The following is a 144,179-nucleotide window of genomic DNA, read 5'->3' as shown; positions in this document are numbered from 1 at the left end:
TCACTCCCCCAGTTAATTATCTGTCTGCTGATTCATGCCTGTGGTTCCTGTGGGCACGCCTACTGCCGCTCCTGCCAACAAGGGCAGAGGGATTGCTGGGCTGGGAGCGCACGATAAGCCGAGACCCCAAGTGGTGTGGGGAGCTGCGGAGGAAGAGTTCCCACTCGGAAGTTCTGGGGTTCCCTCCCAGTTCCCTCTCCTCACACTGACCTCCTGTGTCCCCAAGAGAGCTCTGCCACGCCTCTCCTTTGCTCTTACATCACACATTTGAGGGGAGTAAAAGAGAATGCTGCCCTCCTCGTAGCTCCTTTCAGAAGAGGGGGGGAAAGGGCAGACACTTCACAGAGGTCCCCTGAGTTTACAGCACCCTCAGATCCAAGGTCCAAATGGTGCAGAGACTGTAAAGCCCAAAGAACTTAAGGTGCTTTAATACCCTCCAGGGCTGCAGGTGTAGCTCAGTGGTAGAGTGCACGTTTAGCACGGACAAGGCCTAGGTTCAATCCCCAGCAACACACACCCCAAATACCTCCAGATCTAGAATGTCTGAGAGACACTTCAAGAGTAGAGCACTTCAGGATATTTTATGAATGCATGCATTTATTTAGTTAGTGAGTTATTTTGGTACTGGGGATTGAACCCAGGGCCATTCTACCTCCGAGCTACACCGACACCTATTTATTTATTTATTTATTTATTTATTTATTTATTTATCAGCACTGGGGATGGAACCCAAGGGCATTCTACCTCCAAGCTACACTCCCAGCCCTTTTTTTTTTTTTTTTTTTGGTGGTGGTACTGGGGTTCCTGGAAACCCTTCTGCCTCTGGACTACACTCCCAGACCTACTTTTTTTTTTTTTCATTGGGAAACAGGGTCTCCTAAGCTACCGAGGCGCCCAGCCCAGCCCTATTTTTTATTCTTAATTTTTTTTTTCTTTTTGGTGGTACTGGGGTTTCTGGAAGCCCTTCTATCTCCGGGCTACACTCCCAGACCTATTTTATACTTTTTATTTGGAAACAGGGTCTCTTAAGCCAGCGCGGCTGACTTCGAACCTGCACAATCCTCCTGTCTCTGCCTCCCAAGCACGGTGATTACAAGCATGCGCCACCACGCCCAGCTATTCTTAATTTTGAAACAAGGTCTCACTAAGTTGTGGAGAGCCTCACTAAGTAGCTGAGGCTGGCTGAGAACCTGCAATCCTCCTGTCTCAGCCTCCCAAGTACTGGGATTACAAGGGCATGCCAACATTCCCAGCTGCAAATATTTAACTATTAGCTTTCTTGAAGTGAGGTATATCGCATCTAGATGCCTTTTCAAGCATGTCCTAGATGTTTCTTCTGCTGCTGTATGCCAAGCCCTGGGCAGAGAGTGTTGAACAAAACAGACATGTCCCTCCCCTTGGGGACACTGAAGTCTGGCAGATGCCCTTTACCTTCTTCTTTTCCCAGAGACAAGACTTGAGGGTTTCTCCTGGTTCATTAAAATGTATGAGCCTCTCTCCTCCTGGTCTCATCTGTGGATTCTCGCTGGACCAGAGGGACTGAGATATGCCAAGCTTCTAAAGAGGAACAGGTTGAAATAAGAGGGGCCCCTCTCGAGTCGGTGTAAGAAAAGGTGCCGGAAGCCTGGATTGCACGCAGGTGAGGCAGGAACCGCTCTGGCCTCCAATACAGGGTAGACAGCATGGACAGAAGAATAAGGACAATCGTGGACCTGTTTCTTGAATACTCCAGGCCCCGAGGATTTCTGGAGAGTTTCCAGGGTACAAACTCCAGGGAAAAAATAAGCAGCTCAGCCCAGAACTAGTCAGGTTAGAATAAAGTCCTAAATATGGGGAAGCCACAAAACACAAATCTCCTAGGTGGAGCTAAAAAAGATCCTCTTTGAAGATAAAAATCTGAAACTCTATGGTATCCTCAGACAACCTCGCTTTGCCCCATAGCAGCATCCCCTGCTCTGGGATGGCCTCTCTGTCCCCCTCCACCCCCATCCAGTTCTTCCTGTGTCCTTTCACACTATGTCCCAACACAATCATCCCCCCTCTGCTGCACCAGGGATGTAATGATTTCTACAACTCTGCCATCAACACAGGAGGGGGGGGAATATGTAAATATAACAGAAACTGCTTTACAGGGGGTTATGGAGGAAGGCTGCGTTGCGCCCCTGCTCTTAAACACGTCTCTTCCTTTTTCTCAGAGGGAGTCTGGGGCTAGCTCAGCAAGGCACATCACCACTCCTGGAACCTCCCCAGGCCTAGTGAATCTATGAACAGATCTCCCAAAAGCTTTTTTTTCTTTTGGAGGGGGGTTGGGTAGTGAGTTGAATGAACTCTGGGGCATTCTGCCTCCAAGATATGCCCCCAGCCTTTTTTTTTTTTTTAACTGGGTCTCATTTAGTTGTTAAGGGACCAGCAATCCTCCTGTCTCAGACTCCTAAGTACTGGGATTACAGGTGTGTGCCACCGCACCTGGCTCCTCAGTGTGTGTGTGTGTGTGTGTGTGTGTGTGTGTGTGTGTGTTGCTAGGGATTAAATTCATGGGCATACCATATCCAAGCTACACTCCCAGCCCTTTTCATTTTTTTTTTTTTTTTTTTACTTTGCAACAGGGTCTTGCTAACTTGCCAAGGCTGGCTTGGAACCTGCGGTCTTCCTATCTCAGCCTCCCGAGTACCGGGATTAGAGGTGCGCGCCACCATGTCCAGCTTCTAGAGGATTTTTAGTGCAGACTTAGGTGTGTTGGAATAGTGGGATCTTATATGATTCATAACAATTATGGGAAGCAGATCAACATGAGTTATTCTGAGATGCGGGAAAGGGAGAGAGAAACACCAAAATATCATTACACTCTTCTTCTTCACTAATATTGAGTCAAGCACCACACTGGACACTATCTTATATTTCCTCATTACTTTCTTCTAAAACTGTAAGAAAACAGCATTACACTCAGAAGTAATTGATAGCTGTGAATATAAAAAAAATTCAATGAAATCACAATTTTGTATGTGTGTGTGGTACTGGGGATGAAACTCAGAGGCCTTTTACCTCCAGGCTAGAACCCTCTAGACCTATTTTGTTTTTTAGGAAACAGGGTCTCACTAAATTGCTGAAGCTGCCCTCGAACCTCCAATTCTCCTGTCTCAGCTTCCCAAATACTGAGATTATAAGCATGAGTCACCACTCCCAGCTTGCAAAATGTTTTAAATGTATTACATATCTCAAAATAACTAAGAGAGGAGCCGGGCGTGGTGGCGCACGCTTGTAATCCCAGCATTCGGGAGGCTGAGACAGGAAGATCACAGTTCGCGGACAGCCTCAGCTACTTAGTGAGGCCCTCTGCAACTCAGTGAGATCCGGTTTCAAAATAAAGAATAAAAAATAGGGCAGGGGGTGTAGCTCGGAGGTAGAATGGCCCTGGGTTCCATGCCCAGACCCACAAAATAAATAAATAAATAAATAAATAAATAAATAAATAAATAGGTCTGGGGGTGGAGCACGGAGGTAGAATGTCCCTGGGTTCCATCCCAGTACCGCCAAAAAAAAAAAAAGAAAAAGAAAAAAGAAAAAAGAAATAACTAAGAGTTGGGAGGTTCCCAACACAAAGAAATTCTAATTACCGCGTTATGATCACTACATGTTATATACATGTATGAATTATCAAACTGTAGATAATACATGCATACAATGTTATATGTCAGCTTGAAAATCTAGAAGTAATAAGTTTAGAAATGCTTTTCAGTTCATGAAAGCAGGCACATGTGTAGGTGACATGACGGGGCCTCTGGGTTTCTCCACCCTCCACCCCCTCCCCACCCCTGCCATGTACAGAGGAAGGCTCTAACATCTCCAGGGCAGAATGCTGGAGATTACCATCTCTACGCAGTGAGGTAAGGACTGTTCACTACATAAGGCTAGAGACATCAGGTGACCTATTTACGCCTCTAGCAAATGGAAACTTCAGCGGGAACAACTTAGATCCCCCCCTTACAACTCCTCCCATTCCGTATCAATGCAGGTCTGCATCTACACAGAAGTGTTTTGAAGGCAATACTCAAAGTATTTTTAATAATTTATCTTTTCTTTTTGTTGCACTGGAGATAGAACCCAGGAACCCTCTACCTCTAGGCTACACCCTCAGACCTATTTTATTTGCAAACAGGGTCTTGCTAAGTTGCCGAAAGCCTCACTAGTTTGCTGAGGCTGGTTTTGAACTTGTGATCCTCCTGCCTCTGCCTCCCAAGTACTGGGACTACAAGCATGTGCCGCCAATCTTTGAAATGGACTTAGTAGCTTATTGTAATCTCGGTACTTGGGAGGGCTGAGAGAGAAGGATTGCAGATTCGGCCAGTCTCAGCAAATTAGTGAGGCTCTCAGCAACCCCGTGAGACCTTGTTTCCAAATAAGAAATAAAATCGAGCTGGGGGTGTAGCAGGGAGGTGGAATGCCTCTGGGTTCAATCCTCAGTACACACACAAAAAAGGACTTAATAAATCTTACCTACCCCCCCCCCCAAAAAAAAAACCCTCTGGGTCTAATTTGCTGGGTCTAATTTGTTACTACTGCTGCGCCTTCTCTGCGGTAGAGGCGGCGCCGGAGGACCAGGAGTCCGAGTTCCCCAGCCCACAGCCAGGTCGCCGCGGGCTCCCAGCCCCGAGGCCGCCACAGGAGAAACAAAGCCGGGGCCCCCGAGCGACTCCCCGACGAGATCTGGACCAGAACGAGGCGCTGCTGCCATCTGGGGACCGTGGACGGGGTGGAGCCCTCTCCCCGCTCCAAAGCGCCCCCAAATTAAAACAACTTGGGGAAGATCGCGGCGCGCGGAGAGGAAGCAAGCCCGCGAGCCGGCACCCGCGCCTCCATCCCGCCTCCATCCCGCGGCCGCGGCGCATCCCTGGGCCCCGCCCGACCCCGCCCGACCCCCGCCCCACTCACCGCCGGCGCCCACGCCCGCCAGCGCCGCCAGCGCCAGCAGCGCCCGCAGCGGCCGCGCCCGAGCCCCGCGCTGCGCCCGCATCGCCCGCGCCCGCCGCCGCTCTGCCCGCAGCCCCAGGGCAGGACGCGGGGGGCGGGCCGGGGGCGGGCCGACGCGCCTCCTCCCGGCCCTTCCCCGGCCCCCGCGCCCCGCCAGGGCGGTGGGAAGCCGCGGCGCCTCCCCCGGCCTCCGCCCGCCGGGCCGCGCCCAGGCGCCCCGGGGGCGGGGGCGCACGCCGGGGTCGGGGTCGGGGTCCCCCTCCCAGTGTCCCCTCCTCGGGACAGTCGCGAGGCTCCTTTGGGTTCCTGGGGCACTCTCCTGCGGTTCCTGCAGTTTCATTTATTCGCGCTTTTTCATTCATTCGGTGGACAACCATCTGGTGAACGCCTCTCTCTCTGCACCTGTCTGTCCGGTCTTTGATTATTCGCTCATTTCTCCCTGGGTTTGTTTGGTTTTGTGGTAGGCTATGAGCCTCTTGAGGACAAGACGTCTCAAGTGTGCATGCGCAGGATGGGCCCAGGAATGGTCTCCCTCTCCAAATGTTTTCTTGCACAGAGAAGGTGTTTGACACACATCTTAGGCACAGTCGACATACGGTTTCCAAACACCAGTTTACAGGCCTTGGAACTTAGAGACCTCTGCCCTCTCCATCCCCGGTGCCAGTTCTTCCTCTGGGTTCTTGGATCCTCCCCCAACTAAAAGCCTGAAGCTCAAGAGGGGCAAAGGCTAGGGCTGGGAGCAGGAGGCCACCAGAATAGTGTTGTGCAGCCTGCTGGAAGAGGTAGCTCTGCTGCTCTCCAAATCAGGGGATCAGTAACATACTGTGTCCAGAGCTGTTTAGCAGACACCTGCTCTGAGCAAGAAAGTATATTTTATGCATTTATTGGTGCCTTATAGTCTCCCATCATAATGTAAATCATGTTGACAGTGACATACATGCATGTGGTACTTGGTACACAGTACCCCTCATTCCCCTCCCCCCCAATACCAAGTACTCAGATCGACTATGTATAGTCAGTCACACGTATACACATAGTCAATGGTAGTATTTCTGCAAGAAAGTATTTGGAGAGAAAGACCCTTCCTGGGCGCATCCCTGCTTATACAAACTTGAGATGTCTTGTCTTCAAAGGGTTGTAAGTATACCAGAAGGGCTAAATGTCTGTAGCTCCTGAGCTTCACTGTGACCTGACAGCTGGTCCTGACTCACCCCCACTCTTAGCCCCCCAAAATACTTGTCACTCCCAAATGCCCCATGCCTTTCTGTCTGGCTAATCTTCCTTTTTCCACTTGGAAAATTCCACTTTCAGAACATTTCAGATGTCATCTCTTCCGTGCAGTCCTGTCCGATGTCCCCGGCCTCACGCCCCAGCCTCTGAGAGGTGAGTACTTCCTCCTCAGCCCTCTCTCTCAAAGCTAGGAAACACCTCAGTAGTGGCACACACCTGCAGAGGAGACACTAGCAACGTACACGGTGGCAGAGGAAGAGCGGCCTAGAAAGGGCGGCTGGACTCTGGCCTGCGCTTTGAGACACCAGCTCCCTCCATCCTCCCTGACTGACTGCAGAGGTCCTCCAGGACAAACGCCATTTCAGCGATTTTGTCACTGTCCTGGAGTAGCCAGCAACTTAATTGCTTAAGCCCGGAGTGGTGGCGTACACTTGTAATCCCAGTGCTTGAGAGGAGACTCAGCTACTTAGTGAGGCCCTCTGTAACTTAGTGAGACCTTGTTTCAAAATAAAGAATAAAATAGGGCCGGGATATAACTTGGAGGTAGAATGTTTTGCTTTGGTGCTGGGGGTTGAGCCCAGGGGCATTCTACCTTCAGGCTGCACCCCCAGCCCTGTTTTGCTTTTTTATTTTGAAACAGGCTCTCAGTAAATTGCTGAGGCTGGCTGCAAACCTGCAATCTTCCTGTCTCAGCCTCCCAAGTACTGGGATTATAACCATCCACCAGCACACCTGGCTAATTGGTTCTTAAATAAAGTAAATAAAGATACTCTTAAATTTCTCCACATATTTACCATTTCTGCTAGTCTTCCACCCTCTAGTTGTGAGTTTCTATCTAGAATCATTTCCCTTCAGCCTGCAGAACTTAAATGATCAAATCTTGAAATGAAGCTCTCCTCAAAACAAATACATTCAACTTTCATTTGTTTCATCCTCATTTTAATATTTCTTAGAAATAGATTTCTAGATTGTCAGACTTTTTTTTTCTTTCAGTACTTTAAATATGTCACCCCATTGTTGGCAGGCCTCCATTGTCTCTGATGAGAATAGTCCACCAATATTTATATTCTTCTTTCTTGTCTTCTCCCTCTAGATTTTTAAAAACATTTTATTTTGCCAGGCGTGGTGGCGCACGCTTATAATCCCTGTGCTTGGGAGGCTGAGACAGGAGGATCACGCAGTTCAAAGCCAGCCTCTGCTGGCTTAAGAGACCCTGTTTCCAAATAAAATATAAAATAGGTCTGGGAGTGTAGCCTGGAGGTAGAAGGCCCCTGGGTTCCATCCCCAGTACCACACAAAAAAAAAAAAAAACCATTTTATTTTGAAATCATTTGCACCTATAGAAAATTTTCAAAATACTAACATTCCCTCATATTCTTCATCTTGCTTCCCCTAATGCTCACATCTTATACTACCATATCATAAATACCAAAAATGGGAAAATAACATTGTTTAGATACTATAAACTAACCCAGTTATGAAATCTGACTTTTGCGGGTTTTCCACTAGTGCTCCTTTTCTGGTCCAGAATTCAATTCACAATCCCATATTGTATTTAGTCAGTGTGCTTCCTTTGTCTCTGTCCATCTGTGACGTTATCACGGTCTTTCTTTCCTTCTTTTTATCTTTCACACAATCCTGCATTAGAAAAACAACAGGATAGGCGTGGTGGCGCACACTTGTAATCCCAGCATTTGGGAAACTGAGACAGGAGGATCACAGTTCATTGACAGCCTCAGCTACTTAGTGAGGCCCTTTGCAACTCAGTGAGACTCTTTCAAAACAAAGAATAAAAACTAGGTCTGGGGGTGTAGCTTGGAGGTAGAATGCCCCTGGGTACCATCCCCAGTATTGCAAAAAAAAAAAAAAGAAAGAAAGAGAAAAGAAAAAGAAAGAAAGAGAGATAAACAGGATAATTCCCAATGGGTAAAATGCTGTGAGAAGCTGAGCCCACTGAAGACTGAACAAAGATCCAGAGCCCAGGAAGGGGCTCCATGGCCAGCCCACTCCTCCAAGAGCCACTTCCTCACCCCAGCCCTCTGACCAATAAAGAAGCTTCTGCCACAGACCTGTGAATAAGGGTGTGCATGTGCTCAGGAGTCAGGGCCCCTCTGCAGGACGCTGATTGGGAGAGCAGCCTTGTCCCAGTGTCGGGTCCCACACAGCATGAGCCCGGGAGCTCCACGAAGGCTAAGGAGGTGCAGCCATTTGAGATCGGGGTGAGCGCTTGCGAGGAGAGATGAAAACACCTGCAAACAAGAGCCCCAAGTGGGACAGTCCTAGCACACAGAGCTAGGGGCAGGCCAGCGCTGGGTGACCAGGAAGGTGGAGAAGGCTGAAGACTATCAGTCTGTCTTTCTCTTTCATCACCTGACACTTTTGAAAACCCAAAGCCATGGTTTTGTACTATATCCCTCAGTCTGGGTTTGTCTGGTATTTTCTCAAGATTATATTGAGGCATTTTGGGCAAAAATAACACAAAAATGGTGCTGTGTCTTCTCGGTGCAGGGGTATGGCTCACAGGTTAAAAAAAAAAAAAAAAAAAAAAACAAAAAAAAAAAAAAAAAAAACCTGGGTTCAACCCCCAGTACCACACATACAAAAAAAATTAAATTAAAAATAAACATTTTAGCCTTCATCTTAGGGTATCATTTTTGTCATCTTTGTTGTTGTTCTTGCTGGTGATGCTTTTTATGGGGGGGTGTTGTAATTCAAATTTCCATTTTAAAATTTAAAAGAAAATTTTTAAATTTAAAAGAATAATAATGCATAGGAAATATAGGGATCCCAAATCTATTTATTTCCTCAAATATCATTTCAAGTTAATAGTATAGATGGGCATGGTGGCACATGCCTGTAATCCCAGTACTTGGGGCTGTGACAGGAAGATCATGGGTTTACGGCCACCCTCAGCATCCTTACGAAGACCTCTACAACTTAGTGAGACCCTGTTTGAAAATAAAAAGTAAACCAGTCATTGGTGGCTCATGCTTGTAATCCCAATCACACTTGGGAGGTTGAGACAAGAGGATCTTAAGTTTAAAGCCAGCCTCTGCAACTTAGGGAGGCTCTCAGCAATCCAGTGAGACCCTATTCCAAATAAGAAATAAAATCGGGCTGGGGGTGTAGCTTGGAGGTATAAATGCCTCTGGGTTCACTCCCTAGTACCTAAATAAATAAATAAATAGTAAAATAGGGCTAGAGGTATAGGTCAGGGGTAGAATGCCCCTGGGTTTAATCTCCAGTACCACAAAAAAAAAATAGTAATTTTTAAATATACCTTATTTTTTATTATTTTATTTTATTTTATTTTTGGTGGTACTGGAGTTCCTGGAAGCCCTTCTACCTCCAGGCTACACTCCCAGACCTATTTTTATACTTTTTTTAAATTTGGAGACAGGGTCTCCTGTTTCCTGTGCGATCCTCCTGTCTCTGCCTCCCAAGCGCGGGGATTACAAGCGTGCACCACCACGCCCGGCCTAATCTACCTTATTTTTTAGAAGTTTTATATTCACAGCAAAATTGAATGGAAAATACAAAGAATTGCCTTGCACCTCCTCCCCTCACACATGGAAAGCCTTCCCCATTTTTAACACCCCCCCCACCAGAGTGGTGTAATAAACCTACATCAACTCATCGTTGTCACCCAAAGTCCACAGTCTGTAAGAGGATCCACTCTTGGTGTCCACACTGTGGGTTTGGACAGATTTGTCCCAGCGTGTATCTACACTATCGCATCATACAGAGTAGTTTCGTGCCCTGCACCTCCTCTGTGTTTGCCATGCTTCGCCCTCCCTCCTTCCAGCCTTTGGAAACCACTGATCTTTGTACTGTCTCCATACTATTTCCTTTTCCAGATTGTCATACAGTTGGGCTCATACAGTATCTAGCCTTTTTACGCTGGTTTCTTTCATTTGGTAACACGCGCTTAAGGTTCCTCGGTGCCTTTTTGTGGCTTGAAAGCTCATTTCTTTTTGGTATTGATTAATATCCTATCACCTAGATGTAACACATTTTAGCCATTAACATACTGTTTCTGAGTGCTGGTGATCATGGTTAAAACTACTTGAGCTGGGCATGGTGGTACACACTTGTAATTCCAGCATTTGGGAGGCTGAGACGGGAGGATCACAGTTTGTGGACAGCCTCAGCTACTTAGTGAGGCCCTTTGCAACTCAGTGAGACTCTGTTTCAAAATAAAGAATCAAAAAATAGGGCTAGGGGTATAGCTCAGAGATAGAATGCCCCTGGGTTCCATCCCCAGTACCGAAAAAAAAAAAAAAAATCTGTGTCCAGGTGTTCATGTGGATATCAGCATCCTGGACTCTGCCTGTAATAATCAGAGCATAGTGGTATCTCGCTGTTTTATCTCATTCCCATGGTAGCTTATGATGTGGAGCATCTTTCCATATACCCAGGTGCCACCTGCATCTCTCCAGGGTGTGTGTTTTTACTATAGAACATGGTCTTACTCCAAAGGTATAGATTTTCTTGAAAATCATCTAAGTATTTAGTTGCTCAGTGAAATCCCTTTGCTCTAGCCAGGCTGTAACCCCAAGATCTCCGAGCCACATGCAACCTCTGGAGATCCTCCTGTCTCAGCCTCCCAAATGCTGGGATTACAAATAAGCGCCACCACGCCGGGCAGCTCTTTAATTTTTTAACAAGTTCTATTCCAACAAAGATGTTGGGAAACCTGAGTGCCCATTTTGTGATCTAAACAAACACCACGCTTCCCAGCAGACAGAGCCATAGAGGGGCATCCCATACTCGATGGGGGCAATCTCCACCACGACCCACTTAAAAGGCAAAAGCTACATTACAGCCGGGCATGGTGGCGCACGCTTATAATCCCAGCATTCGGGAGGCTGAGACGGGAGGATGGTGGTTCGCGGACAGCCTCAGCTACTTAGTGAGGCCCTTTGCAACTTAGTGAGACCCTGTCTCAAAACTAAGGAATAAAAAATAGGGCAGGGGGTGTAGCTCGGAGGTCAGATGCCCCTGGGTTCCATCCCCAAACCTGCAAAAAAAAAAAAAAAAAAAAAAAAAAAAAAAAAGCTTCATTACATGGTCCCATACTCAACCTTAGCCAGACAGACACCAAAAAGCATGCTCTCCCTATTAATAATCTACCCTTTGGGCAGCCCCTACTCATCCTTCAAGGTCATGCTTAATCCTCCTCTGTACAGAGTCAGAAGGTCTGGATTTAGGTCCTTGTCCTACATTGTACTCGTTAGTTGACCTTGAAAAAAAATCTCCAAATCCTCTCTACACAGATTTCCCCTATGCGTATAAATAAATAAATAAATACTAGTAATAATACCTGTTTCCTGCCCTTTTCCCCATCCTCAATCTCATGCTACCCCCTCCCATCACACATGGCTGTTAGATTCCAGACACCGTGGCTAGAAAAGTCCTTTGGAACGAAGCACTTCGAGAAACACATCCTCTGTATTGTTATTATTTCGGAGTGATTGTGTGTCTCTCTATGGAAACCCATTCCTCTAGTTAAAGAGACCAAGTGTGGTGAGCAGATTGGCTCAGAATCTTCTACACTTTGGCAGAAGTTCTTCTTCTGTCCATTGAGAAGAGATGACCCAGCTGTTCCTTTGGCTTGCAGGAGAATGGGCTTTTCAGAGTCCGCTCTGACTAAAAACGGCATAGCTTAGAATTTCTGCGTTCTTAGAAAGTACCCTTAGATTTTACCCAGCAGGGTAGGAGGGATGAGCTCAGGCGTGGCCCTCAGCATGCATTCACAAGCGTGTGTTGGGCACACATGTGCCAGGTGCTTCCTGGGATACCAAGGATACAGCGTTAAAGAACAGGCGCTGAGCCATGTGTGGTGGCACGTGCCTGTGATCCCAGTACTTGGAGGCTGAAACAGGAGGATCAGTGTTCCAGACGGCAACTTAGTGAAACCTTCAGAAGTAGCCGGGAGTGGTGGCGCATGCTTGTAATCCCAGTACTTGGGAGGCTGAGACAGGAGGAAGGCGCGGGTTTGAAGTCAGCCTCAGCTACTCAGTGAGGCTCTCTGCAACTTAGTGAGACCCTGTTTCCAGATAAAGAATAAAAAATAGGGCTGGGGGTATAGCTCAGAGGTAGAATGCCCCTGGGTTCCACCCCCAGACCTTCAAAGAAAATAAAAAGAGAGACAGGCTAGGGGAAGATGGTCAGAGTTAGCAGCTGAGCTCCACTGTTGGCCAGCTGAGCAACCTCGGCCATTTGCCAGCTCAGCAACTTTGGCAACGTACTTACCTGGCCTAAGCCTCTATTTTCTTATCTGTAAAATAGAGCTTAAATTTAAAAAATGCATGCAATTCACTCAGCACAACAACTGGCACATAGTACATATTTATTTATTTATTTATTTATTTATTTATTTATTTATTTATTTATTTATTTCACGGCACTGGGGATGGAACCCCGGGGCATTCTACCTCCGAGCTACACCCCCAGCCCTATTTTTTTATTCTTTATTTTGAAACAGGGTCTCACCGAGTTGCAAAGGGCCTCACTAAGCAGTGGCTGAGGCTGTCTTTGATCCGCAATCCTCCTGTCTCAACCTCCCAAATGCTGGGATTACAAGTGTGCGCCACCACGCCCAGCTCCATGGTACACATTTAATAAATATGGCTGTTAAAGGCTTGGTACTCAGGGTGGCACAGTTCGAAGATGGTGTGGACTTTCAAGAGGTAGGGTCCGGTGGAGGTCCTTGGGTCACTGGGGCATGAAGCATTTCAGGTGGGACCCCTTGCTAGTCCTGAGACTCCACTGGTAGTTCTCCCTGACAGGGTTGTAATGAAAGAGCCAGTCTGGCCGCACCCAGCTCTCTGCTTCCAGCCAGGGATGTGCAGCCTCACTCCATTGCTGTCCACCACTCACCATGAGTCCTCACCAGAACTGAGCAGTGCAGGGGCCCTGCCTTTAACTTTCACAGCTGTGAGCTACACAAACCTTTTCTCTTCATAAAGTTAGCTGCCTTGGGTATTTCCTTATAGTGATGAAATGCTGACTAATACAGTGCTAGGGCTGGGCACGGTGACACACGCTTGTAATCCCAGTACTTGGGAGGCTGAGACAGGAGGATTGCATTCCCGCAGACAGCCTCAGCTACTTAGTGAGGCCCTCTGCAACTTAGTGAGACCTTGTTTTAAAATAAAAAAATAGCCGGGCGTGGTGGCGCACGCTTGTAATCCCCGCACTTGGGAGGCGGAGACAGGAGGATCGCGCAGGTTCGAAGCCAGCCGCGCGCGCTGGCTTAGGAGACCCTGTTTCCAAAAATGAAAATGTAAAAATAGGTCTGGGAGTGTAGCCCGGAGGTAGAAGGGCTTCCAGGAACCCCAGTACCACCAAAAAAAAATAATAATAATAATAAATAAAATAAAATAAAATAAAATAAATAAGGCTGAGGGTATAACACAGATAGAATGCCCCTGGGTTTTATTCCAAGTACCACAAAAAAAAAAAAAAAGAAAGTGCTGGGTTCTCAGTCCTGGGTTCTCAGTCCATCCAGCCCCAAATCCTTTCTGCGAGTCAGAACACCAATTACTTCATTGTTGCTGCCTATCACTAGGTCTCTACCCTCCTCAGCCAGTGTTGGCTGCAAGGAGGCAGGAGGAGTTATAGGCTATGGCAGTATCCCTGCCGGCCACACTGGCCATCCTCTGACAGCTCCTGCCTCTATACCGAACTGTGGGTGGCTCTTCCTCAGGCTTAAGTACCGTTGCTGGGACACCTAAGTCCCAGCTTGCTTCAAGCTCAAAAAAGAATTCTGCCCAGGGACAAAATTTCTTTCCAAAGTCCCCAGATGAGTTTCAGGGGATTTGTGAACCCTCTACCCCCAATAAGCTAACATTTGTGTGATGTAAATTTTTCTTTCTTTTTCTTTTTTTTTTTTTTTTTTTTTTTTGCGGTACTGGGGATGGAACCCAGGGGCATTCTACCTCCAAGCTATACCTCTAGCCCTATTTTTTATTCTTTATTTTGAAACAGGGTCTCACTGAGTTGCAAAGGGCCTCACTAGGTAGCTGAGGCTGTCCACAACTCGCCATCCTTCTGTCTCAGCCTCCCAAAAGCTGGGATTACAAGGGTGTGCCCCCACACCTGGCTTTAATGTAAATTTTTCTATGTAAATATCCCTTGGTTTTCACTAGCTCCTCAAATAGGTCTGTGAACATAGGGATTAAGAACAACTGCAGAGGAATCTTAGAGTTTGGAAGCCTATGAAGCTGGAAGGCCTTCATCCAGGCCACTAAGGACTCTGGGAGACCCTCGTCACAGCAGCTTCCACAGTGTCCACTGAGTGCTGCTGCTGCCCCACCTGCTCTGCAGAAGCAGGACCTAGTCAGTGGGTCCCCCGATCCCTCAACACTTCTGCTCAGTCAAGAGTTATCTCCAGGACTGGGGGTCTAGCTTGGTGCTACAGCACTTAGCTACCATGTGCAAGGACCAGGGTTTGATCCCTGGCACCAGAAAAAATAAAAATAAACAGACTTGTCTCCCTTGGTGGCGCCCAGGCCTGGCCTCCTCTTCCCTCCCCCACTTCTCCTCCCTGTGATGAAACCAGAGCTTCTCCTACGGGCAGGAGCTAGAGCTAGAGAACACGTACCATGGCCCACCCTCTATGCCATTCTGATCAGCTCCCTTATTCCTCATAATAATTCATTTTACAGAGGTGGAAATTGAGGTGTGCAGGGATGAAGGGAGAGTTATTGGAATTGTTATTCTATTAGCTGCCATTTATTTTGCAGTTATTCGATACAAAATACTACACTATGCAGTGTGTGTGTGTGTGTGTGTGTGTGTGTGTGTGTGTGTATAATTGGCGATTGAACCCAGGGGCATTCTATCTTCAAGATACACCCCGAGCCCTATTGTGTGTGTGTATGTGTGTGTGTGTGTGTGTGTGTGTGTGTGTGTGTGTGTGTGTGATACTGGAGATTGAACCCAGGGGCCTTCTACCTCTGAGCTATACCCTAAGCCCTATTTTCTTTTTGTTTGTTTGTTTGTTTGTTTTTGGTTTTAGGTCTGAGGATGGAACCCAGCAGCATTTGACATCTGAGCTATACCCCCAGCCCTATTTATATTCTTTATTTTGAAACAGGGTCTCACTGAGTTGCAAAGGGCCCCACTAAGTAATTAAGGCTGTTTGTGAACCATGATCCTCCTGTCTTCAGCCTCCCAACTGCTGCCTAAGCCCTGTTTTTTAAAACAGGCCTCACAGGCTGGGCGTGGTAGCGCACACTTGTAATTCCCACGCTTGGGAGACAGAGACAGGAGGATCGCGCAGGTTCAAAGCCAGCCGCACACGCTGGCTTAGGAGACCCTGTTTCCAAATAAAAATGTAAAAATAGGTCTGGGAGTGTAGCCCGGAGGTAGAAGGGCTTCCAGGAATCCCAGTACCACCAAAAAATTAAAATAAAACAGGTCTCACTAAGTTTCAGAGGGCCTCACTAAGAAGCTGAGGCTGCCTGTGAACCTGCAATCCTCCTGTCTCAGTCTCCCAAGTACTGGAATTACAGGCATATGCCACCACACCCAGATCCCTTATTTTATTTTATTTTATTTTGAAACTAGGTTGATGAGTATTACTAGTTGCTGAACCTCAAACCTGCAATCCTCCTGTCTTGCCTCCCAAGTACTGAGAGTACAGGTGTGTACCATTGCACCCAGGTCATACTACATATTTTTTTAGCCAACAAAAAATAGACCTAGGAGTCCAGGTTTTGCAAGTGAAAAAGCCAAAGCTCAGAGAGACAAGGTAGTTAGCTCGAGGCCACCCAGGTAGTTAAAGGCAAAGATGGGACCCAAAGAGTAGGTCTGTCTGATTCAAACGCTGACCCTACAACCCACTTACTGCAAGTGTGGGTGTAGGTACCAGATACCCCCAAATGTTTCAAGTCAGCATTGCTGAGTAATGGAGAAGTAGTCCTATTTGGGAGAAAACATTCTAGAATTTCCTATTTTCTGAAATAAGATTGGGAAGTCCATAAAACAGGTATTTCAAGCATCCCTGCAGCCCAAGCCAAGTTCAGGAATTCTGTGCCCTCCCCAGCTCAAGAAAGCCCCCAAGGGCTGGGTCCTTCTACCTTCCCTCTCCCAGGGCTGCTCTATTTCCAGGTCCTGACCACTTCCTGTCTTGGCTATTACAAGGAGTTACCAGCCATGCCTGGCTGAATCCCGATACAGCACCGGAAAAAAACTGGGCATTAGACCAAGGTCTGGGCTCCACAGATGGCCCTAGGGATTCAGCTTTTCCCCACAACGATGACAAAGAGTGGCATGACCATGCACTGGGGTGCAATCAGCAGCATGCCTCACTTCCCCGTGGCCCTGGCATGGGAGGCAAGGGGAGGCTGTCCCTCCTTCTCTCCCAGCAGGACCTGGGGCAGAGAGCACCCTGCTCCTGGGGCCTCTTCCCTCCTGAGCTCCCTTCCCCTCCCCAGGGGCTCCCACTCCTGTGACAGCCCAGAACTGTGTTCCCCGACCCTGGGCAGTTAGTCACTCAGTCTCCTCACCATAGGGATCCCAGAGCCTCACATCTGTCCCCTGTATGGTCAGAGGAGTCAGTGAAGCCTTTAAACTGGAACCACCCAAGCTCAGGGATACTGTTTTCTAAATTTATTTATTTATTTATTTATTTATTTATTTATTTATTTATTATTTGTGGTACTGAGGATGGAACCCAGGGGCATTCTACCTCTGACTTACACCCCCCAGCCCTATACTTTTTAGTCTTTATTTTGAAACAGGGTCACACTGAGTTGCAAAGAGCCTCACTATAGATAGCTGAGGCTGTCCTCGAACCTCGATCTTCCTGTCTCAGCCTCCCAAATGCTGACTACAAGTGTGCGCCACCACACCCGGCTTCTTTTCTAGATCTTTCATTTGCCCGGGTCATAAAAGAAACTTGTATTTCTTACTGTCTCCGAATTCTTTTTTTTTTTTTGTACTGGGAATTCTACCCAGGGTCATTCTGCCTCCTAGCTACACCCCAGTCCTATTTTATTTTTATTTTGAAACAAGGTCTCCCTAGGTTGATGAGCCTCACTACTTGCTGAGGCTGTCCTTGAACTTTCAATCCTCCTGTCTCAGCCTCCCAAGTACTGAGATTACAGGCACATGCCACCATACCCAGTTCTAACTGGAGCCCAAAACAGCATTCCTCATTTCTTCCTACCTTCCTTCTCTCTCTCTCTCTCTCTCTCTCTCTCTCTCTCTCTCTCTCTCTCTCTCAAAGGCAGGCAGGCAGGCAGACCCTGACTGGGGATCGAATCCAGAAGCATTCTACCTCTGTGCTATATCCCCAGCCCTATTTTATTGTTTATTTTGAGGCAGAGACTCACTGTGATCCTCCTGTCTCAACCTCCCAAATATGCGCCACGCCGCCTGGCTCTCATTTCCTTTAAGGTTTATCTTCAGACTCCTACTCCCTGGAAGTGTCTGACTCACCTCTCGTTTCAGCACTTCCTCACTCTCACCCATTTTACTTACATGCTAGTTGGGATTTTTCCCACACACAGGCTGGTTTTTACCATGGGACCTGGAGCTTTGGTCTCTACTTCCTTGTGCACTTCTAGTACCTGGAGTTTTGGTGGCCAGAATGTAGCAACTAGAGACTGCCTGGCTCTCCTTCACCATCAGCCATGTTTGTCACCTTCTCACTTTTTCATACTTCTGGACTGCACCCACTTCCTTCCCCCAGCCCTTTTTTATTTTTTGTTTTGAAATAGGGTCTCACTAAGTTGCAGAGGACCTCACTAAGCCAGCTGAGGCTGGCTGCAAACCTGCAATCCTCCTATCTCAACCTCTCAAGTACTGGAATTACAGGTGCACACTACTGTACCTGGCGTAATAGATGTTTTGGGGGGTATGACCATGAATTTGTGAGATGGGGTTCATTTTCTTTTGACAATGGATGCCATTCTAGACAAAGTCACCCTGGTAGGAGAGGATATATGTGAGTCCTGATCGTCAAGGACAGAAACTGGGCATGGTGGTGTGTGTCTGTAATCCCAGTACCTAGGAGGCTAAGACAGGAGGCTCACAGGTTCAAGGACAGCCTCAGTAATGTATCAAGACTCTCTGCAACCTAGTGAGATCCTGGTTCCAAACAAAAAAGGGGTTTGGGGTGTAACTCGGACGCAGAATGACCCTGGGTTTAATCCCCAGTACCACAAGAAGGAAGAGGAGAAGGTGGGGAAGAGGAGGGTAAAAGCCATTGGAACTTCCCAATGGGGAAGACCGAGAAATGTGGTGGTTGAGACTGTCCCTGCGCTCCAGCTGAGAGCTGGGTGCCCACATAGGTCCAGCAAGGTCTACAGCAAGATTCAGAGGAGCTTGGTGGGAATGCTCATGGCACTGAAAACAGACCCAGGAGAGGTGGAATATTAAGTGGAAGGGTGTCCCCTAGGAACAGCACAGAGATGGAACTAAAGGGCGTCCTGGGAAAGAGTGATTAGCTATCTTCCAGTTCATGGCTGCCTGGGAGGAAGCCTGGCCTGGCCAGTTGCAATGTCAAAACATTCAGGGAAAAGATAAACAGAATCCCACAAAGGCTCTGAACAGCAGTTCTTAACCTTTTTTGGATTGCTGACCCTTTGGAAAATATAACAAGTACAAACCCTCTTCTTAGAAGAACATAAATATGCCTACGAGGGTCTTCTATGGTTAAGAACCTCTGTTCCTCTAACAAAAGGAATGAATGGCACTCTAAATAAAATCCCTTTTTTGTGGTACTGGGGAAGGAACCCAGAGGCATTTTACTTTTGAGCTACATCCCCAGCCCTATTTTATTTTAAGTTTGAAAGAGTCCTGCCAGGTTGGTGAAGTCTCATTACTTGCTGAGGTTGTCCTCAAACCAGCGATCCGCCTGTCTCAGCCTCCCAAGGACTGGGATGAGGAGCGCGTGCCACCACGCCCAGCTAAATGAATTCTTCACAGTGTGAAAACAATTAATAAGGAAATGGGTGAGGAAGGAGGTCCAAAGAGGCTGGTGTTGCTGAGAAAAGAAAGTGCTGTGAGGTTCTTTCATATAATGTATGGAGGAGGGAAAACTGAGTGCTACTGATCTGATAGACATAAAATTATAGCCAAAAGCCAGGCATGGTGGTGAGGGCTTGTAAAGCTGGTGCTTGGGAAGATAAGACAGGAGGGTGGCAGGTTTGAAGCCAGCCTCAGAAACTTAGTGGCACCTTATTTCCAAATAAAAATAAAATAGGTCTGGGGGTATAGTCTGGAGTTAGAAGACTCCTGGGTTTCATCCCCAGTACCAAAATTTTTAAAAGTTGTAGCAAGGAGTTATATAAACAAGGCCAAGAAGGCCTAAGTTGGAAAAAAAGGTAAAGAGGTTTTGTTATTGTTTTGTTTTTTATTGTTTGTTGTTGCTTTGTGTGATTGGTAATAGGGATTGAACCCAGAGGGCATCCTTTCTACCTCTGAGCTACATCCCAAGCCCCTTTTATTCTTTATTTTGAAATAGGGGTTCTCTAGGGTGCTGAAGGGCCTCACTAAGTTGCTGTGGCTGGCCTCAAACCTCTGATGGTCCTGTTTTAGCCTCCCAAGTACTGGGGTTACAGGCATGTGCCACCACGCCTGGCTGGTAAAGAAGTTTTAAATGTTCAAACCAACAGAAATGTGATTTTACTTAAGTTCAGCGGCAAAACAGGAAAGGCACCGTCCTTCGCGCCTGGCAGCGCGACATTAGCAGGACTCCCCAAACCCCCAAACTCCTTCCAGCCTTAGCTTCAGCTTTTCTATCGAGGCAATAAGTGTTCAGTCTAAAGTGTGAAGACATACTCAGAGGTGAGCGAGACCCAAGACAGCAAGTTCAAGAGCCACTGGCCACAGTAAATAGACGGGAGAGTCTTGGCTGAGGACAAGCACCCGCCGGAACATGCCGGGCTGAGGGGAGGGAAGGCCACCTGCGAAGGCAGGGCCTGGCTTTGCCCTTCACCGGGGCGCCTTGGGAGACACAGAATGGCAGATGGGAACCGCAGGGACGTTGAGCCCTCCTGGGGAAAAGTATAATATTCCTCAGAGCTTTTCTCAGATAAAACAGTCTACCATTGGAAGGAGTGAGTCCCATGTCGGGCAGGTATTCAAGAGAACGATGGCTTCATCAGGCACTTACGGAAGGGTTTGAACTAGAGGGCTCTTCCATCCCAGAAAGCCTAGGATTCTGCAGCCCGGAAGGATGAGGGGAGAGAAGGCCGAGAGTTTCCAGGGGGTCCTCGGAGCTTGAGCCTTCTTGTCCCTCCCTCTGAACCCGTGCACAGGGCTGCTCCTGCGACTGCTCCTTCCCCTCCTCCCTCTGCCTTTCTCCCCTCTCCTAGCCTTTTGTCCCATTCTCCAGGACCTTTCCTTTTTTTTTTTTTTTTTTTTCCATTACGGGGGATGGAAAAAATAAAAAGCCTAGGGGCATTTTACCTCCAAGATATACCCCTAGACCTATTTTTTTTTTTTTTTTTTTTCGGTACCAGGAATGGAACCTAAGGGTATTGTACCTCCGAGCTACACTCCCAGCCCTTTTTTTTTTTTTCTTTTTTTTGGTTGTTCTGGGGTTCCTGGAAACCCTTCTACCTCCGGGCTACACTCCCAGACCTATTTTTTATTATACTTTTTTTTTTTTTTTTTTGAAACAGGGTCTCTTCAGCCAGCGCAACTGGTTTCAAACCTACACAATCCTCCTGTCTCCACCTCCCAAGCGCGGGGATTACAAGCATGTACCACCACCCCCAGCTTTTATTCTTTATTTTGAAACAGTCTCACTGAGTTGCAAAGGGCCTCACTAAGTAGCTGAGGCTGTTTGGGAACCGTGATCCTCCTGTCTCAGCCTCCCAAATGCTGAGATTACAAGCATGTGCCACCACATCCGGCTTCCTCACTCTTTTTTTGTGTGTGTGTGTACTGGGGGTGGAACCCAGAGGCTTTCTACTTCCGGGCTATACTCCCAGACCTTTTTTATTTTTTGGAAACGGGGTCTCACTAAGTTGCTGAGAGCCTCACTAAGTAGCTGAGGCTGGCTTCGAATCTGCGTGATCCTCCTGTCTCAGTCTCCCAAGTGCTGGGATTACAAGCATGCCACCACACCCAGCTTCCTCACTCTTATCTTATTATTTCTTTTTATTCAAATCCTAAAAGGTCAGGGAGTGTGGTTATAGTTGGCAAAGAGGACCTTGCACCTCCAGCCTAGAATCCTTCCCCCTGGGTCCTTGTCTAAGGCTGGTTATGGTAGTGCACACTTTTTTTTTTTGGTGGTACTGGGGTTCCTGGAAGCCCTTCTACCTCCGGGCTACACTCCCAGACCTATTTTTACATATTTATTTGGAAACAGGGTCTCCTAAGCCAGCGTGTGCAGCTGGCTTCGAACCTGCGCGATCCTCCTGTCTCCGCCTCCCAAGCACGGGGATTACAAGCGTGCGCCACCACGCCCAGCGATAGTGCACACTTCTAACCCCAGTACTTGGGATGCTGAGACAGGAAGATAGTAGGTTCGATGACAGCCTCAGCAAATAGTGAGACTCTCATCAACCTAGCAAGACCCTGTTTCAAAAAATAAAAATGAGCTGGCCGTGTTATCACACGCTTGTAATCCCAGCACTTGGGAGTCTGAGACAGGAGGATTGCACAGGTTCGAAGCCAGCCTCAGCTACTTAGTGAGGCTTTCAGCAACTTAGTGAGACCCTGTTTCCAAAAAATGGAAAATAGATCTGGGAGTATAGCCCGAAAGTAAAAAGCTTCTGGGTTCTATCCCCAGCACCACAAAAAATAAATAAATAAATAAATAAATAAAAATGAAAATGAAACAGGGCTGGGGGTGTAGTTCAGAGAGATAATGCCCCTGGTTTCAATCCCCAGTACCACAAAATTAACTAATTAATTAAATAAATTCCATCCAAGGCTGGGCGTGGTGGCGCATGCCTGCTATCCCAGTACTTGGGATGCTGAAACAGGAGGATCAAAGGTTTGCGGCCAGACTCAGCAATGCAAGCCCCTCCACAACTCAGTGAGCCTCTGTTTCAAAATAAAAAATAAGCTGGGCGTGGTGGTGCACACTTGTAATCCTAGTGCTCGGGAGGCTGAGACAGAAGGATCACAGGTTCAAAGCCAGCCTTAGTAGCTTAGTGAGGCTCTCAGCCTCACTAAGTGAGACCCTGTTTCTAAACAAAATATAAAATAGGTACAGCCTGGAGGTAGAATGCCCCTGGGTTCCATCTCTAGTACCACAAAAAAATAATAAATAAGTAAATAAATAAATAGTAAAATAAAATAGGGCTGGGGATATACCTCAGAGGTAGAATACCCAGCATTCAATCCCCAGTGCCACAATAAATTAGTAACTCCTTGTTCTGGTTCCGCCCCTCATCCTTGGTCCTTAGACATATTCGTTTTTATCTTTTACAGAGTTTAGCTTTCCACATGTCCACATTTTTCCGAGGGAGAGGTCACGGGTGACTTTGTTTTCTACCTTACAGAAAGGTTACTTGGTGATTACTGACTCGATATGTGCACTTGGTCATCATTTTGAATGACTGCCTCCTACCGCATAAAGTTCTAAACACACTTGCACAATAAGGGTAAAAATAAAAGAAATGGATCAAAGCTGAATATAGCAAGAGGGAGTGAATGAGTTCTAGTGATCGGTGTCAGAGCTGGAAGGGACGCTAGAGGTGATCTAAGCAGAGCCCTCCCTTTGCAGCCTATGGCGCTAAGGCCAAGCAGGGACAGAACCAACCAGGCCAGCTGCTAGGAATCAGTTCACAACAGCGGCCTCTCTGTAACCCTCATTGCAAAACCTCCATCGGGGTTCTGAAACACACTAATTGCTGAAAATTTTTGAAAATAAACAAAAACCTCATTTGGCCCGAAGAGATAGAGATGAACTAAGTGACTTCTGAAGTTTCCTTCCAGCCCAGGCAGAGAACCAGTTTTCCTCTAATTCTCAGGACTCTGGGCTAGCACACGCCTGGACGCCCTGTTCCAAGTACGCTGTTGCGGTTCTGCCATCTAGTGTCAGAAGGTGAGTATTGCATCTCCACCTACAGCTTACCTTGAATGACCTCTAGTAAATATTGACCTCTTTTTATACAATGCCCAACTTAGGATGGTACTGTGCTAAACACTGCCCTGGGGTGACTGCATGGTGCTACAAGTCTGCGAGGTCCCCTCTAGCTCTGTCATCTTCAGTTCTAATCTGGTGACTGTGTTAAGGAGAATACATTGTGGCCATAACTACTTAAGGCTGAGATCTCTATTGCAGGGAAGTGTTTACTCACAGTGGTAGGGAAATCTACAGGGAAGGGTCTGAATCTTCCTTATCTCAGGTGTGTGCCACCACACCCATATTGTTTTAAAATTCTTAAATGGGGACAATAACTCCTCCTAGGCTGCTAGCAAAGAATGGTGTGTGACATGCTCAGCACAGTGATGAGTACATAGTAGGTGTGCAGTGAGTTGATAATGCTCTTTCTTATCTCTCTGAAATTTGCCTGACCTACTTCTAGGAACTGCCTCGCCCATTTTTTCTCCAGGGCAGGAAGGAGGAAAAGGAGCGGGCAGGCGAGGTTGGCAGGGGCCTTCTCTGGAGCTCATCTCTCTGCTGCGTGGGCTCACTCCCTCTGACAGTGGAGCAACGTAGGGAGGTCTCAGAACCCTAATGAGAACCTGTTCCCAAATAAAGAAATAAAATTGGGCTGGGGACATGGCTTCAAGGCAGAACGCCTGCCTCTCTATTCAATCCCCAGTAGCCCCCCCCCCATAAAAGAAGAAACAGCAAGAAGCCTTTGAGGAGCCCCTGGCTGGCTCCTGGTGTGCCTTTCCTGCTGGCCGCCCAAGGGCAAGATGGGGTAGAGAGTGAGCCTTCGGGGGAGGGGAAACTCCTGGCTGAAAACTGCAGACCCTCACAGAGGTCCTGCTCCCGTGTCTGACGCCCTAGTCCTCAGTCCATGGGCTTTTGTCCTGTCTCCCAGTTCCCAGATCTGATTCATTTCTCCAAGTACACATGAGAGACCTTAGGTGACATTACACAGAGAGATGTCAACTCAATTAGCTAATTAGTTAAACACACACACACACACACACACACACACACACACACACACACAACAGACTGGTTAAAATTAGGGAAGTGGGCCCAGCCTTGGCAGGGCTGTTTATTTACAGGAGGGCTGTAGAGGTTGCTGGGCTGGGACTCCTGTAAGTGGAGGACTCCATCTGGGTCGGCGTGGGCCTCTTGCTAACTCACCCTGGGACAGCTAAGGCCACGGGACAGCACCTGAAAGAAACTGCTAAATGGAAAAAGTGCGTCACCCCCCCCCCATACCCCAGCCCCAGTCACAGCCCCTGCCAGCATCCCGATGGCACCCACCCAGGGGCAGGGGAGGAAGCGGGGCACAGGCCGAGGGCCAGGGACTCTCTTCCACTTAGCATGGGGCTTTCTATTCTCAAGAGCCTGCACAGGGGGCTGAGGAGCTGGGGAGGAGGACACTGCACACTCTGGCCCCACTAGGTTTCCTCTCAAGGGGCCGGCTTGGTGCAGAAGACCTGTAGGTCACGGGGTATTGACCCTAAGCCCCTTCAGGGACCAAGAGGGACCAGGAGGAAGTGCTGCACTCACCTTGGAAGATCTCTTCACCCAGACATGATATGCTTAACAAAGGCTAGGAATGAAAGAGAAAAATCACAAAGCCAATCACTAAGTCAAACATGAGAAGGGGGAGGGGGAGGGGAGGGTGGGAATTGGATAGGAGCTAATTGGGTGATGTGCGCATATATGCTCTACCATCTTGTACTCCATTAAGATGTATGGCTACAATGCACCAAAAAAAAAAAAAAAAAAAAAAAAACAGCCGGTGTGGTGGTGCACACTTGTAATCCCAGTACTTGGGAGGCTGAGACAGGAGGATCATGGTTTGTGGCCAGCCTCAGCTACTTTGTGAGGCCCTTTGTAACTCAGTGAGATCCTGTTTCAAAATAAATAAAAAATAGGGCTGGGGGTGTAGTTCAGAGGTAGAATGCCCCTGGGCTCCATCCCCAGTACCGAAAAAAATAAAATAAAATAAATTTTAGAAAAGAAACAGAAAATCAGCCATCGGACTCAGCCCCCTTCCTATCTTTTTGTTTGAGGGGAGGGTGGGTGCTCTGGGCTACATTCCCAGCCTTATTCTATTTTGAAACAGGGTCTCACTAAGTTGTGAATGGCCTCACTAAATTGCTGAGGCTGACCTTTTTTTGTTTGTTCATACTTGATTTTTTTAAAGTTTTATTTATATGTGAAACATATTAAATATGGTATACATTTAGACTGTGTTTGGTGCCCTCCCCTCCCCCCCCGTTCCCCTTCCCCCACCCAACAATGAGTGTCCAGGCTAACCATGCTCTATTCATACTTTTACACATATTCCGATGCAGCTCCTCCATTAATCAACCTCAGCCTTCTTCCTCTCCTATCCTTCCATTCTAGTTTTGCTGAGGTTTCCCCTCCATTATCTGGAGTCTTTCTGGTATTCCCAATGCTCCCTAGTTTGGGCATATTAGAGAAAACATATGTCCCTTCTCTTTCTGTGCTTGGCTGATCTCGCTTAACATAATAATGTTCTCCAGATCTTTCCATCTGCTTGTGAATGGCATGATTTTGTTCTTCTTTATAGCTGAATAGAATTCCATTGTGTGTATTTCCCATAATTTTGCAATCCATTCATCTGTTGATGGAAACCTAGATTGGTTCCATATTTTGGTTATTGTGAATTGTGCTGCTATGAACATAGGTATGCATATGTTACTGTAGTTCTCTGATTTCAACCCCTTTGGAAAGATACCCAGGAATGGTAGAGCTGGATCATATGGTGGATCCATTCCATTTTGTTTTTGTTTTTGTTTTTGGTGGTACTGGGGTTCCTGGAAGCCCTTCTACCTCCGGGCTACACTCCCAGACCTATTTTTTTTTTTTTGAAACAGGGTCTCTTAAGCCAGCGCGGCTGGCTTCGAACCTGCGCGATCCTCCTGTCTACGCCTCCCAAGCGCGGGGATTACAAGAGTGCACCACCACGCCTGGCCATCCATTCCGTTTTCTAAGGAATCTCCACACTGATCTCCATAGAGGCTGAACTAGTTTGCATTCCCACCAACAGTGTAAAAGAGTTCCTCTTTCCCCACATCCTCGCCAGCATTTGTTGTTATTTGATTTCTTTATGCTTGTCACTCTCACTGGGGTTAGATGGAATCTCATTGTAGTTTTGATTTGCATCTCCCTGATGGCTAATGATGTTGAACATCTTTTCATGTATCTATTGGCCATTTGTATCTCTTCTTTTGTGAAGTGTCTATTCAGTTCAGTTGCCCATTTCTTTTTTTCTTTTCTTTTTTTTTTTTTTTTTTTTTTTTTGGTGGTACTTGGGTTCCTAGAAACCCTTCTACTTCCAGGCTATACACTCCCAGACCTATTTTATATTTTTATTTGGAAACAGGGTCTCTTAAGCCACAAAGGCTGGCTTCGAACCTGCCCTATCCTCCTGTCTCCGCCTCCCAAGCGCGGGGATTACAAGCCTGTGCCACCACACCCGGCTCAGTTGCCCATTTCTTGATTGGGTTATTTATTTTGCTAGCGTAGAGTCTTTTGAACTCTTTGTATATTCTGGATATTAGCCCTCTCAGAGTGGTGGCTGATAAAGATCGTCTCCCATTCTGTAGGCTTACTCTTTAGGTTCTTGTTGGTTTCCTTTGATGAGAAGAAACTTTTTAGGTTGATGTAATCCCACTTGTTAATTCTTGCTTTAATTTTCTGCACTTTGGAGGGATTGTTGAGAAAGTTACTGCCTGTGCTGAGGCTGAGCTTGAACCTATGATCTTCCTGTCTCAGCCCTCCTGGGAGATAGAAGCTTATGCTACCATGCCCAGCTGCTTTTTTTTTTTTTTTTTTTTTTTGGTGCTGGGGATTGAATCCAGGAACCCAGGGCACTCTACCTCCAAGGTATACCTCCAGCCCTTTTCATTTTTATTTTGGAATAGGGTCTGGTTAAGTTACTGAGGGTCTCCCAAAACTGTTGAGGCTGACCTTTAACACATAATTTTCCTGTCTCAGCCTCCCAAGTACTGGGATTACAGGTGTGCGCCACCAAGTCTGACTTTCAGCTCTTTATTTCTCTCTACACCTCTTAAACTGTTCTTCCTGTCCCTACACATCAAACCGTCCCTACTATTTCTCCAGACTTTATATATATTTTTTTTCCCAAAAACCAGGGGCAATTCCCATCCCAGCCCTAGTTTTGTTTTTTATTTTGAAATGGTCTCACTAAGTTGCAGAGGATCTCACTAAGTAGCTGAGGCTGTCCTGGAAGCTGCAATTCTCCTGTATCAGCCTCCCAAGTATTGGGATTATAGGTGTGTGCCACCCACCCCACCCCACCCCCAGCTTCCAGAATGTAATTCTTTCTCTTATTTGAGGGCCGGTGGGCCAGAGGTAGAGGAGAAATGGTACCTAAATTCTGCTCCAAGTCCTCTCTCTGCTGATACTCAACTTAGATGAAATGATCTATGTTATGTCAATAAATCCCACAACCTGGAGAGGGGTGTCTGAACACACGCGGGCATGCACCCCGTTGCTCAGAGGAGAGATCAGAGGCTCCGAGACAATAAGCAACCTGATCAAGGTCACACAGCTAGCATAATGACGGAACTGTCCCCAAAATCCATGCTCCTTCCCTTACACGAAGACATTCTCTCCCAGGATAGGGAAGAGGCCAGCTCCAAAGCCCTCTAGTGCACACACGCCCCCAGCCCGGAGCCCCCGGCCCAGCCACGCCAGGCGCTGCTCTGTGCCCTAGGAAGCCAAGCGTCAGGGATACCTTCGTAGTTGATGCAGCCATTGGCATCCTCCTGCCCCGAGAGCAGCTGCTCCACTTCGGCCTCGGTCATCTTCTCTCCTACATGGGGGTTGGGAGTTGTGGGCTCCTAATTATCAACGGTGAAGAAGGAGCAGGCAAAACCCAAGGGTCCCGGGAAGGCTGAAAAATCCGAGATCCTGGATCAAGGAGTGGGCTCCTGCCACGCCTCCCTCAAGGCTTTGGAGGGCGGAGCCAAAGGTCGTGTGGCCCCGCCCACTCCCTGCAGCCTCTAACCCCACTCCCTGCAACCTCCAGGGTGTTAACCAGGACAGAAGCCCAGGTGCCCCTCTCCAGCCTCAGGGGCAAACCCAGCTGCAGCTGCGGACGCTGCTCCTGCAGAGCCCAGGGAGAGAGATCAGCCCTGGTCAGGATGTGCCCCGCGGGACGCAGGGGTTCCTGGAATGTAAACCCCCCAACGTAAGCCACCTGGACAGCGCCCAGCCCTCCCACGTGGGGGCCTGCCCAGCCGGCATACCCAGGGTGGCGAGGACGTGCCGGAGCTCGGCGCCCATGACCGTGCCGTTGCTCTCCTTGTCGAAGACGCGCAGCCCCTCCACGAAGTCCTCGTAGGTGCCCTGCTCCTTGTTGCGGGAGATGTGCTGCAGGATGGGCAGGAAGGTCTCGAAGTCCAGCATCTTGGAGCTCATCTCTTCCGCCGGCCATGGGAGGGCAGAGGAGGCAGGGTGAGCAGCCGCTGGGGGGCAGAGGGACCCGGCCCTGGCAGCTCCCAGGGCCTGGACGGCAGCTGCCTCTGAGGGGCACCCAGTCGGTGCCCCTGGAGGGCAGAGAGCTGCCCCTGGAGCAAGGCAGGAGACTTGGGGCTCAGAGTCTCTTCCCAGAGAGAGGAGGAGAGCAGAGGGGCGGGAGGAGGCTGCCCCTGTGCGCAGCTGGGCAGTAGGGCTGGGGGCAGCACAAACGGGCCACAGGCTCGGCTTCCCGTTCAGTGTGGACCTTTAAGGTGATGGATGCAGGGTCACAGAGGTAAATCGATACAGTTGAAAAAGATTAGTGTTTGCATAACTCTGCATCTGGATTCCACTGCTAAACCACAGTGGCTGGAGTGCCCAGAATAGATTATTTTTGTAGACATGGTAGTGCTTTAAAAGCTTTAATTTAGCAGGTATGGTGGCCCACGATTGTAACCTCAGTACTAGAAGGCTGAGACAGGACCGCAGCCTCAGCAACTTGTGAGGCCCTTCACAATTTAGTGAGACCCTGTTTCAAAATAAAGAATAAAACAGGGCTGGGGAAGGTAGCTCAGAGGTAAAATGCGCTCGCACGCGCGTGTGTGTGTATGTGTGTGTGTGTGTGTGTGTATGACTGAACTAGAGATTGAACCCGAGGGTGTTCTAGCTCTGAGCTACATCACCAGCCCTATTTTACTGTATTTTATTTATTTATCCCACCTCTAAGCTACACGCCCAGCCCTATTTGTGTGTGTGTGTGTGTGTGTGTGTGTGTGTGTGTGGTCCTGGGGGTGGAACCCAGAGGCTTTTCGACCTCCAGGCTATACTCCCAGACCTATTTTCTATTTTATTCAAAAACAGGGTCTTACTAAGTTGCTGAGAGCCTCACTAAGTAGCTGAGGCTGGCTTCAAACCTGCGCGATCCTCCTGTCTCAGCCTCCCAAGTGCTGGGGTTACAAAGTGTGCTACCACGCCCTACTTAATTTTTATTTTGAAACAGGGTCTCACTAAGTTGCAAAAGGGCTCATTAAAATTGCTGAGGCTGGCAGCAAACCTGGGATCCTTCTATCTCAGCCTCCCAAGTCCTGGAATTAAAGGTATGCACCACCACACCTAGCTGAAGTAAGCCATTTTTAAATACCAAAAATTTTGGTATTTTTTATATATATAACTACCCCCTCCTGGGGAAGTGACCCAGGTGGTCCTTTGGCCTCTACGTCCTGATGGCAGGGGTCCAGCCCTCTGGCCCCTTCCTGATCACTTGGCCCCCACCACTCGCATCTTCAGGTAGAGGAGAAAGTGGAGGCCAGTATGAGGCCCAGGCAGCCTCTCGAGACGGCTCACCCTTGCTGGACTCCTGCCCAGGTCTGTCCCCTACCACTTCCACCACCGCCAGGGCCTACACCCCTGAGGACAAGGCTGAGCACATGACAGCTGACCTTCACGAATATGTCACACCCCCTAATCACTCTCAAAATGCCTGCTCACCAAAAGCCACCAAGTTTGGGTACAAAGAGACTTAATTCGTGAGCTAATCTTGAATCTGCTTTAATTTACATTAAGCAAACAACTATCCAACTTCAATGCTCTAACCACCATTAGAAACACAGTATTTGTAACAGCTCACAGTGGTCACGGGAGCTGAGATGGACACCTCTGCTGAGAGCTACTGCATTGGGGAGGCTGGAGAATTCTCACCCAGGCTTCCTACCCAGGGCATGTCCCTGGCGCCTTGAGGGAGCTCAGGTGAGACACTGAAACAACAGCCGATCTCTCCTGCCCCCAAAGAGCTCCCAGCCTCATTAGAGAAACAAGAACAAGCACCAGCTTCATTCTTCAAGGGTCATCTAAGGACCAAAGCTTCTAGATAAATTCTCCCAGGGAGTGGTGGTGCCACACACCTGTAATCCTAGTACTTGGGAAGCTGAGACAGGAGGATCACAGGTTCGAGGCCAACCTCAGCTACTTAGTGAAGCCCTCCGCAATTTAGCGAGACCCTGTGTCAAAATAAAAATAGAAGCCGGGAATGGTAGCACACACCTGTAATCCCAGTTCTTGGAAGGCTGAGACAGGAGGATTACAGGTTTGAAGCCAGCCTCAGCAACTTAGCAAGGTTCCCAGCAACCAAGCAAGACCTTGTTTCCAAATAAGAAATAAAATTGGGCCAGTGGTATAGCTTGGAGGTAGAATGCTTCTGGGTTCAATCCCCAGTGTCAAAAAATAAAAAATAAAAACAGAAAGGGCTGGCGGGTGTGGTGGCGCACGCTTGTAATCCCCACGCTTGGGAGGCGGAGACAGGAGGATCACGCAGGTTCGAAGCCAGCCTCAGCTGGTTTAAGAGACCCTGACTCCAAATAAAATATAAAATAGGTCTAGGAGTGTAGCCCAGAGATAGAGGGCCCTGGGTTCCATCCCCAGTACCACAAAAAAAAAAAAAAAAAAAAAAATAGGGCTGTGAGTGAGCCAGGCATGGTGATACATGCTTATAATCCCAGTACTTGGGAGGCTGAGATAGGAGGATCAGGTTCAAGGTCAGCCTCAGCAATTTAGCAAGGCCCTGTTTCAAAATAAAAATAGAAGCCGGGTGTGGTGCTTGTAATCCCAGTATTCGGGAGGCTGAGACCTGAGGATCACGGTTTCTGGACAACCTCAACTACTTAATGAGGCCCTCTGCAACTTAGTGAGACCCTGTTTCAAAATAAAGAATAAAAAATAGGGCAGGGGGTGTAGCTTGAAGGTCAAATGCCCCTGGGTTCCATCCTCAGACCTGCCACACACACAAAAAAAAAAATCCCCAGAAACAAAGATAAAATAAAAATAAATTCTCAAAAGCTAGTGATGGCGCACACATCTAATCACAGTACTCAGGAAGCTGAAACAGGAGGATCACAGGTTCAAGGCCAGCCTCAGCAATTTAGTGAGGCCCTCCCTCCATAACTTAGACCCTGTTTCAAAATAAAAAATAAAAAGGACTCCCCATGCTTGGGAGGCTGAGACAGGAGGATCACACGGGTTCGAAGCCAGCCTCAGCTACTTAGTAAGGCTTTCAGCAACTTAGCGAGGTTTCCAAATAAAATATAAAAAAGGTGTGGGAGTATAGCCCGGAGAAAGCCTCTGGGTTCCACCCCTAGTACCACCAAAAAAAAAAAAAAAAAAAAATTAAAAAAATAAAAAGGACTGAAGGTGTAGCTCAGAAGTAGATCCAAAAGTAGGGTACCATCCAAAATTTAAATAAATAAAAATAAATGCTCGCAATGGGACTATGGGAACCTGGGTAGGGAAGGCTGGCACTGAAGGGCTCAAGTGGAGGAGAGAGAGCAAGGCTGACGGGAGACATCCATGGGAGACATGGAGCCCAGGGGTTGGCAGGCAGACGCGGGGAGAGGGCCGGAGCTGCGCTCACCTTCAGGCTTGGGCTTGCCCAGGACTCGCAGCACCTCGGCGTTGGTAGGGTTCTGACCCAAGGCCCGCAGCACATCCCCGCACTGCCCGTAAGTGATCTTCATCTCTCCACTCGGGGTCCGGTCAAACAGCGAAAAGGCCTCTTTGAACTCTGCAGAGAGAAGAGCCAGCTACAGGCCCCTGGCCCCCAAGAGAAGACAGGGGCTTGGGGCTGAACAGCAGGTCAGTGTGGTTGTTAAATATGTCTCTGTTAGCTGGACGTGGTGCCACACGCTTGTAATCCCAGTACTCGGAAGCTGAGACAGGAAGATCACAGGTTTGCAGCCAGCCTCATCTACTTAGTGAGGCCCTCCACAACTTAGACCCTGTTTCAAAATAAAGAATAAAAATTTGGGCTTGGGGGTGTAGCTCAGAGGTAGAATGCCCCTGATTTCAATCGCCAGCCACACACACACACAATGTCTCTGTTTCCCTAGGATGCTATCCTCTTCTTGGAACCCACCCCATCTTCTGACAGCTTAAGAGGCAGCCTGGTGCCTCCACCCCGGTCCAGCACTGGACCTGGCTGTCCACAGGATCGGAACGCCTCTTGCCACCATCCCTGCTGCAGGCTCCTCTTTCCCTGGTATAGATGAGACTCCCAACTGTGGAAAACTGTAGAGAAATGAAAAGATCCCAGGAGTGAGGGCTCCTGGGTCTGTTCCTTAAGCAAGCCGGGGAGTGATGGCTCCCCCCACCACCCTCCCGCTCCTGTGAGTGCCAGAGGAGGCAGCAGGACCCACAGGCCTGTGGCACAGTGATATGGCCTGTTCGAGAGTCAAACTATTATCAGTATTTTCTGTTCCAGGCTGAAAGAGGGCTCCAGTCCAGGCAAGGTGACATTGTGGCTTGTGGCAGTCAGACAACTCCAGCTCTGCCATTGGCCCACATGTGGCCTTGGGCTAATTACCACCCTCTGTGGAATCTTGATTTCTCTCTCTCTCTTTTTTTTTTTTTTTTTTGGTATAGGGTGGAACCCAGGGGCATTCTAACTCTGAGTTACACCCCCTGCCCTCTTTTTTATTCTTTATTTTGTAATGGTCTCACTAAGTTGCAGAGGGCCTCACTAAGTAACTGAGGCTGGCCTTGAACCGAAATCCTCGGCCTCCTGAATGCTGGGATTACAAGCATGTACCACCGCGCCCGCCCGGCCTATTCTTTATTTTGAAACAGGATCTCACTGAGTTGCAAAGCGCCTCACTAAGTAGCTGACGCTGGCCTTGAACCGAAATCCTCCTGTCTCAGCCTCCCGAATGCTGGGATTACAAACACGCGCCACCACACTCAGCTGAGTCTTGATTTCTTAGTGCTAAGTGGAATACAGTGTCCACCTAAGCAGGTTGCTGGCAGGATGGCATGCTTGGTGTCTGGAAAGTGGTGGGATAATGGTGGTTATTATGTTGCCTAGGTCTGGAGCCAGATCCATGTTATACAGACTGAACTCCTTGAAAATAGCAGGGCAGGTGTCCAAGCGGTAAGGCCAAATTAATCATTCCTGGGCCCTCTTTAAGGAGCCTTCTTTCTTCATTAATTTGGATTCAACCAATTTATTAGTGGAGAAAATTCGGACTGGGGGTGGCTGAAGTTACCTTATGCTATCCACAAAGAAATGGTTTACTAAGCAGATTAACAGATTAATAAACCAAAGAAGAATGTTTGAACTGCTTGGGAGGAAAGCTGTTCTTAATCTTCTCTAAGTACTTGAGAAATGCTAATTTCTTTAGAGACTGTACATGGATTATTTATAAAATATCCCATATATCAAAGCAGATTCCCCTGGACCTTTATTTACTACTCTTTACTAGGCTTTAGTAGGAATTGAAAAGATATAAATATCTTTCACATTAGTCAATAATTAAATTCAAATTCCATCGCTTGCCGGGCATGGTGGCGCACGCTTGTAATCCCCGCACTTGGGAGGCAGAGACAGGAGGATCGCGCAGGTTCGAAGCCAGCCGCACGCGCTGGCTTAGGAGACCCTGTTTCCAAATAAAAATGTAAAAATAGGTCTGGGAGTGTAGCCCGGAGGTAGAAGGGCTTCCAGGAACCCCAGTACCACCAAAAAAAAAAAAAAAAAAAAAACAAATTCCATCGCTTGCTTATTAACTATATGACCTTGGGAAACATTTAGCCTCTGTAAATAAAGGGTACCCAGCTTATAGAGTCCTTAAATTATACTCATACTAGTACTATAATATATGCAAATACAATAATGTATATACAACTTTTAACATAATGTCTGTAATTAACCAAGAAAAAGAAAAAAATCTTTCACTAGGAATAGTTGTAGAAGTATTGGCAGTTGACCAAAGCCCAAATTGGAAAAAGATGTTGACTTTGCTGATGATTACTGACTGCAGCTATTTGATATGTGGCAATAATTCAAGCCAGGTGTGATGTGCATGGTTGTAACCTCACATTTGTAATACTTAGGAAGCTGAGACAGGAGGATTACAGAATCACAGCCAGCTTCAGCAACCTGGCAAGACCTTCTGCAACAGTTGAGACCCTTTTTCAAAATAAAGAATAAAAAACAGGGCTGGGAACTGGGTGTGGTGGTGCACACTTATAATCCCAGTACTTGGGAGGATAAGACAGGAGATCATAGGTTCATAGCCAGCCTCACTTAGTCCCTCCACAACTTAGTGACACCCTGTTTCAAAATAAAGAATAAAGCCGGGCGTGATGGCACATCTTGTAATCCCAGCATTTGAGAGACTGAGACCGGAGGGTCACGGTTCACGGACAGCCTCAACTACTTAGTGAGGCCCTCTACAACTCAGTGAGACCCGGTTTCAAAATAAAGAATAAAAAGCCAGGCATGGTGGCGCATGCTTGTAATCTCCGCGCTTGGGAGGCAGAGACAGGAGGATCGCGCAGGTTCGAAGCCAGCTGCGCGTGCTGGTTTAGGAGACCCTGTTTCCAAATAAAAATGTAAAAATGGGTCTAGGAGTGTAGCCCAGAGGTAGAAGGGCTTCCAGGAACCCAGTACCACACACACACACACACACACACACACACACACACACACACACACAAATAAATAAAATAAAGAATAAAAAAATAGGGCTGGGGTATAGCTCAGAGGTAGAATGCCCCTGGGCTCCACCCTCAGACCCGCAAAAAAAATAAAAAAAAGAATAAAAGATAGTGCTAGGAGTGTAGTTTGTAGGTAGAATGTACCCTGGGTTCAATCCCCAGTACTGCAAAAATAAAAAATAAAAGTAAAATAAAATAGTCCTGTGGGTGTAGCTCAGAAGTAGAATGTCCCTGGGTTCAATACCTAGTAACACACACACCCCAAAAAAATTCAGAACCGTTGACCTGTAAAATGAACAAGGAATAACATTAGCATAATAGTTTATATTAATCAATATTTTGCAGCAAGTCTCTGAGATTATTTTACCCTCTAAATGTCCATAAATAAGGATATTGAGGAGCCAGGTGTGGTGGCACACACTTGTAATCCCAGCATTTGGGAGGCTGAGACAGGAGGATAACGGTTTGAGGACAGCCTCAGCTATTTAGTGAGGCCCTTTGCAACTCAGTGAGACCCTGTTTCAAAATAAAGAATAAAAAATAGGACTGGGGGTATAGCTTGGGGTAGATTGCCTCTGGGTTCCATCCCCCATACCACAAAAAAGAAAGAAAAAATCCAAATATAGTATTAAATAACATATGATGTATTATTATTTTGTGTGTGTGTGTATGGTACTAGGGGTAAAACCCAGGGGCCTTTCTACCTCCAGGCTATACTCCCAAACCTGTGTGTGTGTGTGTGTGTGTGTGTGTGTGTGTGTGTGTGTGTGTGGTACTAGGGATGGAACTCAGGGGCATTCTACCTCCGAGCTACACCCCCAGCCCTATTTTTTATTCTTTATTTTGAAACAGGGTCTCACTGAGTTGCTGAGGCTGTGAACCACAATCCTCCTGTCTCAGCCTCCAGAATGCTGGGATTACAAGCATGCACCACCATGCCCAGCTCCAGACCTATTTTTATATTTTGTTTGGAATCAGGGTCTCACTAAGTTGCTGAGAGCCTCACTAAGTAGCTGAGGCTGGCTTCGAACATGTGTGATCGTCCTGTCTCAGCCTCCCAAGCGCTGAGATTACAAGCATGTACCACCACCTTGCCCGGTACATATATGATGTATTATTAAATCCAAATGTATATAGTCAATAAAAGGTACAAGATGAGCCAGGTGTGGCAACACATGCTTGTAATCCCAATACTTGGGAGGCTGAGACAGGAGGATCAAAGGTTCAAAGCTAGCTTCAAGAACTTGGTGAGGCTCTCAGCAACCTAGTGAAACCCTATTTCCAAATAAAATATAAAATAGGTCTGGGAGTATAGCCCGGAGGTAGAAGGGTTTCCAGGAACCCCGGTACCACCAAAAAAAAAAAAAAAAAAAAAAAAAGGTACAAAATGGTGTGTATCACATGTACATGGCTTAACTTGTATAAATTTTATATATACATATATAGGTATATATCTTTATGTTTTTCTCAAAGAACACATAAGAACCTTTTTTTTTTTTTCAGTACTGGGGATTGAATCCAGGGGCATTCTATCTCTGCACTACACCCCCAGCCCTATTTTTTACTCTTTAATTTCAAATACGGTCTCACTAAATTGCAGAGGGACTCACTACGTATCTGGGGCTGGCCACGAACCTGTCTGTGATCCTCCTGTCTCAGCCTCCCAAATGCTGGGATTACAAGCATGCACCACAACACCTGGCTTGAAGCTGCATTTTATCACACTATATATATAACTAAAAAAGGTATATAACTAAAAATCTATACAACTAAAAAAATGTAATGTGTCTCCGTCAAAGATGGAGAAGAGTGGTTGACAAACATCACAGGTGGACCAGGTCACCGTAGTCACCAGCGACCATCCTACCATTGGTGGGTCACCATCTCCGCAGAAGTCACGTTGGGAAGAGGGAAAGCTGGTCCTCGATTCAGTCCCAGTGATGTGAACAGAATTGAGGACTTCCAGATAGCCTGGATAGATCCGGGGGGTGAAGAAAAGAAGACACTAACATTTGTTGACCACTTCTTATGTTCCAAGCAGTCTGGAAGGGTAGCTTAGAACACAGGTCTGGAATCGGAGTGCCTGAGGCTGAATCCTGAGCTCCCAATGACTGCCACGTGGCCCTGGACCAGCCACCCAACCTTTGGAGCTTCAACTTATTTACCTGTAAAATGGAGTGTTCACAGCTACTGCCTGGTAGGGTTGCTAGAGTTAAATGAGTTCAGAAGAAAATGTACTTAGAAACCTGGTGTGGTGGTGCACACTTGTAATCCCAGTACTTGGGAGGCTGAGACAGGAAGATCAAAGGTTCTCTGCCAACCTCAGGTACTTAGTGAGGCCCTCTGCAACTTAGTGAGGCCCTGTTTCAAAATAAAGAATGAAATAATAGGGCTGGGGGTGTAACTCTAAGGTAGAATGCCCTGGGTTCAAACCCTAGTACCAAATATATATATACTCAGAAGCTAGGCTTGATGGTGCACACCTGTGATCCCAGGACATGGAGGCTGAGACAGGAGGATCACAGTTTTGAGGACAGCCTCAGCTACTTAGTGAGATCCTGTTTCAAAACAAAATAGGGCTGAGAGTATAGTTTGAAAGTAGAATGCCCCTGGGTTCAATCCCTACTACCACACACACAAAAAAAAAGGCTTAAGGAGGTGCCTGGTACTAGGTGCTCACTGAATTGTGCTGTGTGGGGAGCCATTAAGGCTTTCCCCTAGGTTAATGTTTCTGACTCAGCTGACTGTCCTTTGCCCAGAGTCAACAAGGTTTGGGGTTATGGAAAGTTCAAAAAGGTCTGAGATAGGTCTGAGATCAGGTGGTGATGGCACGAGGGCATTGATCTGCCTGTAGTGTGTGTGCTTTGGATTTGGTCTTTATTGTATTCCGGTGGTGATGGCACAAGAATGTTGATTGACCTGTAGCTGTGTATAAATACCTCTGGAAAAACAAACCCAGCGTCGGCGCAATAAAGACGAGATTGACCCAGAGGTAGGCGTCAGCCAGGAGCGTCGGCGCAATAGGGAATACTGACCCAGGAACAGAGGTCAGCCAGTAGAGATAGTGGGCTGGCGGTCCCCCCACGTTAGAATTAAAAATTCTTCATCCTCATGCCTCTCTTCAGAACCCGCACTTTTGCCGGCTGCTCCGGCATTGCTGGAATGATAACTATTACTGTTACCGAGTGAACAACTCTTCTCCTTCCTCCTCTTCCTCCTCCCCCTCCTCCCCCAGGAAAGTGCAACAGAGCCAGGAAGGTGGGTCGTGGGTACTCACCTTCGATCTGGTCTGCACTGAACTCGATCTGTGGGGAGAGAAACAGAGCGGTGAGGGCGGGGCCTACCCAGCCTTCCTAGGGGAGTCTGGTCACCTCCTGCAGGCACTGCTGAGAAGGGGGAGACCACGGGCGGCGTGTAGAGCACCACCCCTGATCAACAGCCCACAGATGACAGGCTATAAAATAATGCAGCCTCCACAGCTCTCTCAGTACCCAGAGAGAAAGAGCAATCATCTAGATCACTCTAGATTGACAGTGACTCTCCCCCGAGATTCCTTTGCCAAAGGTAAATTCCTGCTGGAGGTGGTGGCACAGGCCTGTCATCCCAGCACTTGGGAGGCTGAGACAGGAGGAGCCCAGGTTGGAGGCCAGCCTCAGCAATTAGCAAGGCCCTCAGCAACATAGCAAGAGTGCTGGGTGTGTCGATCAGAGATAGAATGCCCCTAGGTTCAGTACCCACTACCTAAATAAAAGGTAAATTCCTCGTCTAGCCAGCCATAAAGTGCCCTCACTGTTACCCCTTCAGTCTCTCCCCAGTCCACCATCTGCTGAGGAGCAACACTCCTTCCCCCTTGGGTGCCCACCTCTCCCCACCCTCAGAACGACTCCTTCTCTACCTGATACTACCAGTCACCTCCTTCCATGAAACCTTCCCGCCCATCTTCCCACCAACTCCTTTAGCACATGCCCCTCTCAGACACTCAGAGCAGCGAAGGTGACTTGCGTAGCCCCTGACACTTGCAGATATTCTCTAGGCATGCCTTTTATTTGGACTCTGTCTCTTTGAAGCCAGGGTTCCTGTATGGCACAGATTTTTGTCGTTGTTTACTGAAATACTTTGGCACATAGTAGGCATGCATATGCCTACTGTGGTAGCTCTGAGGTAGAGTTCCCTTGAATTTCACTCCCAGTATCAAAGAAAAAAAGTTTAAGCCAGGCATGGTGTGCACGCTTGTAATCCCAGCATTCGGGAGGCTGAAACAGGAGGATCATGGTTGGCTGATATCTTCAGCTTCTTAGTGAGACCTTCTGCAATTCATTGAGACCCTGTTTCAAAATAAAGAGTAAAAAATAGGGCTGGAGGTGTAGCTCAGAGGTATAATGCCCTTGGGTTCCATCCCCAGTACCACAATTAAAAAAAAAAAGTTTAATGAACAAATTAATTGTGGGCTTTCTCCTGTATCATCCTTAAAGAAAAGGGAAGCAGTAAGCACCTTGTCCCTAAAATGCCACTTTCAGTTCACAAAGACCTAGCCAAGCCCAAGGAGCTACAAGAGACAGCCCAGAACCAGAATGCGTAGATAAGTATTATCTAGAAAGGCGCTGCTTCTCCAGCGTGCTGAGAACTGGATGGAGTTAGTGTTGTCTGCAGAAAGTGGATTTCTTCCGGCATACCAGGACTGCCACTCCTTAGGGTGGTGGTCATTCAGGAGAAAAAGCAAAATAGGTAACTTAGGCTGTCTCTGCTTCTCTAGCCTAAGATATCCAGCCACAGTGAAACTGAAGTGGAGCTGAGGACCCCGGGGATAGGACGCGCGTCACTCGGCCAGCTGGCCACCCAGCACACCGCAGAGGAGGCGCTGCTGGTGCCGCCCAGCGAGGGACAGCACTGGATCTGTTCAGCCTGCGGCCCCTGGGCCTTTCTCCCAGACATTTCTCAATAAGGCCTTATGCCTCAGGGGCTGCTGACTCTGGATATTCTGTTTTATCTCCAGTGCCTTAGGCATAACTGTGCTGTGGACTTGACACACCCATAATGCATAATCAATACTGAGTACAAAAGAAGGAATGGGAGGCTCTGAAAATGAGTAGCAATGACCAAACAGGAGACATCATTTGTGTGCGTGTGCGTGTGTTACTGGGAATGGCACCCAACCAATGGCCTTCTGCCTCTGGGCTACAATATTTTATTTTATTTTATTTTATTTTATTTTATTTTATTTTATGGTACTCAGGGGCATTCTACCTCCAAGCTACACCCCCAGCCCTGTATTTTTTTTTTTTTTTTTTTTTGGTGGTACTGGGGTTCCTGGAAGCCCTTCTACCTCCGGGCTACACTCCCAGACCTCTTTTTACATTTTATATTTGGAAACAGGGTCTCCTAAGCCAGCGCGCACGGCTGGCTTCGAACCTGTGCAATCCTCCTGTCTCTGCCTCCCAAGCGCGGGGATTACAAGTGTGCGCCACCACGCCCGGCCTTTATTTTTTTATTTAAAATACAGTCTAGCTGGGCATGGTGGCGCACGCTTGTAATCCCAGCATTCGGGAGGCTGAGACCTGAGGATTGCGGTTCGCGGACAGCCTCAGCTACTACTTCGTGAGGCCCTCTGCAACTTAGTGAGACCCTGTTTCAAAATAAAGAATAAAAAATAGGGCAGGGGATGTAGCTCAGAGGTCAAATGCCCCTGGGTTCCATCCCCAGACCTGCAAAAGTAAATAAATAAATAAATAAATAAATAAATAAATAAATAAAACAAGGTCTTTCTAGACTCACTACTTGCTGAGGCTGTCTTCAAACCTGAGATCTTCCTCTCAGCCTCCCAAGTACTGGGATTACAGGCCTGTGTCACCATAACTGAGCTTATTTTATTTTTTATTTGGAGGGTCTTACTAAATTGCTATGAGCCTTACTAAGTTGCTGAGACTGGTTTCAAATCTGCAACCTCCTGTCTCAGCTTCCCATGTACTGGGATTGAGATTACAGGCATGTACCACCATGCCTGGCTCGGAAGCAACATTTTTATCAGAATTTTTTTTGAACTAGTAATTGAACACAGAAGCATTCTACCTCTGAGCTATACCCCAGACCTATTTTATTTTTTATTTTATTTATTTATTTATTTATTTTTGTATGTGTGGTACTGGGGGTTGAACCCAGGGGCATTCTACCCCTGAGTTATACCTCTAGTCCTATTTTTTTCTTTTTCTTTTGTGGAATGTGGAACCAGGGCTTTTCTACCTCCAGGCTATACTCCCGGACCTATTTTATACTTTATTTGGAAAGAGGGTCTCAGTAAGTTGCTGAGAGCCTCACTAAGTAGCTGAGGCTGACTTCAAACCTGTGGGATCCTCCTGACTCAGCCTCCCAAGCACTGGGATTACAAGCCTGCGTGCGTGACCACGCCCCACGCCCGGCTCTTTATTCTTTATTTTGAAATAGTGTCTCACTAAGTTGTGGAGGGCCTCACTAAGTAACTGAAACTGGCCACAAATCTGTGATCCTAGTACTTGGATTACAGGTGTGCACCACCATGCCCGGCTTTGTTTTATTTTATTTATATATTTGTTTATTGTACTGTGGATTAAACCCAGGTCATTCTACCTGCGAGTTACACCCCCATCCCTATTTTATTCTTACTTTGAAACAGGGTCTCACTAGGCAGTTCTCAAACCTGCAATCCTCAGCCTCCCAAGTTCTGGGATTACAGGTGAGCATCATCGATGTCCAGCTTTTATCAGAATCTTGTCTGTCATGTTGTGGTCCTCCCCCGGCCCCACCCCGCCCTGGAGCCCCTTGTCAAGTGCGAGCATTCCCAGTCCCTGTGCTGCCTGTGCTGTGCCCACCCTTCTCCTCAATTCCCAGAGCTGACTTCCATAAGGGTCCCTGGAGGTGGCTGTCCTGAGCTCCAGGAGGGGTGGGGAGGGGGCCGCACAAGGTCAGGGAGGAAACCATCTATGCCCAAATATGGATTTTGCCAAATGTGGGTTTGAGGCCAGTGGTGAAGAAGTTAAATGGAGTAGAGGATGCTCTGCATTAACTCTGAGAAAAGGGTGTGATTTGCTGATCCCCAGATGCCAGGCAGCAGGCTTGATGCTTTCTCAGAACAAATCAGAAGCCAGGGCAAGAAGGGCTCTCATGGGGCAGAGGGCCAGCTTCTCCTGCCGGGGCCCAGCCCATAGACAGAGCACATGATGCACAAAGCCTTCAGGCACTTTCAAGGGCTCACACTAGCCTCAGTTTCCCCAGAAGGAGCCATAACCAAGCCCGGGGAGTGGGGCACCTGCCTCCATCTCTTGGTCAAGCTGGTTCTGCCTAGCTCCTGCCTCTTGCCTCTTGTGGGATTACTGTGGCTCAACCCAAGGTCCTTGGCATGGTGGTAATGTCAGGTATCCCTGCTGTGGGTGCTGGAAATCCTGAGAAGGCAGGAGGGCCACGTGAGCAGAGCCCTGAGTCTAGATTCCCTGCCTGTTTGTCACAAAACCTGGTCCTGTGCTTTTGATTTTTGGTGAACCCAGGGGCACTCTACCTCCAAGCTCCACCCACCCCCTCGGCATTATTTGGACCAGGTTCTCACTAAGTGGCAGAGGGTCTCACTAAGGTGCTGAGACTGGCCTGCAACCTGCCATTCTCCCGTCTCAGCTTTCCAAGTACTGGGATTGATTACAAGTGTGTACCACCAGGCCCAGCCTTGTGCTATTATTTTGACCTGATTCTTCATCACCCTCAGGCCTGCCCCAAGGCTGAGATCCCCAGGGGCCTTCCACTCCCAGCCTGTTATTAATAGTACTTCATTCCAGAAGCCACCCGACCTCTCCCATTCTGGTGCCAAGGCTTAAAACCTCTCCTCTCTGGAGGCTTCGAACCCCTCCCCTTTTGGCCCACCCCCTCCCCGGTCATTCTTTCAGCAGCTGGGCTGGATAGCTGGGAGTCCAAGCATGACTGAGTCAGCCAGAAGAAGCCAGGGAACTCCAGGGAGAGGAGCGATCCAGGAAGAACGGGGCTGGGCAGGGAGGGAACCGAGCTGGGGAGGCAGAGGGAAGTGGCCTGGCTCCTCTGGGCTCAGGGAGGGCCCCAGCTGGGTTGGGCCAGGTCTGCTGCAAACTGCAGACAGTAGTCCAGGATGAGGCCACAAACAAAGGGCCCATCTGGGTAAAAAAGAAAAGAGGAACCTAGGCGTGTGTGTGTGTGTGTGTGTGTGTGTGTGTGTGTGTGTGTGTGTGTTTTACCCCGGGGGCATTCTACCTCTGAGCTTCATCTCCAACCCATTTTTTTGGGGGGGGAAGCAGTACTGGGGATTGAACCCTGGAGTGTTCTACCTCTGAGCTCTTCCCTTCAGCCCTATTTTTTGTTCTTTACTTTGAATCAGAAGCTCACTAAGTTTCAGAGGGCCTCACAGAGTTGCTGAGGCTGGTCTCGAACCTGCAATCCTGCTGCCTCAGCCTCCCAAGTACTGGAATTACAAGGGTGCACCACCATGCCCGGCTCCTATTTTGGTTTTTATCTGGGGTTTCAGTAAGTTGCTGGGGGCCTCGCTAAATTGCTGAGGCTGGCCGTGATCCTCCCTTCTCAGCCTCCCAAGTACTGGATCACAGGCGCGCACCACCTGGCTCCCAGGCTCCCCTTACCTCATCTACTGCCCCCTCCACACCCCATCTACAGTGTTTGTGAAGAAGGTCTTTCCCAGGCCCCCACACAGACATCATCCTCCCCAGCTGCTTAGCTCTCCTGGCAACTCTCTCTGTGTGTCTGTTCTCCATAAAGGTATCATACCAGGTAGGAAAAGATCAGGCTGTGGTGGCCCTCAAAGCCCCTTAAAAAACATCACGCAGTGGTTGGCTGTACCTCCCACCATTCCTGACTCTGCTGGGCAAATGCGAGACGCCAGGCAAGGCTTCCTCGGATGCGGCAGCATCCTGCTCTTAAGGGGGGAGGCCTAGGACCCAAAAGCCCTCATCAGCCCCATCCAGTGCTGCTCTGCTGGCCCTGGAGGCTGTGGTCCGGGGCACGGACCCCACAGTCCTCACCCTGACCTGGCCTCTGTGAAGTAGCTCTGTACCTCCAGGGCAAATAGGATCCCGGTTGTCACCCCACCCTCCTGCCAGCTCAGCTGCACTCACCTTCACACTCTTGGGGTCAAAGGCAGGTTCTTTGGGGGCCTCAGGAGCTGCGGCCGGCGCCGGGGCAGGGGCTGCGGCGGGCTTGGCCGCCTCCTTCTTGGGCTCGGGCTTTTTGGGAGGCATGTTGTCCTGTTGGGATCTTCCGTGGATGCGTGGATGCGGGACCTGAGGAGGAAGCGAAGGATGCGGCTCCTGAGAGAGAAGGCAGGAGACTGGGCTGCCTCCCTCCATTTTTATCCTGGGCAGAAGCCCCCACAGAGGGGGTGGGTGACAGCAAGAGCAACTGTGCTGACTATAAAAGGAAGAGACGGCAGCAGGGTACAGCTGACAACTGTGTATTGTCACTAGGTCTGGGGCCAGCGGCCCCCTCCCCCGACACACACCTCACTCCTCAGGGCCACCATCTCTGGGCCAGGCTGACCCCTTCCTGCCTATCGGTGGACACTCAGAGGGGCCAGGGAACAGACCCCCTTCAACATGCCAGAGGCGCCAGAGAGATGAGCTGACCCCAGCAGCTGATAACCCTCACACAAAGCCCAGGGCACAGGCGGCTTTTTTTAGCCCCTCCTGAGCAGAGGCAGACAACTTTATATTCCTTTTAAGCCAAGATTTTTTAAGCTGAGAGCCCGCTGGGCCCTGTGCTCAGCAACCGCGGGTCCTGCCAACCTCACTGTCCTAAGCCCTCCCCCTCTGCAGGATGCAGTCCTCCACTCTCCAGAGCAGTCGTCCCAGGCACACCCCAAGCCCCAGGTCCCCCAGGACCTGCCCTCCCTCTCCCGCCTCCCTTCACCACCCACAGTCATTCATTCAACAAGTACTGACTGCTGTGTCCAGGGGACATAGGTAAGAAGCAGAGGAACAGTAGAAAGTCAGGAGTGGAAGGCCAGAAAACTTGGGATTAAGGTTTTTTGTTTTTGTTTTTGTTTTTATTTTGTTTGTTTGGTGCTGGGGAGTGAACCCCGAGGCATTCTATCTCTGAGCTACTACCCTGGCCCCATTTTATTTTTTTATTTTGAAACAGGGTCTCACTAAGTTGTGGTAGGCCTCGCTAAGTGGCTGAGGCTGGCTGTGAACCTGTCATCCTCCTGTCTCAGCCTCCCAAGTACTAAGATTATAGGTGTGCACTACCATGTCCAATTGGGATTTAATTTTTACTCTACCTCTAACTCATTCTGTACCCTCTGGACAGTGTACGATGTGTGCCCACACACAGGTACGCGTTCATGCAGTATTTACTGTGTGTCAAGCACTGTTAAGCACCATTCCTGTAAATTCTCATTAAAACTTCATAATCCTATAAGGTAGATACTATTCCCATTTTAGACATGTGGAGATGGAGTCTAAAAATGGTTGAAAAACTTGGCCAAGGTCATTCAGCTATGAGCTAGGATTAGAACCCAGGTAGGTGTGTACTTTAATCATTTATATTATCTTTCCATTTACGTGGGAGAAAGGTGTACATGTTTGTGTATTCATCAGAAAGGTCAGGAAGGTTCAGCTGTTAACAGGAGACACGCCCTGGGAACTTAGGGGATGAGGGCAGAAGCGTGACAGCAATTTGTAGATTTTTGCTTTTTCGCTTCCTATATTAATGGAAAATTTTGGTAAACACAAAAAATTTTTTACTGCCAGGTGTGGTAACACACGCTTGTAATCCCACTACTTGGGAGGCAGAAAGAAACAGGAGGATGACAGGTTTGCAGCCAGCCTCGGCTACTTAGTGAGGTCCTCCGCAAGACCCTGTTTCAAAATGAAGAATAAAAAATCAGGCTGTAGGTGTAGCTTGGAGGTAGAATGCCCCTGAGTTCCATCCCCAGTACTGGAAAAAAAATCTTATAAGTAAATATGTACTGTTTTTGCTTTTAAAAATGTTCAAAATAGCCAGGCATGGTGGTGCACACTTGTAATCCCAGCATTCAGGAAGCTGAAACAGGAGGATCGTGGTTTTTGGCCAGCCTCAGCTACTTAGGCCCTTTGCAACTCAATGAGACCTTCTTTCAAAATAAAGAATTTAAAAAAAAAAAATAGGGCTGGAGTGTAGCTTGAAGGTAGAATGGCCCTGGGTTCCATCCCTAGTACTTCAGGGGGGGAAAAAATGTTCAAAATAAAATATTCAGCTGCTCTGTAGAATTCTGAGGAAAAAGAGGAACAAACCTGAGATAGGCAGTTAAGTCGCTCCGCCTTTCCAGGCCCGGTTTCCTGGCCTGTGAGCAAAATCAGTGACTGCAGAACACCCGGTCCCTGCTGGCTCCTAAACCTACAATTGTAGGCGCCTTGGAACCCACATCTGCCTGTCCCAGGCTCGCTGTCCCAGATCATTACTTGCAGAGCCAAAAGGGCCCTTAGAAGTTGGTCTTGTCCCGTCCTAGTTTACAGGTAAGGAATCCAAGCCTAGGGAACTTTTTGAGCTACCTCAAGACACTTAGCTCTGCAGAGGTGGCTCTGGGCCAGGGTGTGTGTGTGTGTGTGTGTGTGTGTGTGTGTGTGTGCGCGCGCGCGCGTGTGTGCGTGTATGTTTGTGTGTGTACTGGGGATTGACCCCAGAGACATTCTACCTCCAAGCTACACCCCCAGCCCTTTTATTTATATATATATATGCAGTATTTACTGCGTGTCAAGCACTGTTAAGCACCATTCCTGTAAATTCTCATTAAAACTTCATAATCCTATAAGTTAGATACTATTCCCATTTTAGACATGTGGAGATGGAGTCTAAAAGTGGTTGAACAACTTTTAGTTATTTAGTGGTTGAATATATATATATATATATATATATATATATATATATATATATATACGGTTTTGTGTGGGGGGGTACTGGGGTTCCTGGAAACCCTTCTACATCTGGGCTACACTCCCAGACCTATTTTTTTTTATATTTTTATTTGGAAACAGGGTCTCCCAAGCCAGCGTGGCTGGCTTCAAACCTGCGTGATCCTCCTGTCTCTGCCTCACAAGCACGGGGATTACAAGCATGCACCACCACGCCTGGCTTTATTTTATATTTTGAAACAGGACCTTGCTAAGTTGCTGAGATTGATCTCCCACCAGCTATCCTCCTGTCTCAGCCTCCCACATACTGGGATCACAGGCACGGGCCACCACACCTGGCTTGGGCCTGGTACTTCTGGATTCCAGACTGCAATACTCTCTTACACCACACTTTCCCTCCCTTGACTTGTACACACAAACTGCTCATGAGTAGAAAATCCTTCGAAAGCAACTGAGGCAGAAGCCAGGCATGGTGGCACACACTTATAACCCCAGTATTTGGGAGGCTGATGCAGGAGGATCCCAGGTTCAAGGACAGCCTCAGCAACTTAGTGAGGCTCTTGGCAATTTAGGGAAAACTTTTTCAAAAATAAAAAATAAGGCTGGGGTGTAGCTTAGAGGTAGAATACCCCTGGGTACACTCCTCCGTATCACAAAAATATAATAAAATTAAATGAAAATTTAAAAAGTAAAAAGGAACTAGGCATGGTGGCACACCCTTGTAATCCCCGCACTTGGGAGTCTGAGACAGGAGGATCGCACAGGTTCGAAGCCAGCCTCAGCTACTTAGGGAGGCTCTCAGCAACTTAATGAGACCCTGTTTCCAAATAAAATATAAAATAGGTCTGGGAGTGTAGCCCAGGGATAGAAAGCCCCTGGGTTCCATCCCTAGTACCAAAAAAAAAATGTAAAAAGGGCTGGAGGTGTAGGTCAGAGGTAGAACACCCCTGAGTTCAATGCTCAGTACCAAAAAAATAAAAAGGAGCCAGCCATGGTGGCGCATGCTTGTGATCCCAGCATTTGGGCAGCTGAGACAGGAGGATCGTGGTTCACAAACAGCCTCTACTACTTAGTGAGGCCCTTTGCAACTCAGGGAAGCCTTGTTTCAAAATAAAAAATAAAAAACAGGGCCAGGCCAGGGGTATAGCTCGGAGGTAGAATGCCTCTGGGTTCCATCCCAAATACCACAAAAAAGAAAGGAAGGACAGAAGGAAGGAAGGAAGGAGAAAAGTAATGGACAAGGCAGGAAAAGGGCTACTTCTCAGTTCACCTTTCCCCCCATCTTTCTTCCTCCTCCTTCCTTTTTGCACATCAAACCTGCCCTTGTACCTCTACTTGCATCCATTCCTTTCCCTGACTTCATTCGCAGGGGACTGGGAGCCCCCTCCTTGCTCTCTGCTCCCCTACATCCCTTCCTGGACCAGGTGCCTGTGGGTTTCTGGGGAGACCCACAACCCGAGATTTCTACAGAAGCTTGTGGGAAGCGGCACGCCGGGAGCTGGACGACCCAGATAGGCGCCCGGCTTCACTGGCTACTTCGCCTCTCTGGGCCTCAGCTTGCTCATCTCTAAGGCAAAAGAAAATCAGGAGCTTTCAGAAAATGTTCAACAGAATCAAGCCTAAGGTTCCACAGACAGGCTTCTGGCTGCAGAGCATGTAGGCTCGCTGCCGTGCCCGAAACAGCCCCCTTTTGGGGGTCCATGGTCATTTTCAAAGAAATAGCTCCATGGCTTTTAAATTTTAAATAACCACTGAATAAAATGCTCTCATGTGCCCCCTTCCAGTAAAAGAAAGAACACACACACACACACACACACACACACACACACACAGTCGTTCTAGTCATTCTAGAAAGAAGCATGATTCTCAAAAGAGACCTGGGAGGTTGTTTTTATCTTTTCTTTCCTTTAAAAAAAAAACTCTAGAGAAGCAAAAATATCAAGTCTGCATGGAAACAGAGCTGTGAGGTGAGCTGAGAAAGATCAGTGGGGCTCTGGGGCCCTCCAAAAATAGGGAGAGTGGAGGCTTCCGGCAGGCAGACTGTCTGAAAGCTGGCTTTACCACTCCCTAATCGGGGGTGAGAACCCTCAGGACCTTAACAGCAAACATCTCCTTCCCAAGTGGTCATGAGATTCGTGAGCAATAACGTGAGGTGCTAAAAACAGCCCCTGGCACAAGGAAATGTCCATTCCCCCTCCTCCTCCTCCTCCTCCTCCTCCTCCTCCTCCTCCATCATCATTGTCATCGTCTTCTTCTCCCCCCTCCTCCTCCATCGTCTTCGTCGTCGTCGTAGTCTTCTTCTTCTTCTCCTCCTCCTCCTCCTCCTCCTTCTCCTCCCCCTCCTCCTCCATCTTCTTTGTCTTCTTCCTCCTCCTCCTCCTCCCCCTCCCCCTCCTCCTCCTCCTCCTCCTCCATCATCATTGTCATCGTCTTCTTCATCTTCTTCTTCTCCCCCCTCCTCCTCCATTGTCATCTTCTTCTTCTTCTTCTTCTTCTTCTTCTTCTTCTTCTTCTCCTCCTCCTCCTCCTCCTCCTCCTCCTCCTCCTCCATCATCATTGTCATCGTCTTCTTCATCTTCTTCTTCTCCCCCCTCCTCCTCCATTGTCATCGTCGTCGTCGTCGTCGTCTTCTTCTTCTTCTTCTTCTTCTTCTTCTTCTTCTTCTTCTTCTTCTTCTCCTCCTCCTCCTCCTCCTCCTCCTCCTCCTCCCTCCTCCTCCGTCGTCGTCGTCGTCTTCTTCTTCTTCTCCTCCTCCTCCTCCTCCTCCTCCTGATTCTTCTTCTTCTTTCTTGTGGTACTGGGGATGAAACTCAGGGGCATTTCTACCTCTGAACTACACCCCAGACCTATTTTATTTTTTATTTGGAAACAGGGTCTCACTAAGTTGCTGAGACTGGCTTTGAACCTGTGTCCTCCTACCTCAGCCTCCCAAGTACTGGGTTTACAAGCCTGCACCACCATGCCTGGCTCCTCCTTTGCTTCTCCAGGCCCGCAGAGCCAGAGGCATAGTCAGGCTGCTAGGATTTCCCTAAAGGAACTCCTGGAGAGGAGTCTACATGAGGGAGAGATGAGGAAGGGGGACAGTGGTTAAAGGGATTGTGAAGTGCCAGTGTAGGAATGAGGAAGAGGTGGAAAGGAATGGCAGAGGGGGCAGGGCATGAAATATTTGTGGTCCAGACAGCATGTGCAGGTCGCTTGGGGTCAGGAGGCTGCCTGTCAGGGAACACTCAGAAGAGCAGCCTACCTGCCTGAAACCTCAGGCCACAGGAACCTCAAGGGGAAATCAGTTTCTGATTCTCTTTCAGCAATCTCAGGAAAAAAAGTGCCCAGCACCTCAGAAGCAACTAGAAGAAAGCTGAGGTTTCAAGGCAAGAGTCAGGCATCCATGTCCAGGTAGGGAGTCTAAGATGGTGGCACACATCTACTATCCCAATACTTGGGAGGCTGATACAAGAATAATCAGGGGTTTGAGGCCAGTCTTAGCAACATTATCAGCAACCTAGGGAGATCCTGTTTCAAAACAAAAAATAAAAAGGGCTGGGGGTTTGGCTTGGAGGTAGAACGTCCCTGGATTCAATCATCAGTACAAAAGAAAATAAAAACCAGAAAAAAGAATCCAGATGGGGGACACTGGCCTGGTTTGGATGAAAACTCATGATACCCACATTTCACTGGAGCCCAGCAACTGTGGAGGTTTCACCTTCTCATGCTCCTCTTCTGTGTCCTGATCACTGACTGTGACATTCACATCTCATCTATCTTGAGTATCCTTCACAGTGCCTACAATAGGAACATACCACACTGGCCAATCAGAGAAAAGGATAAGGAGAAGATGCAGAAGTGTGAAGAGACAAGTATAGCAGTGGGTGCTGGCGGCCTGACAGCCGCCTCTGGGAAGCATCTCGTGGTGCCTGAGCCAGGAGCGCCCCCCCCCAAATGCTCCCACTGGAAGGACTTCAACTTCAGAGGATTGAAAAGGCAGGATAGAATTTCCCACCAACAAGTTTATATCAGATGTCAAATCTGGAGACACATGCAGAGAGCTGACATCAGTCCTCCTCTGGCCACCTCCATTACCTCTAACCACAGAGCCCGCTGCCTGGGGTTGGATGCTGCTGACCGCTGGCCTGGCTGTGAATGTTCTGTCCTTGTCCCCCTCCCCCCTCCCCCCTCAGTTTCTCAGAAGCCTGGACAGGGCGCGAAATGCCTTAGTCAACACTGCACTCACAAATCCCAGGCAGGACAATGGGTAATTTGGGCTTTATTGCAAGGCTGAGGTTAAACAGGCCCATGAGGCCAAGCATGGTGGCACATGCCTATAATCCCAGTATTTGGGAAGCTGAGAAAGATTTGCAGATTTGAGGGGAGTCTCAGCCATGTAGCAAGACTCTCAGCTACCTAGCAAGAACCAATTTTAAAACAAAACCTAAAAGGGGGGCCAGAGTGGTGATGCACACCTGTAATCTCAATACTTGGGAGGCTGAGACAGGAGGGTTGCAGGTTTGAAGTCAGCCTCAACAATTTAGTAAAATTAGCAACAGGAGGTCTTGGGATATAGTTCTGAGGTAGAGTGCCCTTGAGTTCAATCCCTAGTATGTATGTATGTATGTATGTATGTATACACATATATATACACATATATATACACATATATGTGCATATATATGTCAAATAGCCTTCTCCTAAGGCTACTTTCATGGGGCAGGGTGTGAGGCCCTGACATGAGGAGTTGTTTTGTGAGGTCGGGCCTGACTGATTTAGGAGTTCTGAAGGCTAGGGTTCTCAGTTGTAAGGTTCATCCACCCCCAAACTGTACCACCCCACCCCTAACCAATGGCACAGGTATGTACTGTTGGACAGAGCAACCCATAAATCCAAAGACAAAGTAGTAAGACAGGTGAGAAGCAAACTAAGTCAAAAGATACAATTAAGCTGGGTATGGTGACCCATGCTTGTAATCCCAGTACTTGGGAGGCTGAGACAGGAAGATGGAAGGTTCACAGCCAGCCTCAGCTACTTAGTGAGGCCCTCTGCAATTTAGTGAGACCCTTTTTTAAAACAAAAAAGAAGGAGCCAGGCCGTGGTGGCGCACGCTTGTAATCCCTGCGCTTGGGAGGCTGAGACAGGAGGATCGCACAGGTTCGAAGCCAGCCTCAGCTACTTAGTGAGGCTCTCAGCAATTTAGTGAAACCCTGTTTCCAAATAAAATATAAAATAGGTCTGGGGATATAGCCTGGAGGTAGAAAGCCTCTGGGTTCCACCCCCAGTACCACAAAAAAATAAATAAATAAAAATTAAAAAAAGAAGGGGGGTGGTGAATTGGCTCAGACCACCCTCCCCCCATGCCATTCTGGCATGGGGCTGTAACTATTTTCTGTATTTCTATCTTTTTAATAAAAACTTCTTTAAATCTTCAAAAAGAAAAGAAAAGAAAAGCCAGGCGTGGTGGTGCATGCTTGTAATTTCCACACTGGGGAGGCTGTGCCGGAGCCAGCCAGCAAGAGTAGGGGTTCTGAAGTGAGGTGTGAGGATGAAGAGTTTTTAACCCTAACATGGGGGAGCCGCCAGCCTACTATCTCTACTGGTCGACCCCTGTTCGTGGGTCAATATTTCCTACAGGTCGACGACTATGCCTGGGTCAGTATTCTCTATTGCGCAGACACTCCTGGCCAACGCAGCTTCTGGGTCAATCTCGTCTTTATTGCGCCGACACCAACTTTGTTTTTCCAGAGGTATTTATACACAGCTACAGGTCAATCAACATTCTCATGCTACCACCACCAGAATACAATACAGACCAATACAAAACACATCATTACAGATAGGTCAATCAGTACCGTCGTGTCATCACCACCTGATCCTCTCTCAGACCTCTGAACTTTCCATAACCCCAAACCTTGTTGACTCTGGGCGAAGGACAATCAGCTAAGTCAGAGACGCCAATCTAGGGGAAGGCCTTAATGGCTCCCAACAAGGCTGAGCCAGGAGGATCGCACAGGTTCGAAGCCAGCCTCAGCTATTTAGTGAGGCTCTCAGAAACTTAGTGAGACCCTGATTCCAAATAAAGTATAAAATAGGTCTGGGAATATAGCCCGGAGGTAGAAAGCCCCTGGGTTCCACCCCTAGTACCACAAAAAATAAATAAATAAATAAATAAATAAATAAATAGAGCCAGGCGTGGTGGTGCATGCTTGTAATCCCAGAGCTTGGGAGGCTGAGACAGGAGGATTACAGGTTCAAAGTCAGCCTCAGAAGCTTTGTGAGGCTCTCAGCAACTTAAGGAGACCCTGTTTCCAAAGAAAAAATAAAATAAGGCTAGGGGTATAGTCCAGATGTAGAAGGCCCATGGGTTCCATTCCCAGTACAAAAAATGAATAAATAAATAGCCAGATGTGGTGGCACACGCTCATGATCCCAGCATTTGGGAGGCTGAGACAGGAGGATCACATTTTGAGGACAGCCTCAGCTACTTAGTGAGGCCCTTCGCAACTCAGTGAGACCCTGTTTCAAAATAAAGAATAAAAAATAAGGCTGGGGGTTTTAGCTCAGAGGTAAATGCCCCTGGGTTCCATCCTCAGTACTGCAAATAAATAAATATAAATAAATAAATAAGTGGAGCCTGGTAACCACGCTAAAACAGATCAAGGAAAATATCACAAGAGTTAATGAATTTTCTTAACTTGGACATGTGTATTTTGAAACCAATGTGCTTTCCTTCAAGGTCAAATCACTGTGTGTGTGTGTCACTGGGGATGAAACCCAGAGGCATTCTACCTCCGAGCTGTACCCCCAGCCCTATTTTACTATTTTATTCTTATTTTGAAACAGGGCCTTACTAAGTTGCTGAGACTAGCCGTGACACTGTGATCCTCTTGTTAGGCTCAGCCTCCCAAGTCCTGGAATTACGAGCATGCACCACCATGCCTGGCTCAAATGAATCTTCCTAAAATTAATAAAGCAGGCTCGTCAATTTGCCTGTAAATAGTAAAGGAAAATAATTTTTGATACTAGATTTTTCTTTTTTTGTACTGGAGATTGAACCCAGAGGCTTTCTTCCTGTGATCTGCATCCTCTTATTATTTACTTTGAAACAAGGTCTTGCTAAGTTGCTGAGACTGGCCTCAAACCTGTGGTCCTTTTGTCTCAGCCTTCCCAGTGGTAGGATTACAGGTTTGCATCACCATGCCTGGCACTGGAAAACTTTTAAGTATGCCTGGAACAACTTAGGCATAGGAACTTACTTTTTCAATTGTGAATTTTACAATATCTAAATAAAGGTTAAATATTTCTGATGAAAATTTAGAATCTAAATTGAGATTTTTCTATAAGAGCGAAGTATACATTGGATTTTAAGCACTTAGTACAAAAAAAAGAATAATAGATCTAGAACCAGGCATGATGGCACACACTTGTAAACCTAGTACTTGGGAGGCTGAGACAGGAGGATCACAGGTTCATGGCTAGCCTCAGCTACTCAGTAATATCCTGTTTCCAAATAAAATATAAAAGCGGGGCTTGGTGGCACATGCTTGTAATCCCAGCATTTGAGAGGCTGAGACGGGAGGATCATGGTTTGTGGACAGCCTCAGCTACTACTTAGTGAGGCCCTTTGCAACTCAGTGAGACCCTGTTTCAAAATAAAGAATAAAAGCTGGGCGTGGTGGCGCTGAGGCCCTTGAGTCCCTAAAATTCAAAGGTAAAGGCAAAAAGGAAGTGGAAACATTAGACACCTTTCTAAATTTCAAAACTGGGTGTGGTGGCACACACCTGTAATCCCAGGGGTTGGGACTCTAAAACAGGAGGATCGCAGGTTTGAGTACAGCGTCAGCAACTTAATGAGAGACTCAGCAACTTAGCAAGGCCTTCCACAACTTGGTGAGACTCTGTTTCAAGATGAAAATAAAATAGGAGCCGGGCATGGTGGTGCATGCTTGTAATCCCAGTACTTGGGAGGCTGAGACAGGAGGATTACAGGTTCGCAGCCAGCCTCAGCTACTTAGTGAGGCCCTCTGCAATTTAGCGAGACCCTGTTTCAAAATAAAGGATAAAAATAGGGCTGGAGGAGCTGTGTGTTGGTGGCGCACGCTTGTAATCCCAGCATTTGGGAGGCTGAGACAGGAGGATCGTGGTTCGTGCACAGCCTCAACTACTTAGTAAGGTCCTTTGCAACTCAGTGAGACCCTGATTCAAAATAAAGAATAAAAAATAGGGCTGGGGGTGTAGCTTGAAGGTAGGATGCACCTGAGTTCCGCCCCCAGTGCCGCAAAAAATATATATATGTATATGTGTGTGTGTGTGTGTGTGTGTGTGTGTGTGTGTGTAGCTAGGGTATAGCCCAGAGGTACAATGGCCCTGGGTTCCATCCCCTGTAGCACACTGAAAACTTTAAGGAGCACGACAGCAGTAGCGCTCAGCACACTTTAACTCATCCCCTCTAACTCCCTTTCCTGGACTGCCCCTCGGAGGTGGGGACTGGGCTACCTCAACGCTCAGCTGCAATGGCTGCATCCCACTCGGTGCTGCAATCCAGGTAGTGCCGCTGAGTGACTTCTCTGCGAACGGAATCCTGCAAGGAGGATGCCAGGAGGCCCAGCAACAGGAAGGTCAGAGTCAGCCTCAGCGGCCACAGCACAAGCCAGGCGGCAAGGCAGCTGCGCTGGGCAAAGCCATTTACTGTCACAAAGTAGAGAGAGCAAGTCATAACCTCACCGGTCATCCACCCTGTGTTCTCCCAGGTGAGCTGCCAGCTGCAGGGCCCTCCAGAGACCCAGAGAGAGGTGACTTGCCTGGTGTCACACTGCGAGTCATGGCAGAGCAGGCCTGCGATCAGAACTCAGAACACTACCCTCAGCAACTGAGGGGGTCGGCTCCCTAGGAGATAAGGAAGCTAGAGAAAGCATGGCCCCGCGAGACTGTGAAAGACCCTGGGAGACTGCCGCCCACAGCATGGGTCATCTCTGTAAGGAAAATGAGATGCATCCGGGCTACCCCCCCATCTCTGTTTTTTTATTCTTTTTTGGTGGTACGGGGAATGGAACCCAGGGGCCTTCTACCACTGGGCTACACTCACAGACCTATTTTGTATTTTATTTGGAAACAGGGAAGGTCTCACTAAGTTGCTGAGAGCCTCACTAAATAGCTGAAGCTGGCTCCGAATCTGTTTGATCCTCCTGTCTCAACCTCCCAAACTACTGGGATTACAAGCGTGCAGGCTGTATTATTTATTTATTTATTTATTTATTTATTTATTTATTTATTGGTGGTACTGGGGTTCCTGGAAACCCTTCTACCTCCGGGCTACACTCCCAGACCTATTTTATATTTTTATTTGGAAACAGGGTCTCTTAAGCCAGCGTGGCTTGCTTCAAACCTGCGTGATCCTCCTGTCTGCCTCCCAAGCGTGGGGATTACAAGTGTGCGCCACCACGCCTGGGTTTTTTTTTTTTTTTTTTTTTTTTTTTAAGCAGAGTCTCACTAAATTCCTGAGGCTGTCCTCAAAATGGCAATCCTCCTGTCTCAGCCTCCCAAGTACTGGGATTAAAATCATGCACCACCATGCCTGGCTTATTCTTTATTTTGAAACAAGGTCTCACTAAATTTTGCAGGGTCTCACAAAGTAGCTGAGGCTGGCTGCGAACCGTGATCCTCCTGTCTCAGCCTCCATAGTACTGGGATTATAAGCATGTGCCACCATGCCTGGATGAGGATGTGCTAAAAAATTCTGTCTAGGTTTCCCTCTTCACCAACTTCCTCTTTGGCTTCCTGAATTCTGACTTCCTCTCTAGCACTAGCGACTTGTGTTACAGTGACTTCCCTGTGGTCTGTCTCTGGGCGTCTCTGTAGCACTTACATCCCCAAAGCCACTGACCTTCCTCTCCTCTCTATCATCTGGAGAGGATTCCCACCAAAAAAGAAGTTCTTTGTTTCTCCCTCCTCTAACAAGGTTCTAAGCAGACCTTATTTTTCTCTCAATAAATTACAGAGCAATAGATTAAGCACAGATTATATTCCAGTCTGAGTATATACCATAGTTGCTTTGAATAAACTTTGTTTCAAATAAATTTGGGTGCTAGGGGATAAGCTAGGCTTAAGATAATACAGTCAAGCCAGGCTTTGTAATCCATACCTGTAATCCCAGTACTTGGGAAGCTGAGACAGAAGGATCACAAATTCAAAGCCAGACCTAGCAATTTATTAAGACCTTGTTTCAAAATAAAAAATATAATATGGCTAGAGGTGTATCTCAGAGGTAGAATGCCTGCAGGTTTAATCCCTAGTAACCACCCCCCCTCCAAAAAAAAAAAAAAAAAGAGAGAGAGAGAGAGATAACACAGTCGAAGCCCAGCATGGTGGTACACGTCTATCATCTCAGTACAGGAGCTGAAAAAAGAGAATGGCAGTTTCAAGGACAACCTCAACAACTTAGTGAGACTCTGTCTCAAATTAAGAAATGAAATAGGAGTGAGGGTGTAGCTCAGAGATAGAATGCCACTGGGCTCAATCCCCAATACCACCCAAAATAATAATAATAATAATAATTCCCCTGAATCTGTAGGATTGGTTCCAGGGTCCTGGGCAGATACCAAGTCTGCCCTTTGTATAAAATGGTGGACTCTAGACCTACAACCTAGGTATATCCTCCCTTATACTTTTTTTTTTTTTTTTTTTTTTTTTTGGTGGTACTCACTCCCAGACCTATTTTCTATTTTCTATTTTATTTGGAAATAGGGTCTCTTAAGCCAGCTGAGGCTGGCTTCGAACCTGTGCGATCCTCCTGTCTCAGCCTCCCAAGAGCAGGGATTAAAGTGTGCGCCACCACGGCCCAGTTCCTTCTTTTTTGTTTTAAAACAGGGCCTCACTAAATTGCAGAGGGCCTCACTAAGTAGCTGGGCCTCAGCGCCACCGCACCCGGCTGTCCTCTCTTATACTGTAAAATCACCTACCTGGGCGTGGTGGTGTATGCTTGTAATCCCAGCATTCAGGAGGCTGAGACCAGATTGTGGTTCCCTGACAGCCTCAGCTACTTAGCGAGGCCCTTTGCAACTCAGTGAGACCCTGTTTCAAAAAAAAATAAAAATACTAAAAAACAGGACTGGGGGGTGTAGTTCAGAGGTTGAATATCTCTGGTTTCAGCCCCAGTACTGCAAAAAAAAAAAAAAAAAAACCATAAAATAAAATCACCTCTAGGGGCTGGGAGTATAGCTCAGTGGTAATGTCTAAGCATGCTTAGAGTTGCCCGCACGTGTACACACACACACACACACACGAGGTGCTGGAGGTATAGTTCAGAAGTAGAATGTCCCTGGGTTCAATCTCCAGTACCCCCCCCCAAAAATACCCCTAGATTACCTATAATAACTAGTACAATAGAAATACTATGTAAATAGTTGATCTACTGTATTGTTTAGGGAATATAATACAATGTTTAGTATATAGATATTTTTATCTAACAAGCATTTACGTTCATTCTGAGGAAAAAGAGACAAGAGCCAGTACAATTAATTATTCCATTTCTTCTTTTCCTTCTAAGTCTCTACATTGGAAGCAGCCTTCTGGTTAGATTCTGAATGCCTTCAGGAGAAGGAATTGGGTAAGAATAGTTCTCACTCTAAATTAGTAACTCAGAACTGCTTTAATTTCCCAGCTTTTTCATATTCAACTACCGAGGATCCTGGGATAATGCAAATTTAGAACTGCCTAGATTCCCTAGCAGCCAGAGGCACAGCCCCTACAGTCTCTCTTCCAAGTCACATAATCCTCAGCTGTTGGCACATCTTTCTCAAATTCCCTTCTCATGAGGTTACTCTAGCTCAATCACAATCGGCCGCTCCCTAGGTCTATTTTATCAAGTCTAAAGTCACCAGCTTGGAACTCAAAGCTTGTGTGTGTGTGTGTGTGTGTGTGTGTGTGTGTGTGTGTGTGTGTTACTGGGCACATGCTTGTAATCCCAGCATTCAGGAGGCAGAGACTGGAGGATCACAGTTTGTGGATAGCCTCAGCAGCTACTTAGAGAGGCCCTTCACAACTCAGTGAGACCCTGTTTCAAAAATGAAAAGACGAACCGGGCGTGGTGGCACACACTTGTAATCCCAGCATTCGGGAGGCTGAGACCGGAGGATCTGGGTTCGCGGACAGCCTCAGCTACTTAGTGAGACCTGGTTTCAAAGTAAAGAATAAAAAAATAGGGCAAGGGGTGTAGCTCAGAGGTCAAATGCCCCTGGGTTCCATCCCCAAACCCGCAAAAAAAAAAAAAAAAAAAAAGAATAAAAATAGGGCAGGGGGTGTGGCTTGGAGGTCAAATGCCCCTGGGTTCTATCCCCAGACACACACACACACACACACACACACACACACACACACACACACACACAGAGAGAATAAAAAATAGGGCAGGGGGTGTAGCTCAGAGGTAGAATGCCCCTGGGTTCCATCCCCAGACCTGCACACACAAAAAAAAGAAAATGGGGCTGGGGTGTAGCTTGGAGGTAGAATGCCCCTGGGTTTCATCCCATCCACAGTACCGCAAAGAAAACAAAAAGAATAAAAAAAAAAAAATAGGGCTGGGGGTGTCTCTCAAAAGTAGAATACCCCTGGGTTCCATCCCCAGTACCACAAAAATGAATAAATAAATAAATAAATAGGAATGGGGGTGTAGCTTGGAGGTAGAGTATCCTTGGGTTAATCCCTTAAAAAAAAAAGACATTTCATGCCCCTGGAATGCAGAGTGCAAAGGGGAGGTTGGGGAGACAGGCTGAACCAGGAGGAAAGGTCCAGACCTGTGAGGGCCTTGTAAGAGGAGTTAAAAAGTGTGGGCTATACCTAAGGATACTGGGAAATCCTGAGTTTGAGTAGTTAGGGCTGGGTAGAGAGGGAGTTCTAACATGACTAGACTTATTTTTAGAGGTAGGAAAGACTAGAAGCAGAAAGATGAAGGTATATGTAGGAAGTAAAATTGGCAGTTCATTGTGTCTAGATGTTGAGGTTGCTGAGAAGCAAATATGCCATTCCACGATATGCTGCTTTGGTGTATTGATAATTTTAGTCAAAGATGCCGTGTGTGTGTGTGTGTGTGTGTGTGTGTGTGTGTGTGTGTGTGTGTGTCAGAGAGAGAGAGAGAGAGAGAGAGAGAGAGAGAGAGAGAGAGAGAGAGAGATTGAACCAAAGGCTTGTGGGTGCCAGATAAGCACTCTATCACTGAGCTATACCCTGACTTTCTTTTTATTCTTTTCTTTGGGAGGAGGGGTACTGGGTTTGTTGTTGTTGTTGTTGTTGTTGTTTTGGAACCCAGAGGCTTTCTACCTCTGGGCTATACTCCCAGACTTTTTTTTTTTTGAAACAGGGTCTCACTAAGTTGCTGAGAGCCTCACTAAGTAGCTGAGGCTGGCTTCGAACCTGTGCGATCCTCCTGTCTCAGCCTCCCAAGCGCGGGGATTACAAATGTTTGCCACCACGCCCGGCTAAACAATCCTTTGTGTGTGTGTGTGTGTGTGTGTGGTACTGGGGGGTGAAACCCAGGGGCTTTCTACCTCCGGGCTACACTCCCAGACCTATTTCATATTTTATTTGGAAACAGGGTCTCATTAAGTTGTTAAGAGTCTCACTAAGTAGCTGAGGCTGGCTTCGAACCTGTGTGATCCTCCTGTCTCAGCCTCCCAAGTGCAGGGGTTACAAGCGTGCGCCACCACGCCCGGCTCAGGGTACTGGGGTTTGAACCAAGGAGTGTTCTACATCCAAGCTACAACTGCCAGCCTTTTTTTTTTTTTTTTGAATTCTTGTTTTTGAAACAGGGTCTTGCTAGGTTGCTGAGAGTCTCACTAAGTTGTCAAGAGTGATAGCAAACCTGTGATCCTTCTGTCTCAGCCTCCCAGGTACTTGAATTACAGACATGCAGCGCTCTACTTGGCTCTTTTTTTATTCTTGAACATAGGAGACAAAACTCCTATATGAAAGATGCCCTCCCTATGCCAGAAGAAAGGTGCCCTCCCTACACCAGGAGAAAGACATTCACCAGAAATGGGGAGTCAAGGCTGAAAGAAACCTGTACAAGGTTTGTACTGTCCTCAGTACCCTTATCTTCCTGTTACTTTTCCACAATTAACTGCTCTAGCCCATCCCATTTGTCTGGTCACTGAAAGTCACATAGTTGCAATTTACTATTTTTTTTATAGTACTCAGAGGCATTCTATCTCTGAGCTATACCTCCAGCCCTATTTTATTCTTTTATTTTGAAACAGGGTCTCACTAAGTTGCAGAGGGCCTCAACTGCTGGCGCTGGCCATGAACCTGCAATCCTCCTGTCTCAGCCTCCCCAGAACTGAGATTACAGGCATGTGCCACCAAGCCTAGGTCATAATTTGCTCTTCTTTGTCCATGGTAATATATCAATGATGGGTTCTAACTGCTTCTTGTGGTCTTTATTTTTGTTATGAAGAGTCCCACATACATGTAAAAATTACTAAATAAAATGTGCATGCTTTTCTCCTGTTAATTTGTCTTATGTTGGTTTGTGTGTGTATGGTACTGGGGACTGAACCCAAGGGCATTCTACTTCCAAGATACACCCCCAGCCCTTTTATATTTTTTGTTTTGAGACAGGGTCTCAGTAGGTTGTTGAGAGTCTCACTAAATTGCTAAGGCTGTCCTCGAACCTGCAATCCTGCGGTTGCAGCCTCACAAGTACTGGAATTACAGGCATGTGTGTCACCATGCCCAGCTATATCTGATGTTAGTTTAAATCTTAGTTCAGCCAGAAACCCAAAGAGGATAGAGGAGAAATTGTGCCTCTACAATTAAAGAAATGAAGCAATTTCTGGTTTGGGCAATGGAAAAGACAGTGCTCTCTCAACTGGACTAAAGCCTATCAGGGTGGAGAACGAAGCTCACATGGTGCACGTCGTACCTGGGAAGCCTCCAGAGATGGCTAGTTGGCAGTTAGGCATTTGGAACTCTACACAGTGCTCTGGCTAGAAATATAAATGTTTAGAACGACTTGTATATAAGAAACCAAGGCCACAAGAATGGACAGGTTTGCCTAGAAAGAATATGCAGGTTTATAAGAAGGCCTAAAACAGTCTCCTGGTGGTACTCTAATGTTCAAGGGGCTGCAAAGGAAACTGACAAAGAACAGAGGAATAGAAATAAAACCAGGAGTGAGTGTGCAGTGGAATACACCTGTAATCCCTGTACTTGGGAGGCTGGAACAGGAGGATCACAGGTTCAAGGCCAGCCTCAGCAATTTAATAAGAGCCTGTTTCAAAAAATAAATAATTGCCAGGCATGGCGGTACAAGCCTGTAATCCCAGTATTTAGAAGGCTGAGACAGGAGGATTACAGGTTCAAAGTCAGCCTCAGAAGTTTTGTGAGGCTCTCAGAGACTTAGGGAGACTCTGTTTTCTTTTTTCTTTTCTTTTCTTTTTTCTTGGTGGTACTGGGGGTGGAACCCAGAGGCTTTCTTCCTCCGGGCTATACTCCCGGACCTTTTTTATATTTTATTTGGAAACAGGGTCTTACTAGGTTGCTGAGAGCCTCACTAAGTAGCTGAGGCTGGCTTCGAACCCGTGTGATCCTCCTGTCTCAACCTCCCAAGTGCGGGGATTACAAGCGTGTGCCACCACGCCCGGCTAGGAGACCCTGTTTCCAAAGGTAGAAGGCCCATAGGTTCCATTCCCAATACCAAAAAAATAGATAAATAAGTAAATAAATAGCCGGACATGGTGGCGGACGCTTGTAATCCCAGCATTCGGGAGGCTAACCCAGAGGATCTCGGTTTGGGTACAGCCTCAGCTACTTAGTAAGGCCCTTTGCAACTCAGTGAGATCCTGTTTCAAAATAGGGAATAAAAAATAGGGCTGGAGGTGTAGCTTGGAGGTCAAATGCCTCTGGGTTCCATCCCCAGACCCACAAAAATAAAAAATAATAATAATAAAAATAAATAAATAAATTTAATTAAATAAAAAATAAGCTGGGTATGGTGGCACATGCCAAGTACAATCCAAGTACTTGGGAAGCTGAGACAAGAGGGTCACAGGTTTGAGGACAGCCTCAGCCATGTAGTGAGACCCTCAACAACCTAGTGAAACCCTGTTTTGAAACAAAATATAAAAAGAGCTGAAGCTGGGCAAGGTGGCGCACGCTTGTAATCCCAGCATTTGGGAGGCTGAAACCTGGAGGATCGCGGTTCGCGGACAGCCTCAGCTCCTCAGTGAGGCCCTCTGCAACTCAGTGAGACCCAGTTTCAAAATAAAGAATAAAAACTAGGGCAGGGGGTGTAGCTCGGAGGTCGAATGCCCCTGGGTTCCATCCCCAGACCCGAAAAAAAAAAAAAAGAGCTGAAGATATAGCTCAGAGGTAGAATTCCCCTGGGTTCAATCCCCAGTACTACAGAATAAATTAAAATAAGTAAGGAAGCAGGGTGTGGTGATGTATGCCCGTAATTTCAGTACTTGGGAGGCTGAGACGGGAGGATCATAGGTTTACAGCCAGCCTCCGCAACTTAGCAAGGTCTTCTACAATTTAGGGAGATCCTGCTTCAAAATAGAATAAAATAGGCCTGGGGTGTAGCTCAGAGGTAGAATGCCCCTGAGTTCAATCCTCGGTACCACAAAAAATAAATATAAATAAAAAAACACATAATAAAAAAGACTGGGGGTGTAGCTCAGAGGCAGAATGCCCCTGGGTTCTATCCCAGGTCCCAAAAAAGGAGGAGGAGAAGGAAAGGAACTATGCCTTCAGTTCTTTTTATTTTTTTATTTCAAAACAGGGTCTCACTAGGTTGTTGAGGGTCTCATTGAGAAGGAGAAAAAGGAGGAGGAGGAGGAGGAGGAGGAGGAGGAGGAGGAGGAGGAGGAGGAGGAGGAGGAGGAGGAGAAGGAGGAGGAGAAAAACAGGAGACTTGACATGAGGGAAACTAAAGGAAAAGGAAAATGTAGCTGAGAGGAAGGGGCCCACAGTGGTGGGGGAACTTCAGTATCAATATGAGGAGGACATAAGGCCATATCCAGCAGCAACAAAATGAGGGTGCAGGCATGGGGGAAGAATTAAGAAGTAAAAAAGGAGTAGGTCCACTTCCTCTAGGCTATGCTTCCTGGGACCTGCCCCTTGCCAATAACACCACATGTAGCTTTCTGAGCAGCTCCCCCAGTGCCAGCCTCCAAATTTGACTGAATATGAAATTGCTCAAGAAGCAGGCCAAGGAAAAGAAATAATTTGTCACAGGGGGAATAATGCGTATTGTAACTCGGGTCCACTTACTGGCTAAAGACTATTGGATAATGGATGACAGCAGGATGCTCAAGTGGTTGCTGGATGGTGAGTGTAAGTAGGTCAATTAGGAACAGAGCAGGAAGTAAAATGCCCCAGCAGATCTCATCGGAGTGCTTTAAACCCATGGACGAGTAGAAAACCACAGTACTAGACATTAGCTTGGTGAGCAACTGTCAGAAAAAAAGATGTTCCTTTTAGGAGGGAAAAATGCTTTGGGAAAATTCTAAGGTTTGGGTTTTTTGTTTTTGTTTTCTTCAGTACTGGGGATTGAACCCACAGGTATTCTACTCCAAGTAATACCCCTAGCCCTATTTTTTTTTTTTTTAATTCTTTGGGTTGTTTGTTTGTTGCAGTACTAGGGATTGAACCCAGGGGCATTCTACCTCCCAGCTACACCCGGCCCTATTTTTATTCTTTATTTTGAAACAGGATCTCACTAAATTGCAAAGGGCCTCACTAAGAGGCTGAGGCTGGCCACGAACCTATGATCCTCCTGTTTTAGACTCCCAAATACTGGGATTACAAGCATGAGCCACCATGCCTGGTTTCAGATTTTTTTTTTTTTCTTTGTATGTGTGGTGCTGGGGTTGAACTCAGGGGCATTCTATCTCTGAGCTACACCCTCAGCCCGATTTTTTATTCTTTATTTTGAAACAGGGTTTCACTGAGTTGCAGAAGGACTCACTAAGTAGCTGAGACTGGCCGTGAACACTGATCCTCCTGTATCAGCCTCCCAAATGTTGGGATTATAAGCATGTGCCACCACGCCTGGCTCGATTTCAGGCTTTTAAAATGCTAATTCTAGAAATATATTTTCTCATAGAGTATCATCTTCCTATATTTAATGTTAGATATATATATTGTGTTTGTTTGTTTTTGCGGGTCTGGGGATGGAACCCAGAGGCATTTGACCTCCAAGCTACACCCCCTGCCCAATTTTTTTTTTTTTTTTGGTGGTACTGGGGTTCCTGGAAGCCCTTCTACCTCCGGGCTACACTCCCAGACCTATTTTTACATTTTTATTTGGAAACAGGGTCTCCTAAGCCAGCGCGCGCGGCTGGCTTCGAACCTGCGCGATCCTCCTGTCTCCGCCTCCCAAGCGCGGGGATTACAAGCGTGCGCCACCACGCCCGGCCTCTATATTTATATTTTTAAGAAGGTATTCTACATTTATTTTATTTTAAAAAAACAACATTGCACAAGCTGGGCGTGGTGGCGTACACTTATAATCCCAGGACTTGGGAGGCTGAGACAGAAGGATCGCACAGGTTTGAAGCCAGCCTTCGCTACTTAGTAAGACTCTCAGCAACTCAGTGAGACCCTGTTTCTAAATAAAATATAATATAGGTCTGAGAGTATAGCCCAGAAGTAGAGGGCCCCAGAGTTCCATCCCCAATCCCACAAACAAACAAAAAACACATTTGCATAAGTACAAGACTTGGGTTGGTAGCATATTATGTAAAAAAAAGGATTCAGTTTGTAGAATGTATTATAAACAGTGTCATGTGACTGATAAAAGTTGTAAAGACAACTTTAGCCTGCTTGCTTCTTTCTTCCTTCCTTCCTTTCTCTTTCGCCCCCCCCCCACCCTCTTTTGCTCTTGGCTTGAACCTGGGAGCATTCTGCCTCTGAGCTACACCCCCAGCCCTATTTTTTATTTTTTGAAACAGGGTCTCATTAAGTAGCTGAGGCTAGCTGCAAACCTGCGGTCCTCCTGTCTCAGCCTCCCTAGACCTGGGATCACAAGCCTGCACCACCATGCCCAGCTAGCCCAGTTTAATAAAAGCACCTAGAAAATAAAACTGTCCTACTACATTCTGAATGATCAGGGTAAGTCCGGATATTAAAGTTAAAAGGGTCAGATTTAAGGTGGGCATGGTGGTGCACACTTGTAATCTCAGCGCTTGGGAGGCTGAGAAAAGAGGATCACACAGGTTCAAAGCCTGCCTCAGATACTTAGTGAGGCTCTCAGCAACTTAGTGAGACCCTGTTTCCATATAAAATATAGGTCTGGGAATATAGCCTGGAGGTAGAAAAACCCCTGGGTTCCACCCCCAGTACCACAAAAATAAGTAAATAAATACATAATCAAGTGAGTCATGCCTCTTACCCATACTTTCCTTTCCAGGCTTTCTTGTAACAGGCTCTCTCATTTCATACTTAGCATGGTACATCACTTCCAAAGATGGCTCTACAATCTCTCCCATAACACATGCCTTTTGCAGTGTTACTTTATTACTCTTTGCACCAAAAGGTGAGCATGGTGGTGCATTGCTATGATCCCAGCTACTCAGAAGGCTGAGGCAAGAGGATTTCAAGTTCAAGGCCAACCTCAGCAAGTTAGCAAGATCTTGTCTCAAAATAAAAAGGGCTGCAGATGTAGCTCAGTGGTAGAGTGCCCCTGGGTTTAATTCCCAGTACCATAAACACACACACACACACACACACACACACACACACACACACACAGAAAAAAAAAAGATGTAGTCTATTTTTCCTCCTTGTGACCCAGTCTGACCCTGTGTCTTACTTTGACCAACAAGAAGTGATGGATTTGACTTACAGACCTAGGCCTTAAGGGAACTCACAGACTCCATCTTCATCCAGTTGGTTGCCAGTCAAGAGCCTGGGGCCAGCCAGGTGTGGTACTTGGGAGTAGGAGACAGGGGGATTGCAGGTTTGAGGACAGCCTCAGTGACTTAGCAAGACCTTCTGCAACTTAGTGAGACCTTGTTTGAAAATTAAAAATAAAGTAGGATGGGAGTGTAGCTTGGAGGCAGAAGTCCCTTGGTTCAATACCCAGTACCACAAAACAATAAAAAGAGGCCAGACCAATGACAGATGTGGAGAACTGAGGTGTCTAGCCAACAGCTAGTACCCAGGCCCTGGACCCTCACTGAAGCCATCTTTCAGCCTTAGTCAAGCCAAGAGTGGTAATGCTTGATATCAGTGTGACCATTCAGGATGGTGATCCCTAGCTACATAGGTCTTTTGAATCTTTGAGCTATGGCTAGAACACCTGAAAAATATTTTTATTTTCTTTTTATTTTTAAACTTTTATTTTTTGTGGCAGTGAGGATTGAACCCAGGGACATTCTTCCTCTGAGCTACACCCTCAGCCCTATTTTAGTTTTATTAGGAAACAAGGACTCCCTAGGTTGATGAAAGTCTCACTACTTGCTGGCACTGTCCTCAAACCTGAGATCCTCCTGCCTTCAGCCTCCAAAATACTGTGGTTACAGGCATGCGCCACCATGGCTGGCACTTTTTTTTTTCTTTTTTTTTTTTTTTTGCAGGTCTGGGGATGGAACCCAGGGGCATTTGACCTCTGAGCTACACCCCCTGACCTATTTTTTATTCTTTATTTTAAAACAGGGTCTCGAGCCGGGCGTGGTGGCGCACGCTTGTAATCCCAGTATTTGGGAGGCTGAGACCTGGAGGATCGTGGTTCGCGGACAGCCTCAGCTACTTAGTGAGGCCCTCTGCAACTCAGTGAGACCTGGTTTCAAAATAAAGAATAAAAAATAGGGCAGGGGGTGTAGCTCGGAGGTCAAATGCCCCTGGGTTCCATCCCCAAACCCGCAAAAAAAAAAAAAATAAATAAATAAATAAATAAAATAATAAAAAATAAAATAAAAAATAAAATAAAACAGGGTCTCACTAAGTTGTGGAGGGCCTCACTAAGTAGCTGAGGCTATCCATGAACCACGATCCTCAGGTCTCAGCCTCCCGAATGCTGGGATTACAAGTGTGCACCACCATGCCCGTTTCAGCTGGCACATTTTTAATTTCATTTGATTTAATTAATTATACTCTAAATAGCAAATGGCTATTGTATAGGTCAGCAAAGAAGTCTATTCCCACTCTAAGTCTTCCAACATAATCTTGCTAAAAGAATAGGCCACAGGGCAGTTAAATGAGTTTAGCATTTCCCCTTCATGGGGTCACAAGTACAGAACAACATTTAGAGATGGCTGATGAAGGATATAGGCCTGACAACTGGTGTCGGGGAAAAAAAGTGTTCCCTCCAACATCACCCAAAGGAAGAGAGTGACCCACTCTGAGTTCGTTTTATCTGATTACAATGTGGGAAGCAAAATTTCCAGACAGTGGAATATATCATGAGACCCACATCTGGCCTAGAGAAGTCCTGAATAGAAAATTAATCTTCCATGATGGCGCACACTTGTAATCCCAGCATTTGGGAGGCTGAGACAGGAGGATCGTGGTTTGTGGACAGCTTCAGCTGCTTAGTGAAGCCCTTTGCAACTCAGTGAGACCCCATTTCAAAATAAAGAATAAAAATTAGTGCTGGGAGTGTAACACGGAGGTAGAATGCCCCTGGGTTCCACCCCCAGTACTGAAAAAAAAAATTAATTTTCAAAAACGTTTTTCCTCATCTGCTGAAAACCACTATTAATTAATTTATTTATTTATTGTGGTACTGGGGATAGGGGGATAGAACCCAGGAACATTCTACCTTTAAGCTACACCCCCAGCCCTATTTTTTTTTTTTAATTCTTTATTTTGAAACAAGGTCTTACTAAGTTGTGGAGGGTCTCACTAAGTAGCTGAGGCTGGCCTGGAACCTGAGATCCTCCTGTCTCAGCCTCCCAAGTACTGGGATTACAAATGTATACCACCATACCCGGCTGAAAACCACCATTTTTAAAATTTATTTATTTATTTACTTATTTATTTTGTGGTACTGGGGATGGAACCCATGGGCATTCTATCTACCTTCAAGCTACACTCCCAGCCCTATTTTTTATTCTTTATTTTGAAACAGGTTCTCACTGAGTTGCAAAGGGCCTCACTAAGTAGTAGCTGAAGCTGTCCTCAAACCAGCATCCTCCTGTCTCCGGCTCCCAAATGCTGGGATTACAGGTGTGCGCCACCACACCTAGCTTGAAATCACCATTTTAAAAGTTACCTGTTCACTCTTTTGGGATTGGGGGAAGAGGAAAGCAGAAAGGAAATTTGCAAGTGTCTACTATGTGTAGTAGATGCATCCACAAATGCATCTAATTCTCTCTTTTTTTAATTATGCAAGCAGAAGCCCAGAGAGGTTGTAATTTGCCTAACGACATAAAACTAGTTAGTGCCAGAAATAAAACTCAATACCAGGCCACTGGATTTCCAATACTACACTCTTTTCCAATCTTACCAGACAGCCTCTTCTACCAAGAATAACAATTTCTGGTTTTTGAGATTTTCTGTCATCTGGTCACATAAGTAACAATTTCCAGCTAATGCCTTTAACTCTTTACCAGACTGATCTCGTTCTCCTTTCACTTATTCTATCCTTTCTTTTCTTCCAGTTCTACCCATCCTTCGAAGCCCAGTTTAAGTCTTTTTCTCATCTTAATCTCACCTGACTTCATTTACAATGGACACCACATAATGTATCACTCTTTGTTACATTGCTCTTCCCTTAAATAGACCGTAATTTCCAAGAGGACCGGCCATCCTTTATGTTCGGAGAACTGCGATGCTCCCAAATTCCTCCTCCATTACCCCCCGGAACTGTAAACAGGTACTTCTGGAATGGATAATGATCTGAACTTGAAAGACAGACACTTCTTGGTAAAGTCAAACTCTATAGTCTTTTACCCTTTGCTCAATCTACCGCACACCGATTAATCCAGAAATGAGGAGTAGCGAAGCGAGACGGCAGAGGCGCCACGTAACGCTCCCGGCCCGCCCTGCACGCCACGCCCAGCCCGCTGGTGGCCGACTGGGCGTGGCCCGGGCTAGCGCGGCGGATTGGGCGTGGCCCGGGCTAGCGCGGCGGATTGGGCGTGGCCCGGGCTAGCGCGGCGGATTGGGCGTGGCGTGCGCGGGAGAAGGCGTGGCTAAGAAGAGGAACCTACGCGTGGGGTCAAACTCGGTAATTTCCGGTATCCTTCGACAACTTCCGGCAACGGTCTCCGGCCCGGCCGACGGCTCTCGGGTTCCTCCGGCATCTCTCGGGCCTTTCCGTCTCGCTCCCGCTCCTAACTCTTTGCCTCGGGTATTTCCGTGTCCCGCTCGGAGGTCCTCGGCAATCGCTCGGCCTCCCCCATCCCCCGGTAACGGTCGCTGGTGAGTTTAAATGAGCCGGGGCTGGCCGGGCCGGAGCCGCTACGGGGGGGGCCTGAGGCGCTGCAGAAAGTGGGCTTGAGCCTCAAGGATGACGGTCCTGCAAGAACCCGTCCAGGTAATGGTAACCTCTTCTCGGAGGCCCGGCTCGCGCCTGGGTCAGGAAGCAGCGCAGGGCCACATCGCGGCCTGCTGCGGCCTAGGCCCCGCCGCCCTCCCGCCTCGGCTCCCGCGGGTCCCGCCCGGCCGCGCCCGCCCCCAGCCGCGGCACCTGGGGCCCGCGGCACTCCGCCGGCGGTGGGGGCGTGCGGCGGCTGCGCTCCTTCCCGGGGGAGGCCGCGTCCCGCCAGCCCCTCCTGCTGGAGCGGGGCCCGGGGGCCGGGCGGGATGGGGGCGGCCGACGCGCCCAGGTGCTCTCTGGCCTCGAGGATGATTGAGACGCACCTTTGAACAGGGCTGGCGCGATCTTCATAATGGTGGTGCAAGTTTGCGGGTTTTTGTTTTTTGTTGTATCGGAGAGGGGGGGGGGAGGAGGAGGGTAGACTCGGCATTTTTAATACTAATTTCTGTTTGGGTAAACCGACTTCATAGCCCCGGTTGTCTTTCTCGCCCAGTGGATCTCCCACTACACAATGATGACCCGAGAAGGGAGCTCAAAGAGGCCCAGGCGCCTGAGGTGCAAGATCCTGCACAAGGAAAGGGGGTTGGAAGGGCACATCTGGGGCTTTCCATCACCTGGAATGGGGATCGGAGCATTTTATTGTGCGTGAGTATTAGGCATTCAGGAAATGAGAGATAAATGATGGTTTTTCCATCCATTTCACTGGCCTTGCCACACCAAGGTATGCTTTGACGCAGACAGTCCTCTGTTATCAGGGAAGAAACCCTGTTGGATTTTAAGTGTGTGATGCAGTGCCAAGTCGTTTTCCTTCTGCCATCTGGAGAAACTGAATCTTTTGTCCTTTGGTGATGGACCAGGTCTGGAAGACCTTCATCCCACTATACGATCTTTACTTGATCAGAAGAGTTGACCTCTGTCAACTGCTGTCGTTGAGTAGTAGACTTCATTTTGAAGTTATAAAGCAACCCCGTTTTAGGAATTTCTCCATATTGCCCTTAGTAGGCCTGAAATATCAAGGGCTAAATATTTTTATACATCACTACTTAAGTATTTTCTTAATTTTTCTTCACAGCAGGAAATACTCAATTTTTCCTAGTTTGGCTTCATCTCTAGCTCTCTACATGTAATGGCTACTTGTGTTGGAATTAATATAATGCAGGATTGTATCCTAGGAAATTTACCTGTTTGTAAGTTGTACCAGTTCTTCCAAAGTTATTTCCTTCCACCTTTAAAAAAAAAAAAAAAAAAAAAAAAAACTGGCATAGAGGCCCTTTGAAGGTTTTTTTGAAACCTCACATGAAATTAAATGGATAAGCAGATTACTTAAGTTATTTAATTTCTGCTTCATGTTCTTGTAATTTTGTCCTAATGACTCATTCTTTTTCCTTTCTCTCTATAAAGGGCTTCTAAAGCAATAATGTAGCTGCATTGGTAGCATGTAACCACTATTTAATAGTAATTTCAACCTGTACAAAAGTATGGAAAAAACAGAAATATGTAGTCTATTCCAGATAGTACGTGTCAGTTTTCATATATTACCCTAAAGTACTTAGCAATAATACATTAGATATTTTTAAGGCTTAAAAGTCAATTTGACCTGGGCTGAGACAGAAGGATCACAGGTTCAAGGACAGTCTCAGCCGGGAGTGAGAATCCAATTGACCTAGCAAGACCCTGTTTCAAAGTAAAAATAAAAGAGGGCTGAGGGTGTAGCTCAGATATAGAACACCTCTAAATTCAATCCTACACACAAAAAAAAAGGCAAGTTTGTCCCTCCTACCCTTTCTTGTACTAGCTTTAATAGCTTTGTTTATTACATTTTGGGATGATAATAAGTTTTAGGATATGAGTTGAGCCCAGCGTGGTGGTGCACGCTTGTAATCCCAGAATTTGGGAGGCGGAGACAGGAGGAGAGCCTCAGCTACTTGGGCCCTTTACAACTCAGTGAGACCCTGTTTCAAAATAAAGAATAAAAAATAGGGCTGGGGGTGTAGCTTGGAGGTAGAATGCCCCTGGTTCCATCCCCAATACCGGAAAAAAAAAAAAAAAAAGAGTGTGAGTTAAAGCTTCACTGGCTGGAAATAATGATGAACATGGGGGAAAATTAACAAGGAAGAGAATAAAAATAGAACAGATAAATAAGATAGTCTTAAAAAATATGACTTAGTCCTATATTTGCAAAGAGAGAGTAAGTTGGAAAAATGTTTCCTTTCTTGAAATGCATCAGGTTTCATGGTATTACTAGACATAGGAAAAAGTTGGCAGAAAAAATGAGCAACTATTTTGCTTCCTGCCTTTTTTTTTAACGTTTTAACATGGCATAGCCAATCTGATGTGCCATGTATGTTTAAATATAAGCACCTTCAAAATTACATCTCATGGAAAATTAAAACTTTATATTTGAGTCTTAAAAATCTATATATTTCATATTATGAGGCAGAAGTTCCACCAGGTCAGGCCTGGTGGCACACCTCTATAATATAGTACTTGGGAAGCTCAGATAAGAGGATCTCCGGTTCAAGGACTGCTATAGCAAGAACCTGTGTTAAAACAAGAAATTAAAAAAAGGGCTGGGGGATGTAGCTTGGAGGTAGAATGCCCCTGTATTCAGTCCACAACGCTCATACAAAATCAGTTTGATGAGCAATATAGTAATTGGGTGCTACACATACAATATCGTTTTAGGGCTCGTTAGATAGTGAAGTTCTGCCGGGCATGGTGGCACACGCTTGTAATCCCAGCATTCTGGAGGCTGAGACAGGAGGATCTTGGTTCGCGGACAGCCTCGGCTACTTAGTGAGGCCCTTTGCAACTTAGTGAGACCCTGTTTCAAAAATGAAGAATAAAAAATAAAGCTGGGGGTGTAGCTAGAAAGTAGAATGCCCCTGGGTTCCATCCCCAGTACTGCCAAAAAAAAAAAAAGATAGTGAAGTACTTTTGGCTTGGTATGATAAGGTGTCCACAGATGTATTTAACACTGATTCAAAGAGTACCATAGTTAGCTGTATGAGAAATGTAATGTAAACAGTATTATTAGAGATGAAAGTAATTTAGGTTAAAGTAGTGGTAGAGTAAGAAAGAAGTAAATAAATTCAAGAGAAATTTTCAAGGCTGGGGGTGGTGGCACACACTTGTAATCTCAGTACTGGAGAGGCTGAGCGGGAGGATCACAGGTTTGTGGCCAGCCTCAGCTACTTAGTGAGGCTCTCCACAACTTAGTGAGACCCTGTTTCAAAATAAAGAATAAATTTAAAAAATAAAGGGCTGGGTGGATAGCTCAGAGGTCAAATGTCCCTGGGTTCAATCTCCAGTACTGAAAAGAAAGAAATCAGAAGTATTGGGAGGTAGAACCAATAAGACATGAAAATTGATTGACTGTGGGGATAGGACGGGTATCAGGAATGATTTAAATTTGGTGGTGCCATTTAAACACCACCGGCGATGGTGGTCGATTTGAAGAAGGACAACTTATTTTGTTCAGAACCTGAGTGTGGTGAAGCATGCCTGTAATCCCAGTACTTGGGAGGCTGAGACAGGAGGATTAAGGTTGAAGGCAAGGAATCCCCTAATAATGTAGTGAGACCCTTTTCAAAATAAAAATTAAAAAAAGGCTGAGGGTGTAACTCAGGTGAAATGCTCTTGGGTTCAATCCCCAGTACCACACACACACACTGCTTCAAACATATTAAGTTGGAGATATTTGTGAGACTATCAAATAGAGGTATGGGGATATAACTCCTACTATTATGAGGGTTCTAGTCTTGCTGAGAAGACTAAAAATGCTTACCAAGCCAGGCGTAGTGAGCACGCTTGTAATCCCTGTGCTTGGGAGGCGGAGACAGGAGGATCGCGCAGGTTCAGAGCTAGGCTCGCTTGGCTTAAGAGACCCTGTTTCCAAATAAAAATATAAAATAGGTCTGGGAATGTAGCCTGGAGGTAGAAAGGTTTCCAGGAATCCCAGTACCACCAAAAAAAATGCTTACCAAGCCAGGCATGGTGGTGTGTGCTTGTAATACCAGCATTTGGGAGGCTGAGATAGGAGGATTGGGTTTCGTGACCAGCCTCAGCTACTTAGGCCCTTTACAACTCAGTGAGACCCTGTTTCAAAATAAAGAATAAAAAATAGGGCTGGGGGTGTAGCTTGGAGGTAGAATGCCCCTGGGTTCCATCCCCAGCACTGCCCCCCCCAAAAAAAATGCTTACCAAGAAAAAATGAGTAATGTTGCAAATCAGTATGTATCTGATTGCACAGATAATAATAAAGTCATTCAGGAAAGAGAGAGGTCTGTGTAGGCCAGAAAAATGGGAACGGCTTCTTGAGAGAGCAGAACTTAAAATTTAAGAAGATGCAAGAGTGAATCCTTAGAGAACAGAAAAAATATTCTTGGCATGAAATGGAACAAGCAAAAGCCCCAAGACGATAATGTCATTTAGGGAAAAGAGAACAGTAAAATATTGTAACCTTGTCTAGAATGGGAATTGAGAACAGGAAGAGGAAGGTTTTACTAGCCAGGTAGAATCAGGTTATAGGAAACTTAACATTTAGGTTGAGTTTAGGCTTAAATGTATTGGGAGTAAATAGTTATTACATAAGCGAAAGAGTTTTTGAGAGAGGAATTATGTAATGAAAGCACTGCTTTGGGAATGTTAATCTGCTGCTTTTGGCAAGGAGAAAAAAATACAAGAATTAGGTATGTAAACTAGTAGAATAACCCAGTCACATGGTAGTGTACACCAGGGTTTCTTCATTTTGGCACTGTTAACATTTAATGTGATGGGGTGAGGATAGAGCAGGAAGGTGCTCTCTGCAGTCTTTTGACGCATCCCTGGCTTTTACCCACCAAATGTTTCATTTGTGACTTTGCTAAATGGAGGGGGGTGCTGCCCAGATTGAAAAACCAGTGACAGAGACCTAGAAGTTAAATTATAATGTATTGTATGAAAATTCCATCGTGGTATTTGGAGAGGTTTTTTTTTTTTCCCCCTCACAGCTTTTTATATCATCTGAAGGTTTTATCATTCATTGCTGTCTTTTTTTTTTTTTTTTTTGGGTGGTGCTGGGGATGGAACTGAGAGGCTTTCTACCTTCGGGCTAAACTCCCAGACCTATCTTGTATTTTATTTGGAAACAGGGTCTCACTAAGTTGCTGAGAGCCTCACTAAGTAGCCGAGGCTGCCTTTGAACCTATGCAATCCTCCTGTCTCAGCCTCCCAAGTGCAGGGATTACAGGCCTGTGCCACCACGCCCAGCTCAGCCTCAGCAATTTAGTGTGATTCTATTTCAAAATAAAAAAAGGTCTGCATATAGCTTGGAGGTAGAATGCTTCTGGGTTCAATCCCAAGAATCCCCACCACCCCAAAAAAAGGCAACTATTTTCTTTTTTGGCAAAAAGAACAAAACAATTTATAATAGTCACATTTAGCAGGTCTATAATCCCAGTACCTGGGAGCCTGAGACAGGAAGATCACAGGTTCAAGGCCTCTGAGCTACACTCCCAGCCCTATTTTTTATTCTCTATTTTGAAACAGGATCTCACTAAGTAGCTGAGGCTAGCCATGATCCTGTGATCTTCCTATCTCAGCCTCCCAAATACTGGGATTACAAGCGTACATCACCATGCCTGGCTCCAGCCTCAGCAATTTATGGAGACCCTCAGCAACTTGGCCTGTGTCAAAAAGAAAAGAGCTAGAGGTGGAGCTCAAATGTAGAATGCCTGTGTCCTATCCCCAGGATCCAAATAATAAGAATAATCACGTTTAAGTCCAAGTACAGTCTACAGAGGTTTGGGCTGGGTGTGGTAGCCCATGTTTGTAATCCCAGTACTTGGGAGGAGGCTGAGACAGGGGGATCACAGGTTCCCAGCCAGCCTCAGCTACTTAATAAGGACTTCTGTAACTTAGTGAGACTGTTTCAAAATCAAGAATAAAATAGGGCTGAGGGTGGAGTCCAGAGGTAGAATGCCTCTGGGTTCAATCTCCAGTACTGCTAAATGAATAAATAAAGCCGGGCGTGGTGGCACACGCTTGTAATCCCTGCGCTTGGGAGGCAGAGACAGGAGGATCACGCAGGTTTGAAGCCAGCCAGGCTGGCTTAAGAGACCCTGTTTCCAAATTTAAAAAAAAAAAAAAAAAAAAAGTATAAAATAGGTCTGGTAGTGTAGCCCGGAGGTAGAAGCGTTTCCAGGAACCCCAGTACCACCAAAAATAAGTAATAAATAATAGTTCATGTTTAAGAATATCAAGTAAAAGATTTTGCAACTTAAACTGTTGGTTTAGCTTTTAAATTAATACATCCAAGGACTAAGCCATTATTTTAATCAGTGAGATTTCTCTTAAACATTTTGTTGGGGGTAATATTTCTCTGTTTGGCTTCTTAAGTTGCATTTTAGCAGCATTTCATTTATCTGGCTTCAATTTGTAGGACTCTAGAGGTGATTCACCGAGTGCTATCTTTTAGGGGGAGGCCCGCAGCAACAATTGGGTAGAGGTAGGTGAATAACTAGGAAACTGATTTTAGTTCTGTTCATCATCAGCTACTAATTTGTAATGCCTTAGAAAATAATCCATTACTCACTCCACACACACACACCCCAGAGAGACACTATCACTCAGGAATTGAGAGGTGATTAATCAGAATTAGGATGGAAGCTATATGTGAGGTTTTCTAGGCTGCAAGTTAATTTCCGGTTTTCTAAAAGTTTGAATTGGCCAACCTCACTCTCTCTGATACTCCTTTTTTTCCCCCCCAGTACTGGGGATGGAACCTAGGGCATTGTGCCTCTAAGCTACACCCTCCAGCCCTATTTTTCATGCTTTATTTTGAAACAGGGTTTACTCTGAGTTGTAGAGGGCCTCACTAAGTTGCTGAGACTGTCTGCGAACCATGATCCTGCTGTCTTAGCCTCCCAAATGCTGGGATTACAAGCGTGCGCCACCATGCTCAGCTTCATAAGAAGGTTTTTGTCAGGGAAGAAGACATAAGGATGTTAGAAAGATGATAATGGCAGCTGCTAAATTTTATTGCATAATTATTTGGTATGTGCCTAGAAATTTTAAATACTTTTCCTGGAGTCTTAACGTTTGAAATGAAGAGACACCCAGCACTGCAAGAAAGTAAGATAAGTAAATAAATGAAGAGAGTTAAGACTTTAGAGTCATTAAGTTACTTGCCTCAGACACAACCAGATGAGGGGTTTGATCCAAGACTCTCTATTTAGTCTTACATTTCCCAGTAGGACAATTGTGCTTGAGGAAGGTATTCTAAGATAGGATGAGTTACAATGCAACTTACAGGCAGAAAAACCACTTAACAGAGTATTTGGAAGTTTAAAGGAGTCCTTTTTTCTACTATCTTGATGTGTGCTTGACTTTATTCCTGGAAAGGTCTTCTCACAATACTTCCTGGATCAAGAGAGTCCTAGTGAAGAAATAAAAGCAGAATTGTCCCATTCTCCAATGGATTCGGATGAAAACTGGTAATAAAACCAGGTACAACTCCAAGAGGAGACTTTGGAGAAAAACCAAGTTGGGTCTAAGGAATTGCACATGAGATAGCGGGACATGGTGGCGCATGCCTGTAATCCCAGTACTTGGGATGTTGAGACAAGAGGATTGAAGGTTCAAGGACAGCCTCAGCAAGTAGTAAGACTCATCAACCTAGGGAGATCCTGTTTCAAAATAAAAAGAAGTTGGGTGTGGTGGCACATGCTTGTAATCCCAGACAAGAGGATCAAGGTTTCCAGACAGCCTCAGCTACTTAGACCTTCCACAACTTAGTGAGATCCTATTTCAAATAAAGAAAAAAAATATAGTGCTGGGGGTGTAGCTCTGAGGTAGAATGCCCCTGGGTTCCATCCCTAGTACCATAACACACACACACACACACACACACACACACACACACACACACCACACACACACACCACACACGAATTGCACATGAGATGGCACACACATTTATGCTGTAATCAAGGTGATTATCATCTTACCATACCAAGCTGAAAATGTCATTATTATGTGGGCAATTGGACTATTTTGGGGAGGGAGAAATGTGATTTTTCTCTTTGTTTCTATGCCCTGAGCTAATGGGTTGGTTAAATTGTAAAAATGTGAAATCTTAAAAAAGAAGTTTAAAGGAAAGATTTTGTTGCTGACTAAGACTAGAAAAGAAGGGATAGATTCTATATACCTTTCTTCAGGAGCAGTTCTGTAAATGATGGTTAGATTTACTAATCAGCCATTAGAACTTTTTAAAATAATAGTGTATCCAAATTAATGACACATTAAAATATTAATGTATCCAAGATGGGCATGGTAGCACACAGTTGTAATCCCAGCATTGGGAGGCTGAGACAGGAAGATGGAGGTTTGCAGACAGCCTCAGCTACTTACTGAGGCCCTTTGCAACTCAGCGAGACCCTGTTTCAAAATAAAGAATAACAAATAAGGCTGGGGGTATAGCTCAGAGGTAGAATGCCTCTGGGTTCCATTTCCATTGCCACAAAAATAAAATATTAATGTATCAAAATTTAGTCATTATTTTACTGTGTATACACCCAACATTTATGGCTTTGTATGGTAAAAGATGTTTTGAATTTCAGCAAGAAACACCTATCCTAGTCTTGGCAGCAGCAGTGCTTCTTAAGACATTAATATTGTAGTAGTCTCAAATGCAAAAGAAACAATTTTTCTAGGTTCCTAATTTACCTAACTTGCCCCCTTTCTCTTAAATATTTAAATTTAATTCCACAAATTTATCTGTTGAGCATCCTATCATCTAGATGAGTGATTCTTTTTATTATTTTTGGTACTTGAGATTGAACATAGGGTCATTCTGTCTTCAAGCTATACCCCTAGCCCTTTTTATTTTTTATATTATTTTATTTTTGGGGTTCTGGGGGTGGAACCCAGGGGTATTCCTGCTCCTAGCTACAACCTCAGCCTTATTTATTTATTCATTCATTTATTCAGTTCATTTATTTTGGTGGTACTGGGGTTCCTGGAAGCCATTCTACCTCCGGGCTACACTCCCAGACCTATTTTTATACTTTTGTATTTGGAAACAGGGTCTTTTAAGCCAGTGCGATCCTCCTGTCTCTGCTTCCCAAGCATGGGGATTACAAGCATGCGTCACCATGCCCGGCTTTAATTCTTTATTTTGAAACAAGGTCTCACTAAGTTGCAGAGGGCATCACTAAGGAGCCCAGGCTATCCACAACCTGTAGTCCTCTTGTCTCTGCCTCCCAAGTACTGGGATTACAGGTATACCAGTGATTCTTACTAGAGTATTCATGAACCTCTAAGATAGTATATCAATTTTCAATATTATGTAAATGGGTATTGAACCCCCAGATTTATCTCTAAGACTATACAGATTTTCAGTATATGCAAACTTTCAGTACATGTGTGTGTGTATATACATTCATTTTATTTTTTATTTTTTATTTTTTGGTGGCACTGGGGTTCCTGGAAGCCCTTCTACCTCTGGACTACACTCCCAGACCTATTTTTACATCTTTATTTGGAAACGGGTCTCCTAAGCCAGTGCGCGCGGCCAGCTTCGAACCTGCGTGATCCTCCTGTCTCTGCCTCCCAAGCGCGGGGATTAGAAGCGTGTGCCACCACGCCCGGCAAGCCCATACATATATTTTTAAATCTGGGAACTTTAGAATTTATTTTGCTTATTTTGTGGTACTGGGGATTGAACCCAGGAACATTTGCCTCCAAGCCCTATTCAATTATTTATTCATTCATTTATTTATTTATTTAGTGGTACATGGGGTGGAACCCAGAAGCTTTCTACCTCCAGGCTATACTCCCAGACCTATTTTATATTTTATTTGGAAATAGGGTCTCACTAAGTTGCTGAGAGCCTCACTAAGTAGCTGAGGCTGGCTTTGAACCTGTGCGATTCTCCTGTCTCAGCCTCCCAAGTGTGGCCATTACAAGCGTGCGCCACCACGCCCGGCTTGTCCAGCTCTTTTAAAAAAAATTTCAAGCAGGGCTGAGGGTGTAGCTCAGAGATAGAATACCTCTGGGTTCAATCCCCAGTACCGCATAAATAAATAAAAAAAGAAACCATAAGCCAGGTGCAGTGGTGCCTGTCTATAATTCCAGTATATAATTCCAGTACTTGAGAGGTTAAGAGGATAACTGGTTTTCCCAGCCTCAGATGCTCTCTGCAACTTAGTGAAACTGTTTCAAAATGCCCTGGGTCAATGCTAGTAAGACAAAAAAAGAGGGGGAAAAAGTCTCCTATCTCATATTCCTCCCAATGTATGTATGGTGGGGGGACTACTGAGATTGAACCCAGAGACATTCTACATCTGAGCTATACCCCCAGCCTTTTTAATTTTGTTTATTTATTTGTTTGTTTGTTTGTTTGTTTTTTGTTTTTGCAGGTTTGGGGATGGGACCCTGGGGCATTCAACCTCCGAGCTACACCCCTGCTCTATTTTTTATTTTGAAAGTGTGTCTCACTGAGTTGCAGAGGGCCTCACTAAGTAGCTGAGGCTGTCTGCGAACCTCAGTCTTCAGGTCTCAGCTTCCTGAATTCTGGGATTACAAGCGTGTGCCACCATGCCCGGGTTATTTTTTTGTTTTGAAACAGGGTTTTGTTAGGTTGCTAAGAGTCTTGCTATGTTGCTGAGTCTGCCCTTGAACTTGTGATCCTCCTGTCTCAGCCTCCCAAGTATTGAGATTATAGGCATACACCAGCATGCCCAGCACATTATGTTTTATATCTGTAAAAAAGAAAACAGAATCCAAATAAATACATTAATGGTTAGTCCTGTAATTTACTCATTTTTATTCCAGTATGCAGCTTTGAGTGGCTGAAAATTTAGTAGCATTTAAGGTAATAGGTGGGGGAGTTTCTGTGGGAGGATTACATACATTTGAGCATTTCCTTCATGCATATCATGAAAAGTAGTTGAGAACTACTGATGTTTAGAGCCTATCATTTAGTAGCGTCGACAGCCTGTAAACAGGTAACTAATATAATGTAAGTATTCTACTAGAAGAGGTAAGTGGAAGCCAGGCATGGTGGCCCACACTTCTAATCCCAGCATTTGGGAGTCTGAGACAGGAGGATCTTGGTTCGCGGACAGCCTCATCTACTACTTAGGCTCTTTGCAACTCAGTGAGACCCTGTTTCCAAATAAATAGTAAAAAAAAAAAAAATAGGTCTGGGGGTATAGCTCGGAGGTAGAACGCCCCTGAGTTCCATCCTCAGTACTTAAAAAGAGATAAATGAAAAAAAAGGAATCTCCCAGGAAAGCTTTATGGAGTACATGTTATTTAAACTAGGTCTTTAGGGATGAGAAATTTATTAGGGAAGGTTGGTGAGGGAGCCTCCATTCTCTGATGAAAGAAAGGGATATACAAAGGCACAGAAGCCTAAAAGTTCACACACGGTTGAGTGAGTAAATATAGATACCTTAGGAACCGTACCTTGAAGATCTTTATCTAAGTTTGCTCTGTGGGCATTGGATACTAATGTGAGTATTATGTTCAAGTCTGTGCTTGGAGTAACTTTGAAACTCTCTAGGTGTTCGGGATTTAGCTCAGTAGTAAAATGCTTACCTAGCATGTGTAGAGCCCTGGGTTTGATCCTCAGCCCTATAAAACAAAATAGAAAATACAAAACCAAAGTAAAAAATCCAAGGAAACTCTCTACATGCATATTTGTGTTCTTTCTCTTCCACTTGCAGGCTGCTATATGGCAAGCGCTAAACCACTATGCTTACCGAGATGCCGTTTTCCTCGCAGAGCGACTGTACGCAGAAGGTTTGTTTGTGACTATTCATTTGTATAGAACTGTAAATGAATAAAATGTATGAAATTTCATCACCTTTTATGACTAGCAAGATTCTTGGTATCTTGTTCTTTTTTTTTTCTTCTTCTTCTTCTTTATAATTGACCACTAGTTGATAAAACTTCTAACTTGTATCTTTCTTTCATGTTAGGGTTTTTTTCATGTGTCTTTTTTCATGTTAGGGTTTTTTTGTTTGTTTGTTTTTTGTTGTTGTTGTTGTTGTTGTTGTTGTTTTGGTGGTGGTGGTACTGGGGTTCCTGGAAATCCTTCTACCTCCGAGATACACTCCCAGACCCATTTTTATACTTTATTTGGGAACAGGGTCTCTTAAGCCAGTGCAGCTGGCTTTGATCCTGCACAGTCGTCTCCGCCTCCGCCTCCCAAGCGCAGGGATTACAAGCGTGCGCCACCACGCCCTGCATGTTAAGTTTTATAACTATAGAGTTGATCCAAGTTTATAGACTATGGTATACTTATATGGTATACTTATTCCCAATCTTTAGAGTTTTTTTCCTAGGTTTATTTTTTATTCATTCATTTATTTATTTTTGTGGGTCTAGGGATGAAACCCAGGGGTGTTCTTCATCCGAGCTACACCCCTTGCCCTATGTTTTATTCTTTATTTTGAAACCAGGTCTTATTTAGTTGCAAAGGGCCTCACTAAGTAGCTGAGGCTGTCCACGAACTGCGATCCTCCAGTCTCAGCCTCCCAAATGTTGGGATTACAAGTGTGTGCCACCACGCCCAGCTTAGGTTTGTTTTTTAATTAGAACAAAATTCGTATTCTATAGTTAAGAGCAATAGCTACAGTGACAATCCTGTCACGCTTTTTTTTGTACTGGGGATGAAACTCAGGCATCCTGCCTCTGAGCTAAACCCCAGCTCTTCTCACCTTTGTATTTTGAAGCAGGTTCATACACTGGAGGTGTCTACTCCCCAGATGATGACTTTGTGAGTTTGAGATGTGGCACAAGAATTCAGTTCTAACAAATTTCCAAGTTAGGCTGATGCTGGTACAAGACTACACTTTGGAAACATTTGTTTGTTTGGTGCTACTAGGGATGGAACCCAGGAGCATTCTACCTCTGAGCTACAGAGGTATTCTTTCTTTCTTTCTTTCTTTCCTTATTTTATTTTTTGCAGTACAGGGGATGGAACCCTACATTCGAGTTATACCCCCCGCCCTACTTTTTATTCTTTTTTTTTTTTTTTTTTATCAGAGACCGCTGCTTTATTCGGACCCAACCCCGGCACCCTTCAGGGAGTCAGCCAGCTGTGGGGGAAGGGACCAACAGGTCACACATCTGGAAAGTTGCGTATAGTCCTGATCAGCTGGCTGAGTCACCCTATTTTTTATTCTTTATTTTGAAACAGGATCACACTGAAAAGGGCCTTGCAAAGGGCCTCACTAAGTAGCTGAGGCTGTCCCCAAACTGCAATCCTCCTGTCTTAGCCTCCCAAATGCTAGGATTACAAGCAAGCACCACCACACCTGGCTATTCTTTATTTTTTAAACAGAGTCTCACTAAGTTTCAGAGGGCCTGCTAAGTAGCTAAGGCTGGTGGCAAACCTGTGATCCTCCTGCCTCAGCTTCCCAAGTACTGGGATTACAAGTGTGCACCACCATGGCTGGCTAAACAGTGGGGGGTTTTTTTGGTGATACTGGGGGTGGAACCCAGAGGCTTTCTACCTCCGGACTATACTTTCAGACCTATTTTTGGAAGCAGGGTCTTACTAAGTTACTGAGAGCCTCACTAAGTAGCTGAGGCTGGCTTTGAACCTGTGTGATCCTCCTGTCTCAGCCTCCCAAGTGTGGGGATTACAAGCGTGCGCCACCACGCCCGGCCTAAACAGTGGTTTAGAAGATCTTTCTGCCTACAGGGATTTTTACATAAAAGCACAAATTTAGTTAGGAGGTTGTGAATAGAAGTGATCATTACTTTAATAGTGATATAGAGTAAATAAGGGGAAAATGCCACGTTTTATTAATAAGGAAGGAGTATTTCCTAGTGTAAAGAAATAGGGAACAGATTGACTCAGTTCTTAACATTGTAGAGTAATTTACTTAGTGATACTATAGAGTCCATCAATTTAGAAATTTTTTTCTTTAAGTTATCTTGAATATAATTTAGCATATATTTGGTGTTAGAAACAACATTTAAAAGTCTGGTCTTAGCCAGGTGTGGTGGTGCACGCTTATAATCCCAGCATTTGGGAGACTGACACCAGAGGATTGCGGTTCACGGACAGCCTCTGCTAACTTAGGCCCTTTGCAACTCAGTGAGACCCTGTTTCAAAATAAAGAATAAAAAATAGGCCTGGGGGTATAGCTTGGAGATAAAATGCCCCTTGGTTCCATCCCTAGTACTAGAAAAAAAAAATTCTGGTCTTTTTTTCCTTCTTTCTTCAGTACTGAGGCTTGAACCCAGGTGTCCTTTACATTGAGCTAAACCCCCCACCCCAGTCCTGCCAGGTGGTGGTGCATGCTTGTAATCCCGAGTTTGAAGCCAGCCTCAGCTACTTGGTGAGGCTCCCAGCAACTAGTGAGACCTGTTTCCAAATAAAATATAAAATAGGTCTGGGAGTGTAGCCCAGAGTTAGAAAGCCCCTGGGTTCCATCCCCAGTACCACAAAATAAATAAATGCATACATACTTTTTTTTTTTTTTTTTTTTTGGTGGTATTGTGGTTCCTGGAAGCCCTTCTCCGGGCTCACTCCCAGACCTATTTTATACTTTTTTTTGTTTGAAAACAGGGTCTCTTAAGCCAGCACGGCTGGCTTCGAACCTGCGCAATCCTCCTGCCTCCGCCTCCCAAGCGCGGGGATTATAAGCGTGCGCAACCACGCCCGGCTCATACTTACATTTATACATACATACATACATAAAATAAACCCAGTACTTAGGAGCTGATATAGGAGGATCAGTGGTTCAAGACCAACCTTAGCAACTTAGCAAGACCCTGTTTCAAAATAAAATAGGGAAGAGCCAGGAGTAAGTGGCACATACTTGTAATCCCAGCATTCAGGATGCTAAGACAAGAAGATCATGGTTTGTGGACAGCCTCAGCTACTTAGTGAGGCCTTTCAAAACTCAGTGAAACCCTGTTTCAAAAAATAAAAAGACTAGCCGGGCGTGGTGGTGCATGCTTGTAATCACAGTGCTTGGGAGGCTGAGACAGGAGGATCACACAAGTTCGAAGTCAGCCTCAGCTACTTAGTGAGTCTCTCAGCAACTTAGTGAGACCCTGTTTCCAAATAAAGTATAAAATAGGTTGGGGCAGGTGTGGTGGCTCATGCTTGTAATCCCCGCTCTTGGGAGGCGGAGACAGGAGGATCGCGCAGTTGCAATTCGAAGCCAGCCACCAAAAAAAAAAAAATAGGTTGGGAGTATGGCCCGAAGTAGAAAAGCTCCTGGGTTCCACCCCCAGTACCACCACAAACAAACAAAAAGACTAAAAAATAGGGCTGGGAATGTAGCTCAGAGGTACAATGCCCTTGGGTTCCATCCCCAGTACACAAAAAGTAAAATAAAATAGGGCTGGGAGTGTGACTGAGAGATGGAATGCCTCTGGGTTCAATCCCCAGCCTCACACATACACACCAAAAGAAAGAAAAAAAGACCCCAGCTGCTTTTAGTTTTTGAGACAGGATCTTCCTTAGTTGTTCAGGCTGACTTTGAACTTGTGATCCTACTGCCTCTGCTATTCAAGTTTAGGATTAACAGACATGCACAACCACAACCGTGCCCAGCATAAAAATCTGATCTTTTAATGTGGAAATTATTTCAGTTTAGTAAATGGGCTTATTTACCTCATCTTTTCTCTAGTTACATTTGTCTTCTGTCTTCTTAAAAAATATGTTAGAAGAAGATAGTTGGGTGTGGTGGCGCACACTTGTAATGCCAGCATTTGGGAGTCTGAGACAGGAGGATCACGGTTTGTGGACAGCTTCAGCTACTTAGTGAGACTCTGTTTCAAAATAAAGAATAAAATAGAGGTTAGGGATGTTTCTCGGAGGTAGAATGCCCCTGGGTTCCATCCCCAGTACCACGGGGGAGGGGGGGAGAAAATGGAAGAAAGAAATAATACCTAAAACCAAAATATTTTATTGTAGTCTAAGGTTAGATGATTATATGTGTGTGTTTGCTTTTATTCAGGATTTAATTAGCTGAACTACTATCAGCAGCATATTTATTTCTCCATAATTCAAATTTGAATTAATAATGATTATTTTGGGTTAAATAAGATGCCTAGTTTTTTGTTTCTAAACTTGTTTATTATCAGATAGACCAATTGCCATTCACTCTGCTGAATTTCCTTTTTCTGTGTTATGTCTGTTTAGTGCACTCTGAAGAAGCCTTGTTTTTACTGGCAACCTGTTACTACCGCTCAGGAAAGGCGTATAAAGCATATAGACTCTTAAAAGGACATAGCTGTACTACACCACAGTGCAAATACCTACTTGCAAAGTGTTGTGTTGATCTCAGCAAGTAAGTTTCTAATCTTCTCTGGTTAATTTTATTCTACTTACACTGTAGAATTTTGGATCAAATTCTTTTGGACAGTTTAAACTGATTGGTTCCTACTTTTGTCCTCTTTTTTGGTTGTACAGATTTGAGATGTTTGAGCTGTTGCCTGTGGCATTATTCTTTTTTTTTTTTTTTGGTGGTACTGGGGTTCCTGGAAACCCTTCTACCTCCGGGCTACACTCCCAGACCTATTTTTACATTTTTATTTGGAAACAGGGTCTCCTAAGCCAGTGCGCGCTGCTGGCTTCGAACCTGCGCGATCCTATCTCCGCCTCCCAAGCGCAGGGATTTCAAATGTGTGCCACCATGCCTGGAGACATTACTTTTGTTATGCAGAGATTTCATTGTTCATGGTGATAGCAGAACTGAACTCTGGAGAAACTTAAGTTATAAATAATTCTTAAGGTTTCCAAAATGATCACAAATTCCATTTTTCTTTCCTTTTCTTTCAGTGTTAGACAAATTTGAATAAGCCTCAAATTGGTGACTTAGTTTCCTATTTTATTTTATTTTATTTTATTTTTTGTGGGTTTGGGAGTGGAACCCTGGGGCATTTGACCTCCGAGCTACAGCTCCTGCCCTATTTTTTATTCTTTATTTTGAAACTGGGTCTCACTGAGTTGCAGAGGGCCTCACTAGGTAGCTGAGGCTGTCCGCGAACTGTGATCCCGAACCGTGTCCCGAATGCTGGGATTACAAGCGCAAGCCACCATGCCCGGTTTTATTTTATTTTTTAAATTTGGAGGGTGGGTACTGGGAATTGAACTTACAGGCATTCTACCTCCAAGCTACACCCCTAGCCTGATTTTACTTATATTTGGAAGCAGGGTCCCGTTAGTTTGCTAAGAGCCTTGCTAAGTTGCTAGGGCTGGCCTTGAACCCGTGATCCTCCTGTCTTAGGCTCCCAAGTACAGGGATCACAGGTGTATGCCACCATGCACAACTATGTTTTTTGTTTGTTTTGTTTTTTTTTCTTCCCAGAACCAGGGGCATTCTACCTCCAAGCTATATACCCAGCCCTGTTATTTTATTTTTTATTTTGAAACAGAGTCTCACTAAGTAGTGGAAGGCCTCGCTAAGTAGCTGAGGTTGACCTGTGATCCTCCTGTCTCAGCTTCCCAATTACTGGGGTGGCAAGCGTGTACCACCATGACCTGTTTACTTTTAATATTTACTTATTGGTACTGGGAACTGAACCCAGGGGCTGTGACCTAGCCCTATTTTAATTTTTTACTTTGAAAATGGGATATCTCAAAGTTGGTGAGACCAGCCTCAAAGCTGAGATCCACATCCACATCTCAGAAAACTCACACTTTCTTTTTGAGATCTTTTTATGGAGGAGCTACTGCCTACCCCTTTGAAATGGGTGGGGGACAGAGTCGAATGAATAAATGAATACTCTTTTTTTTTTTTTTTGGTACTGGGGTTGGAACCAGGGGCTTTCTACCTTGAACTACACTCCCAGCCCTATTTTTGTATTCTTTATTTTGAAACAGGGTCTTACTGATTTGCAAAGGGCTTCAATAAGTAGTAGGTGAGCTGTCCTCGAACTGCAGTCCTCCTGTCTCAGCCTCCCAAATGCTGGGATTACAAGCGTGCGCCACCATGCCCAGCTAAATGAATACTCTTTGCTTATTTCCAGTTAAACCAAGTCAGCTGTCCCTATTTCAAATCCAGCAGCAACTGGAGAGATAGATAAATAGTTATATTCTATTAAACTCTTTTCTGTCCTGTAAAAATTGGAATCATGGTAAAAGTGACTAAGCAGTTAGATATTAGTAAAAGCTTGCATGGGTATTTGTAGGTTTATAGTTGAAGGGTACAAATAAGTCTCATAAAGTCACCATATACTTATACATAACTATTTTATTTGTCCAGTGACTAGCTGCTGTCTTATTTTTTAAGGCTAAGATTTCTATAAAGCTCTGCAAAATATATTGTTGGGTGTTTTTTTTTTGTTTTTGTTTTTGTTTTGTGTGGTACTGGGGGTGAAACCCAGGGACTTTTCTTCCTCCAGCCTACACTCCCATACCTTTTTTTTTTTTTTTTGGCGGGTCTGGGGATGGACCCCAGGGGCATTTGACCTGTGAGCTACACTTCCTGCCCTATTTTTTATCCTTTATTTTGAAACAGGGTCTCATGGAGTTGCAAAGGGCCTCACTAAGTAACTGAAGCTGTCCACGAACCTTGTTCCTCCTCTGGTCTCAGCCTCCTGAATGCTGGGATTATAAGTGTGCACCACCACACCCGGCTTCCTAAACCTATTTTATACTTTATTTGGAAACAGGGTCTCACTAAGTTGCTGAGAGCCTCACTAAGTAGCTGAGGCTGGCTTCGAACCTGTGTGATCCTCCTGTGTCAGCCTTCCAAGTGCTGGGATTATAGGCATGCACTAATCTCTTAAACCAGTTTTTTGTTTTCCTGCAGTACTGGGGATTGAACCGAGGGGCATTCTACTTCTGAGCTACCCTGCCAGCCGGGGTTTTTTTTTTTTTTTTTGAAACAGGGTCTCTTTAGACTGATGAAAGTCTCACTACTTGCTGCAGCTGTCCTAGAGCCTTTGATCTTCCTGACTTAGCCTCCCAAGTACTGAAATTAAAGGCATTCGATACCATGCCTGACTTTAAGCCAGGTTTTAAATTGACAGATTCCTATCCCATTTATAAGTAATATATATTTACATATATATACATATATATATTTTTTTTATGTTTTACTGGGAGGAAACAAAAAGTTCCACTGACAATGCAAAGATACATTCAGAATATGCTTTATTAATCTACTTGAAAGTTTTCCAAACTATGTTTTTAAAGATTTTTTTATTTATTTATTTATTTTTTATTTTTTTTTTTTTTGCAGTCGGTACAGGGTATGGAACCCAGGGCATTCTACCTCTGAGCTCTACCCCCAGACCTATTTTTTATTCTATTTATTAATTTATTTATTTTGTGGGTCTGGGGATGGAACCCAGCGGCATTTGACCTCCGAGCTACGCCCCCTGCCCTATTTTTTATTCTTTATTTTGAAACAGGGTCTCACTAAGTTTCAGAGGGCTTTACTAAGTAGTAGCTGAGGCTGTCCGCGAACCGCGATCCTCCGGTCTCAGCCTCCCGAATGCTGGGATTACAAGCGTGCGCCACCACACCCAGCTTTATTCTTTTTATTTTTTTGAAACAGGGTCTCGCTGAGTTTCTAAGGGCCTTCCTTACTAGGTAGCTGAGGCTGTGTGTGAACTGTGATCCTCCAGTCTCCGCCTCCCAAATGATGGGATTACAAACTTGCACCACCACACCCAGCCCCTATTCTTTATTTTTTAATTAATTTATTTTTGATGGTACTGGGGGTGAACCCCAGAGGCTTTCTACCTCCGGGCTATACTCTCAGACCAATTTTATATTTTATTTGGAATCAGGGTCTCACTAAGTAGCTGAGGCTATCCACTTTACTGTAATCCTCTGGTCTCAGCCTCCCAAATGCTGGGATTACAAGTGTGTGCCAACCATGCCCTGCATTTAATGAATTGTTTTTATTAAAAAACATGATATGAGCTGGATGTGGTGGCGGATGATTGTAATCCCCACGCTTGGGAGGCGGTGACAGGAGAATAGTGCAGGTTCGAAGCTAGCCGCGCTGGCTTAGACCCTGTTTCAAAGTATAAAATAGGTCTGGGAGTGTAGCCCGGAGGTAGAAGGGCTTCCAGGAACCCCAGTACCACCTAAAAAATAAAAAATAACAACATGATATGATTACATGATATGCTAAAAATATATATTAAATATATATTAAAATTGGGCACTTTTTTCATTTAGGGAGTGTGTGTGTGTGTGTGTGTGTGTGTGTGTGTGTGAAACAGAGAGGAGAGAGAGAGACTAGGGATTGAACACGGACATTCTACCTTCAAGTTATATCCACAGCCTTTTGTTTTGTTTTGTTTTTAAATAGGATCTTGCTAGGTTGCTGAGTCTCACTCTGCCTAGCTAAATATTATTTATTTAGTGGGGGGGGTACTGGGGATTGAGCCCAGGGGCATTCTTCTGAGCTACACCCCCACCCCCCATTTTAATTTTTGAAACAGGGTCTCACTAGGTTGATGAGAGTCTCACTACTTGGTGAGGCTGTCCTCGAACCTGTAATCCTCCTGTCTCAATCTCCCAAGTACTAGAATTACAAGTGTGCACCACCATGCCAGGCTCTAGGTAAATTTTTTTTTTTTTTTTTTTTGGGGGGGGGAGGTGGTACAGGGGGTGTAACCCAGAAGCTTTCTACCTCCAGGCTATATTCCCAGACCTAATTTATATTTTATTTGGAAACAGAGTCTCACTAAGTTGCTGAGAGCCTGGAAACCCTTCTACCTCTGGGCTACACTCCCAGACCTATCTTTTTATATTTTTATTTGGAAACAGGGTCTCTTAGCCAGCGCGGCTGACTTTGAACCTGCACAATCCCTGTCTCCACCTCCCAAGCGTGGGGATTATATGCATGTGCCACCATGCCCCTGCCCAGTTAGGTAAAATTTTAAGATCAGAAATTTTCAGCTACTCTAATGATTTTAATATATATTTACTGCTATTCTGAAGTACCATGAACTTTTTACTTTATCTGTCTCCATAGTTAGACATACATTGATAATAATGAACATCTTCAGCGGGGCATGACAGCTCATGCCTGTAATCTTAGTACTTGCGAGACTGGGACAGGATGATCACATATTTGAGGACAGCCTCAGCAATTTAGCCAGACCCTCCACACAATTTAGTGACACCCTGTTCAAAAAAATTTTTTTTGGAGGGGATATGTCTGGAGATGGAACCCAGGGGCATTGACGCACCTAGCTATACCCTCCTGCCCTATTTTTTATTCTCTATTTTTTGAAACAGGGTCTCACTAAGTTGTGGAGCACCTCACTAAGTAGCTGAGGCCATCTGTGAACCACAATCCTCCAGTCTCAGCCTCCTGAATGCTGGGATTACAAGCATGTACCACCATGCCCAGCCTGTTTCAGATTTAAAAAGAAAAAAATAGCGCTGTGGGTATAGCTCAGAGGTAGAATTCCTCTGGGCTCAATCCTCAGTACCACAAAAAAATTAATAAATAAAAAAAAGATCTTCATGAGGTACTGATTGTTTTAAATTTGTAACTTTGTATTTTAAAGGCTTGCAGAAGGTGAACAGATCTTGTCTGGTGGAGTGTTTAATAAGCAGAAAAGCCATGATGACATTGTTACTGAGTTTGGTGACTCAGCTTCCTTTACTCTTTCATTGTTGGGACATGTATATTGGTAAGTAAGAATGAGTCAAACCAGCAGAAAAGACTTTCTTATAAGAGAATGCTTTGTAGTTTAAAAACTCTGCATTGAGCTATGTTGTCAAATACAATTGAGCTGACTGGTGTAAAATTTTGTGATTCCTTGATTTTTGTGATTGCTTAAATTTTGTGATTACTTAAACTGGTTAAGTAGCAGAGATGTTAATCCCATTTTAACTGTCCATTTAGTCTTACTGATAATAGGTGCTATAGCACTGCTTAACAACTGAATGTTAGTTTTTAAAAAGAATACTTTTTTTGTGTGTGTATGTGGAACTGGGGATGGAACCCAGGGACTTTCTACCTCTGAGTCACACCCCAACCCTATTTTATATTTTTATTTGGAAACGGGGTATCACTAAGTTCCTGAGAGCCTCACTAAGTAGCTGAGGCTCGCTTCGAACCTGTGCAATCCTCCTGTCTCAGCCTCTCCAGCACTGGGATTATAGGCGTGTGCCACCACGCCCGGAGAATGTTAGTTTTTACATTGGATGAAGAACGTATATTTATTTAAGCTAATAAGGAAAAAAGAGAAAAAAAAGTGGTTTGTTTTCTCTAATATTAAATATTACTACTACTCCTTAGCAAAAAGGCAAATTTAGTTAATAAAGAATAACAGATCTTGCCGGGTGTGGTGGTGCACTCTCATAATCCCAGTACTTGGGAGGTTGAGACAGGAGCATCGCTCAGGTTAAAAGCCAGCCTCAGCTACTTAGTGAGGCTCTCAGCAATTCAGTGAGGGTCTCTGTTTCCAAATAAAAATATGAAAATAGATCTGGGAGTGTAGCCTGGAGGTAGAAGGTCCCTGGATTCCATCCCCAGTACCACACACACACAAAAGAATAACAGATCTTATCTGGCACATCAGTGATTTTGAAGTGTGTTAAAAGAAATCTACATGGTGGTTGAAATAATAGTCATTTTGGAAGTAATTTTTAAATTTATTAAAATTTTTAAAAAGTGAATATGAGAAGCCGGGCATGGTGGCGCACACTTGTAATCCCAGCATTCAGGAGGCTGAGACCTGGAGGATCGCGGTTCGCAGAGAGCCTCAGCTACTTAGTGAGGCTCTCTGCAACTCAGTGAGACCTGGTTTCAAAATAAAGAAAAAATAGGGCTGGGAGTGTAGCTTGGAGGTCGAATGCCCCTGGGTTCCATCCCCAGACCGGAAAAAAAAAAAAAAAAGTGAATATAGTGAATATGAGAGGCGGGTGTGGTGGCACATACTTGTAATCCCAGTACTTGGAAAGCCGAGACAGGAGACAGGAGGATCACACTGGTTCAAAGCCAGCCTCAGCTACTTAGTAAGGCTCTGGGTTCCACCCCCAGTACCACACACACACAAAAAAAGTGAGTATGAGCCAGGTGTGGTGGTGCTCACCTGTACTTTCAGTACTTAGAGGCTTAGATGGGAGGATCATCTAAGTGACATCCTCAGCAATGTAGGGAGACCCTGTTTTCAAATAAATATTAAATAGGTCTGGGGTGTAGCCTAGAGGTAGAATGCCCCAGGGTTCAATACCCAGTACCCCCCCCCACGCACACATACAAGTGAGTATGAACTCAAAATTATCATTATAATACCATTGTTATCACTTGGTTTCATTCCAAAATGCTTTTGGAGTTGGAAAGTAGGGGGTAGAGATATAACCAAAAATTTTCATGCTTCACCATGGATATGTTATTTATTTTTTATTTTTTTGGTGGTACTAGGGGTGGAACCCTGGGCTTTTCTACCTCCAGGCTATACTCCCAGACCTATTTTATATTTTATTTGGAAACAGGTTCTCACTAAGTTGCTGAGAGCCTCACTAAGTAGCTGAGGCTGGCTTCGAACATGTGTGATCCTCCTGTGTCAGCCTCCCAAGTGCTGGGATTATAAACGTACACCACCACTCCCGGCTTGGATATGTTATGAGAGAAGTAACTGAGTACTGCTTGGTTTAAGAACCAGGAAAGCCAGGTGTGGTGACACATGCTTATAATCTCAGTACTTGGTAGGCTGAGAGAAAGAATTACAGGTTCATGGCCAGTCTTGGCTACTTAGTAGGCCCTTGGCAATTTAATGAGACCCTGTTTCAAAATAAAGAATGAAAAATAGGGCTGAGGGTGAATGTCCCTGGTTTCCACCACCAGTACCAAAAAAGTAAAAAAAATTAGGGCTCAGGATGTAGCCCAGAGGTAGAATGCCCCTGAGTTCCATCCCTGGTACCACAAAAAGGAGAAAAAAAAAAAAAAAAAACCAGGATAGCATCTGTTTTAACATAAATTGAGGCTAGTTTGAACAGCGCTTAAAACAGGGCATGTTGGTGCACACTTACAATCTCGGTACTTGAGAGGCTGAGACAGGAGTACTGCAAGTTTGTGGCCAGCCTCCGCTACTTAGTAAGGCTCTCTGCAAGTTAGTGAGGCCCTGTTTCAAAATAAAGAATAAAAGTAGAGCTGGAGGTGTAGCTTAGAGGTAGAATGCCCCTAAGTTCAGTCCCCAGTACCCCAAAAAAAAGAAGTTGAAATGAAAATGTCTTTTTGTACAGAATAAATTATTTGGATGTATTTAAGGGCACCTTTTTAGGTGTGGTAGTGATATATCTAGCCATTGACATCATTCGTAAGAATAGGAATAAGTAAAGATATGTCAATTTCTTCATTTATCTTAAGAAAACTGTTGGATGTAATGATAAGGATAAATAACTCAATACCCACCCTCAGGTTTATAAAAAAAATAGGAAGAGACAATAAAAGTTTGTAAGCTTTTATTATCACAATATAAGTACTATGATAGAATTTGAGCAGTATTTTGTTTAAATGAGAAAATACTAAACAATTCTATTTGGTTAAGAAGAGGAATAAAAGCCAGCCCTTGTCGTGCATGCCTGTAATCCCAGTATTTGGGAGGCTGACACAGAATAATTGCAGGTTCAAGGTTAGCCAAAGCAACATTGTGCGATCTTGTTTATAAAATAATAATAGGGATAGGGGTGTAGTTCAGAGGTAGAGTGCTCCTGTGTTCAATCCACAATAGCACATAAAAGGAAAATATAGCCAGTTGTGGTGGGGCACGCTTGTAATCCCAGCATTTGGGAGGCTGAGACAGGAGGATCGCGGTTTGTGGACAGTCTCAGCTACTTAATGAAGGCCCTTTGCAACTCGGTGAAACCCTGTTTCAAAAATAAAGAATAGAAAATAGGGCCGGGAGTGTAGCTTGGAGGTAGAATGCCCCTGGGTTCTATCCTTCGTACCGTAAAACAAAAAGGAAAATATAAAATATTTTAAATGCTAGATATGTATTACTAATGATTTTTTAAATCAAATTGCTAATAACTTTTTTTTTTGAGTGAGTGTGTGTGCACATGTGCGTGTATGTGTGACTAGAGAGTGAACCCAGGAGCAGTCTACCTCTGAGCTATATCCTCAGGCCTATTTTATTTTTATTTTGAAACAGGGTCTCACTAGGTTATTGAAAATCTTACTATTTGCTGAGGCAGTCCTTGAACTTGCAACCTTCCTGTCTCAGCCTCCCAAGTTGGTATTACAAGCATGCACCACCACATCTGTCTTATTAATAAAGGTTTTTTGTGGGGTTTTTTGGTGGTACTGGGGTTCCTGGAAATCCTTCTACCTCCGGGCTACAGTCCCAGACCTATTTTTATACTTCTTAATTCTAAAACAGGGCCTCTTAAGCCAGAGCCATTGGCTTCGAACCTGCGTGATCCTCCTGTCTTAGCCTTCCAAGCACAGGGATTACAAGTATGTACCACCACGCCCCGCTTAATAAAGATTTTAAAGGAGCAGTTGAACTAGGTCCTGAGAAAAGTATGTGATGTATAAGGCAGTTCCTAATTATGAAGAAGGAATTTTCCTAACTCCTTCAGAGAAATATGATTCATCTCTATTTTTTTTTTTTTTTTTTTTTTTTGTGTGTGTGTGTGTGTGTGTGTGTGTGTGTGTGTGTGTGTGTGTGTGTGATGGACATTGATAGGCATTCTGAGCTACATTTCAGCCTTATTTATTTAGATGCTGGGGCATTCTACCTCTAAGCTATACCTCCGGCCCTATTTTACTTTTATTTTTATTTTGTTTTGTTTGTTTGTTTGTTTTGGGTTTTTTTGTTTTTTTGTTTTGTTTGGTGTTACTGGGGTTCCTGGAAGCCCTTCTACCTCTGGGCTACACTCCCAGACCTATTTTTATACTTTTTTATTTTGGAAACAGGGTCTCTTAAGCCAGCACAGCTGGCTTCGAACCTGCGCTTTCCTCCTGTCTCCGCCTCCCAACACGGGAATTACAAGTGTGTGCCACCACGCCCGGCCTTATTTTTATTTTGAAACAGGGTCTTGCTAGGTTGGTGAAAGTTCGCTACTTGCTGAAGCTGTCCTTAAACCTCCAATCCTGTGTAAGCCTCCAAAGTACTGGGATTATAGACATTTGCCACCACACCAGCAAATTTTTATTTTGAAGCAGGGTTTTGCTAAGTTGCTGAAGCTGGCCTTAACCTCAGCCTCCCAAATACTGGGATTACAGGTGTATGCCAACTGTACCTGGCTAGGTTATTTTTATTCATCATAAAAGTGGTTAAGTATCCAAAGTGGAACAATACTGCTTTGAAACTGTCTTTCATTTTAGCCATTATATTTATTGTATGCCTGTCTTGTGACCAAAATTGTACCCAGTAATCTAGATACATGCATTTTGTGGTTTTGTACCAAGATGTGTTAGGAGCCGGGTGTGGTGGCACACACATGTAATCTCTATACTTGGGAGGTGAGACAGGAGGATTGTGCAGGTTCTTAGTGAGGCTGTGTTTCAAAATAAAATAGGTCTGAGAGTGTAGCCTGGAGGTAGAAAGCCCCTGGGTTCCATCCTCAGTAACACACACACACACACACACACACACACACACACACACACACACACACACAGTGTGTTAGATTTTTCTTTATTCTTTTTTGAGTTTTTCTTTTCTTTTTTTTTCTCCCCCCCCCCATTATACCAAATGAAATTTGTTTAGGACACATGGATTCCAAGTCTGATTTCCAAGCCAAAATAATTTTACTTTAATTCTTTGGGAAACTCCTTATTGGGTTTTGTGTTCAGGCACTTGTTTGGCAAAAAAATTCCCATTAGAGGGCCCCAACCTGGAGACAGTGGTTTATGCCTATTATCTCAGCTACTTGGAAGAGCTAAGTCAAGAGGATCAAAAATTCAAAGCCAGCCTGGGCAACTTACTGAGACCCTATCTCAATATAAAAAGAGTTGGGGACACCAGGCATGGTGGTGCATAGTTGTAATCTCTGTACTTCGGAAGCCGAGTCAGGAGGATAGCAGGTTCGAAGCCAGCCTCAGAAGCTTAGCGAGGCTCTCAGCACCTTAGTGAGACCCTATTTCCAAGTAAAATATAAAGTAGGGCCAGGCATAGTGGCACATGCTTGAAATCCCTGCATTCGGGAGGCTGAGACAGGAGGATCACAGTTTGCGGCAAGCCTCAGCTACTTAGTGAGGCCCTTTGCAACTCAGTGAGACCCTCTTTCAAAATAATAAAATATCGGACTGGGGGTGTTGCTCAGAGGTAAAATGTCCCTGAGTTCCATCCCCAGTACCACAAAGAGGAGTGGGGGAGATAGTTGGGGAGGTAGTTCAATGGTAGAATTCTCCTATGCTTAATTCCCAGTACAATCAAATAAATTTATTTGGAGCGCCTCAAGAAGTTTCATTTTCTTAAATCTTTGTCCTTTTTATTTATTGAGTAATTAAAGACTATTAAGTTTTTGGTCTGTTAATCAGATCATGCCTCATTATAAATATCAGCCTTGCTGTCTTGCCAGAAGTTCAGATGATTTTCCTTCTGCTAATGAAAAAAAGAAAATAAAATTATGATTTAAATAATATTGGAAGCCAGGCATAGTGGTGCACGGTTGTAATCCCAGCATTCTGGAGGCTGAGATAGGAGGATCACAGTTCAAGGATAGCCTCAGCTACTTAGTGAGGCCTTTGCAACTCAGTGAGACCCTGTTTCAAAATAAAGAGTAAAAATCAGGCTGGAAGTATAGCTTAGAGTGAGAATGCCCCTGGGTTCCATCCCCAATACCGTAAAAAGTAAAATAAATAGCCGGGCATGGTGGCGCATGCTTGTAATCCCCACGCTTGGGAGGCAGAGACAGGAGGATCACGCAGATTCAAAGCCAGCCGCACGCTGGCTTAGGAGACCCTCTTTCCAAATAAAAATGTAAAAATGGTCTGGGAGTGTAGCCTGGAAGTAGAAGGGTTCCCAGGAACCCCAGTACCACCAAAAAAATAAAAAAGGTAAAATAAATAATTTAAAAAATCTATTTTAAGCCGGGCATGGTGGCGCACGCTTGTAATCCCTGCGCTTGGGAGGCAGAGACAGGAGGATCGTGCAGGTTCGAAGCCAGCCACGCGCGCTGGCTTAGGAGACCCTGTTTCCAAAAAAAAATGTAAAAATAGGTCTGGGAGTGTAGCCTGGAAGTAGAAGGGCTTCCAGGAACCCCAGTACCACCAAAAAAAAAAAAAAAATCTATTTTATAATTGTATAAGCAAAACAAGAGGCAAGGTAGAGGTGTAATTTCCTGGACTCAGAAAACAATCAATCTTGAGAAGCAGGGAAAAAAAATAGATTATGATTTGTACTAAAAGAGAAGAGAAGGAAGAAGAAGAGAAGAGAAGCATTGAATTGAAAGGCTAGAGAAGCATGAGTTAGGGATCTGTTGATGGTTTGCTGAAAGGCAGTAAAAATGAAGAGGAAGCCTAAACCCGGAGATAAGATGAAAGGACAGGAAGCGAGGCTGGACGTGCTGGGCACACGCCTTACGATCCCAACACTTGGCAGGCCGAAACCTGAAGACTACTGCTCCCAGGCCGACGTAGGTAGTTTAGACCTTGTTTCAAAGTAAAAATGACTGGGGATATGGCTCACAGGTAGAATGCAGTCAGGCAGGTGAAGTCCAGCTTTGGTACTGTCTGTGCACTTAACCTAATAGTGGTGTCCTTAAAACACACGCAGAAATTAGGAAAAAGAACAAATTTGAGGAAAAGATAAATTCCGTTTTTGGACATATGGAGCTTTAAATAAGGAAGTAAACTTAGATGGAACTGCCCAAAAGGCAGAGAAAATATAAGTTTGAAGTCAAGAAAGTAGATTTAGGTGTCATCTTTATGGAAAGGATTCTCACCAGAGGAGATCTTATAAAGGAGACTAAAGACAGGAAATGTCTTTTTTTCTGAATTTCAAGAAAAAAATATAGAAGTAGTCATAGAACTGTTTGAAGCTTAGGATAACATTGAGATTTCCCTATATTTTCCTTTTCCTAGCTTTATATTACAAGAATCGTATTGATTTACCACTTTTTTTTTTTCAGGTCTGGGGTCTGGGGATGGAACCCAGGGGCATTCGACCTCTGAGCTACATCCCCTGCTCTATTTTTTTATTCTTTATTTTGAAACAGGGTCTCACTAAGTTGCGAGGTGCCTCACTTAGTAGCTGAGGTTGTCTGTGAACTGCCATCCTCCTGTCCAGCCTCCCGAATGCTGGGATTAAAAGCCTGTGCCACCACGCCCGGCTTGATTCACCATTTCAACCCTCTTTCTGAGAATAGCTGTGATTTCTTTTCTTTGTTTCCCTTTTTTTTTCTTTTTTCTTTTCATGGTGCTGAGGATTGAACTGAAGGCCATTCTACCTCCGAGGTACACTCCCAGCCCTATTTATTGTTTTTTATTTTGAGGCAGTCTAAGTTGTTTGATGGGAAGGCTTCAAACCTGTAATCCTTCTGTTTTAGCCTCCCAAATACTGGGATTATAGGCATGTGCCATCATGCCTGGTTTATTTCCTATATGTAAGTTACTTCTCTATCCCTAGATGATGATTAAGTCATTCTGTGACAGTTTTTTTTTTTTCTTTAAAAAATTTCATCATCTAAACTGGGCATGTTGGTGCATGCTTGTAATCCCAGCATTTGGGACGCTGAGACCAGAGGATCGCGGTTCGCAGACAGCCTCAGCTACTTAGGCCATTTTCAACTCCATGAAACCCTGTTTCAAAAATAAAAAGACTAGCAGGACATGGTGGCACATGCTTGTAATCCCTGTGCTTGGGAAGCAGAGACAGGAGGATTGCACAGGTTCGAAGCCAGCCTTGCTGGCTTAAGAGACCCTGTTTCCAAATAAAAAAATATAAAATAGGTCTGCTAGTGTAGCCTGGAGGTAGAAGGGTTCCATCCTCAGTACCACCAAAAAAATAAAATAAAATAAAAAGACTAAAAATTAGGGCTGGGGATGTAGCTTAGAGATACAACATCTCTGTGTTCCATCCCCAGTACTGGGAAAAAAGAAAAAATAAAAATTTCATCATCTAGCCAGGTATGGTGACACACTCTTGTAATCCCAGTACTTGGGAGGCTGAGACAGGAGGATCACAGGGTTACAGCCAGCCTCAATTACTTAATGAGACCCTCTGCAATGTAGTGAGACCCTGTTTCAAAATAAAGAATAAAAAGTAGGGCTGGGGTATATCTCAGAGATAGAATTCCCCTGGGTTCCATCTGTAGTACTTCAAAAGAAATTTCATCTGAATGATCATAGGTATGGACTTTGATAAAACTTATATACATTTACCAAGTTTGCCTCCCCTTCCTGCTTCCCTTTATGTCCATGTGGATTTTTCTTTTGTTTTGATTTTTTTGTGGTACTGAAGATTGAACTCAGGGATATTCTAATTCTGAGCTACCTCTGCCACCCTTTTTTTTTTTTTTTTTTTTGGTGGTGGTGGTGGTGGTGGTGGTGGTGGTGGTGGTACTGGGGTTCCTGGAAGCCCTTCTACCTCCGGGCTACACTCCCAGACCTATTTTATACTTTTTTATTTTTGGAAACAGGGTCTCTTAAGCCAGCATGGCTGGCTTCAAACCTGTGCGATCCTCCTGTCTCTGCCTCCCAAGCACAGGGATTTTACAAGCATGCGCCACCATGCCTGGCTTGAATCTCTTAATTGTATATCATATGGTTCTTTATAAAACCTTGAGATTTCAGAAGACTTATTGTATCTTAATATTTATTTTTGCGGTACTAGGGATGAACCCAGAGGCACTCTACCTCCGAGCTATACCCCCAGCTCTATTTTTCTATTCTTTATTTTGAAAGAGGATCTCACTGAGTTGCAAAGGGCCTCACTAAGTAGTTAAGGCTGTCCACGAACCATAATTCCCTTTCTCAGCCTCCCAAATGCTGGGATTACAAGCATGCACCACAACAGGCTTCTTAAAATTTTTTTACATGTGATTCTAGAGCATTTGCAATTCAGGCCAGGTTATGAGCATTTTTTATTTGAAACTTCCAATAAAGCCAGGCAGTGTGGTGCACAATTGTAATCCTAGTACTTGGGAAGCTGAGATAGGAGGATCATGCAGGTTCAAAGCCAGCCTCAGCTACTTACTGAGGCCCTCAGCAACTTAGTGAAACCCTGTTTCCAAATAAAATATAAAATAGGTCTGGGAGTGTAGCCCAGAGGTGGTAGTTTCATTTCAGGAGTTCCACCAAAAAAAAAAAAAAAAGAAGAGGAGCCAGGCGTGGTGGTGCACACTTATAATCCCAGCATTTGGGAGACTGAGACAGGAAGATTGTGATTTGTGGGCAGCCTCAGCTACTTAGTGAGGCTCTTTGCAACTCATTGAGATCCTGTTTCAAAATAAAGAATAAAAAATAAGGCTGGAGGTGTAGCTTAGAGGTAGAATGCCCCTGGGATCCATCATCAGTACTGAAAAAAAAAAAGGAAGAAAAAGGTTTAAATGAATCTCACTACCACCCCTTTCCACCCTCCTGCTTAAAAGCTCAGGAGGCAGCAGTACCATTCTGTTAATTCCCAGATTGTCCCAAGTGTATATGTTCCCAAGGTTATTGAATAGATTCCAAATATAATAAACCTTTAAACACCTGATTAAGCCGGGCGTGGTGGCGCACGCTTGTAATCCCTGCACTTGGGAGGCAGAGACAGGAGGATCGCGCAGGTTCAAAGCCAGCCACGCGCGCTGGTTTAGGAGACCCTGTTTCCAAATAAAAATATAAAAATAGGTCTGGGAGTGTAGCCTGGAGGTAGAAGGGCTTCCAGGAACCCCAGTACCACCAAAAATAAATAAATAAACAAACACCTGATTAGAAAAAATATGAATTTTTGTTTACATTAAAAGCCACCACCTCCCCTGTTTTGTTAAAAAAATCAAATAATTAAACATGTTTTATTTATTTATTTATTTACTTATTTACTTAGTTGTGTGTGTGTGGTATTGCTGATGGAACCCAGAGGCATTCTACCTCTAAACTCCACCCCCAGTCTATTTTTTATTCTTTATTTTTAAACAGGGTCTCACTGAGTTGCAGAGGGCCTCACTAAGTAGCTGAGGCTGTCTGCGAACCGCGATCCTTTGGTCTCAGCCTCCAAAATGCTGAGATTACAAGCATGCACCACCACACCCGGCGCAAACATGTTTTGTTTGTTTGTTTGTTTGTTTTGTGGTACTGGAGGTAGAACCCAGGGGTTTTTCTACCTCCGGGCTTTACTCTCAGACCTTTTTATACTATATTTGGAAACAGGATCTCACTAAGTTGCTGAGAGCCTCACTAAGTAGCTGAGGCTGGCTTTGAACCTGTCCGATCCTCCTATCTCAGCCTCCTAGGTGCTGGGATTACAAGCATGCACCACTATGCCCAGCTAATATGTTATATTTAAAACAGATCACTTTCAGAATTACCACTGGGATGTTAAATCAAAAATTAAGAATAAATTGAAACATTTAGATTTTTTCCGTATATCCCTTAGTAACTATAGTGTCTGCCAAGAATTTAAAAGTAATGGTAATATTCAAGAAAGCAATCCGAATTTATCTTGTTAGTATTTATTTCAATTCATGTTCTTTTTGCTTCACCCAACTTTTAACTTGAAACTTCCTAAATAATAGAGATACATGGTAAGAAGGAGAAATTGACAACTTAGGTGTCAAGAAGAGTGCTCTTGCCAGGCGTGGTGGCGCACACTTGTAATCACAGCATTTGGGAGGCTAAGACAGGAGGACCTGGGTTCACGGATAGCCTCAGCTACTTAGTGAGGCCCTCTGCAACTCAGTGAGACCCTGTTTCAAAATAAAGAATGAAAAATAGGGCTGGGAATGTAGCTCAGAGGTCAAATGCCCCTGGGTTTCATTCCCAGACCCACAAAAGAAAAAGAAAAAAAAGAGAGTGCTCTTTTTCCTGGCATGGTGGCATACTCTTGTAATCCCAGCATTGTAGAGGCCGAGACAATAGGATCACGATTTGTGGACAGCCTCAGTTTCTTAGTGAGGCCCTTCACAACTTAGTGAGACCTTGTTTCAAAATAAAAAGACTAAGAAATAGGACTGGCGGTATAGCTCAGAAGTAGAATGCCCCTGGGTTCCATCGCCGGTACTGCAGAAAAAAGAAAGAAAGAAGAGTGCTCTCAGAACTTAAATAAGGTTTACTTAATTTTGTATACCAAAAGTTTTCTTCATAATAAATATTTAGGGTTTTATAACTTTTTTATTCTATTCTCTCCACAGCAAGACAGATCGGCTTGCCAAAGGATCAGAATGTTACCAAAAGAGCCTTAGTTTAAATCCTTTCCTCTGGTCTCCCTTTGAATCATTATGTGAAATAGGTAGGTTTGTGAAAGTGGCTGGGGACAGAGAGGAGGCATGTCCCATTTTCGCGCGCACACACGCGTGCGCGCGCGCTCTCTCTCGCGCGCGCTCTCTCTCTCTCTCTCTCTCTCTCTCTCTCTCTCTCTCTCTCTCTCTCTCTCTCCTTTTTGTGTGGAGGGTATTTTTGTCTGCAAAAAAAAAAAAAAAATACTTTGCAAAGCCAGGGGCTGTGGAAATTGAAGTAAGTTAGGATCAAAGGAGTCATATGACCTTTCATTGCTGCACAGATTAAATCCACTCATCTCTTCTTAGCCAGCCTACCTTAAATATCTCCTGTCCTCTACAATGTGTTGTATTGTGTGGCTAGCACTAGCCAAAATTACTTTCTGCATAAAAAATCAGTAGAACTTCTAAAGAAGTCAGTAGCTGGGTGTGTGGATAACGTTTGTAATTCCAGTACATGGGAGGCTAAGACAGGAAGATGGCAGACTCATGACCAGCCTCAGCTACTTAGTGAGCCCCTTTGTACTTGGTGGACCCTGTTTTAAAATAAAGAACAGCCAGGCAAGGTGGCGCACACTTGTAATCCCAGCATTCAGGAGGCTGAGACTGGAGGATTGAGGTTTGCAGACAGCCTCAGCTACTTAGTGAGGCCCTCCACAATTTAGTGAGACCCTTTCTCAAAATAAAGAATAAAAATAGGGCAGCGGTGTAGCTCGGAGGTCGAATGCCTCTGAGTTCCATCCCCAGACCCACAACACAAAAAATAAAGAATAAAACATAGGGCTGGGTATAGCTTGGAGGTAGAATGCCCCTGTTTTTAATTCCCAGTAATACAAAATTAAATAAATAATAAAGATAACAATAGAGTACCCATATCAGAAACCATTAAATGAATGAAGCCTGGGCAATGTGGAGAACATCTAAGGATATATACTCTAGGTTACACAAAGGACCATGTTAAGACATGTGTCTTATATGCACAGAAGCGCTTCAGTCTGCTGCAATATCTACTGAGTTTCAACTTTCCAACATCAACTTCTACCTTGAGAAATATGAGAGTTTTCTGCTTTAAACATTTAAATCTGCATTTTCCTCTGTGTGTGTGTGTGTGTGTGTGTGTGTGTGTGTGTGTGTGTGTGTGTGTTAGTCACTAGGAATCAAACTCAGAGGTATTCTACCTCCAAACTACACTAACAGCCCAATTTTATTTTTTACTTGAAAACAAGGGTTGCTTGTAAAACAACTAGGTTGCTGAGAGCTTTGCCAAGTTGCCTATGCTGTCTTTGAACCTGCAATCCTCCTGTCTCAGCCTCCCAAGTATTGGGATTACAGGCGTGTACCACCACCCCCTGGCTTTCTGTGATTTGTTAAGCTTCATACTAGTATCCTTGCAGTTTAGCATATTTCCTAAATTTACATCTTTATCTTAGGGGTTAACTTCCATGGTAAGTTAATAAGGTTTTGGGGAGATCAATTTGATTAGCAGAAATGGACAGGAGATTTTTAAAACTGGACTAAACTAGATTTCTACTTAGTTATACATACTTAAATTTTTTTTCCTCAGACAAACATTTTTTTGTTGTTTTTGGTTTTCACAGGTGAAAAGCCAGATCCTGACCAAACATTTAAGTTAACATCGCTGCAGAACTTTAGCAACTGTCTGCCCAACTCTTGTACAACACTAATCTCTAATCATAGTTTATCTCACAGACAGCCCGAGACAGTTCTTACAGAAACACCCCAGGACACAATTGTAAGTGTATCTCTTCTAATGTTCAAAATATTATGAACGCTAATAAGAATGATCTGAACTAAATAATGTGTCAAAGTGACATGGTAGAAATTTTCTGTTTCAGGAATTAAACAGACTGAACTTAGAATCTTCCAATTCAAAGTACTCCTTGAATACAGATTCCTCAGTGTCTTATATTGATTCAGCTGTAATTTCACCTGATACTGTCCCTCTTGGAACAGGAACTTCCATATTATCTAAGCAGGTTCAAAATAAACCAAAAACTGGTCGAAGTTTATTAGGAGGACCAGCTGCTCTTAGCCCACTAACCCCAAGGTAAGTAAAACAAAAGATACTTTTTATTTATTTTTGTGGTACTGGAGATGGAACTTAGAGTCATTCTTCTACCTCCAGCTACAACACCAACCCCCACCCTTTTTTTTCTTGTGGGTCTGGGACTGGAGCCCAGGGGCAGTCCCTGCTACATCCCCCATCCTGTTTTTTATTCTTTATTTTTGAAACAGTATCTCACTAAGTTGCAGAGGGCCTAAGTAGCTGAGGCTGTCTGGGATTACAAACATGCTTCACCATGCCCAGCCCCCCAGCCCTTTTTTTGATTTTTGTTTTTAAATAGTGTTACTAGGTTGCTGAGAGTCTGCTAAATTGCTGAGGCTGGTCTTGAACCTGTAGTCTACCCATCTCAGCTTCCCAAGTCCTGGAATTATAGTCCTGCATCACTACAGCCAGCAGGTTCAAAAGATACTTTAAAATGTATTATGTTGAGCCAGGCATGGTGGTGCATGCTTGTAATTCCAGCATTCGGGAGGCTGAGACCGGAGGATTGTGGTTCGTGGTTAACCTAAGCTACTTAGCGAGGTTAACTCAGTGAGACCCTGTTTCAAAATAAAGAATAAAAAATAGGGCAGGGAGTATAGCTCCGAGGTCGAATGCCCCTGGGTTCCTTCCCCAGACCTGCCCCCCCAAAAAAAATGTATTATGTTGATTCCGGGCTTGGTATGGCACACGCTTGTAATCCCCGCACTTGGGAGGCGGAGACGGGAGGAACGTGCAGGTTCGTAGCCAGCCTCACTGGCTTAAGAAACCCTATTTCCAAATTTTATAATATAAAAATAGGTCTGGGAGTGTAGCCTGGATGTAGAAGGGCATCAGGAACCCCAGTACCACCAAAAAAAAAAAAAAATGTAGCCGGGCATGGTGGCACACGCTTGTAATCCCTGCTCTTGGGAGGCTGAGACAGGAGGATCACACAGGTTCGAAGCGAGCCTCAGTTACTTAGTGAGGCTCTCAGCAACTTAGTGAGACCGTTTCCAAATAAAATATAAAATGGGTCTGGGAGTATAGCCCTGAAGTAGAAAGCCTCTGGAGTCCACCTCCAGTACCACACACACACACACACACACAAAAGTATTATGTTGTTTAGCAATCTTATAACAATTCATATTATTAATAATGATTAATGATATGCTAATATATTATTAATATGAATAGAAACTTCAAATGACTGTGGAAGTAAAAGCCTTGTTTTCACAAAATGAAATAAAAGCACGTGATACACATATATATATATATATATATATTTTTTTTTTTTTTTTTTTTTTTTTTTTTTTTGTGGTACTGGGGTTTCTGGATACCCTTCTACCTCCGGGCTACACTCCCAGACACCTATATTTTTTATATTTTTATTTGGAAACAGGGTTCTTTAAGCCAGCGCGGCTGGCTTTGAACCTGCACAATCCTCCTGTCTCCGCCTCCCAAGCGTGGGGATTACAAGTGTGCTCCACCATGCCCGGCTGAAATTTTTAATGTTAAATATTGGAGGATAGTTTTGCTTGTGGTGCTGGGAATCAAACCCAGGGTCCTGCTAGGCAGGTGTTCTACCACTCAGTTATACTTACTGGAGAAATATTTCAAACTCTTAAATATGTCTTAATTAGCTATGTGCATTAAAAGGTAACATCAGCAAATAGAGTGAATCCCTTGAAATACTGATATGCTTATGGTATAATCATAGAAACACTGATTATTAAGGTACTCTCTTCTAAAACATAAAATGGGATTAACATCAGTGTGAAATATTTTGTCAAAATTATTAGAAGTATGTGTATATATAAATAAAGGAACCATCCCAGAGGATAAATATCCATAAATTATAAAAAAATTAAATGCATGAATGGAGTCTCAGGGCCAGGGCACTACTAAAATAGCATTTCTGAGATTATAGTGTCTCTAGAATTTTATAATTATGCCAGTAATTATTAGGTAATTATTCAGTGATTTCTAGAGGAATTGTCTTCATAATTGTATCTAAGACCCATAGATTCCAAGAATTTGAAGTAATTCAATCTTTTTTATCTTAACCTTTATTTTAAAAGATTGCTCTAAACCAAAGCTGCTCTTTATTTCTTACAAATCTTCTGAGATCAGTAGTTCTTGCTCAATTTAGTTTCTTGTTTGATTTTTTTTTTTATGACTTTAGTTACGGTGGGTGGAACGTTAGTCAACAGTCATAGCTTAGACCCTCGTTGCCCCCAAGACTGATTTGCCATTCTCTTCCTTTTAGACCTTCTAATTTAAGTATACTGCTGCTTTATATATGCCTTGATGACTTTTTGACACCTTGATTTCAACCTCTTCTCAGTTTTGGGATTTTGCCATTAGAAACCCCAAGTCCTGGAGACGGATCCTATTTACAAAACTACACTAATACTCCTTCTGTAATTGACGTGCCATCCACCGGAGCCCCTACAAAAAAGGTATTTTTTCATATAAAACACAAATTTGGTATTGATTGCAGAAATTGATTTAAAAATTCCAATCTGTTAAGGTAAATTCATAGAGAATCCAACTTTATAATTGCTCTTACTTCAGTCATTGATCCAAATGTAAGCAGATGTCATCATCACTGCCCTAGCTTCCGTTATATTGGACACATAGGTGGTGGCTCTTTTTGCCAAGTAAAATTATAACTCACAGGTCTTGTTTATTCAGCATATAGCTAAATAAATGTATTCATAGTTACGGTTTTAGCTTCCTTCTCTTTTTAATTTATTTTTTATGTATTTTTATTTTCTGGCGGTACTGGGGTTCCTGGAAACCCTTCTACCTCCGGGCTGTACTCCCAGACCTATTTTATATTTTTATTTGGAAACAGGGTCTCTTAAGACAGCGAGGCTGGCTTCGCGATCCTCCTGTTTTCGCCTCCCAAGTCCGGGGATTACAAACCTGTGCCACCACGCCCAGCTTTTAGCTTCCTTCTTAAAAACAACATCAAATTGTTTCTATTACTTTGAGTAACAAATTATGCCTGCCATAGTTTTTCCCACTGCTGTGTGTATATTTGTTGTTTTGTTGTGGGGGGGTTGTTTTTTGTTAGTTTGTTTTTTGCAGTGCTGGGATCAATCAAACCCAAGGCTTCCCACATGCTAGCTAAGCGCTCTTTTTTCTTTTTTCTTTTTGCAGTACTGGGGATGAAACTGAGGGACATTCTACCTCTGAGCTACACCCACAGCCCTATTTTTTTATTCTTTATTTTGAAACAGGGTCTCACTGAGTTGCAAAGGGCCTCATTAAGTAGCTGAGGGTGGCCTCAAGCCACAATGTCAGCCTTCTAAATGATGGGATGACAAGCATGTGCCACCACGCCTGACTCAAGCCAAGCACTCTTGAGCTACAATCCCAGCCCATGATTTTTATTTTTATTTATTTACCTATTTATCTACTTATTTATTGAAGTACTGGGGATGGAACCTAGGGGCATTCCACCTTTGAGCTATACCCCCAGCCCTATTTTTTTATTCTTTATTTTGAAACAGGATCTCACTGAGTTGCAAAAGGCCTCACCAAGTAGCTGAGGCTGTTTGGGAACCACTCTCCTCCTGTCTCAACCTCCCAAATGCTTGGGATTACAAGCGTGCACCATCATACTAATTTGTGAATAACAAATATAGCCCTTTTTCCTTCCTAGAAACGTACTCTACTCCTAGACATACTGAGTATACAAAAAATTTATAATAGCTCTATAGTAAACCAGGCATGGTGGTATAGACCTATAATCCTAGTCCTTGGGAAGCTGAGACAGGAGGATCACAGGTTTGCTGCCACTTTCAGCAACTTAGTGAGACCCTTTGCAACTTCGTGAAACCCTGTTTCAAAATACAAAATAGGAATAAAAAATAGGGCGGGGGCTGTAGCTCAGAGGCAGAATGCCCCTGGGGTCAACTGCCAGTACCACACACACACAGAAAAAGCCCCCTAGCCTGGCATTGTGGTACCTGCTTGTAATTCCAGCATTCCTTAGGAGACCTAAGGAATTCAGTTTGGGGACAGCCTCAGCTACTTAGCAAGGTCCTTTGCAACTCAGTGATGAGATCCTGTTTCAAAAATAAAAAGAATAGGGCTAGGGTGTAGCTTGGTGGTACAATGCCCCTGGGCATTGAGTAGATAGGAACTGCAAAGTAGTTTATATATGCATTATTTATTTATTTATTTATTTATTTATTTTTGTGATACTGGGAGGGTGGAACCCAGGGGCTTTCTACCTCCGGGCTACACCTCAACCCTATTCTATAATTTATTTGGAAACAAGGTCTCTTCGAACCTGTGCGATCCTCCTCTGTCAGCCTCCCAAGTGCTGGGATTACAAGCGTGCACCACCACACCTGGCTATTATGCATTGTTTTAAGCCTGATTTTTTTTTAAGTTGAGAAGTATCTACAAGTGTGTTGTTATGAGAGCCAAGTATAATTGTGGAAATTAGTTTATTATATTCGTGAGGAAGGCACAATGCCATGTGAAGTAGTTCAAAAGCAGACGAGCCACATAGCAACTGAAAGTGCTTGAATGTAAAGTCCATGTACTCTCATTTTTTTCTGCATCACTGCCCTTCTTACTCATTACAGAACATTACCAGAAAATGCATAGATGTCAATAGAAAGTATCAGGGCGAGTGAATGCAGTACATAGTTCTTTGATGAATAAGGAAGGAACAGAACTGACTTTTAAGTGTGTCCCTGGGTTGAATATAGAGGTCTTAATTTAGGGAAGAAGGAGAAAAGATGAAGTTTGATTCTCAGGTGGTGGTAGATTATGTGAAAATATTCAGTGTATAGCAATATAAAGGAAAGAATATATCTGGTGATAGAAATAATAAATGTTCCAATTTTTAAATTGTCTAATTTAAAAATTTTAAAACAAAGCCAAGTGTAATGGCATACCCCTATAATCCCAGTACTTGGGAGGCTGAGACAGGAAAATTGCAGGTTTGAGAGCCATCTCAACAACATAGAGACTTTCAACAACCTAGCAAGACCCTCTTTCCAAACAAAAAAATAAAAAGGCCTGGGGGTGTAGCTTAGAGGTAGATTACTACTGAGTTCAATCCCCAGTACCACAAAAAAAAAAATTTGTGAAACAAAGAGACTAATAAATAAAGTGGGAAGACAAATACTCAGAAAGGAGAGAGTGACCAATAATAACTGAATCCAGGAAAAAACAAAATAAGGCCTTCATAGCTGGTAAGAAAGCAGCAAGTATTTGTAGTTTACGTTTTGAGACTTATGTACAGGATATTAAGATTACAGTAGATTTTAAAGAAAACTATCTGGTTAAAAAATTCATTGAAGCCAGGTATGGTGGCACATGCCAATAATCCTAGTACTTAGGAAGCTGAATCAGGAGGATCGCAGGTTCAGGGAGTCTCAGCAAGTACTGAGACTTTGATCAACTTAAATATAAATAAAATTCACTTCTCACAAATGGTGACCTCCTGGCCGGAGGGGACAGGTACATACCCCCTGCCATGGTTCTTGGACAGGCTGGGACACTGGGATCCTGGTGCAGGCGAGGGCCTGGTTGCACCTGCCTGGCCACAGGAACTCAGCCAGGACGCTCTCATAGTGCTTTTCTTTCTTTTTTTTTTTTTTTTTTTTTTTTTTTGTAGTACTGGGGATGGAACCCAGGGACTTTCTCTCTCCAAGCTACACCCCCAGCCCGATATTTTAGTATTTTTATTTATTTATTTTATATATATATATTATATATATATAATGTTTTTTGGTGGTGGTGGGGTTTTTTGTTTTGTTTTGTTTGGGTGCTACTGGGGATGGAACCCTTCTACCTCTGGGCTACACTCCCAGACCTATTTTTCATATTTTATTTGGAAACTGGGTCTCTTAAGCCAGCGAAGCTGGCTTCGAACCTGCATGATCCTCCTGTTTCCGCCTCCCAAGCATGGGGATTACAAGCGTGCGCCACCATGCCCAGCTTAGTCTTTTATTTTTGAAACAGGGTCTCACTGAGTTTCGAAGGGTCTTACTAAGGCCTGCATGAACCACAGTCCTCTGGTCTCCATCTCCCAAATGTTGGGATTACAAATAGGTGCCACCGTGCCCGGCCCCTTTTTGAGAACGTAACTTGAAACACTACAGAGCTATAAACCTATTAAGAGTGCATCCACACCAGGCAAGGTGGCACACGCTTGTAATCTCAGTACATGGGGGAGCTGACACGGGAGGATCACAAGGTTCGAAGCCAGCCTCAGCTACTTAGTGAGGCTCTCAGCAACTTAGACCCTGTTTCCAAATAAAACAAGTCTGGGAGTATAGCCCAGCGAGAGAAAGCCCCTAGGTTCCACCCCCAATGCCACAAAAAAAAAGTATATCCACAGATGCTGTACAGTTTTATATACATTCACAATGTACTTTTGCTGCCTTCTAGACAATTTATTTTGCAACACAGAACAACATTACTGTAAATAACTGTACAGTAATTTGGAAACAGGGTCTCACTAAGTTGCTGAGAGCCTCACTCAGTAGCTGAGGCTGGCTTTGAACCTGGGCAATCTCAGCCTCCCAAGCGCTGTACTGTAAATAACTTATGTACTGTAACAACATCACTTTCAGTTATATGTAAATAAATTTTAAAAAGAAATTAAAATAGGGCTGGGGCGGGTATAGTTTGGAAGTAGAAAGCCTATGGGTTAAACCCCTAACAACAATAACAAAAATGTTAATATTATAGATCGCTTTATAAAGAAATTAAGTAGTAGCTAGGTGTGATAGCACACTTGTAATCACAGCATTTGGGAGGCTGAGACAAGGGGATAGCGGTTCGTGGCCAGCCTCAGCTACTTACTGAGGCCCTCCACAACTTAGTAAGACCTTGTTTCTAAATAAAGGAAAATAAATTAGGCATGGGGGTGTAGCTCGGAAGGAGACTGCCCCTTGGGTTCAAACCCCAGGACTGCAAAAAAAAAAAAAAAAAGAACAGTGTCCTTAAAATTTTGAATTTTTATTTATTTATTTATTTATTTATTTATTTATTTATTTATTTATTTTTTGCGGATCTGGGGATGGGACCCAGGGGCATTCCACCTATGAGCTACACCCCCAGCTCATTTTATTTTTTTAATCATCTGATTAAAAAGACTCCTAAAGCCGGGCGTGGTGGCACACTCTTATAATCCCAGCACTTGGGAAGCTGAGATCGGAGGATTGCCCAGGTTCGAAGCCAGCCTCAGCTACTGAGTGTGTCTCTCAGCAACTTAGTGAGACCCTGTTTCCAAATAAAGTATAAAATAGGTCTGGGAGTATAGCCCGGAGGTGGAAAAGCCCCTGGGTTCCAATTAAAAAAAAAAAAAAACTGCTAAAGTCCTATAGAACTATTTTACTATGTGATAAAGGAAGTGTATAAACTCTTGCTGTTACAATTTAGTAGCTATCTTAAAAAATTTTAGCAATGACCCCCAAATAGAGAAGATATGTAATAAATGGAAGATGATTACAATGAGATTAAAAGAATGTCTTCTGGGATTTTGAGCCTTTGCTTTGAAACCAGTGTGAAAGAAATAAGGATAAGAGAAGTAAAACACTTAGAGAGCCGGACGTGGTGGCAGACACTTTTAATTCCAGTACTTGGGAGGCTGAGTCAGGAGGATCGCAGTTTACGGACAGCCTCAGCTACTTAGTGAGGCACTCCACAACTTACTGAGACCCTGTTTCAAAAATAAAGAATACAAAATAGGGCTGGGGGTATAGCTCAGAGGTAGAATGCCCATGGGTTCAATCTCCAGTAACGCAAAAAAAAATTTTTAAACACTTAAATGTTAAAATTGGGAAGTAGGCTAATGTTCATACTTATTTATCAATAACAATTATATTAATAGTTTGTGTTTTATGATAATGATATATTATGAAATTTTTCATTGTGAAAATGTAGATGGGAGCATCCTGTTGTCTTTTATCATTTACAGTGCAATCTATGACCACAAACACTAGACTTTTTGTGTTTTACAGTCTGTTGCCAGAATGGGCCAAACTGGAACAAAGTCTGTCTTCTCGCAGAGTGGAAATAGTCGAGAGGTCACTCCAATTCTTGTTGCACAGACACAAAGTTCTGGCCCACAAACAAGGTATTTACTGTGGTGTCATCAGTTCACATTGTTAAGTTTTTCTTGCTGTAAGATAGTTCTTTTCATTTATTGAGTTTAGACAAGTATTGACTCTCAAAAATATCTCAAGTTAGAGCCAGGTTTGGTGGCACATACTTGTAATCCAAGCATTCGGGAGGCTGAGACAGGAGGATTGTGGTTCCCGGACAGCCTCAGCTACTTAGTGAGGTCCTTTGCAGCTCAGTGAGACACTGTTTTGAAATAAAGAATAAAAAAAAAAAAAAAAAGCTAGGCGTGGTGGCGCGCTCTTGTAATCCCCACACTTGGAAGGCAAGACAGGAGGATTGCGCAGGTTCGAAGCCAGCCTCTCTGGCTTAAGAGACTGTTTCCAAATAAAATATAAAATAGGTCTGGGAGTGTATCCCAGAGGTAGAAGGGTTCCATCCCCAGTACCACCAAAAAAAAAAAATTTTTTTTAACACTACTGGGCATTCTACCTCTGAGCTACACCTCCAGCCCTATTTTTTATCCTTTATTTTGGAACAGGGTTTCACTGAATTGCAAAGGACCTCACTGTTATAAATTTTTAATATATAAAATTTGAAAGTCGGGCATGGTGGCGCACACTTGTAATCCCAGTATTTGGGAGGCTGAGACCAGAGGATCGCGGTTCATGGACAGCTTCAGGTGTTAAGTGAGGCCCTCTGTAACTTAGTGAGACCCTGTTTCAAAATAAAGAATAAAAAAAATAGGGCAGGCAGTGTAGCTCAGAGGTCAAATGCCCCTGGGTTCCATCCTGCAAAAAAGAAAGAAATTTATTGAAAAGACTAATTTTTTTAATGTAGTTTATAATGCAAATAAGACAGTAGTTAGTTTAAATAGAGGAACATTGTAAGGGCCAAGTATGTGCTAGTCCTAGAGAATATATAAACTTAGAACAAAACAGATATACTAACTATAATAAGCATCAGCGATTAATAACTTTGTATTTGAAATCTAAAATTTTCTGAATGATAGCATAACACTCAATAAGTTTAAGATTTTGGAATAGTAAAGGTTTTAGATTTTAGAATTATTGGTGCTCTACTGGTTTATTATGCAATATTTCAAAATCCAAAAAAAGCCTGAAATCTGAAACACTTCTGGTTCCCAACATTCAGATAATAGATACTCAATATCATAAACTGCATGGCTTAAAACAATAGAGATTGTTCTTCTCCCACTTTTTTTTTCCCCCCTGTGGTCCATATCGCTGCAATCTCTCCCAGTGTTAAAGCCTCTCAGTTTGGAATCAAGGTGTTGGCAGTGCCATTCTGCCTCTGAAGTCTGTAGTGAGGACCCTTCCATGCCACTTCCAGCTTCTGATACCCCAGGCGATCCTTGGCTTACAACAGCATAACTCAGTATCTCTTTTTGTCTAAACATGACCATCTTCCCTATGAGTCTCTGTATCCAGATTTCCTTCTTATAGGAACACTATCCTACTAGATTGGGACCCACCTTAGTGACCTCATTGTAACTTTATTCTGTCTATTTTCTTAGGGCTTTTTTCCAAATAAACTATTTCCAAATAAAGTTAAATTTATAGATCTGAGGGTAAGGACATCAACATATCTTTTCAGGAGGCCCAATTCAATATTGCATTATTAGTAGTTCATTGCTTTATTATCAGTTTTCTTCTTAGAGGTGTCATTAAGGTTTATACTACACATTTAAACTTATCAAAATATACCTTAAAAAAAAAAATCAAAGCCGGGTGTGGTGGTGCACGCTTGTAATCCCAGCATTAGGGAGGCTGAGACCAGAGGATCGCGGTTTGCGGACAGCCTCAGCCACTTAGTGAGGCCCTCTGCAACTTAGTAAGACCCTGTTTCAAAATAAAGAATAAAAAAATAGGGCAGGGGGTGTAGCTCAGAGGTCAAATGCCCCTGGTTCCATCCCCAGGCCCGCAAAAAAAAAAAAAAATATATATATATATATATATATATATATCAGTTCAAGCCAGGCATGGTGGCCCATGCTTGTAATCCCAGCATTTGGGAGGCTGAAGCATGGGGATCCGGGTTCATGAACAGCCTCAGCTAATTAGTAAGGCCCTTTGCAACTCAGACCCTGTTTCAAAATTAAAAAATAGGGCTGGGGGGTGTAGTTCAGGGGTATATTTCATATACGATATAAAGCTTTATAGCAAGACGGGCATAGTGGCACATGCTTGTAATCCCAGTACTTGGGAGGTGAGATAGGAGGATCACATGTTCACCGCAAGCCTCAGCTACTTAGTGAAGCCCTCAAAATTTAGACTCTGTTTCAAAGTAAAGAATAAAAATTGGGCCTGGGGTGCAGTTTGGAGGGAGAATACCTCTGGGTTCAATCCCCAGGACCACATAAACAAACAAACAAAAAAAAACCTTATAGCAGTTTATTTTCAAGTTCTTTCAGTCTTTATGGGACTGTTATAGCAATATTTTACTTTTGTTTGTTTTTTATGGTACTGGGGATTGAACCCAAGGGTATTGTACATCTGAGCTATAACATCCCCTGTCTAATTTTATTATTTTTAAATAGGGTTTCACTAAGTTGCAGCGGACCTTGTGTTGGTGAGGCTGGCCATGAATCTTCCATTCTCCTGTCTCAGCCTCCCAAGTACTGAATTGTGAGCATGTGCCACCGCACCTGGCTAATTATTTTACTTCTGTATCTAATAAAAAACTTCACAAAGCACAAAGCATTGTGTTTGTTTCTCTTTTTTTGCTGTACTGAGGGTGGAACCCAAGGACGTTCTACCTCTGAGCTACACTCCCAGCCCTGTTTTTAATTCTTTATTTTGATACAGGGCCTCACTAAGTAGATGGGGCTGGCTGCAAACCTGTGATCCTTCTGCCTCAGCCTCCCAAGTCTTGGGATTACAAGTATGCACCACCACGCCCAGCGTGTTTATTTCTTTAAGAGGGGTGGCGGGAGTGTGTGTGTGTGTATCTGGGGATGGAACTCAGAGGCATTCTACCTCCAAGCTACACCCCCAGCCCCATTTTTTATTTAGAAACAGGGTCTCACTGAGTTGCAAAGGGCCTCACTAAGTAGCTGAGGCTGTACTCGAACCCCGATCCTCCTCTCAGCCTTGTACATCCCAGTACTTAAAGAGGCTAACAAAAGAAGATGGCAGGTTTACAGCCAGCCTCAGCAACTTTAGGCCCTTCAGAAACTTTCTGAGACCCTATTTCAGAACTAAAAATAAAGGGCTGAGGGTATAACTCAGAGGTTGAATGCCCCTTGGTTCAAGCCCCAGTGTTTGCATCCCCAAGAAAGACGCAAATCAGGGCCAGACAAACGAACAGCCCTCTAGGGTAAGTTCTTTGGGAAGGTCCCAACACAGATCTGTGTATTCCTCATAGAAGCAAAGCACATTATTCTCCCAGTGCATCAGTATATTTACTGACTAGGAATTTCAGCTAAGCTTAGATGTTCAAAGTTTTTTTTAATGGGGATTTAATTATGTAGGCATAATTTGGAAAATTATTGAGCACATGACTGATTCAGTCCAGCCACCCTGCCCTTGTTGGAGAAGGTCAGGATAATGTGACCTAGCTTAAAGTTTCAACTGTAATCACATGGTGGGTCTTTGCATCATAGCTGGCCCCATTATTTTTCTACATAAAGTATCCTCCAAAACTTATTTTTATAAAAATTTCAAGGCATTTTTTGTTAATTACCAGAACATATTTTATTTAAAAAATAGAAAATAAGCCAACCACAGTGGCACATGCCTATAATTCAGTACTTGAGTGACAGACAGGAGGATCACAGGTTCAAGGCCAGTGTGTGGTAATTTAGCAAATGTGTTTCAAAGTAAAAAATAAAATAAGAGCTGCTGGTGTAGCTCAGAGGTAGAATGGCCCTGTGTTAAATCCCTAGTACCACATACACACAAAAAACCTAGAGAATAGTAATGCTATATTTATTTAGGGTTTTTTTGTTGTTGTTTGGTTGGTTTTTTGTTTGTTTTTTTGTTTTTGGCAGGTCTGGGGATGGAACCTGGGGGCGTCTGACCACCAAGCTACATCCCCTGCCCTATTTTTTTTATTCTTTATTTTGAAACCGGGTCTCACTAAGTTGCGGAGGGCCTAAGTAGCTGAGGCTGTCTGCAAACCGTGACCCTCCACTCTCACCCTCCCGAATGCTGGGATTACAAGCGTGCGCCACCATGCCCAGGTCAGTAATGTTATTTAAACAAACTACTAAAAAATTAAAACTGGCAGATGGTGATACATGCCTAATTTCACACCTTGGCGGTCTGATTCTATAGTATGCTGCTTATATTGTCAAACTCCTAGTTAACCAAATGGAAATTATAAGAATTTATATGTTGATTATGTCATATAAAACAAATAAATATACTCCTCTTTTTTTTATACTTAGTATTCTTATTTTTCTGGGGCCTCATATTTGGTGGTTCTTTCTCTTTTCCTATGTACTTACCTTCCTGCTTTTGGAGATAACAGAACCCTAACCTGAGTCGGAGATAATGTGGGATTGAACCCAGGGGCATTCTGTCTCTGAAATACACCCTCAGCCCAATTTTTAAATTTTTTTTTTTTTTATTTTGAAGCCAGGTGTGGTGGGCGCACGCTTGTAATCCCAACGCTTGGGAGGCTGAGACAAGAGGATCGCACAGGTTCAAAGCCAGCCTCAGCTACTTAGTGAAGTTCTCAGCAACTTAGTGAGACCCTGTTTCCAAATAAAATATAAAGTAGGGCTGGGGTGTAGCCTGGAGGTAGAAAGCCCCTGAGTTCCAACCCCAATACCACAAAAAATATATATATTTTTTGAAACAGTCTCACAAAGTTGTCAAAACTGGTCTTGAACCTGCAGTCTTTCTGTCTCAGCCTTCCAAGTATTTGGATTAAAGGCGTGGTCCACCACACCCGAATCCTAACAAAATTGTTTTTGTTTGTTAGACCTACGCCTCCTGCCCTATTTTTTATTCTTTATTTTGAAACAGGGTCTCACTAAGTTGCAGAGGGCCTCACTAAGTAGCTCTTTGTTTGTAAATAAACAAGTAAAATAGGACTGAAGTTGTAGCTCAGAGGTATAATGCCCCTAGGTTCAATCCCTAGTACCATAGACAAACAAATAAGCATTTGTCAACACAAATGTTCTTACTTGCCTTAATCCCTGCTTTGGCGCTCAATATTCTGAAAGGATTAAGTAGAGCCCTGCACGTGCATGCTTTAGTCACTGGTCAGCATTTTATTTATTTATTTATTTATTTATTTATTTATTTATTTATTTATTTATTTGCGGTACTGGAGATGGAACCTCTGAGCTACACCCCTAGCCCTATTTTATTCTTTATTTTGAAACAAGGTCTCACTAAGTTGTGGAAGTCCTAAGTAGTTGAGGCTGGCCACGAACCTGCTATTCTCCTGTCTCAGCCTCCCAAGTCCTGCTTGCTTTATAAAAATGGAATTTATGGTCAGGCATGGTGGCCCATGCTTCTGATCCCAGTACTTGGGAGGCTCAGAAGAATTGCCAGTTTTAGCTGGGCGTGGTGGCGCACGCTTGTAATCCCCGCGCTTGGGAGGCGGAGACAGGAGGATTGCACGGGTTCTAAACCAGCCGCGAGCGCTGGCTTAGGAGACCCTGTTTCCAAATAAAAATTTAAAAATAGTCTGAGAGTGTAGCCCGGAGGTAGAAGGGCTTCCAGGAACCCCAGTACCACCAAAAAAAAAAAAAAAAGAAGAAGAAGAAGAAGAAGAAGAATTTGCCAGTTTTGAGGCCAGCCTCAGTTGCTTAGGCCTTTGCAACTTAGTGAGACCCATTTCCAAGTAAAGAATAAAAAATAGGACTGGAAACGTAGCTCGGAGGTAGAATGCCCTTCAATCTTCAGCACAAAAACAACAAAAATAAGAAAAGAGATTATAGCATAGATCTTCACTATATTTGAACTTGGTCATTGAACTTAAAACAATCCATGAAAAAATTCTGGATGAATAAATGACAAGCATATACATTAGCCAATTATCTATTTTTTATTATTAATTTTGAAACAGGCTCACTAAATTGTGGAGGGTCTAAGTAGCTGAGGCTGGCTGCAAACCTGAGATCCTGTCTCAGCTTCCTAAGTACTTGGATTATAAGTGTGTACCACCACGTCCAGCTTTTATGCTATAATCTTTACCATTTTATACTTATATGAATAGTTTTTCAAATACTGAATTTTAGCTGGGTATGGTGATGCACGATTGTGATCCCAGCATTTGGGAGGCTGAGACAGAAGGATCCAGGTTCACAGACAGCCTCAGCTACTTAATGAAACCCTTTGCAACTCGGTAAGACCGTTTCAAAATTTTTAAAAATTGGGCTAAGGGTGTAGCTCGGAGATAGAATGCCCCTGGGTTTCATTCCTAGTACCATAAAAAAAATAAAATAAAAAATGCTGAGTTTTCAGCTAGTCTTGGTGATGCATGCCTGTAATCCTGCTACTTAGCAGGATGATTGATACAGGATGATCACAGGTTCAAAGCCAGCTTTAGTAACTTAGCGGGACTCTCAACAACCTATAGAGACCCTGATTCAAAATTTAAAAAAAAAAAAAAATAGGGCTGCAGGTGTAGCTTGAGGTTGGATTCAATTTCTAGCACTATAAAAAACTAGTGTTAATGCTGAGTTTTCATAGAGAAACCAAAAAGGGACTGACCAAACTCATCAACTTCAGTGTACTTCTATGATAGATGGATATTTTTAATATGACTGAATAGAAACAATAGTTAATAGTCATAAACTGAGTTAAAATGTCTTCTTTTATAATTTTGTTTTAGTACAACACCTCAGGTATTGAGCCCCACCATTACATCTCCCCCAAATGCACTGCCTCGAAGAAGTTCACGACTTTTTACTAGTGACAGCTCTACAACCAAGGTAATTTAAAGCTTTCTTAATGCTTTCCCTGCTGCAGTATCTGTTCACTGATAACTTCATCTATATAGAGACTACTTAGAATTTTTTAATTATTTTTAATTTGGAGAACTGCCTCTATTTTTTGTGAATTATCTTGGTCCTTTGTTAAATATATAACATTCTTGGAATGACAAAATTTAGCAAAACACATCTCATCAAAAAAGAAATCAGGCTGGGGAGCATGCATTATTAAAGCATAGCACAAGATTTTTTTTTTTTTTTTTTTGTATGTTTGTGTATAAGGATCAACTTAGGAGCATTCTACCTCTGAACTGCACCTCCAGCCCTATTTTATTTTTATTATGAAACAGGGTCTCACTAGGTTGATGAGAGTCTCACTACTTGCTGAGGCTGGCCTTGAGCCTGAGATTCTCCTTTCTCAGCCTCCCAAGTACTGGGATCACAGGCATGCATCACTATACCCAGCTCACAAAAGGATTTCTTTGTGACAGAGTAGTTCTGTATCCTGAACATAGTTTTTAATGATACAAATCCATCTGCATCATTAAATTACACAGAACTGTGTGCGTGTATTCACACACATACACATGTGCTAAAATAATTCAGATAGCTGAAGCCAGGTGTGGTGGCATGCACTCGTAATCCCAGCATTTGGGAGGCTGAGACGGGATGATCCAGGTTCATGGCCCACCTCAGCTACTTAGGCCCTCTGCAACTTAGTAAAACCCTGTTTCAAAATAAAGAATTAGAAAGCCGGGCTGGGGGTGTAACTTGTAGGTAAATACGCCCATGGGTTCAATTTCTAGCACCACAGAGAAAAAAAAAAAAAGAATTCAGATAGGTGTGTGTGTGTGTGTGTGTGTGTGTGTGTGTGTGTGTGTGTTACTAAGGGTGGAACCCAGGGGCTTTCTACCTCCAGGCTATACTCCCAGACCTATTTTATACTTTATTTGGAAACAGGGTCTCACTAAGTTGCTGAGAGCCTCAGAAGTAGCTGAGGCTGGTTTAGAACCTGTGCGATCCTCCTGTCTCAGCCTCCCAAGCATTGTGGCACACACTTATAATCCCAACACTTGGGAGGCTGAGACAGAAGAATTCTGTGTTCACGGCCAGCCTCAGCAACTTAGGCCCTGCAACTTAGTGAGACCCAGTTTCAAAATAAATAATAAAATAGGGCTGAGGGTATAGCTCAGAGGTAGAATGTCCCAGGGTTCAGTATCCAGCAAAAAAATAAATAAAAAGTTCAGATAAAAACTGAGAAATCTAAATGAGGCCTGCAGTTCAATTCATAGTGCTATATTTCAATTTGCTGGATATAATATTATAGTTATGTCACATTATAGTTACCTCTTACAGGAGAAAGAGGAAAGGGAAATTCTTCATATTTTCTTTGGATTTTCTTACAAGTTGAAATTACTTCAAAATTAAAAGTATAAGCCAAGGTGGGTGTGGTGAAGCCAGGTATAGTAGCATGCACTTATAATCCCAGCATTTGGGAGGCTGAGACAGGAGGATAGAGGTTTGTAGACAGTCTCGGCTACAAAGGCCCTGTGCAACTCAGTGAGACCCTGTTTCAAAATAAAGAATGGAAAATAGGTCTGTGGGTATAGTTCAGCGGTAGAATGTTCCTTGGTTCCATCCCCAGTTCCACAAAAAAGAAAAAAGAAAAAAAAAAGAATAAGCCAGGTGCAGTGGCACACACCTTAGTACTTGGAAAGCAGAGACAGGAGGAATCCAGATTCAAGACAGCCTTGGTAACTTACCAAGACATTGTTTCAAAATAAAGGGCCAGGGATGTAGCTCAGAAGTAAAATGACTCTAGATTCAATCCCCAGTACCTGTCCTCATAAAGTTTTTTTTTTTTTTAAAAAGAGGTCATTATTATGCCTTTCATAAATTTTCTTGATTCACTGGCATATATTATGAATAATATTTAACTGTAATTATCCAAATTAAAACTTTTATGACATTAATTACAATGCTCTATAATTAGATAGTATTGCATTTTATTCTTTTCCTTTTTTTATTTTTTTTATTGTGTGGTACTGGGGATGGAACTCAGGGACATTCCACCTCCAAGAGACACCCCCAGCCCTATTTTTAATTTTGAAACAGGGTCTCACTGAGTTGCACAGGGCCTCACTAAGTAGCTGAGGCTGTCTACTATCTTCCTGTCTCAGCCTCCCCAAATGCTGGGATTACTAGCATGTGCCACCACGCCTGGCGATTCTTTTTTTTTTTTTTTTTTTTTGGTGGTACTGGGGTTCCTGGAAACCCTTCTACCTCCGGTCTACACTCCAGACCTTTTTTATATTTTTATTTGAAAACAGGGTCTCTTAAGCAGGCACAGCTGCCTGGCTTTGAGCCTGCATGATCCTCCTGTCTCCGCCTCCCAAGCGTGGTGATTACAAGGGTGCGCCACCACACCCGGCCTCTTATTTTCTTATCATGAAAATGTGTTGGGCATAGTGGCACACGCTTGTAATCTCTGTGCTTGGGAGGCTGAGACAGGATGATCACACAGGTTCGAAGCCAGCTTCATCTACGTAGTAAGGCTCTCAGAAACTTAGTGTGACCCTGGTTCCAAATAAAATAAAAATACATGTGAGAGCATAGCCCAGAGGCAGAAAACCTCTGTGTTCCACCCCCCGTACCACCAAAAATTTTAAAAAAATTAAAAATAATGAAAATGTTGTGTACTTTGAGAAAAGAGCAATACTTAATGCAGTTCTCACTATTAGTGCAATTTATGTTCAGAACTGTTGCATTTAAGCTGGGCTAGGTGGCACACAGTTGTGATCCCAGTACTTGGGAGGCTGAGACAGGAGGATCTCACAGGTTCAAAGCCAGCCTCAGCTACTTTGTGAGACTCTCAGCAACTTAGACCCTGTTTCCAAATAAAGTATAAAATAGGTCTGGGAGTATAGCCCGGAGATAGAAAGCCCCTGGGTTCCACCCCCATTACCACCAAAAGAAATAAAATGAAATATAAAATAGGATAGGTCTGGGAGTATAGCCTAGAGGAAGAAAGCCTCTGGGTTCCACCCCAAGTACCACCAAAAAAAGAAATAAAGAATGAAAAATTGGACTGACCACTGAGCATGGTTGGCGCACGCTTGTAATCCCAGCATTCAGGAGGCTGACACCAGATGATCGTGGTTTGTGAACAGCCTAAGCTACTTAGTGAGGCCCTCTGCAGCTCAGTGAGACCCTGTTTCAAAATAAAGAATAAAAATAGGTTGGGGGTGTAGCTCAGAGGTAGAATGCCCCCGGGTTCCATCTCTAGTACTGGAAAAAAAAAAAAAGAATTAAGATTATGTGTTTATTTTATATCTAATACTTAAGGAACAATTGAGGGAGAAGTCTAAAATACATGAGTATAACAAGTGTGGAATTTTACCCCCTTTTACAGGAGAATAGCAAAAAATTAAAAATGAAGTTTCCACCTAAAATTCCAAATAGAAAAACAAAAAGTAAAACTAATAAAGGAGGAATAACTCAACCTAATATAAATGATAGTCTGGAAATTACAAAATTGGACTCTTCCATCATTTCAGAAGGGAAAATATCCACAATCACACCTCAGATCCAGGCTTTTAATCTACAAAAAGCAGCAGCAGGTCTGTTTTAAATGCTTAATATCTTCTTTGAATTTTATTTTATTTTTATGCACTTATTTCAAGTAACGTTCTTTATGTTCATTACAATGCTTTTATTGTTTCGAGATAGGTGAACTTTTTAATGTGTTACTTTATAATTAGCCTTTCTAAAAAGCCAGTTGTATTGTTTTTCTGTTTTGTTTACTGTATTGTTTTCTCCTAGAAGGTTTGATGAGCCTTCTTCGTGAGATGGGGAAAGGCTATTTAGCTTTGTGTTCATACAACTGCAAAGAAGCTATAAATATCTTGAGCCACCTACCTTCTCACCACTACAATACTGGTTGGGTACTCTGCCAGATTGGAAGGGCCTATTTTGAACTTTCAGAATACATGCAGGTAAGTATAGAAAACAGTTACATATGCTTTTCTGGAAATAACTGAATGTGTTTTGTTTTGTGGTCCTGGGGATTTGAACCAGGGGAATTCTACTTTTTTGTTTTGTTTTGTAACAGGATCTCGCTAGGTTACTGAGAGTCTTACTTCTTCCTGAGGTTAACAGCAAACCTGCAGTCCTCCTGAGAGGCTGAGACAGGAGGATCATGGTTCGCAGACAGCCTCAGCTACTTAGTGAGGCCTTCTGCAACTCAGTGAGACCCTGTTTCACTGAGTGCTCAAGTACTGGGATTACAGGTGTGTGCTCCCATACCTGGCTATAAGTTTAGTTTAATTAAAATGCTCATTCTTAGCTGGGCGTGTTGGCGCCTGCTTGTAATCCCAGCATTCAGGAGGCTGAGACAGGAGGATCATGGTTCGTGGACAGCCTCAGCTACTTAATGAGGTCCTCTGCAACATAGTGAGACTCTGTTTCAAAATAAATAATAAAAATAGGGCAGGGGATGTGGCTCGGAGGTCAAATGCCCCTGGGTTCCATCCCCAGACCTGAAAAAAAAAAAAAAAAAAAAAGCTCATTCTTGAGAAGGCTTAGATCTAAAGGGTCACTATTTATTAGGTAATAATTACATCATTTCTTCATTATTTATAATTTATAGATAAATTTGTTTTTACATTACATTCTTTACATTTCTTTGCATCTACATTTTAAATTCTTGGGGTTTCTTGAGATAATTTTATGGAGAACAAAGTTATGCATTTTTTTTTTTTCTTCTTTTGGTACCAGGGATTTAACCCAGAAGAGGTGATCTACCTACCTCTGAGCTACACCCCCCAGATCTTTTTTTTTTTTTTTTTTTTTTTTGAAACAGAGTCTCACAAACTTGCCAAGAGCCTTCACTAAGTTGCCAAGGCTGGTTTCAAATCTGTGATCTGCTTGTCTCAGCCTCCCAAGTACTGGTATTTCAGGTGTGTGTGCCAGCTTATTTTTGGTTTTGAAACACCATCTTGCTAGGTTGTTGAGAGTCTTACTACCTTGCTGAGGCTGTCCTCCAACCTGCTATTCTCCTGTCTCAGCCTCTCAAGTATTGAGATTACAAGTATGTACTGCCATACCTGATTCATCAATTCATTCTTATATGTAACTTTATATGAATTTGTCTTTTGTCTGTTGTGTTTTCTTCTTAGAATTTATGTTCTGTGTGTGTGTGTGTGCTACTAGGGATGGAACCCAGGGGCTTTCTACCTCCAGGCTACACTCCCAAACCTATTTTTTATATTTTATTTACAAACAGGGTCTCACTAAGTTGTTGAGAGCCTCCTAAATAGCTGAGGCTGGCTTCGAACCTGCACAATCCTCCTGTCTTAGCCTCCAAGTACTCAGTGGGTTACAAGGGTGCACCACCGCTCCTGGCTTCTTTTTCTTTTTTTCTTTCCTGCTATAATGGGAATTAAACCCAGGGCCTTTCACATTCTAGGCAAGTGTTCTACCACTGAGCTACATCACCAGCTTGAGAATTCATGTTCTTATATGATTGTGTATAAGACTAGGTTCAGTCTAATGTGATTGCATCAATATTTGACCTACTACAGAAGGTTCCTTATCTTGTCCTTCTGCTCTTACTAATTTGCATAATAATCTTTCTTACTTCTTTCCTATGAAGACAGTGACCAGTGTACATGTGTAAATTGTATCAGCTTGTTTCCCCTTACTAGTTCTTATATTCCAGGCTGAAAGAATATTCTCAGAAGTTAGAAGGATTGAGAATTACAGAGTTGAAGGCATGGAGATCTACTCTACAACACTTTGGCATCTTCAAAAAGATGTTGCTCTTTCAGTTCTTTCAAAAGACTTAACAGACATGGATAAAAATTCACCAGAGGTATGTTGACTGAAACACTTGGCCTATATAGCTGTCATTTGCTTGCGCTTAACAAATGGAGATGAATTGAATATAGTGATGTGTCACTTAATGACAAGATATGTTCTCACAAATGTGCTGTTAGGCAAAACATCATAGAGTATGCTAAGACCACAATATTGCTGTATAATATGATTTTATGGGGCTCCATCATTGGCTAAAATGTCATAACTTTTGGTCAGACACTTTAGTATCACCACACTTACACTCTTTCTAGGTAGGGACTCAAAGTAGAGAAAGTCCTAGAATATATGGTACAGATTTGCTAATAGAAAAAAAAAAACAGATATTTCATTGAGCAGAAGTTACATAGAATGAAGTGTTGATTTTAAACTGAAATAAATTAGTAATTTTAATTGCCATTTTGAGGTATAAGTACAACTAGTTCACACTTTAGTTTTGTAAAAATTTATTTCAGGGCATCTCAAGAGTATTTAATGATACTTTGATGATATATACTTAGAGTTAAATACAATCAGTTCCCATCATTGGTAGTAATTATATAGTTGCTGTGAATACTGTATTAGTGATATTGAGCCATTGCTCTGAGGGCAGATGTATGTGTTTGTGTGTATATACATATATAATATAGATTACAATCTAAAATCTTAAAACATTCTGATAGGTTCTGTTTTCTTTATTTTTCAAAAGAAAAATCAAGGCTATGCATGGTGGCACATGCCTATAATCCCTGTACTTGGAAGGCTGAGACAGGATGATCACAGGTTCAAGGACAGCCTCTGCAAGTAGTGAGACTGTTTCCAAATAAGAAATAAAATCTGTCTGGGGGTATAGCTCAAAGAAAAAATGCCTCTGGGTTGGTTTCAATCCCCACTACCACAAAAAAAGAAAGAAAGAGAGAGAGAAAATAAAGTCAGGTGTGGTGTTGCACACCTGTAATCCTAGTATTTGGGAGGCTGAGACAGGAGGATCACAGATGCAAGCCTCTCAGCAATCTAGCAAAACCTATTTATTTATGTTTATTTATTGTGTGCATGTGTGTGTAATTGTGCTATTTCCAATCTATACCCTCTAGCCCTATTTTACTTATTTGGAAATGAGGTCTCACTAGGTTGCTGAGGCTGTCCTCGAACCTACTATGCGCCTTTCTCAGCCTCTCAAGTACAGGGATTACAGGTGTGTACCGCCATGCCTAGCTGAAGGACTGTGGTTATTGATTTTGCAAATAAATTTTAGTGAATTGGCAAACTTGCAAATGAAATCCATGAATATTGAACACAAACTATTTACAAAGGCATTCATTCTTTCTTTCTTTTTTTTTTTTTTTTCCAGTACTGGGGATGGAACCCAGGGACCTCTGAGCGCGCCCAACCCTATTTTTTATTTTTTATTTTGAAAACGAGTTTCACTGAGTTGCAAAGGGCCTCACTAAGTAGCTGAGGCTGTCTGCACACTGCGATCCTCCAGTCTCAGCCTCCCAAACACTGGGATTACAAGCATGCGCTACCACACCCGGCTTTTCTTTCTGTTCTAAGTAGGGTCTGAAGCTTGATTTTAGTCTTAGGTTTAGTAAAAAAAAAAAAAAATTTAATTGTGTGCTTATTTTTTTGTTTCCATTTTTAAGGCCTGGTGTGCTGCGGGGAACTGTTTCAGTCTGCAACGGGAACATGATATTGCAATTAAATTCTTCCAGAGAGCTATCCAGGTTGATCCAAATTATGCTTATGCCTATACTCTCTTAGGGCATGAATTTGTGTTAACTGAAGAACTAGATAAAGCACTAGCTTGTTTTCGAAATGCCATCAGAGTAAATCCTAGACATTATAATGCATGGTAAGTGCCAAGTCAAAGTTCTACTCATGGCTTTTTTGACAATATATAAATACCTAACAAAAGAAGTTACTGAGTACCTGATATTTATTTTTTATTTGTGTAGATAATTTTTTAATGGGTTGTGTCTCATTTCTGAGTGATTACATTGCCGGAATAACGGCTAAGAAAGAAAAAAAAAGGCCAGATTTTGTTGAAACATGAAATAGCCAAGCTTGCCAATACTGCCTTCCCTTCAGATAGATAGAAATTCTTGGGATTTTTTGGGGGTGGGGGGTGGTACTGGGTTTTCTGGAAACCCTTCTACCACCGGGCTATACTCCCAGACCTATTTTTTACTTTTTTACTTTTTATATGGAAACAGAATCTCTTAAGGCAGCTGGCTTTGAACCTGCGTGATCCTCCTGTCTCTGCCTCCCAAGCGCGGGGATTACAAGCGGTGTGCCACCATGCCCGGCTTCGGGGATATTTTAAGAACTGTTATTTTTTGTTTTTAGTACTGGCGGCTGAACTTGGAGGCATTCTACCTCTGAGCTACACCCCAAGCCCTTATTTTTTTTTTAATTTATTTGTTTATTTATTTATTTATTTATTTATTAGTGGTACTGGGGGTGGAACCCAGAGACTTTCTACTTCCAGGCTACACTCCCAGACCCATTTTATATTTTATTTGGAAAAGAGTCTCACTAAATTGCTGAAAGCCTCACTAAGTAGCTGAGGCTGGCTTCGAACCTGTGCTATCCTCCTGTCTCAGCCTCCCAAGCACGGGGATTACAAGCTTGTGCCACCACGCCCAGCAGGAACTCAGTCCTTAATATGACTTGTGTTGTTTTGGGGTTTTTTTTTTTTTTGTGTGTGTGTGTGTGTGTGTGTCATGCTGGAGATTAAACACAGGGCCATCCTACATCTGAGCTGTACCCCTAGTTCTATTTTTTTATTTTGAAACAGTGTCTTGCTAAGTCACCACACACTGGCCTCACACCTGCAGTCCTCCTCTCTCCCCTCCTGAGTAGGTATCCTCAGATACAGCTGGTGATTTTTTTTTTTTTTTTTTTTTTTTTTTGGTGGTACTGGAGATTGAACCTAGTTGCATTCTACCTCTAAGCAATACCTCCAGCCCTACTTTTTAATTCTTTATTTTGAAACAGGGTCTCACTGAGTTACGGAGGGCCTCATTAAGAAGCTGAGGTTTATTAACCGGGCGTGGTGGCACATGCTTGTAATCCCAGCATTCTGAAGGCTGAACCAGGAGGATTGCGGTTCGTGGACAGCCTCAGCTACTTAGTGAGGCCCTCCGCAACTCAGTGAGACCCTGTTTCAAAATAAAGAATAAAAATTTTGGCAGGAGGTATAGCTCAGAGGTCAAATGCCTCTGGGTTCCATCCCCAGACCCGCAAAAAAAAAAAAAAAAGTCTTATTACTTGCTGAGACTGTCCTCGAACTGGCAATCCTCCTGTCAGCCTCCCAAGTACTGGGATTACAGCTGTGCGCCACTGTACCCAGCTACATACTTAATTATTTTTGTAATACTGGGGATTTAACTCAAATGTGATTCACCTCTAAGCTATACTCTCAGCCTTTTTTTATTCTGAAACATAGTGTTGCTAGATTGCTTAGGTTGATTTCAAACCTTCTACCCGCTTGGCCCAGCCTCCCAGGTACTGAGATTACAGGTAGCTATGCATCACCACACCCAGCTCTCTTGTGTGATTTTTAAATGTGTAGGCTCTGTTTTGCTGTTTTGTAGTAGTTGCATTCTTAATCATATTTACTGTATGAACAATTGTTTTATAGGAGGACAATTCATACTGGCAAGCTTTCACTGGGAGGAATTTAAATACTGAGTTACTTAGGAAACATTAAATATCTACTGAGAAAATTTATTATTTTAATTCCAAAGTAAATAGCCTTTCTTCTTCCTTATTTCCTCCTTCACTGTCCTTAGAAGTATTTTTATACCTTTGCCATTTTAATGATAAACAAAACCACTTAAAGCAAATAAGTTATGCTTTTTTCCTTATTCAGTAGATATTTAGTTATCATCATCATCTATTTTTGGCTGAGTCTGTATGGTTTATGCAACCATGCATACTATATTCAGTTGACATTTTGAAAATTTAGGAGAAATAACTGTATGTCAGCCCAATACACTACTACATAGCCTTTTAGAATTAATTTTCAAAGTCTATAAACATAGGAGAGCATACTTTTGATGCAGTAAATTGGAGGAAGGAAAGCCATACATAACGGTATAGACACCGAATATGGAAATAAGCCAGGCATAGTGGCACATGCCTGTAATCCCAGTACTTGGGAGGCTGAGACAGGAGGATGGCAGGTTCATGACCAGGCTTAGCTACTTAGGTCCTTCACAATTTAATGAGACCCTGTTTCAAAATAAAGAATAAAAGGTAGGGCTGAAGGTATAGCTTGGAGGTAGAATGCTCCTGGGTTCAATCCCCAGTGCAAAAAAAAAAAAGATCAGCTTCAGTAAGTAGTGAGACTATCATAAACCTAGTGAACCCCTGTTTCAAATTAAAAATAAAAGCCGGGCATGGTAGTTCACGCTTGTAATATCAGCATTTGGGAGGCTGAGACAAGAGCATCTCGATTCAAGAACAGCCTCAGCTATTACTTATTGAGACCTTTTGCAACTTAGTGAGACCCTGCTTCAAAATATAGAATAAAAAATAGGGCTGGGGTGTTGCTCAGAGGTAGAATGCCCCTGGGTTCCATCCCCAGTACCACAAAAATAAATAAATAAATAAATAATAAAATAGGACTGAAGGTGGAGCTCAGAGGTAGAATGCCCCTGGGCTCAATCCCCAGTAATGCTCGCTCACACACACACACACACACACACACACACACACACACACACACACACTAATGCTGGGTGAGGTGACTCATGCCGCACACCTGTAATAATGGGAGGAGGATTGCAGGTTCAAGGACTGCCTCAGCAAGTAGCGAGACTCATCAACCTAGTGAGGCCCTGTTTTCAAATGGGAAATAAATTAGGCTGGGGGCTGTAGCTCCAAAGGAAAAATAGGGCTAGGGGTGTGGCTGGGAGGTGTAATGCCTCTGGGTTCCATCCCCAGCACCACTTAAAAAAATGTGTTTAAGGAAGTGGATTTTTTCCCCCATTATCATAGGTTTATTTGATTGGTTAACTTGATTTATTGGAGTCTTGGAGGGGAGGAGTAGTACGGATTGAACCCAGAAGGCTTACTTCTGAGCTATAACCATAGCCCTATTTTACTTTTTTATTTGGAAATAAAGTCTCACTAAGTTAGTGTACACTGGCCCTGAATCCACCATCCTTCTGTTTCAGCCTCCCAAGCACTGGCGTTACAGGTGTGCGCCACCACACCCAGCTCTCCACTGGCTAATTAAAACGATAAATCCCATACACATTCTGTTACTAATTGAAATAAATTAGCAGCCAAAAGTTCTATCCTTAAAATTATTCTTTGTTTTATATTTTCAGGTATGGTTTAGGAATGATTTATTACAAGCAAGAAAAGTTCAGCCTTGCAGAAATGCATTTCCAGAAAGCACTTGATATCAACCCCCAAAGCTCAGTTTTACTTTGCCACATTGGTGTAGTAAGTAACTTTCTAAACGATGCACTTGTTTTCCTCCTTTCAAAATATTTGTTAACTGACTTAATAGCCATAATGAAAATTTAAACTTGTTGTTGTTGAAACAGTATCCCAGTCTTTCCTGCCACCTTTTTAGTTTGGCATAAGGAATTATCGCTAGTGTGCTTTTATCACAAGGAAAGATCACTAAGTTTTTCCAAATTTCTGTTTTACAAATTACAAGTAATACTTCCTCTGCCTTCCTCACAGGATAGTTAGATGACTCACATGAAAGACTTTTTTTTTTCTCCAGTGCTAGGGATTGAATCTAGAGTCTCATGCATTCTAGGCTAGCTCTCTACCACTGATTTATACCCACAACCCTTATTTTTTCAAGTAAATTCCTAAATGTGTAATTGTTCTAAGTGACAAAGGATTGGTAAAAGAAAAGTTTTTTGAACGCAGTTTTGAAAAGCCTAATATTAAAGAGGACTATAATAAACCTGTCATAATGTATTAGGGTAAATAATAATTTTTGTGTGAAAGGAGAAAAAACAAGGTTTTGCTTGCCTGTTAGACACATATCTGCTGTTACTAAATATCTGCTCTAAAGATAGAATTTTTATTCCAGAGAAAATTACTTAACATATCTCTAACTTCAATGTTCTCATTTTTTTTTTTCCACTACTGGGGATAGAGCCTAGGGGCATTATACCTCTGAGCTACACCCTCAGCCCTGTTTTTTATTCTTTATTTTGAAACAGGGTCTCGCTGAGTTGCAAAGGACCTCACTAAGTAGCAGCTGAGGCTGTCCATGAACCGTGATCCTCCTGTCATAGCCTCCCAAATGCTGGGATTACAAGCGTGTGCCACCACGCCCGGCAATATTCTCACCTTTAATTGCTAGTATTTGAAGAAATTTTTCTTTTTTTTTTTTTTTTGCATAATTTGATGATCAATTACTAAGTCCACTTAACCTAATAGAATATACAGTTAGACCAACCTCATCATAGTTTTGTTGTCTTTATGTTGGTTTTGAGTGACATTGGTTTGCACCTTCATAAATATCAAGATGGAACATTACCATGATCTTTATTTCTTATAGGTTCAGCATGCACTGAAAAAATCTGAGAAGGCTTTGGATACCCTAAACAAAGCCATTGTTATCGATCCCAAGAACCCTCTATGCAAATTTCACAGAGCCTCGGTTTTATTTGCAAATGAGAAATACAAGGTAAGTTATATATCTTTTGTGTGTGTGTTGGGGGGGTACTGGGGTTCCTGGAAACCCATCTACCTCCGGGCTACACTCCCAGACCTATTTTATACTTTTTATTTGGAAACAGGATCTCCTAAGCCAGTGCAGCTGGCTTCGAACCTGTGTGATCCTCCTGTCTCCGCCTCCCAAGCGCGGGGATTAGAAGCATGCACCCCCACGCCCGGCTAGTTATATATCTTAATTCTTTTTAATATTATTTTGTATCATACCCTGCTGTGATACATAAACTTTTTTTTTTTTCTTGTTGTACTGGGGATTGAACCCAGGACATTCTACCTCTTAGGTACATCCCTTAGCCCTATTCTTTTTATGGGAGGGGAGATGCTGGGGATTTAACAAAGAGGTACTCTACCTCAAGCTCACCCCCAGCTCTATTTTTTATTCTTTATTTTGAAACAGGGTTTCACTAAGTTGTGGAGGGCCTCACTAAGTAGCTGAGGCTGGCCACAAACCTGTGATCCTTCTATCTCAATCTCCCAAGTACTGGTATTACAGGCATGTGCCATGCCCAGACCCTATTCTATATTTTTATTTTGAAACAGGGTCTAGGATATGGAGGGCCCCACTAAATTTCTGAGACTGGTCTCAAACCTGCAATCCCCCTGTATTAGCCTCCCGAGTACTGGAATTACAAGCATGTACCACCATGCTTGATGAATGCATATACTTTAACACAAGGGAAATAGTACTATATCCACTGTTTTGTACCTTTTTTTGCATTTTATTAACATATAATTTAGCACCTATAGATATTATTCCATAGAGAATGGACCATAATTTATTTAATTTAATTAGGCTGCTTTTTTTTTTTTTTTTTCTCCCCCAGTACTGGGGATGGAACCCAGGGACATTCTACCTCAGAGCTATACCCTCAGCCTGTTTTTGTTTTGTTTTGTTTTGTTTTGCGGGTCTGGGGATAGAAGGGTTTCCAAGAACCCCAATACCACCAAAAAAATAAATTTGCTTTATTTTTTATTTAGTTATTTTAGTTTTGTCCATTTGGTAGGTGAAAAATGGAACAGTATCTTATATGAGAAACCAGTCTTTTTTTCATGATGATATCTCTTTAAATACAAATCTGAAGCCAGGCATGGTGGGGCACGCTTATAATCCCAGCATTTGGGAGGCTGAGACTGGAGGATCACGGTTTGCAGACAGCCTCAACTACTTAGTGAGGCCCTCTGCAACTCAGTGAGACCCTGTTTCAAAATAAAGAATAAAAAATTGGGCAGGGGGTATAGCTCGGAGGTCGAATGCCTCTGGGTTCCATCCCCAGACCCGCAAAAAAATAAAAATAAAAAATAAACAAATACAAATCTGACTTGTTTCTCTGATTTTTCTTCTCCCCAACCCTTTAGCAGGGATCAGAATATTACTAGATAGTTTTAACTCAGTTTAGAGGACTAAATCTCATTTCATTAGTTAAAAATGGGTTGGTATTTGATGTTCAGTGCCTGTATCAGGGAGATGGTCCAGAGAGAGATCAGACTTGTGTTCTGCAAACTAGTTTTCTTCTTTTCTTTTTTTGTGGTGCTGGGGATTGAACCCAGGAGCATTCTACCTCCAAGCTATCCCCCACCCCCCGCCCCATTCTTTTGTTCTGTTTATTTTGAAACAAGGTCTAAGGTGTAGGTCTTCACATAAATATTTTTTATGGAAGCCAGACATGTTGGTACATGTTTGTAATCCCAGTACTTGGGAAGCTGAAACAAGAAGATTGTAGGTTTGAAGCTAGTCTCAGCAATTTAATGATGCCCTCTGCCACGAGTGAGAACCTGTTTCCAAATAAGAAATAAAATCAGGCTGACAGTGTAGCTCAGAGGTAGGATGCCCCTAGGTTCAATCCCCAGTGCCACAAAATATATTTTTTTATGTACATATTTTATTTTACCAAGAAGAATTAACTTAGTATGAAAGTATATTGACTAATATATATATATATATATATTTTTTTTTTTTTTTTACAATGCCAGGCATCCAATTAGCGCTTAATGAATGTTAGCTTTGGTTTAAAATAATAATACAAAAATAATGAAGAAATAGATAAAATGCTCAGTTTTCTGAGAATCTTTTCTCAGTTCCCCAAGGAAAGCCAATCCTATCTACTATAATGCACTCATACTGTTACATTTCTTTTTTTTTTTTACCTTTTTTATTTTTTTTTTATTTTTATTTTTTTTAATTTATTTTTTATTGGTGCAATGTATTCATACATCATAGTGGTATAAAGAAAATACTTTTGTAGACATACATGCACATCTCGCCCAGTTAGCCCCTACCACGATCCCCACCCCATTCCCTCCCCATCCCTCCTTCCCACGCTTGGCTTACTGGTTGACATCTAGTATTATAGCAATTTATACAGTATTAATATTGATAATCTCACATAACAGTTTCATTTGTCTGGTACCAAACTTTTGATGACTTAAAGATAACATTTCAATATTTCTTTTTGCTTTCTTTCTTACCAGAGAATATTTTTTTCTTTTTTTATTTTTTTTAGGTGAAACTATCATACATTTATTTATTTATTTTTCAGAAAAAATCTATCCTTATATGGAGTATGGACTCTAGATACCCAAAACAGTCTCAAAGGAGAACAAAGCTAGATAATGTATATTTTCTGATTTCAAACCATATAAGGCTACAATAATTGAAACAGTGTAGTACTGTTCTAAAGGCAGATATATAAACCATTGGAGCTAAATAAAAGCCTAGAGATAAATTCTTCCATACATTGTCAAGTTATTTTTGACAAGGTTTCCATGAACTTTTGGTGGAGGAAATACTAGTCTTTTAACTAAATATTGTTGAAAAATAATAATAAATGAAAAAGAATAAAATTGGACCCTTACCTAACACATATACAAATATTAACTCAAAATAGATAAAAGACCTAAATATAAATCTTAAGACTATAAGCTTTTAGAAGAAAATCTGGGTCATAAAACCTCACAACATTGAAATTGGAAGTGAATTCTTGGATATGATTTCAATGGCACAGGCAACAAAAGAGTAAATAAACTTCCTAAAAAATAAAAAAAATATTGTATATCCAAAGACAATGTAAACAGAGTTAAAAGTTACTGATCCTCTTCCAAGAGTTCCTCCTATGATCCATTTCTCCCTAACTCTCACATATTAGGGAATGACTAATATATAGTAAACTTTCGTTTAGATAATTTGGACAATCCTAACAAATAGAAACACTTGCTTAATCACAGCTTTGTAAAATGTTATTACTCTAAGGTTTTTCTTTGCCTTTTTCAGTCTGCTTTACAAGAACTTGAAGAATTGAAACAAATTGTTCCCAAAGAATCGCTCGTTTACTTCTTAATAGGAAAGGTAAAGATTGGGGCCATGGTTCTATGTTGTGACTTTCAAAGCAAATACTAACTTTTGAAGAATAGACGCTTACTGTGTAACATCAATAGAGCAGGTTCAACTGGAGTTCTGACTAAGTGCTCTGGGGATAATGGATTTAGTCCTAGCATTTAAGAATATGATATCCTAATGAAGGAGCAAGAACACACATTTCATAGTCCTAATCCTTCCATGGTATGAGCTATATATATGCATTGCAGCTCAAGATGAGTAATGAGCTCAAAACTAAGACTACCGCATGGAAAGCCAGCCTGTATAAGAATATTAATGACACTGTGTTGTTTTGATTAGAGAAAATAGCTTCTAAGATTTTCAAGGTCACACTAATTGAAAATTAAGGACTGGGCTACCATTCTAGATTTAAGTATCTGGGTACCATGGACAAGTGTTAAAAGTTGATGCAGTTATGTTTTAAAATTGGTATAAACAACTGTTAACTACTTTTATAGTTCATTTCTTCCTGTTGTCAGTGTTCCATAATGAGATTTCACTACCTGAAAAGTAGAGGGTGTGTGTGTGTGTGTGTGTGTGTGTGTGTGTGTGTGTGTGTGTGTGGTACTGGGAGTGGAACCCAGGGGCTTTCTACCTCCAGGCAATACTCCCAGACCTATTTTATGTTTTATTTGGAAACAGAGTCACACTAAGTTGCTGAGAGCCTCACTAAGTAGCTGAGGCTACTAGCTTCAAACCTGCACGATCCTCCTGTCTCAGCCACCGAAGCACTGGGATTACAAGCATGCACCACCACACCTGATTTGAAACAAATATTCTGAAAATAAGATTTGGTTGTATTAAAAGGATCTCAAAGCCAGGTGTGGTGGCCCCCATCTATAATCCCAGTACTTGGGAGGCTGAGCCAGGAGGATCTCAATTTGCTGAGAGCCTCAGCTACTTAGTGAGGCTGTCTTAGTGAGACTCTATTTCAAAATAAAGAATTAAAAAAAGGCCAGGCGTGGTGGCGCACGCTTATAATCCCTGTGCTTGGGAGGCAGAGACAGGAAGATCGAGCATGTTCGAAGCCAGCCTCACTGGCTTAAGAGACCCTGTTTCCAAATAATATATATATATATATATATATATATATATATATATATATATATAGGTCTGAGAGTATAGCCCGGAGGGTTTCCAGGAACCCCAGTACCAGGAAGGAAGGAAGGAAGGGAGGGAGGGAGGGCGGGCTGGGAGTGTAGCTTGGTGATAGACTGTCCCTGGGTTCCATCCCTAGTACCTCAAAAAAAAGAAAAAATTTTTTTAAAGATTTGGCAGTATAGCCGGGCGTGGTGGCGCACGCTTGTAATCCCAGCATTCGGGAGGCTGAAACCTGGAGGATCACGGTTCGCGGACAGCCTCAGCTACTCAGTGAGGCCCTCTGCAACTCAGTGAGACCCAGTTTCAAAATAAAGAATAAAAACTAGGGTAGGGGTGTAGCTCGGAGGTCGAATGCCCCTGGGTTCCATCCCCAGACCCGCAAAAAAAAAAAAAAAAAAAAAAAAGATTTGGCAGTATAGCTTGAAGGTAGAATACCCCCAGGCTCAATCCCCAGTACCTAAAACACTAATATGAATTCAGATGAGAATGTCCTACTAGTGAGAATGAATTTAGAGCACATAGATCAAGAGCCCATTTTGCATTATAAATGTTTAGGACTACTGGGCATGGTGCCACACACTTGTAATCCCAGCATTTGAGAGGCTGAGACAGGAGGATTGTGGTTTTAGGACAGCCTCAGCTACTACTTAGTGAGGCCCTTTGCAACTCAGTGAGTCCCTGTTTCAAAATAAAGAATTAAAAAAAATAGGGCAGGGGGTGTCACTCAAAGGTAGAATGCCCCAGGGTTCCATCCCTAGTACTGCCAAAAACAAAACAAAAAAATGTTTAGGATTTTGTAATTGAAGCTCACAACTTAATGAAAAATGTAGTGCTGCTGTTTATTTTTAGGTTTACAAGAAGTTAGGTCAAACGCACCTCGCCCTGATGAATTTCTCTTGGGCTATGGATTTAGATCCTAAAGGAGCAAATAATCAGATCAAAGAGGCAATTGATAAGCGCTATCTTCCAGATGATGAGGAGCCAATAACCCAAGAAGAACAGATCAGTGAGTATCATGCATAGGATTTTGAGTATTCAGAAGGCTACCTTTTGCATAAGAATTTTTGGGCTGCTTTTTTATTTTTCTAACTGGCATTTTTTTTTTTATTCCAACTAGAATCATAGAGAAACCAAAGAGAGCCAGTGTGGTGATACACGCTTGTAATCCCAGCATTCAGGAGGCTAAGACAGGAGGATCATGGTTTGCAGACAGCCTCAGCTACATAGTGAGGCTCTCCGCTACTTAGTGGGACCCTGTCTCAAAATAAAGAATAAAAAATAGGGCAGGAGGAATAGCTTGGAGGTTGAATACCCTGGGTTCCATCCCCAGACGCAGGAAAAAAAAAATCAATTAATTAAAAAAAAGAGAGAAACCAAAAAGAGTAATGTGCATATGAGTCTGATAATTAGTTTCAGTTATGGATAAGTTTTTTGTTTTTGTTTTGTTTTGTGGTACTGGGGGTGGAACCCAGAAGCTTTCTACCTCCGGGCTATACTCCCAGACCTATTTTATATTTTATTTGGAAACAAGGTCTCACTAAGTTGCTGAGAGCCTTACTGAGTAGCTGAGGCTGGCTTTGAACTGTGCGAGCCTCCTGTCTCAGCCTCCCAAGCGCGGGGATTACAAGAGTGCACCACCACACCAGGCACAGTTATGGATAAGTTTTCTGTGTGACTGACATATATATCCATTGCTGATTTTTTAACCTGGACCTCAATTTGTGCTTGGATATGTAACTGTTACTGCCTCATCTGCTTCATCAGAATGTCATGGAAAGCAGCAGGAATGATAGGTGATAGTATGTTGAAAACAAGTGCTTAGTGATTGAGTAATAAATTTTTTACATTTTAAAATACACACACTTGTGATCTCAGCATTCGGGAGGCTGAGACAGGAGGATCACGGTTCACAGCTGCCTCTGCTACTTAGTAAGGCCCTTTGCAACTCAGTGAGACCCTGTTTCAAGATAAAGAATTTTTAAAAACTAGGGCTGAAGGTGTTGCTCAGAGGTAGAATGCTTCTGTACCATCCCCAGTACCAAAAGAAAAAAAGAAATTAATTGGGAAGAAGCAGTTTTAGTTCTTAAAATTCTTAAAGGTTAAATGCAATAAATTAATTTCAGACATGCTATAAAACAAAAAACTTGTATTTCATTTAAAATTGTATTTCATTTAAAAATAATAGAATTTTAATGGTCTTAACTACTTATTTATTTATTTTGTTTTATTTTATTTTATTGGTGGTACTGGGGTTCCTGGAAGCCCTTCTACCTCCGAGCTACACTCCCAGACCTATTTTATATTTTATTTGGAAACAGGGTCTCACTAAGTTACTGAAAGCCTCACTAAGTAGCTGAGGCTGGCTTCAAACCCGTGCAATCCTCCTGTCTCAGCCTCCCAAGCGTGGGGATTACAAGCATGCGCCACCATGCCCAGCCATTAATGGTCTTATTTAGAGGCACATCTCTAAATAGAGTACAGTTTTCCTTGTTTTCATGAACCAATGAGATCTTGTCAGACACCTTACTACAGACTTGTGTTTTATTTTAAAGTGGGAACAGACGAGTCCCAGGAGAGCAGCATGACAGATGCAGATGACACCCAGCTCCATGCAGCTGAAAGTGATGAATTTTAACTCTGGAAATCAGACTTTGCACCTGGATGTGTGAGCAGTGCTGACTTGTTTCTCGTCCCTCGTATACTGAGTCTTCACTCTTGAGCTGGCAGTGTCATCATCCATCGCTTACCATGAGTGTGCCACTTTGACTGGACCCTGACTGCACAGAATCAAAGGCAGTGCAATATTTAGCTGCTAACAAGACTGGCTCTTTACCAGTATGATCGACAATTTAGTGGGGGTCGGGTGGGAAACTTTCTTTTCTTTTTTTTCTTTAATCTCCCTTAGTTGCAAAGCTATCATGGAAGGAAGAGTTATGTTTTATCTCGAAGGAACCATTAGATATGGAAAAGAGTGATGAACCAGAATTTCTTGGTTGTTTTTCCAAAAGTTTGTTTTTATTTGGTTCTGTTCCTGATAAACAAAGTGACTGACCTTCATTTCTAGGTTCTTCAAGAATGGTGTTAGCAAGTGCCAGATGGAACAATAAAAGACATTGCCTATAACAAGTAACTTGATTGCCAAGGAATGTAAATTACCTTAAACATGCAGTGTCACCTATGAACAAATGTAATAGGCATATTGGGACTCGTATGTAGGAATCAAATATCCCTCCATACAATGTACACTTATTCTTGGCAAGAATGCTTTAATGTCTAACCAAGAATTTTAATTTATTCATCTTGCTTCAAAGTGTTGATCATTGTTGTCTTGGTATTGCAAACTTTCAAATTGGTCCTTACCATATTGCCTCTTCTCTTTGAACTCTGTGGGATCGCCTTTAACATTCAGAGATGATAGAGTGGTTCCCCACTGAAAAGCCAAAACAAAGCCCTTAATAACCTCTTAAGTTCATCACAAGAATCAGTATGAGAACACTAAAGAGAGACTTTAAGAGATCATGATAGTGAAAGCCTTAATACAATCATAATTGTACCGTAATCTTGAATTCTGCATTTGTTCAAGACAGTATCCCTTTGACTTTTCTAAGTGTTTAAGCAGAGTGCAAGAATGCGTGCTTACCTTTGTTGATGTCGTTTCCATTCTTTTCAGCTCTCTGCTTCAGATTATTTTCAGTAGTGTGAGTCACCAAAACTTACTGAGAGTAATTGGGTTTAGGATATTGGAAATTTTTAGCTTGGGGGAAAAAAATTCTTACGAAGGAGACAGGTTCTCTCCTGAGTTCGTCATAACATAGGTTGGTATCTTTGGGGAATGGCCACAGTTTTAAAGATCTAATTATGCATATAAAATGAGAATTATTGGAATTTCACAGTAACCAATTTAAACAGTCTTAAATTGTGTATCTCCTTTATTGTACTGTATGGAAAATTTTAGAGAAACTTTAGTTGTTAACGTTTTATTTAGTGCCAATGTCAGAATATAAAAAATTATAATTTCTTATAAATGGCAGGCCTACAGTTATTATTTTGAATTATTTGATGAAGGAAAACTTACCTGCTGGTTGCCTGTATTTGTTAGTCAAGCTGTGAAAATAAGGTGGATTACAAAAGATGTGAAAATAATTTTAGCCTCTAGACTCAGTAATTTTCTGTCATTTACTATTAATCTCAGCAAACATGAATTAGATACCATTATAATTAATTCAAGTTGAAGTCTTGGATTAGGTATTAGGTGCTGCAGAGGTATTTAACACAATTTCCTACCTAAATCTATGTATATGTGCTGTCAAAAAAATATTAATTTATAAGGAAAAGGAAAGGGATTGGGAATAAATGACTATCACTAAAAATTCCCAAAGGTTAGCACTTGTATTCTAACAAATATTCCATTTTCCTATCCATTGGCTCTGTAATACTTAATTTTAGATTCTTTTTGTTTTTAATTGGCAAATCATAAGCCAGCTATAAAACAGTGTCAGATCTATAGAGTTTCATGGAAGGCTTCAAGCTGAGTTCTCTGTTACAAAGCCTGGAGAAAGCTAAGCTCAGAATATAGTTTGCTAAAATATAATTATCTTTTTGTAGTAGGAATCTATATCCTGTGCCAGAGAGTTTCTGATACTGATTTTGAGACCAAGGATAACAGGATGGTTATGGAAGACGCACCGTGGCACTAGCTGGCTGAGGGATGCTTTCAGCCCATGCTTGACCTGATTTCATTTTTCCTCATACTTACTTTTAAACTAATTTAGGTATTCAAAGCCTTATTTCCCACCTAGTAACTGTTTCTTGCTTTTTTTTTTTAACTTTACTTTTTTTTTTTTTTTTTTTTTTAATGCAATGGGGATCAACCAACCAGAAGAAGAAACACATTTTGGTCAAGTAGATGTTTGCTTCAAATCTGAGAAATTGCTTAGTAGGAAATTAAAAATACTAAAGATTTTAACATCCTTTTTCTATTTAAGCTTTTCATACACACACGTGCGTGCGTGCACACACACACACACTTTTGTTTAAAGGTTCTGTTGTGGCATTGAATTTTTTTCCCTATGAACATGGTTATTGCTCTGGGATTTCAGAAGGTTGAATATTTTTTAAGTGAACAATGGTACTCAAAATAAAGGTGGTTCCTACTCTTTCTGTATTCCATTACGGTTTTTTTTTTTTTTTTTTCCCAAGAACTGCAAGTAACATTTGAACCATGCTGCTGTTGTACCTTAAAAACTCAGTGATAACCAGTATTTAGTCTATTAAAAATACTCTTTTGGAAGAAAACAGTTTTGAAGTCTCTGATTAGCCAGAATATAGTTTGGGTCTTCATTGAGACATGATGACCTGATTTCTTTGTGAAAACCTGGGAAAATGCAAGTGTGGGTGTGATGTGTGTGTTCTATTTGCATTGAAACAATGTAATATTGTGTCTTCTTTTGCTTTTCCTGACTTATTTCAGAAATTGTACAGTCTTGGGGGGGAAAGACTTTTCTGTTAATATATTTGCAGTTCATTAAAGGATATGGAAATCCAAATAAATTACTTTTGAAAGCAATTTATAATCAAGGTGTTAAAGCTATATAAGAGCTGTGCCATCTGTATTTTTATAGTAAGACACAGCAAAATAGTGATGACAGATTAGTTTTATGTTCTACACAGTTGTAGGGTAGCGCTTCTAAGTTTTTTTCTTACGTACTTCTTTTAATATATATATTTAAAAGTTCATACCCTTTTTAGTATTATTTGGAATTTCAAAATAAATATTATGACAAAAACAATGGTAATTTTTAGAATATATTTTTTCAAACTATAGAACCTCTTTACCAATAACTTTGCAAGTCAACTGCTTATTCTTTAATCATGTGATTTCTGAAATTTCCCTAAAAGGGACATAAAGCTTTTTTTGCTCCAATTAAAATCTGTTTTAGCCAGGCATGGTGACACACACCTGTAATATCAGTACTTGGGAGGCTGAAATAGGATTACAAGTTCAATGAAAGCCTCAGCAAATAGTGAGCAGCTTATCAACCTAGTGAGACCCTCTTTCAAAAATTAAACCAGCCATAGTGACACATACCTGTATTCCCAGTACTTGGGAGGCTGACAGGAGACCACAGGTTCGTAGCCAGCCTCAGCAATTTAGCACAGCCTTTAGCATACTTTGTGGAATTT

The 144,179-nt window shown here is 43.6% G+C and overlaps 3 protein-coding genes and 1 pseudogene across 6 annotated transcripts in view; 2 read left to right on the top strand and 2 right to left on the bottom strand.

The window, feature by feature from the left end:
* ITGB3 (integrin subunit beta 3) overlaps nt 1-5,011 on the bottom strand; it is a gene marked incomplete at both ends in the record, with an annotated part of 70,993 nt that extends 65,982 nt beyond the window's left edge. The window contains one exon of the mRNA XM_080713555.1: nt 4,930-5,011. Within this exon, the coding sequence (XP_080569681.1) occupies nt 4,930-5,011 (82 nt within the window). The remainder of the gene's footprint in view (nt 1-4,929) is intronic.
* Nucleotides 5,012-24,828: 19,817 nt separating this feature from the next.
* MYL4 (myosin light chain 4) lies at nt 24,829-69,851 on the bottom strand (the record flags this gene model as incomplete). Its single annotated transcript, XM_080712162.1, has 7 exons — nt 69,784-69,851; nt 44,362-44,526; nt 38,523-38,550; nt 32,169-32,318; nt 28,555-28,728; nt 28,041-28,118; nt 24,829-24,857 (listed from the first exon to the last, which is right to left on the bottom strand). The coding sequence occupies exons 2-7, from the start codon at nt 44,482-44,484 to the stop codon at nt 24,829-24,831; spliced, it is 582 nt and encodes a 193-aa protein (XP_080568288.1). The 5' UTR covers nt 44,485-44,526; nt 69,784-69,851.
* Nucleotides 69,852-71,108: 1,257 nt separating this feature from the next.
* Nucleotides 71,109-78,146, top strand: LOC308275741 (large ribosomal subunit protein eL39-like; annotated as a pseudogene). Its single transcript has 2 exons — nt 71,109-71,179; nt 77,981-78,146. The product of its transcript is annotated as a large ribosomal subunit protein eL39-like (transcript).
* Nucleotides 78,147-82,316: 4,170 nt separating this feature from the next.
* On the top strand, nt 82,317-140,631 carry CDC27 (cell division cycle 27; the record flags this gene model as incomplete). 3 transcript variants are annotated; one of them, XM_080712725.1, is made up of 16 exons in its annotated part: nt 82,317-82,384; nt 103,815-103,912; nt 105,497-105,651; nt 105,755-105,966; nt 108,290-108,404; nt 113,925-114,058; nt 120,856-120,955; nt 124,368-124,575; nt 124,778-124,950; nt 126,675-126,827; nt 128,452-128,660; nt 132,148-132,265; nt 133,347-133,475; nt 136,791-136,865; nt 138,846-139,002; nt 140,549-140,631. In XM_080712725.1, the coding sequence occupies 16 exons, from the start codon at nt 82,317-82,319 to the stop codon at nt 140,629-140,631; spliced, it is 2,187 nt and encodes a 728-aa protein (XP_080568851.1). The 3 variants fall into 3 exon arrangements, with proteins under 3 accessions (XP_080568851.1, XP_080568852.1, XP_080568853.1); XM_080712726.1 differs by lacking the exons at nt 82,317-82,384; nt 103,815-103,912 and adding an exon at nt 92,149-92,218; XM_080712727.1 differs by lacking the exons at nt 82,317-82,384; nt 103,815-103,912; nt 105,497-105,651; ... (2 more) ...; nt 113,925-114,058; nt 120,856-120,955 and having other exon boundaries at nt 124,156-124,575; nt 124,781-124,950.
* Between the last annotated feature and the right edge of the window lie 3,548 nt (nt 140,632-144,179).

This window comes from Muscardinus avellanarius (assembly GCF_963383645.1).
Source record: "Muscardinus avellanarius genome assembly, chromosome: 16".
Lineage (NCBI taxonomy): Eukaryota > Metazoa > Chordata > Mammalia > Rodentia > Gliridae > Muscardinus > Muscardinus avellanarius.
The sequence above is the reverse complement of the archived record's forward strand: the minus strand, read 5'-3'. Positions and strand labels throughout refer to the sequence as shown.